At 31.8% G+C, this 144,179-nt stretch overlaps 8 protein-coding genes and 5 long non-coding RNA genes across 17 annotated transcripts; 9 read left to right on the top strand and 4 right to left on the bottom strand.

Moving 5' to 3' along the window:
* Positions 1-25,447: 25,447 nt before the first annotated feature.
* Pfdn2 (prefoldin 2) lies at positions 25,448-43,852 on the bottom strand. Its single transcript, XM_067287571.1, has 3 exons — positions 43,671-43,852; positions 34,650-34,773; positions 25,448-25,832 (listed from the first exon to the last, which is right to left on the bottom strand). The coding sequence occupies exons 1-3, from the start codon at positions 43,820-43,822 to the stop codon at positions 25,632-25,634; spliced, it is 477 nt and encodes a 158-aa protein (XP_067143672.1). The 5' UTR covers positions 43,823-43,852; the 3' UTR covers positions 25,448-25,631.
* An 8,293-nt stretch (positions 43,853-52,145) lies between these two features.
* Positions 52,146-53,246, bottom strand: LOC136989466 (venom protein 302-like). 3 transcript variants are annotated; one of them, XM_067287621.1, is made up of 4 exons: positions 53,150-53,246; positions 52,622-52,675; positions 52,432-52,549; positions 52,146-52,345 (listed from the first exon to the last, which is right to left on the bottom strand). In XM_067287621.1, the coding sequence occupies exons 2-4, from the start codon at positions 52,669-52,671 to the stop codon at positions 52,229-52,231; spliced, it is 285 nt and encodes a 94-aa protein (XP_067143722.1). In that variant the 5' UTR covers positions 52,672-52,675; positions 53,150-53,246; the 3' UTR covers positions 52,146-52,228. The 3 variants fall into 3 exon arrangements, with proteins under 3 accessions (XP_067143722.1, XP_067143720.1, XP_067143721.1); XM_067287619.1 differs by lacking the exon at positions 53,150-53,246 and adding an exon at positions 53,104-53,119; XM_067287620.1 differs by lacking the exon at positions 53,150-53,246 and adding an exon at positions 52,781-52,815.
* Positions 53,247-53,819: 573 nt separating this feature from the next.
* LOC136989504 (venom protein 302-like) lies at positions 53,820-56,419 on the top strand. Its single transcript, XM_067287689.1, has 4 exons — positions 53,820-53,886; positions 55,942-55,991; positions 56,059-56,176; positions 56,256-56,419. The coding sequence occupies exons 2-4, from the start codon at positions 55,945-55,947 to the stop codon at positions 56,379-56,381; spliced, it is 291 nt and encodes a 96-aa protein (XP_067143790.1). The 5' UTR covers positions 53,820-53,886; positions 55,942-55,944; the 3' UTR covers positions 56,382-56,419.
* Positions 56,420-56,441: 22 nt separating this feature from the next.
* LOC136989507 (uncharacterized) lies at positions 56,442-57,292 on the top strand. Its single transcript, XR_010882924.1, has 2 exons — positions 56,442-56,530; positions 57,024-57,292. It is a non-coding gene; the product is annotated as an uncharacterized lncRNA (long non-coding RNA).
* A 3,291-nt stretch (positions 57,293-60,583) lies between these two features.
* On the top strand, positions 60,584-60,966 carry LOC136989429 (uncharacterized). The gene is made up of 2 exons (XR_010882916.1): positions 60,584-60,694; positions 60,774-60,966. It is a non-coding gene; the product is annotated as an uncharacterized lncRNA (long non-coding RNA).
* Positions 60,967-63,281: 2,315 nt separating this feature from the next.
* LOC136989505 (uncharacterized) lies at positions 63,282-63,814 on the top strand. The gene is made up of 3 exons (XR_010882922.1): positions 63,282-63,355; positions 63,427-63,544; positions 63,628-63,814. It is a non-coding gene; the product is annotated as an uncharacterized lncRNA (long non-coding RNA).
* A 17,568-nt stretch (positions 63,815-81,382) lies between these two features.
* Positions 81,383-82,681, bottom strand: LOC136989502 (venom protein 302-like). 3 transcript variants are annotated; one of them, XM_067287687.1, is made up of 5 exons: positions 82,665-82,681; positions 82,387-82,550; positions 81,859-81,912; positions 81,669-81,786; positions 81,383-81,582 (listed from the first exon to the last, which is right to left on the bottom strand). In XM_067287687.1, exons 3-5 carry the CDS (start codon positions 81,906-81,908, stop codon positions 81,466-81,468), a joined length of 285 nt encoding a protein of 94 aa, XP_067143788.1. In that variant the 5' UTR covers positions 81,909-81,912; positions 82,387-82,550; positions 82,665-82,681; the 3' UTR covers positions 81,383-81,465. The 3 variants fall into 3 exon arrangements, with proteins under 3 accessions (XP_067143788.1, XP_067143786.1, XP_067143787.1); XM_067287685.1 differs by lacking the exons at positions 82,387-82,550; positions 82,665-82,681 and adding an exon at positions 82,341-82,356; XM_067287686.1 differs by lacking the exons at positions 82,387-82,550; positions 82,665-82,681 and adding an exon at positions 82,018-82,053.
* Positions 82,682-83,072: 391 nt separating this feature from the next.
* LOC136989503 (single insulin-like growth factor-binding domain protein-2) lies at positions 83,073-84,939 on the top strand. Its single transcript, XM_067287688.1, has 4 exons — positions 83,073-83,123; positions 84,441-84,490; positions 84,563-84,680; positions 84,759-84,939. The coding sequence occupies exons 2-4, from the start codon at positions 84,444-84,446 to the stop codon at positions 84,882-84,884; spliced, it is 291 nt and encodes a 96-aa protein (XP_067143789.1). The 5' UTR covers positions 83,073-83,123; positions 84,441-84,443; the 3' UTR covers positions 84,885-84,939.
* A 3,089-nt stretch (positions 84,940-88,028) lies between these two features.
* On the top strand, positions 88,029-89,060 carry LOC136989435 (uncharacterized). Its single transcript, XR_010882918.1, has 5 exons — positions 88,029-88,060; positions 88,178-88,365; positions 88,534-88,601; positions 88,673-88,790; positions 88,874-89,060. It is a non-coding gene; the product is annotated as an uncharacterized lncRNA (long non-coding RNA).
* A 1,968-nt stretch (positions 89,061-91,028) lies between these two features.
* On the top strand, positions 91,029-91,792 carry LOC136989494 (venom protein 302-like). Its single transcript, XM_067287670.1, has 4 exons — positions 91,029-91,071; positions 91,238-91,317; positions 91,394-91,511; positions 91,592-91,792. The coding sequence occupies exons 2-4, from the start codon at positions 91,268-91,270 to the stop codon at positions 91,712-91,714; spliced, it is 291 nt and encodes a 96-aa protein (XP_067143771.1). The 5' UTR covers positions 91,029-91,071; positions 91,238-91,267; the 3' UTR covers positions 91,715-91,792.
* Positions 91,793-94,505: 2,713 nt separating this feature from the next.
* On the bottom strand, positions 94,506-98,269 carry LOC136989506 (uncharacterized). The gene is made up of 3 exons (XR_010882923.1): positions 98,255-98,269; positions 95,192-95,303; positions 94,506-94,623 (listed from the first exon to the last, which is right to left on the bottom strand). It is a non-coding gene; the product is annotated as an uncharacterized lncRNA (long non-coding RNA).
* Positions 97,049-97,977, top strand: LOC136989465 (venom protein 302-like). The gene is made up of 3 exons (XM_067287618.1): positions 97,049-97,442; positions 97,522-97,642; positions 97,719-97,977. Exons 1-3 carry the CDS (start codon positions 97,393-97,395, stop codon positions 97,863-97,865), a joined length of 318 nt encoding a protein of 105 aa, XP_067143719.1. The 5' UTR covers positions 97,049-97,392; the 3' UTR covers positions 97,866-97,977.
* An 8,378-nt stretch (positions 98,270-106,647) lies between the features above and the next one.
* Positions 106,648-107,420, top strand: LOC136989501 (venom protein 302-like). Its single transcript, XM_067287684.1, has 3 exons — positions 106,648-106,804; positions 106,885-107,005; positions 107,176-107,420. Exons 1-3 carry the CDS (start codon positions 106,755-106,757, stop codon positions 107,320-107,322), a joined length of 318 nt encoding a protein of 105 aa, XP_067143785.1. The 5' UTR covers positions 106,648-106,754; the 3' UTR covers positions 107,323-107,420.
* Positions 107,421-144,179: the final 36,759 nt, after the last annotated feature.

Below are 144,179 nucleotides of genomic sequence, written 5' to 3' on the forward strand. Positions count from 1 at the left end.
TCTCCTGATAGCAGAAGAGTCGTACCAGTCATCTATGTAAGTCCTTTCTTGAGAAGATTTTTGAATGAAATCACGTGACTTCCGGTCTAGACCGGAAGTTCGTATATAGTTAATAGGGGCTTTCTGCCCGTAATGTTTTCATATTCCTTCTCAAATTTTATCTATCTAACGCCGTTATCGATGAGAATTGCAATGGAAATTGCAGCACAATTAACATTTCAAAAATTAAGATATATATATCTTATGCGGACTCGACTGTATATATATATATATATATATAATATACAGTCGAGTCCGCATAAGTCGTCATAGGTATAACTCGACACCGTCGGTTAAGTAGTCATTTTCTGTGGTACCGGACGACTTACACAGGCATTAATGTTAAAAAAAACTCTGGTTTACTCGACACCGTTTAACTCGTCACCACTGGATAAATCGACATACTTTTGCTGTCCCACACTCGTTTAGACGTCTGATAAGTCGACTCCCCTCCTGAAAAAAAGGATTTCACATCACGCTGTGCGGTGTAAACTCATTTTTTTCAGGAGAAGAGTCGACTTATTTATTAATATACAGTATAATTGTTAATAAAAATTCCTTAACGTTTTATGTATTTTTATACATAAAATAATAACAGATAAACAAAAAGAAAATATACAATCTATATCAACGTCACAGCAGAATCCGATTTTGCATTTTCTCACGTCAAGCGTTATTTGTAGCACATTTCTGTTAGAAATGAGTGTCCAAAAGCTAACAACGCTCACGCTGAAGGAAAAATACGAACTTGTTACTGAATTTGAATGTAAGAAAACTTCGCAAGGCGAATTTGCAAAACAAAAAAAAAACCTGCCAAAAAATAACATTGGTGGAAATCCTGAAGAAAAAAAAGGAAATTAAGAAACTTTTTCTTGGATTTTCGTCACGGCTGTCTCGAAAATGCCAGAGAAAGTCGCCGTACAAAGATGTCGAAGATGCTCTCGTACGTCGGCTAAAGCAAATTCGTTCATCGAATCTTCCTGTTTCGGGACCGAAAACAGGAAGATTCGATGAACTGAAACAAAAAGCGATGGAAATTGCTAGGGTACTTGAAGTAGAAACCAACTTTAGTGCCAGTGATAAATGGTCAGAAAGGTACATTGCACTACTGTATTTTCGTAATTGTAGTATTGTGTTTTTTTTTCAACTTCGCTTTAGTTGTCATATCGGATAACTCGATACATTTGCACTTCCCCTTGGGGTGTCGACTTATGCGGATTCGACTGTATATTTCTTCTATATATATAATTTTTAAACTTCTACAAAAGAACAATATATGAAAAGGCATTTTTCTTATAAAACATTTTTCAATTTTTAAACTAGTTACAAAATGAAATTATTACATTCCTGCTGGGAGCAAGAGGAGAAAGTGATGAAGAAGAAGAAGAGGAAGAGCAGGAGAGGAGGAGAATTTATAAAATGATGTAGCTAGAAAAATATTTTTATCCTTAATCTAATACGTGAGAAAAATTCAGGTAGGAAGCTAAAAAAAGAGAAAAAAATTCGGGACTTTGCAGGTAGATTCAATGGGCTTATAGGCTGTGGTACACGACTAGGTAGTGGCTTAATAGCATCCATTGTCGAACTGACTACAATGGCTTGACTATACACAAGCTTAGGTGAGTCCATTACTGGACTTAGGTCCCTAATAAGTGTGACGTGGTGCAATATTCTGTCTTCACTAGTCATTGTAGGGTCGATTGTTTCCGTCAGGTGTCACTACATTACAAATGACTTCCTCCTTGTCTTGAGTGCAATTACGTCAAGCATTATTCTCCATGAGTGTTACTGACAAAATATTTTCTGTTTAATGCAAAGTTTGAATAAATAACAAAAAATAAGCATTAAAAATAAAAAAATAAAAATTCAAAATTTTTAATATATTTATTACACGAATTGATTTGTATTGTTTGTTTCATTATTACGTAAGAATGGAATATGCAATAAAATTAATATGTTAATTGCTTGTTTATTTTTCGTTGTTTGTCGCATTGTTAAGTAACAATACAATGAAACTAATAATATTAAATTTTATATTTTTTCTTTTTTATTAGTTTTACTTTCCCGGATGTTGTACACAACAAATGCAAAAAATTTGGGGTTTTTTTTCCCCTATATGTACGAATGTTAGTGTATATAAGTGGGGGAGGGGTGGCTCGATTCTGTTCACACACTTCGAAGCTTAATAACGCCTGTTCCTTTTGTCAAAAATTTTTGAAATTTTGCAAGGAGATTTGTGTATTAAACGAATTTATGCTATTAAATTTTGGTGGGTAAAGGTCGAGGGGGTGGAGAGATAGAGGGGTCGCATGTCATATCTCGAGAGAGCTTAATAAAGATTTTGCTCGTTATTAGCATTTACAATTCTTTATAAAACTTATTCTTACCTTCAAAATTAAGCTTTTTGTCATTTGATCATAATTAATAATATAAAACGTTTTTAAACTAAAATCTCCTAACAGATGGCGCCATGCACAATTTTAATTCATGCCTGGAAAGTTACACAACTCGTTACTGGTTACGTAATAATGACAATAACAATGATATAGTTATTAATATATTTCATATTTTATGTATTTTTCAAGCAATTTTCATTTCTTTAATTGCATTACCACGTGACAGACGAAAGAAACAATCAAAATATTAACCATTTGTTTCATATTTTATTATTGTTTTTTTAAAAATTAATCTTTCATTGTTTTATTAATTATTTTGTATTAATGAAATTAAATTGAAATATTAATAAATTATTTCAAATATTTTACGATATTATTACGTAGAAATTGAATAAACAATTTTTTTAAAAATATTTTTAATACATTAGAAGTAGAATAAATTATTAATAAATATTAAATTAAGTAATTGAATAATAAATAAATATATTTTAAATCAATAAATAAAACTAAATTAAATTATTAAACGTTTCTGATATATTATTATTTTGTTTTTTAAATATTTGTTCACTATAATCCCGTTCTTTTTAATATTTAATTTGTGTATAATTAATCATTTATATTATCACACGAAAATATAATTTTACATGTATATTCTATTAGCTATTTATTATTTATACGAATTATAATTAAAGTTATAATTAAATTAAATTTAATATTATAATTAAATTAATTATATAATTACAATTAAATATAAATATTCGTAAGATACATTTATTAATAAATTTTAGAAATAAACCTTATAAATTTTAAAATATATATTTATAATAAAACATTTGCATTTATTACGTAAACGACGATTAAATTTAGTAAATATAATTATAATTCAGTACACAGTGAAACCTGTGTAAATCGGACTCGCGCGGTATCGAATACTTTTTCCGGTTTGTCAGGTTTCCTCTTTGAACAGGTTTGTTTCTAACAGACAAAATCGCTGTTACGAAGAAAATTTCCCGTTTAGGCAGGTTTTCGTTGTATTAAGGTTTTGCTTTGGGCAGGTTTTACTGTATTTTACAACTATAATAAATTTACAGTAAAACCTGTACATAAATGAACCTGAATAAAACGTGAAATTTTCTTCGTAACACAGCAATTTTCCGTGTTAAAAACAAACCTGTTCAGAAAGGAAACCTGACAAACCGGAAAAAGTATTCGATACCGTGCAAGTCCGGTTTATACAGGTTTTACTGTACAATAAAACTATTCAAAACGTAACCTTAATAAAACGGAAATCTGCCTAAACGGGAAAAATACTCTATTTCGTACCGTGCGATTCCGGTTTACACAGATTTTACTGTATATATTTATTATTATTATTTTCTTTTTTTACTAAGATAATTTATATTCATCAAAATTTACATACAATTTCGCTTTAACGTCATAGAATTTATTTTTATAATGTAGCATAGATTTAATATAATAATACATATATATTTTTTAATATGTAGAGTAATGTTTGTAGTTTCATAAAAATTTATTCTTATAGTAGCATCATTCTTTTATGCTGTTTAAAATTTATATCTTTAGTAGAGTTGTTTGACGTAACAAGATTTACATTTTTATGACATTAAATATCATGTAATTGAAATTTATTCGTAAAATAATGTTTCTAATTCTCTAAAAAACACACCAAAATACAAAAAAATTAAGTAATGTGTTGTATAAAATCCAATTATTAAAAAAAATTAAGATTTTTTCAGTTAATAAAATAAAATAAGTCATAAATAAAACTTTTAAATTCACTTCTGCTGTAGAATACATTAAAAAATCTAATTTTTATACAGTAAAACCTGTCTAAAACGGACATTATTCTTTGGTGCCGGCTTAAACAGATTTTTACTGTAGAATAAAATCGGAATTTAATTAAATTATAGAAATTAATGTATATTAAATATTAAATATAGAAATAAATAAATAAATAAATATATGTATATATAATGAGTAATTAATTAATTAATTAATTAATTAATTTCTAACAATGTTATAATATATTTAATTGATGATATTGTCGTAGATAAAAGCATTATTAAAATTTATACAAAATTATATTTAACTATTAATTCTGTTTCAAATCTTTATTAAATGTAATTAATCTGTTTCGTTAATTTGTTATTAAATTGTTGCTAAAAATAATCTGTTGCAATTTTATTTATTTTTGTATTTTTAATAAAATATAATTTTACGAATAAAATTTAAAAAAAAAATGCAAAATTTTAATTATTAGTAATCTATTTCAGTTAACTGTTACGTCATTATAAAGTGAACAATGCAAACAATAGTAATTTGAATACACTAGCGAAATAGATGATTTATTTTTTTAAATATTTTATAATCTATTTCACCTTTTATTTTTTTATTTTAATAATAAAAATATATTTTAAAAATTCAAAAAATGTTTTTAATTCTTAATTTACTTCTTAAACGTTTAATTAATATAATATTAGTTATTTTATGATTAAATTACTTAAACTTTCCTGTGAGCTGTTAATACATTTCTACGTTTCTAAACGTCCTATTTAAACATTTTTAAAGCAATTTAACAAACGTTTAAACGTTTAATTAATGTAATTATAGCGCAATTAGAATTTTTTAACGGTTAATTATAACTTTTGTAAACGTTTTGAGTTTTTAAACGAAGATGTGAACGTCTTAACAAACGTTGAATTGATGAAGTTAAGTTATTAAACGATGTGTTTTCTGTATAAATAATTTTTTTATTAATAATTTTTAAGGATACTTTAACAGTTTAACCGCAATTTACGTTTATTCCATAATTTATTTTTTTATTTTCTTAAAAGAAAAGTGTTTTGGCTCCATCCCAAAATGGCGAATAGATACAAATTTATTAGTTCTTTTAGGGGGGAAACGATTGAAAGTTAACAAATTTAAATATAAAAAGAAAAGAAAATCTATATAAATAAATCTATAAAGCATTAATATACAAAAATATAATTTAAAATTCTAGTAAAAATTTGGTAAACAAATTAGATAAGTTTTATTATATCTGACTTAGTTGAAATTCGTGTAGAAAAATGTAGATGACGTTTAGGGAATCGTGTGTTTAGTTATTGATTTTATTCTTCTTTATGCATTTATAAATTTAATTTAGAATTTTATGACATAAAAGACGATACTGTGCAAATTTATGATTTTATAATTTGGTTATTCTTCTATCGGGGATATTAACAAACGGTTGAAGATGAGAGTGGACTGTAGAATGAATCGATAGACTCATTTATAGCAGTGAAGCATCTCGATTTGCCACTTATTCTTTTCTATCGATTTTGGGATGTAGTTGAGATCATATGAATTGAGAATTAAGGTAAATAAACATCATTCACTAGCACCATTTTTGGCTAAAGTTCAAGAAAGAAAGCTTCAAATTAAGCTTCGTCTTATGTCATGGCCGATTAAATTTAAATGTAAAAGTGGAGTTAAAAGATAATCCTTCAACCCATTAGTTTGATAGAAAATTGTTAGTTCAACGAGAAAACACGAAAATTTTCGCTTCACAGAAGAGATTTACTAAAGAGCAATTTAATTTAGTTATTATTCAAAAAAGAAAAAAAAGAAACAAAATTATTTTTATGTATCGATGGATAATGTGATTTATTGATCTGAAGAAATTTCTATTCTTTCATCACAGAGGAGAGAAAAAACTTATAAATGAATTTTAATGCTATAAACTGGAAGGAATTCTCTTTATATTGTTACTTTTTAAATTTATGAAGCATCGTAGAATGATTTAAGTACATTTTTATGGAGCAGAATTGTTAACATTTTAAGATAAAAATTGGAATAAACACGAATAGCCAAGTTAAATGAATTACACAAACTACATCAATTTAGCGCAACATTATTGACGTGTTCCTCCAGAAGATGGCGTGAGTTTTCAGTGGAACACGAGAGAGAAAATGTTTCCGTTTGCTGAGATCACCTCTCGCCACGCAGAGATCGCGTGGCAAAATATTATCGATTTTTAGAAAGGAATTAAATGCGTTTCCAATGACCTTTGACATCAGACAACATTAACTGCAACTATACGAAAGTTACCACTTATCCGAAGTATCTAAATAGGATCACTAACGTTTAAGCCAAGTTTGTATAATAGGAATTCTTGTAATGACCACTTATCCAGATAGACACTTGGACTTGAACGGATCGAGTCTTGAAGAAGATGGATACTTGTTGATGTAAGAGCGTGTATAGATGCTTAAAGGATGACATAATATATATTTTAAAAAGTATCGAAAAAATGTAAGAGATTAAGAATAATTTTCGGAGGGAATTTCCTTATGGAATTGTAAGATGTTTCCACGAGAATTTGTAGTAAAAGTCAAACAATTCCTAAAGGAACGAAACGTATTATGGATGTTACAACAATGCTAACAGTTTCCGTGCTACTTTCTCTTCGTTTTTGTTCAATTTTCGAAGCAACCAAACTTATTTCCCTTTGTATTTTATTCTATTTTCTGTTGTTTACATCTAGTGTGGGAATTTGCAGTTTTGCAACGTTTCAATTTTCTTTTACAAAAAAAAAAAAAGAAAAAAAAACATACTCAAGGGCATCACTCGATTTATTTTGTTACAAAGTCTATATACATTATTTTGACTTTTTCTTCTTCTCCGTCTTCTTCTCTACTCCTTTTTTATCTTTCTTTTTTAATTTTAATAACAATTAAAATTCGATGTTAATTCCCTTTATTTTAAGGTATACTGTTTTATTAGATAGCGGTCAGAAAATGGTTTATATAGTGCTTAAAGGTACACGTCGTAAAATACATCCCGTATCACTCCTAGTTTCTTGTCGTAAAATCTCAGTTTTACTCTCATATAACCTTGAAGATAGAAGCTGATCTGATAGATCCAACATCAATGTTCGTATATCTTTCTGATGCCTATAATCCAGGTAATTAAATTTATAAATGGTTTAATTAAAGTAACTTCGCGTGCTTACATTATGTCGTTCAAATTGCATCTACATTTATTTATGTAATAGAAAATTCTGCCCTGAAAAATCGTTACTTATTATTTTAATTAATAATAATCAATTATAATAATCAAATTATAAAACACAAAAAAGGCATTTATAGATCAACTACAACAATGAAAATAATTGAAAATTTTCACTGAAATTTTCCAAATTTTTCAATCACCTTTTTTGAATTTTTTAAAAAAGAAATTAAATTGTAAATTTCATTTTAAAAAAATTCAAAATGAAAAAGAAATAAAGAAAATTAAAACAAAAATTCTTTAATTGTACAAAAAAAATCTGTATAAATAAAAAAAATTATATATACATAAAGAATTTAATTATTAAAATTACACAGTAAAAAATTAAATATACATTTTAAATTTTTATAAAAAGGAATTCACGTGGAAATTTTTTTTATCCATTTGATACGAACTTAACTAATAGGAAGCACTTGTATAGGGATGCATCAGTTGATTAACAGTATTACTTACCTTAGGGAATAAGGTTCGAACCCTTGTTTCCAAAAGCAAAAGTTTTCCATTCCTTATATTTACTAGCCATCGGCTAAAGGGTTCTTTTACTCCTTTTTTTTCCTTTTATTTTTATTTTTTTCCCTTCTAGCAAGTATTTTCTCCCAATGGGAATGGTTAAAAGTTTCTTTGGAAAGTTATTGCAAGAAGCGAGTTGTAATGAAGCAGAAGGAGAGCCATCTAGTGACTAAAAGTAGAAGTTTGGTGTTTTGTTGCTGCTGTTGTTGCTGCTGCTGTTTTAATGCTTTTAACTTCTTTATAAAAAATTATTTAATTAAAATTTTATTATTGTTATTATTTTTTTAAAATAAAATAATAAAAGATTTTATTTTATTAATGAAAATTTTTTCGAATTTACATTTATGTAAATTGTATATATACATATAAATTGTTATAAAATTTACAAAAAAAAATTAATTTAAAAAAAAAATAAATTTAATATAACATTTGTAATTTCTGTTTAAGAAAAAATTATAATCATTTTAACATTTTATTTAAAAAAAATTATTCTTATAAAAAAAGTACATATATATTCGATGTTTTGTAAATTTAATATCAAATTTTAATTTTAACTTTATAAATAATTTGTGAAAAAATACAATATATTAGAATAATTTTTATAGCAATTTTAATTAATTTTATATTGTCGATTAAACGTTTTGCTTTTTTTACAGTTTAATCAAAAATTATTATTTAAAATTTTATTGTAAATTCACATTTTTTACTCAATTAAAAATAAATCAGAAAAATGAAAACGTTTCTTAATTTTTAATATAATATATTTTTTTTCATTATTTAAATTTTTAATAGTGCGCGTTATACACGAAAAACTGCAAAAAAATAAATAAATAATAATAAAAATTACAAATAAATCTTTAAAATTTCGAATTCTACTCATTAAATTCAGATTAAATCTTCGAAGATATTTATTAATACTCAATTTACAAATACAGCTCGTTAATAAATAATAGTTAAACAATAAAAAATAATAATTTTTTCCGTTTTTTTTTGTTAATTATTATTAAAAATGGATCCTTGAAGGAGAATGTAAACACTTTGAAAAGTTTTAAGAATTTTTGTTTTTTTAATGAGAAGAAATTTTCTTTAATTAACTAACGTAGAAGAAAACGACAAAACTATCTCAATTAACGTTTACTCAATAGGAAATTAAACAGCACAAAAGACCTAAGAAGTTACTTGGCTCGGGGTTATTTTGTAATTTCTGCTGATTCAGAAGATGTAAGAGATGGTTGACCTTCGCTTGATTAAGTTAGATACTCTATTCTTTCTTGGCTACACTCAACAGATTCGAAGCCTTCGTTTCTTCCCCCTTTTTTTCCCTATATTTTTTATTTTTTTTTATTTTATTTTTCCCTGACACAACTTGTCATCCGTTCACGTCTATTAGCGGCACTTTTAGATGCTCGAAAAACTCCTAATGCCAGAAGTGAACCACTAGTAATTAGTTAGGTGCCAATACAGCATATCAGAGAACCCAATGCTGTCTTGACACATCACGCATCCTCGACTCTTCCCAATCATTTACATCATCCTTGATACTCCAGCTTTTGATAAATTTTAATTTATATTATTATTAAATATTAGAATACTAATTTTTTTAAATATATATGTTAGTTCTTAATTCGTATGTTCTTATATTAAATTAAAAGGAATGCTTGGTTGATTCTGACAATCGCTATTCACACATCTCTCTCCCCCTCTGTAGAAAAATCTTATATAATTTTTAGTTAATTAAAATATTCATCCATTTTTTTCTTTCGTATTTTTTTGTAATTTTTAATTAGATTTTTCAAAATTTTAAATTGAATTTTTTAATTAAATTAATAAACAATTATAAATATGTTTTTAAAAGGTTTAAATCTATATTACCATGCGTTATAACGAATCGCTACAGTAAAAGGAGGGGGTAATGTAATTAAATTTAAATTAATTTTTCTGTGTAAATAATATATTTTTTAATTAAATTTTAAATTGTTTAGTGACGTGACGTTCACCTCTAAACGGCGGACAAAGTTTCCGGGAACGTTTCCTTTAACACGCAAAATGACTTCCGAGCAACGACCAATTTTTATCTTCCTGTCAGTGGCCGTTGTTCGGAGGTTTAACTGTATATAAAGTACTACATGTGTACAATATAATTTATTAATTTGTGTATTTAAAATCATTACCGTATGATGTGCATTATAGGGAAATATGCAATATAATTGATTGTAATGTAATTTTAGCGTATAAATAATAGATTTAACGCAATCAAATATGCTTAAGAATTGTTTCAGAGAAATACAGACAAACCTTTAAACAACGGACACTGACAAACAACATAAAAAATGGCCGTTTTTGCAAGGGTCATTTTGTGTGAACTTCAAGAACTACTCCTTAAAACATGGCCGCCAGTTAGAGGTGGCCGTTGTTAGAGGTTCAACTGTATTTTATTTATTATACAAACATGTGAAGTACTATATACATACAGAATATATATTTAAATATTTATAAATTAAGAAATATTCCATCTTCATCTATTGTAATAACGTTACAACGATGTTCGCTATAACGAGGTAATGCATTAAATTCACATTAAAGTAATTTTAATAACGTTATTCCGAAACAAAGAAGATTCCAGGATATAAAATTACTATAAATAGACTTTTAATTATATTTTCACATAAACAAATAAAAAGAGAGAATTTTTATTGGTTTTTCTAACTTTATAAAACTGTTTTTAAAATTTACTCAATAAATTTATATTTAATTTATTTTACTAAAGTTATTATACGATAACTTTATAAAATATTTCTTTTATCTTATAAATATTTAATTGTTTAAAAATAAATTTAAGAAATTTTAATATAAAATATTAAGAATTATACATTTTTAAATGTATATACAGTCGAACCTCCAACAACGGCCACTTCTAAAATGCGGCCATTTTTCCAGGATCGTTTCTTTTTGAAATGCATACAAAATGACTTACAAGTTACGCCACCTCCCAACAACGGCCATTTTCTTACGTTCTCGTCAGTGGCCGTTGTAGACAGGTTTGACTGTAATACGATAATATTCTTTCAAAGTCACGTATTTTTATTATTATTTTTGTATTTATAGAATATTTAATCGTTATAAATTTTATAATAACACTTTTTTAAAATAAAATTTTTAAACATTTAGAAAATTTATTTTATATAAATTTTATATAAAAAAAATAAAAATTTATAAGCTTAAACTTATAAAACAATAAGTGTACTATTGATAAAAAGTTACATTTTTTAAATAATATTTTAAAAATTTATAACTTGAAACACATTAAAATCGATTTTAAAGTGAATTTAGGCCTTAAACCTTATAAGAATTTTAATATTTTTAAATTTATATTCTTCTAGACCTTAAAAAACAGAGTATGAAGACCTATATTTAATCCATAGCAAGAATATTAAACTATTCTGACTTACGTTCTTATTTTTATAAATCTATAAAAATTGATAAAAGAAAATATATAAAAATATATTAAAACCCTTATAAACTTTATAAAAATTTATATTTTAAGATTTATAAATACGTTATATATTATATATAGGCTACTTAAAACTTAACTTTATATACTTAAAGGTGTAGGATGAAACTTAAGAAATGGATTATTAAATTATTTATAATTTTTAAATTTTTTAAAAAATTATAAAAGAATTTAAGCCTATAAAATTTAAAAGTTTTATTTAATTAAAAAAATAATAATATATTTATTGATTTTTTTTGTAACAACTCTTTGAAGTTGGAGCTACACAAAAGTTTTCTTTATATATTTTCTTATGTATGTTCTATTGAAAAATTCGAGATAAATCAATATATAAGCTCTAGAATTAAACTTAGATTTAAATTTTATTAGAATATTATAAAATTCTTGAAAAATTTATTAATATTAAGCAATATTCCCTAAAAATTCACGTGTAAGGTGTCAATTTGCATCCATGTAAAGAAAGCTGTAAATTGGGTTGAACACTTAGAAAGTTCGATAAAATAGTAAAAAAAATCGAGAAATAAAGTAATGAAATCTTAAAAATTTCATACAGATTCCTAGTTTTAATAATCTGTGAAAGGCTACAACGGGTACAATGATGGACAATTTACAAGAGTGTTGTCAATTATTGCCATCAGCAACTGAAATAATTTAATATGCACATGTACACGTACTTTACAAGACGTTAAAAAATTGTAAATTGTTCAACCTTGTGTGAGGGTTGAACAATTTACAATCACCCCTCGAGTACTAAGTATTTCTTAGAATTTAATCGATGTGTACGTTTGCAGAATCGATAAAAATCATAGTTGTAAGGATTTTAAAAATCAGGATATTATGACATTTTCACAAAGCTTTGGTAAATGTTGAAAAATCCACTTTTGGTACCACAGCAGATGTATTAAAGTCTAGAAAAGAGAAGGGGGAAGGAGGATAAACACGCTCTACTGAACACCAATTTCAAATTCCCTCAGGGATAAAGTAAAGGGTGGATGGGAACAAGGACAGCGTGTGTATACTCTTTGTTATATATTTTTCTAAATTTTTGTTGTGTAATTAGGATTAACACGCCACTGATTTTATTCTCAATATATTTTCAGTTTAATACAACAGTTCAAGAGAAACTTTTAAAGATTTTTCCTCTGACATAATTAATACAATGCCGTAATGTATCTTTCTACAATCTTCAACGGACGTCCTTTCATAGATAAGATTTGCAAAATATTCCCTATTTATTGTATGTTGTTCGCTGTAAAATGAATTATTTTTACTTAAAATTAATTTATTTATCGAAACTTTTGTAATTTTTCGAGTGTTGATGAAGTATTTCCATTCATAAATGTCAAGTGTGAGGTGCTACGTTTAAATCTGTAATAAACTAAATGCGTATGCCAGGCGTTTCTCGTACTTTTGAGGGGGTGCAGATTGGTGAGGTTGATAGAAACAATGATCTTAGTAACTAAAATGTACATTCATTGATCTCAATCTCAGTGTTTACAATAATGAAACTGCAAAACATAAAAGAATTAAAAGGGGAAACCCAGACATGTTTGTCCCATAGACTTCACATTGTACGTTTGCCACTTCGCCATGCCTGAACCATTGCATTTTTCTAAAATCTCTCTTCGGTGCCATCATCTACAGTGTAAGAGCTTTAATTTGATACCTTAACAATATTTTTAGCCGAAGCCATTTACTTAAATTAATTCGAACAAACTGAAACACTTTTTCAATTAATATATATAGATGAAGCACCTTAGATTTTTAGACTTTAGAGAAATAGTTTAGGCCTTAGATTTTTGCCATTTTTATGTAAAAATTAGCGTAAAAATTAACTTTTAAAAGCATTTTACTAAATTTTTCATCAGTAAAGAGCTAAGAAGACGAGAAAAACATTATATAAAAGGCGTACTCATAAACCTTTGCATCTTTTAAAGGAGGAGATGCTAAATTATCTGTTGCTAAATATAATTAACTAATTAAATTTTATTTATTCATTTGAAAAAATGGAAATCAACAAAGTTTCATCTGTAATAATTTTAATATTAAGATAAGTAAGTTATAAACTTCGCAATCTCAATATATATTAAGCATCCTTATGAGACACTAATTGGCTCACTAGTCAATTGTCGAATGTTAATTAATGTGTTACTGGATCAATTAACAGATTATCAAATGCCTATAACATGTAATGAGTGTTTCTAAGCACGAACACTTGCATAAATTAAAATAATTAACAAAAAATAGAGAATTGTATATATTAATAGGTAAACTATACAGTAAATTAGAGTACATTATGAAAAATTTATAAATTTTATGCAAATTAAAAAATTATAAAACATAATAAACAAATATATAAGTGAAAGTGTATAATACATAAAGGATTATAGAATCTATTCTACTTCATATGAATGGCAAGGTCTATGCACTAACTTTCTTGGAAAAAGTGCTAAAATTGTGTATGGCACCATCTGTTATGATATTTTATTTAAAAACTTTCTACATTATTAATAATTAGAGAATAAAAAAAGCTTAATTTTTAGGATATAGAAAAGTTTTATAAGAATTGTAAATGCTAATAACGAATAAAATCTTCATTAATTCCTACCCCATTCGAGATATGAAACACGACCCCTTCTATCTCCCCACCCGCTTCATTTTTAACCGCCAAAATTTAACAGCATCAATTCCCCCAATACACAAACCTCCCTGCAGAATTTCAGAAATTTTTGGCAAAAGGAACCGGAGTTTTGAAGCTTAGAATTGGGTAAACAAAATCGTGCACCCCAAACAGAGTAGCTAGCACCTACATACAGGGAAAACCCCCAATTTTTTGAATTTCTCCACGTTTTAAAGTCCACCCGAATTCAAAAATGTAGAAATCTACGGAGAGGAGCCATTTTTTGACCAATGGCCATACGTTCCCTCTGTTACATATAAGAGCCAGAAAAGTAAAAAGGGATAGAATATAAAATTAACAAGCATATTATCCCATTTCTATGCGTCTAAAAAGTTAGGAAAATTAATTATAATTTACTTTAAACCCAGTTGTTTAAAACGTAGAATTTTATAGATTTAAATATTACATTAAAAAAATAAAAATTTTGGCTTCTGTCTATTAAAACTGATGTAAAGACTGATAAATGAGGTTGTATATAACTTAAATATCAATAAAAATATATAATAAACACAGTCAGATATCCAGCAATAACACTTACCTAGCTACATAAATATAAAAATAAACATAAAAAACTACAATTTTATTGACTAGTGGATTTCAATACTCCATCATAAAGTAATGCAGGATGAAGGAAATGTGCGTAAAAATCGAAACTTCTGTGTATAACTCTATGCCATTTACAACAAACGAAGCTTCAAATAGTCTCTGAAAATAAATTTAAATATATATTTTTAAATTTTTTTTTATAAATATTAATTTAAAGAATTTCATTATAAAAATCCTTAAAATATAGGGAAATATTCAAAAGTTCAAGAAAATATCCCCAAATTAAATAAACTGCGTAAGACGTAATAAGAAAATCAAAGAAATTGCGTAAAAGTCATTAAAAAATATTCAAAGTTTCGGTGAAACATACAAAAAAAAATCAATAAAATGCTTAAAAATAGGACAAATGCGCAAAATTTCAGGGAAATATTTTTAAAAAATCAGGAAAATGTATAAAAATCAAGGGAAATGCGAAAAATTCGAGGAAAATATTTAAAAATAAACAGGAAAATTTGAGAAAAATTTCCAATATTTAAGGAAAAAATTCAATAAATGTATAAAAAGTCGAGAAAAATGTTCAATAAAATGCAAACATTTCTTACTTTTGTAGTTAAATTATTTGTTATTGTATAGTTAAACTTAATTATCAACGTTTCTGCGGAAAAATTTTACAGAGTTAATGATAATTAAGTTTAATTATAATGAAATTTAAGCGCAATTAAATTGCTTTAAAACTAATTCAATTAATTTGTAGAATTACATTAGTTTTTGAGCATATTTAAGTGAAATTTTAATTCAGTTTTACCTTATTAAATTTGACTTGGAAGCACTTAACATGGGTTTTGAGAGCTTCTCGTCGCTTCTCATCGCGACATATCCCTAAATATTAATTATTTATTTCTCTTATAGCCGCAATATTTTTACACAAGTAATAGTTATACTTTGGTCAAAATTAAGCCAATAAATTGTTATATTGCAAAATATATCGATTATGCATGGTATGTTAGAAATTATCTGAAGTGTAAGCATCAGTGCTTTACCTACATATACATTTTCGTCACCGATTACGTGTAGATAGATTGAATAGACTTTCAAAGGATAAATAGCTATTAATAGTGTATAAATATAAGGAAATGAATGCTTCGTATTGTACTTAGGCTGGTATATTGAAGAATTTTTTAAAGTTGCTCTACGTAATTATGAAATATGTTACAGATTGGAGTACATTAAAGTAGGGAGCAAATTCGAGTAGAAAAGTATAGAAAAATTCAAATGAACATTTCCAGGTAAAAAATGTAGAAGAAATTCGATCAGAGAAGTATAGATGAAAAGAAATGAAAAAGTACAGAAGAAATTTACATAAAAAAGTACAGAAATGAACATAAATGAAAGGAGAAATTGTAAATTTACCCACAAAATAACAATCATTCTACAGACTTGCATTGTGTAGCTCGGATGAACGTAAGTTATAAGTGGAGAAGAATAAAAGATGGCGTGTAATAAATTCATCTGTAGCTTTACTGAAGTATAAAGGAACACAACGTTAGTTATGCCTATTAGTGAAAGTAATATTTTACTTCATTCATAAATGCTCCAGCTAACAAACAACTTTAATTCTATTATACATTGACTCAATAATATTTAATTAGCGATGGTGTAATTTTCACGGCTTAAACTAATTGCCTGTCTTAACGGTAATTATGATCACAGTAATTAAAGTTGTGTCACGTAAACAAAAGATGCTATAATTTTATGAACGTTGTGTATCAACTATATATAAAATCACCTATTTATTACGGTTACAATCTACGATTACGTAGTGTAATATATGTATTTATTTACACTTAATACTTAGTTTCTTATTTACAGTTATTAAAGTTGACAATAATAAAATTCTTCTCGAATACAGTTTGTTGGTATAATTGAAATTAATTTTGTTTTGTGTATGTTCCCATTTCTATGCATTCTATATGAACATGTAAACACACAGCACACACTCATGAACACATTCCGCATACACTTCTCTGTAAAGCATCAATACATTTTCTGAAGTCGTGGGTTCGATCTTCTAATATAAATTGTATGAATGAATTTATTCTAATTCTTCGGATTATTAGTTTAACTCCTTTTGCATTAGATATTAAGATACTACTATTACTTTTGTAGATCATAGGTTCAAATCCTTTCACGCAAAATGTATTAATCCTACTTTTGAGTGGTATAATAAGGCAACGCAACACTTTGGGCGATCTACTAAGGAGGGTGTCTCCTAAGAGGACTTTCTATGAAAATTGCCTTCTGTATAGATGTTAGACACATCTATATAGAAGGCCAGCCCATTGGCGATGCGCGAACCCACACCTAGCTATCAGTGTTCAATGGCTTCATCCACTCGGCCAATAGTGGGCCACACCAATTTTGAACACGAATGTTTATGGAGTATTGTTACTTCGATTCTGATCTATTTCTCTACATTGAGAGTTTAATACTTTTAAGCTGACACATATTAAAACCGTGGGTTTTCGGATCCTCTTTTGGTACGAACGTTTATCAGTTTATTTTAGGACTTATTTAAAGAGTATAGTGTATTTTTCTAGATTTTGGGTTCTATCCTTTAGCCTCCTAAAATATTATGGTTCTGCTTTTTTCTAAATCATGGGTTCGAACCTTTGGTCTAGAATGTATTTGCTAGCTTTCTATCTATTGAGGCTTCGAATCTTTTGGTATCATAATATATGAAGATATTCTCTTCGTTTTTCAGATCGTGTGTTCCAATCCCATTTTGTACATAAATGCTTATAATTACTGTGCTTTAATTTGAATTACTGTTCGAAGGGCGTGTACACACCGTTTTGTGATTTTGAATCACTCAAAATTTAAAAAAAAACAATAATATACGCACTAATTTTAAACACTAACTAAACTAAATTATCTCTACGCTAACTGTAATTAGGCTATATTAATTGTTTTAATGAAAAGATTTGATATAATTGCATTTATATTGAAATCTCTGAAAAATAATTATAATTAACATTCAATTTATGAACATAAACACAATTGTGCATTAACTGTAATTAAATTGTTAAGCATTTTAATTCACTTGGATAAAATTTAAAGCTTTTATCAGGGAAAATAAAGTAAAAAACACTACAAAAGTGCGTAAATAACGTTGAAGCAAATTAATTTATTGTAAATAATTATAATTAACATTCAACTTAAGAACATAAACTTAATTGTGCATTTAATTGTAATTAATGTAAAGTGATAATTAAATTGTTGAGTTTTGCTTTTAATTCGCATGAATACCATTTTCATACAATTTAGTGTACAAAATAATAAAGTACAACAGACAATTTTCTCCCGCACAAATAATGTACCAAAAAAAAAAAAAAAAATGAGAAAAAGTGTAGAGAAGAAACTCAAATTTACAATTATCAATACAAATATTTAATATAATTAATAGCATTTCTAAGTTAATTATTTACATATACTTTCTTAAAATATTAATTAAAGAATATTTTAGTTTATTGAAAATGAATTTAACCTGAAAACATTCTTCAAAACTTAATAATAGTAAATTTAAAATTAAAATTAAATAATTTATTTCGCTTCAGTAATTGATAATTTTTCTAATTTGAAATTAATTAATTAATTATATTCTTGTCACGGATTAACATACGAACGTTTTCGATATTTACAGAAAAAAAAACCAAAAAAAAAACGTTTTACGTATTTTTGAAGTTTATAAGATTTTATTTTATTTTTTATAACTTTGTAAAATATAATAATTAAATATTTATTAATTTAATTAAATTAATAGTTATAAATATTTAAATATGTTTTGCTTCTTTTACGTAATTTATTTTTCTTTAAGCAATTTTTTTATGTTAAAAATTATAAAAATAAAGAACTTTTATTTATTTATCTTGAAAATTGCTCTCCAGATATGAATTTTAAACTGTTATACTTTAATGTTTAATCTAGATTTCTGGCTTTATTGGGCTGCAAATTTTAGATCTATAAATTCCCAGTGTTATCTGTCTGTCTGTCCTTCCTTAATCACGAGAACGTTGTTAGATAGATGAAAATCGAGACCAGATATGGAAAACTTAGGGTAGGAGCCACCAATTAACTGTACACGAACTTCCGGTCGAGACGGGAAGTCATGTGATTTCAATTCAAAAGTTTTCACCAGAACGAAGTTACATAGATGACTGGCATGACTCTATTGTTTTCAGAAAAAGTATGATGTACAGGGGTAAGACATTACTAAACTGAGATCGAGAGCATATATTTTAAATTAATTTAAAATATGATTAAAATTTGCAGCCCGGCATTGTGACGACGTCACAATAATTTTTGCATGCTTTTAGAACAATTTTGTGATTGCAGATAGAATTTTAATATTTAAATTTCTCATATTTCTGATGCATGTAAGGCCTTCGTAGAGTTCTATTGTTAAGATGACTGTGGACTTGTTTTAAAGGCACTCATAGAGCTGTAAAAATGTTATTGTTAACAACGTAGACACGTTGTTGTGTAGGCATTTGTAAAGATTTCGTTAAGGCATTCTTAGATATATCATTCTAAGGCATTCGTAGTGATCTTGTTAAGATATGAATAGAACTATTCATGTTAAGTTGTTCATAGAAATTTTACAGTTATAACACTCTAATTGTTGCTTGGGCGTACATAAAGATGATCCTAAGATTGCCTTAAGAATATCTTTATGTATGCCTAAAGTTTAATGTTAAAAACTATCTTTATCAGTCATAATAATTATAAGAGCGCATTAACATAGGGTAGATGTACCAGTTTTGGCCAGTGTACCAGTTCTGGCCAGAAAACAAATTTAACTTAAAAATATAATCACACATATTCAAATCTGTCCAATGAAACAAACTTTTATTGTTAACTGTTCACACAGTTAACAATACAAGTTTGTTTCATTTGTGATTATATTTTTAAGTTAAATTTGTTTTCTGGCCAGAACTGGTACTACACTGGCCAAAACTGGTACATCTACCCTACACTACAAATTCCTTAGCAAAAAGAATATTTTTAAAACTTCTCTAAAATTATTATTATGAAATGCTCATAGAATGAATGAATTATCGTTGTCAAAACGCTCAAAAAAATTCACCGAGATAAGTAAGGGATTTTAGCAAATTTCAAGAATAACAATTTAAGCATTGAAATTGTCAGAAAATATCAGAATTTGAACAATGGAAGCCATTGGATTATAACAAGGATTTCAATGAAGACAATATTCAAACAATAGAATGTATAAAACAACTGAGAGTGAAGAACTATGAGCAATATTGAAAACTATCAATCAGACTATTAAAAAATTATCTAGATTATAGGATTGATGATAGAAAGCAGCTCAACACATGGGCAATCTGCCAGAGGTACCTACCAGGAGGACTATCTATGGAAAACTGGCCCTTATTTAAGTGTTATACATAAGGAGAAAACCCGGAAAACTCCACGCTGGTGAGACCCAAACCCGCGACCTATATTCAGTGACATGATGAGATATTTTAGACAATTCCCAACAATGAAATGACAAACCTCTGAACAACGTCCACTGATGGAAACAAAGAATGTGGCTATTGTTGGAGGTCGGTGGCGGTTATTGGAGATTTCATTGTAACTAATAATTTTCCACAATAAAATAACCCAAGAACAATGAAATTTTAATAATAAACAATAAAGCAGTTCAAAGAATAAAGAAATTTGAACAATAAAAGAATTCTTGTAGAGGAGAAGTAATGTCTTCACGCGATCATACAATCTTCTACAATAAAAATTGAAATTCGAGGAAATTCTTTTGGGATTTATTTAGATTAAAATCTAATAAATGAACAATTCACAGAAGCAGAATATATAAATCATATAATCTAACAATCAATAAATTTATTTTCTTTTTGAATTCAAAGAAATTCGAAGCATGCACACGCAAATGCATCCGTGATAAGAATTTAGAAATCTGATACGAGTGATTCCTTGTTCCTGTGGTAAATTACCATCAAAATCAATAAAAATTCAGTATTCTTTTTTTACATTAGAAGATATCTTGTTCGCTAATTTAATAAAATTATCAAGTACGTTGAAAATTTAAAAAATAACACAGTAAATCCCACTTTTACCATGTAATTGGTTCTTGAAAAAAGCCGTCGTAAAGTGAGTCATTCCAGCTCCCTTAGCTCTGCGCTATATATCAAGATTACGTTCTTAGAAATAACAGTTTTAACCATATAATACTACACAGAAATACACAACAAAGACAGTAATTAAATTACAGGTTCGCAATATCTTTTTCGTGTCTTCAACCCACTATTTTTCATTATTAGAACAGAAGGTAGGTGCTATGACCAGCTATAATTAAACTCACTACGAGCGAAGCTGACCTCTAATAAGGTCGACTAGCATAGATGAGTGATAGGAATGACCATCCCTATCACTTATTTATACTGATGGGAATGCAATACTTGGGCTGGGGAGAGGATGAGGCTTTGTAAGATGTTAACAAGAAAACACTGTGTGTTTTGGTGAGGGGCGAACCCGCAATTAACTACGAGTTTTCACTGGGTTTTTACCATTCAGCCATTGGTGGGCACAATTTAAACGTAGAATATAATTTAATATCATTTAGAATGTATTGAAGATCTCACATTGATAGATTTGAAGACCAATTGAAGTTAAAAGATGCTTTCGACTCTGTAATTGTTTAAGTCGTATCCAAAGCTAGTTTTTTTTTTTTTTTTTTTTCAATTGTAGTTCTCTAGACGCTGGCATTTTAGACACCTTAATATAAATGTAGAATTACAAGATTATTGGGATAAGGCAACGCGATACATGGACGATCTGCTAAGGGGTGCGCTACTCGGGAGGACTTTCTTAGGAAATCTGGCCCCCATTTAGGTACTAGACATGTGAGGAGACTGGAAAACTCCACATAGTGAGGCACGAACCCACTAAAACGCTCAGTGGTTTTACATACTTGGCCACTAATGGACACATTAATATTGTGAAACACAAACCACTTCATCAATTGAGATACAATTACCATATATATATATACGTTCTTGTTTCATGCAAAAATGATATGTTACACATTAAAACAAATTTACTTGGTCCATTTTCATATTTAGTATTTTTTCTCCTGATTATATATATATAAAATTATTGCTGCCTTATTGTCCATATTTCCATACTTATTATATTTGTCAACTCGGACATAAATTATTAATAGGACTGTTAAACTGGTGTAAGTATTATCGCAAAATTGAGCAAAAGTTCTCAAAGAAAACAGACTTTCTTTATTGAGCCTCCTGTACACATACTTTTGTTTACAACTGTGTTTCGGGCTATCACGCCCCTCTTCAGCAGGGTTACAATAGCTATTAGTTTATGTTATTGTTATTTATAGTTAAAACTAATAGCCATTGTAAAATATATATATTTTACAATGGCTATTAGTTTTAACTATAACAAATATTGACAAATATATTTATATATATATATATATATATATATATATATAATTTATTTATAAAAATAATTTAAATAAAACCGATTTCCTCTACTTAAGTCTTCTCTCAAATTAAAGTTTCTTCAAACTCGTTTAAACGATACTTGATAGTGTGTTTCACATTAGTCTTGTCAATAACATAAGTTTCGATAGTAGTAGTATTGTAATTACCAAATAATTATATTTTGTCCTTAGAAAACTTACAGAGAAGTTTTGCAACTAATTTCAATTCTGAAACGAGTTTCTGGAGTAGAATCAATTGAAGACACGGTCTTTCTCCTGTTATCAGAAAACAAAATTTCTAGAATTCCTACTCTGAAATTCAAGAGAAAGGACGTATTTACTCCTTTTCCTTTCAGTAAAGAAATAAAATTTAGGAGTTACTATGCTGGAATTACTCAATTCTCTGGAATGAAACCAATTCTAGAGGAACACTTCAGACTTACAAGTTATTTTTTTACCCACTTATCAGTTAAGGAAACTAAAATTATCGTCTTACTAGTACCACTCACTTCTCTCTAAAATTTTCTATTCTAGAGAAGAAACACTCCAACTAAGTAAATTACTATATAGAATTAGTCTTCTCTGGATAAAATATGCATGAAAAGCTAAATTATATATATATATATAATTTTCTGAATATGATGTATAAATCAATACAAATTGTTATATAAATGTAAATGAAAACTTAATGACTCCTTAAAAAATAAGATAAAAATACACATCAGAGATTATAAATAATTGGAAGAAAATTTTGTAATTTATTTTTAATTCATTATATTCAAAGTAATAAAATTGTTTGTATTTAATTAATTTATTTATCTACTTAATTAAATAATTCAGCACTCGCAACCGATTCATGTCAGGAAAATTTTGTTAGCTATTTATAATATTAATCATTTACTTTACTTCATTTTCTAACGAAATTAAAAAAATTATAATAATAAATTTTAGGTAAACAAGTTTAAAAAGTATTAAAAAAAATAATAATAAATAAATAAATAAAACAGCTTATCTTGAAACTAATCATAGAAAATTTATTAAAACTTTAAAATTAAATTAAATTATTATTTTTTTAAATAATTTGATATTTTACAACCTTTATAATTAATAAGAATTTATTCATTTCTGAGATTTTATGTTCATTTTGTATACGTAATGAACTTTCGATTAACTTCTGTACACTTATACGTTTAATCAAAATTTAATAATTTAATTCTAGTATCTTAAAAGTAAACAGAGGGGAAAAGTAACTAAATTTAAATTCAAAAAAATATATATATAAAGTGAAAATCTATTCGTCTAATTAAAAATATTGAACTTGCATATTTTATAATTAATTAAATATAAATAATTAAAAGGTGTTCAATTTGTAATTTAAAAACGGCCTTTGAAATATGCAAGACGAAACTCATCGTTAAAATTAAGTTTTTAAAATTTTAAAAATTAAATTGATTATTGAAATATACATGCATTTTAATGTCAGTTTAAGCGCACGTGTTAATGTTTACAATTAAAAAATATGTTAATTTCAATAATCAAATTAGCACGTGCTCAAACTGACTGTTGAAGCGAACACGTGTTGAAATACATACATTTCAACCATAAGTTTATGAGCACGTGTTAATGCTTTTAAATAACGTGACTGTTGAAATGAACATTTTTTTTATAACACGTGTTAATATTTAAATAAATCGATTTTTGAAACGAACATTTACTACTACTAGAGAATTAAAAGTATTTTTTTTTTCAGCCTGTCAATTTCTATTTTAACTGTAAAATACTGAAAATAAAACACATTTTTCTCACGCAAACGAATCAATAACGGATTATCAATTTCGGCACACAGACAAGCACAATGGTAGTGAATGTTTCAGGCAAATTGAAGTGTCTTAATAATAAATAATTATTAAAAATAACACTTAAGATTTAAGAAATGGAAATATAACTGAATTTAATGTAAAATTCGTTGTAATTTAACCGTTGATTGAATAAAATCTCCTAGATGAATTTTTTGATACAAAAAATTGCAATTTTGTTGTTTGAAATATTTGGAGTGTTAACTTTTAGGTTTTAATATGCAACGTTTCTACGCAATAATTTAATTGTATCTGATTGACAAAACGAATTATTCGATTAAGAAATATTTTATTTGGAAAATCCTTCCATCATCTCCCATAATTTTATTATATGGTATAAAGAATGTTTTGTAACGGTATTCGATCGAACAATAAACATTTTAACATAATTCAACATCGAATCTAGTCAAGTAATGGTTGTGCAGCAGCAACCTGAAGGAAGAAAATGTTCAATAAGAGCCGTCACTTCAATCTGTTCTATTCTCTATTAAACTGCAGCAATGGATTTTCTGCTGGAATTCCTTTTTTATTTTTTAAATACAACAGATTATTCGATTCTTGACATAATTTAAGTTAAATTGGATCAGGCATAGGTAATTCAGTTCATTAAATTTCCTCGCTTTAAATCAGTAAAACTAACGAAGCATTCATTGTTAAGACGTCTTCTCTTTCCTCTTCTTGCCTCATAATTTTGCTAATAAGTGCGACATTATGAAGTTAGAATGACTTTTTTCTCCAATTTTTTTTTTAATACTTACTGGAAACAGGACTTTTCTCCCCCTTTAACTGAAAGAAATAGGACCTGGACAGGAGTGAAAATTTCGACGGAATCGAAAGGGTCAATGTCTGCAACTGTTTATCCAAATGGGTAATCAAAGTCATTCTTTTATCAATCGTCTTCAAATAGAAATTTTTAGAATTTTGTGATGGAGAAATATCGTCTTTCTGCACACAAATTATTAATCGATGACCAGAAGGGAAGTGATGCTGTGCTTCCATCTGTTGCTATTTTGGTGAGATACACCTATGAAAAACAGTGTATAATTGAATGGCTTAGGTAGCAAGCATGAATGATTTATATATTTATTATACACACAATTTAATGCCAGTATTGATATATTTGTATATAAATCATTAAGTAAATTCTGTATGGTTTTATATTTACACAATATCTAAAGACTTTCCATAACTCAATTTCTGTAACTTTTCTAATATTATAGTTAATTATATCTTTCAAAATATAATATTCTGTTCATAGATAATTATTAGTACTTTAAAAATAAAAAAAATATACAAAAATCCTATTTTACCTTTATTAGTAGTTACAAAATTTATGCAGAAACAACACAGGCAAGATCAAAAATAAATTGAACAACACAATAAGTATTAAATATGAAATCAAATATTAACAAATTGTAAATGTGACATTTTTTAGAGTTTTTTTTTCTTTTTAAATTTCACAAGCTGACTTCATACAGTTCTTTTAAGCTTTATTTTCCACTAAGACACTTGGTGCTATTTTAGAATCCTCCTCCTCTTTTGAAGATACCGGCATCGAGGCCTGTTCCTGAACTGGTATAGAAGCCGATTCCTGTACTTGAATGCTATACTTTTCTTTGAAGCTGTTTAGTTCTGTTCCTTTAGATGCTATTTGTTCTTTCAGATTTTCAATAGCCTTTTCGAGCTATACAAAAGAAGATATTTGTCATAGTTAATTGAAAGTTCGTCTGATATAGAGAAATCAATTTATATCATTAACAACTAAACAGAATCAAAAGTGTTCATTTTCAAAGTTATACCTGCTAACAAAGAAAATTTAAATTATCTATTAATAATAATATAATAAAAATACACAAATATAACTTACATTATAATGATGCTTGATAATGAATTACAGGTAACCCCCGTATAACACGGGGCTTCTATAGCACAGATTCGCTCTAACACGGTTCGAGAATTGGGAACATCCCCCATATAACACGGTACTTTTATAGCACAGGTTCATTCTAACACGGTTCGGGAATTAAATAAAACCCTCGTACAACGTGAAATGTAATAAAAACTGTTACTAGTTGATGATACTCATGCTGAGATCATCATATAGGATGAATAATCTTCTGGTAAAATAATAAATATTTTACCAATGAAAAAAATCTACTATATAAAGCTGAAAAACCAGATTCTATCAATGTATGCCAAAAATGGCCACTAGGGATGCCCTAGCAAGTATTTAAATTAATTTAAATTAACAATATAAATTATTTTATATTTTTACAGTATAATATTCAGTATATTGTTATTTTTATTTGTAATTTTGTATTTGCCTTTTGACTTGTGAATAATAAATCCGATTTAAAGAAGGATTTAACTGCATGTTTTTTAATTCTTGAAACCTAACTCCCCTTTTCGCACTAGTTCTTTGTTCCGTATAACGTGGAATCGCATAACATGGCAATTTTTTGGAATGTAACTCCTGTGTTATACGGGGGTTACCTGTAATTTAGCAATATGTAATATTGATAATCTTCTGTAAATTATATGCATTTTTAATAATTTGCAGAATAGAAGTCTTTTGGCTGGTGTCAGCGCATAGCCTTGCACATGATGGAAGCAAACAATGGACTTGGTTGGAAAATTTTGGATTCCAGCCTACAGTCTGAATCTGTCACTATGCAATAATCATCTGTTTGGCCTTAGAAAGACAGGAGATTCACCCAAAATGAAGAAGTAAAGAGCTTGTCATGATACCATGACAAGCTCTTTACAATAATGATGTGTCTTTTGGCACATTATTGTTGCCAAAAGACTTGGCAATAATGATGTGTGTCAGTGTGCGGAGGGATGTACAGTACCTAGAGAAGGAAACACATTGGGTCTATGTAACACACACAGTTCCCTCAGCATTACTGAAATTCTGAACAGAAGTGGAACCACCTCACATCATTATTATGATTTCTTTTAATCATGTACTCCAAACCGATTACAGTGTGTGCACATAAACAAAACAAAAACAATGTTTTTGAATTCCACCTAAGTTCTTCATCAGGCTTTGTAATGATTACCCAATGTATCTTCCTAAAAGCTTTTGGAATAAAAATTCGAAGCATTCAAATATAAGCTAGAAAAATTAAAAATTATTCTAAAACTTTTTACAAAGATCCATCAGGTAATCGTTACAAAGCCTGTTGAAGAACTCCAGTGAAGTTCAAAAACATTTGTTTTTGCTTTGTTTATATGCACACCATAATCAGTTCAGAATAGGTGATTAACTATATCACAGTGTGGTGAGTAGTTGTTTACTCTTTAATTGTTTCTTTTACATACTATACCACTGTCCACTAGTTTTGTTTACAAAGTATTTATGCATAATTTTTGTTTTCAGTGAATACTTGTTTTCTGATTGAGTTTGGAGCATAAAACAAAACTTCTATGGTCAGATATTCTTGAAACACTCATAAACAATCAATTAATTCAGAGGATATGAATGTTGTAAGTTGACATCATCCTAAACATATAATTTTTGAATTTAAGTTAAAATCTCTTTAACTTCTAATAGTTTTAGCCAACTTCAATAGTCTCGAAGCATGTGAATGCCACACAAATAATTATATTAAACTGTTAAAAAGTCTAGCATGATAAAAATTTTAAATCATATTCAAAAAAATTCAATGCTGTATCATTAAATTCAACTTCACATTTATCTCATGACAATGAAAGCTAGGGCTGTTGATTGATCAACAATTTTAACCTTGATTAAGCATGTGAATTATTTTATGTAAATTCAATTCTTTAGTTGTGATGCTACTTAGAAAGTCCCATTGAACGATAAAAGGAAAGAGAAGTCTGATAATGACAACAATTGGTCAAAATCTGGAGATGCCAGAATGCAAAGAACTACAGCTTGTGATAAATAAGTTTCAAAGATCTTCATGAACTAACAGTGCTAAATTCTCTGATGGATTGTCATGTACATGAATTGCAAGGGATTCAAAATTACCATTGTCAACAGTAAAGGATAATGTGAAATTCCTACAAAGAGGACCTAAAACACCAAAAAAAATCAACTGTTTGACCATGCAAGGGATGATAGTGTTAAGACTAACTGTAGCAAAACAAAGATAAATCTATCTTTCAAAGATAGATTTATCTTGGTTTTTTGCTACAATTACTTCACTATTAATTTATTTACTTCAGATAAATAAATTAATAATGTTATGACTTTTCAAAAGATGTGTCCACTTCCACTTGTTTGCAGTGTAAAAACTCTAGGATACTTGATTTTTCAATCTGAAAGCAAAACAGTTATTAACAACAAAGTAAAGAAAATTAAAACAGGCAAGAAAAATAGAACACTGGACAATAAGAAGGAAGAAGGTTCTTTTTTTCTGATGAAGCAACGTTTGAGGTGTAAGTCTGATGTAGAAGTAAAATGTTAAGAAAAACACAACCTTACTTGCACCTTGTCGATGCTGGACAATTAAACTCCCCAAAGCTTCATGGTGTAGGATTGCATGAATGGAAAAGGGTGGGAACTTTGCATTTTATTCATGGAACTGTGAAAGCTCAGCATTATATTAATGTTTTGATTAAGTATCGATCACAAGACTGTGTTATTTATTAAACACTTGGCTTTTCCACCTTCATTTAGTTGATCAATGTACGTAGTGCCCATTTGTTGAGTTGTACATGTAAATTTTCTTCTTCTTGATGGAATCTGCTGTTTCTATGACCAAACTTATTAATATTTTGGATGGAAAATAGAAGTCAAATATCACAACACAACATGAATTGTGTCAAATATCACAAGAGAGAGATAAAATCACAAACAAGCAGTATCAAAACTTGTTTCCAACATAGACTGGATTTATGCACTCTAAAGCAGAAGGTAATGTAACAGAAGGTTTCTTTCTGATGGCAGACATCTTGGGTGATAAGTGTCTGCTTTAAATTTATTTTCTAGAGTAATTTGACTGAGACTTTAATAGATCACTGCAAACCCAAGTATAACACAAATTAATCAAATTTTTTGATTAAACCCATTCGTGCTTAAGGTGTACCCAGTCATTATTGTCAATAACCCACATGGTTACATCTAAATTAATAGTTTTGAAAGCAGAGTTTGATTGAGGTCTGGGTAATGTAATTGACAACACTGCATGGTAAACAGAAGTTGCTGTTCAAGTCCGACTCAAGCCAGATTCTTTCCTTTCAGAAATTTCTGAATTAACTAAAATGCTCTACCTGTTACCGGTGTGCACTCTCTAGACCAGGGCTTCTTAAACTTTTTTTTATTCGTGACCCCATTTATGATTGTGATTTTTTCGCAAGCCCCCTCCCCCAAAATAAAATAAAGATATAGGATAGATGTACCAGTTTTGGCCGGTGTAGTACCAGTTCTGGCCAGAAAACAAATTTATCTTAAAAATATAATCATAAATGAAACAAACTTTTATTGTTAACTGTGTGAACAGTTAACAATAAAAGTTTGTTTCATTGAACAGATTTGAATATGTGGTGATTATATTTTTAAGTTAAATTTGTTTTCTGGCCAGAACTGGTACATCTACCCTATAAATATTTTGCAATATACATATGAAATACAATGAAAATATACATATATATTGAAGATAAATACAAATTTGCAAAAACAATAATGGTGTACTACAACAGTTCACTCTTGTGTTACAATGGAACAGAGACAACTGAATACACTGAAAAGCAACAACTCTACACTAGTTCACACTACAATCAGTGTTGCTGAATCATCTCGCTGCACAAGAAGTGACACCAAGTGCAACTCACAAAACCTACAACACAAAGCATGCCATTTTCAAACTCTCACAAATTATTTTCAATATTTTGCATTAAAATCTTGTGACCCCAAGATTTTGCTAAGCGACCCCATTTGGGGTCGCAACCCATAGTTTAAGAAGCCCTGCTCTAGATGACCAAAAACGAAATCAACACAAAGATGCCTAAGAAGACGCAATCGGTAAAATGCGTGTTCGAATTTTGAATTTGGTTTTCTTCGAATGACAGTCCAGAAATTCAAAGTTACCTGATGAAGAACCAGTATTTCGGTTCAAAAACGTTCGTAACAAACTATTTGTGTTGATTTTGTTTTTGGTCGTCTAGAGCAGTGATTCTCAAAGTGGGGGTCGTGAAAAATATTTGGGGGGGGTCGCTGAAAAATTGATTCCAGATCAGTTTTTTTCAAATATTTTATAAATTTACTATGGATTCATGTTTAAAAATAATAGAAATAAAAACTATATAAAATAATTTTTACTTAAATAAATTGCACATATAAATAATAAAAATAATATAAATATTTAAATACAAGCCTAACCCCCTCCCTCCGGGATGTTTTTCGACACATACTCATTCTTCGGGGGTCCTTTGAAATTTTTAAGTGCAGAAGGGGGGTCGTGGTCCAAAAAGTTTGAGAAACACTGGTCTAGAGAGTGCACACCGGTAACAGGTAGAGCATTTTAATTAATACAAACTGGTGTTGAGTCAGTGATATGTATTTCTGAATTAAAACAATTTATTATAATTATTAAAATTAATATACGATGGTGTCACATCCACCTATCTCTAGTCAAATAAATTAGTAACTAATCATCAACATAGCCCAAAAATAACCTGATAATTTGGTAGATCATTTGGAGTCAATCATTTATAAGTTACTGTGTAATGATAGGGATTGTTATGCTGAATGCTCTGGATGTGTATTAGAGCTTTATTAGAGATAATAGGTCTTAACCTAACTTAGAATATGTATGCACAACAGACCATTCTCAAATCCTGAAGAAATGGTCCGATCACCATGCCCTTGCAGCATTTTTGGGTAGCGGTAAGAACACTGCCTTCCTTTTTACTGGGAACGTGTGTGGCTGGAGCTGTGCCTTGTTGACAAATGCACATGTGCATTTGAGATGAGCAAGTTTCAGTACTACAAATATTTTGGCACCTATTGTATTTAAAAATTGTTGCTGGAAAAGAAAGGTGTGCAACTGTGACTGTTTAACTGATTGTGTTATGAACTCAAGAGAATATCTTAATAGTAAATTAAATATTAGTCTACTGCAATTTCACTTTCAACACCAATTCATCTAGTTACAAATAAATTTCCTGTAATTAAAAGTATCACAGAAAATCTTTCAAATTCATGATTAATACTGTGTTTACTGTAATCTGTAGTCTCTTTCAAACACTCTATTGTGTGTGTACTAAGAGAGCCTTTTTCATGTCCAATCATGGACTTGACCATGCTCACAATAGGTTGGCAACTTTGTGAGGATAGGGCCTAATGTATTTAGCTCAAACCAACTATGAAAATTTAAGAATATGATCTCAACTTGAACTCAAATCCATCAGAGTAGCCACACATCACCATAATATAGCCACCAAATCTATAAGCCATGTAAAACTACATACAAACTCAAAATTATGCTGGAAAAATAATGAAATTCTAATCTGTAAATTACAATTAAAGTTATTATAACTCATTTATGAATGTTTCAATTTAAATATTTGAGATATAAAAGAAAATTACATTTTAATTGATGAAGTTTAATTAACCAGATAATTTTTGAGTTGTAACAAGACTGATTAAACTAATGAATTTGATCAAAAGATTAGTAGTAGGCTGTCATTTTATATTAATATTAAAGTATTTAAGTTACTCTTTAAAAAGATTCAAATCTATTTCACAATTCGAAATGGGTATATTAACATATATCTATTTAAATTAATAAAGTATTGATATGCTTTAATTAAGAAATGATAGTTTTAAAATTTTACAAAATATAAATTTAAAATAGGAGATTCAATTCTTGTGAAATTGTAAGATCAAGACTTTGAAATATGACAAAATAAGTCAAGAAATCCATCATATTTTTTTTTATAAAAAGGGAAAAAATTCATTAAAATACTTATAAGTTTTCTGTGTGTGAACCAATAAGAAATATTAACAATTAATGCAATTTCAATGGAGTACCTTCGCTTAGATTTTAGTCAATTTAGAAACATTAAAAGAAATATTATAACTGGCATTGACCTTTACTTGCTTTGCATTATCACAAAATCATAAGCTTATTTAATAAACCATTGTTCTTGGTTCAACAATTTGTGTTAACCTATTGAATTATTGCATAACACAACTCAGTCCATATTCTTATGATTAAATACAACCAATAACTTAACACATTTAAATTATACTTTGATCTAACTATATATTGAAAAGTCATACTTGTAACAGTATTTTAAATATTCTGTCATACATAACAAACAATCAACTAGCAACATTATAAATAACACCTTGATAAGAGTCTAAAAATTGTTTGCACTAAAATATCTTTAGGCTATGTCATCCCATTAATAACAATTTAAACTTGACTAATTTCAAATTTTGCCAAATCCTTCATATAGGGTAAATAAACATTGGTAAATTTGTGATGAAATTAGTTATTCCTTAATTATCATATATATATTTCATAAATGGACATGTTAACTGTATATTAAAGGGACCATACTCTCAAGGTAACAGCATGGCATTTTATCATGAATATATTTATACGTTAGTTTTCTAGCAGTATATTTATGTTGCATACAGGTGTACAGGTGGTTATTTTGTGAGAGGGTCCTTTAGCCTATATATTTGACTGCAATTTAAAAAAATTGTAGACTTATAAATGCCCACTGCTGTTGTCTGCATATCAGTCTGTCCTTCCTTAATCTCGAGAACAGAGTTGGATAGATGAAAGACGAAATGAGATATGGAAAGCTTAAGAAAAGCTAGTCCCAATTAACAATATAATAACTTCCGATGCAAACCGGAAGTCACATTATTTCAGTTCGAAATTTTTCCCCACAGGCATTAGATAGATAGATTCAATTGCTAACAGAGAAAGTATGATGTACGGGAACAAGCCACTATTAATTTGAGATGGAGAGGATATATTTTAAATTAAATAAATTTAAAATTGTGACTTTGTCACAATAAAAAAAAATCACTGGTATATTGAACACTTTCCATTCTTGCAACTTTAAAAAATTTATCTTTTTCTCATCGACAATATCTTGATGGCATCTTGAGTAGTAATTTCATGATATATTGGTTACTTTGTTGTACTTCATTTTGGACCTAAAAAGTATGGCAGATACTCAAGATATATTCAACTAACATTATCTGTAAGTTATACATATTATTTTACTTCTCTAATTGACAATTAATTAATTATTAAATAGTCCTTGTGTTTGATATGCCTAGAATTTCATAGCAAAAGCTAAGAATGTTGTCCAAACAGCTAAAGAAATTTAAATGCACAATACAATAAAAAAAAATTAATAATAACCATGTGTTTAAGTTAATTGGTAATACTAAAGCTAAATGATTACCAGATCATATTGAGCTATATTACTACTACTATTATTAATTGAATGCTGAGTAATTTGGCACTAGCGGGTGGTGCAGGTGTTAGGTACCATCTCTGCCTCTAATGCCAAATTATTCAGCATTTAATTGGTAATAGTAGTAGAAATATACCCCAATATAATCCAGCAATTGTTTGGTTTTAATATATAACTATCAAGTTTAAGATGTTTATATTTGTACATTATAAATAGTTTGTTTTTTAATTTTTACTTAACTTTTTACCTATGCATCATGCCAAGAGTAAACAAAGACAATGCAAAAAAGTGAAATTAAACATGCTTTTCACAATACTCAAGTATCTAGAATAGGTCCATTATATTTATATCATGAAATCACTCAATCTGCAAGTCTACTAGTGACTAGTAACTGGCATATGTGTACACTATCTTTTCTTGTGTCAAAGATTATGCAGCAGCAAGAAGTATACATCTTTTCATATTCAAAATAGAGAGATTGTGATGTTTTCATTGCGAAAATGTGTACGTCGGACATTCAGCACCTTCCTGTAAACCTAGAAGTTTGACAATGGTGTTTGGAACATCAAGCATGATTCCACTGACATTCCAAATGCCATTGTTAAACTTCTAGGCTTACAGGAAGGCAGTACTGAACATCCAACATATACGTTTTTGCGATGAAAACATCAAGTGCAACCTCTCTATTGTCTTGGAAATATGAAAAGTATATAAAAAGGAAATTTTTAATCACTTAAACTTCTTCCTTCTCATATTTGTAACAGCAAATGAGTGTTATCAAGATGTTAAATCCTGATATGTTTGTTAAAGAAAAAAATTTCATGTGAAAATGTGTCCTGTAAGCTGTAAACATATTGAGCATATCCTTTAAAAATATGTACTATTTATTGTTTAAAAATAAATTTCTTCTTTGATTTCAAGCCTTACATGAGAAAAATGTCAGAGAAGTTGTATATGTGCATGTATGTTTCTTATTAAAGTTATATGATTATTGAGACTAGTGAAAGTCTAATTACATGTGTGATTTTCATATCACACATATAATTAGACTTTCATCTTAAAAAAAAGAAAAAAAAAGCATATTAACCTGATCTCTGTTGTTCAGAACTGCAGGCAAGACTTCTTTAACAGTACGTTCCACAAGAACACCTCCAATCATTCTGAAACATTTCCTGCCTTCTGGAACTTCTTTTAGAGCATCTGCTACTAAACTAAATATATGATAAACAGATAAGAAAAACAAGATTTCGTAAGTTACAATGTAAAATAATTTTACATAAATCTTAAAACTTATATATTACAACAAAAAGTATAAATTTATATTTAAGAAGAGTATCATATAGTATATCACTAAAAGAAACTTGGATTTTTAGCCAAAATAAACTAATTTCAGGATTCAGTCAAAGTATATTTATGAGTGGTTCCAAGATCCTCCTACCTTCTTTGTTTGATAGGTGTATTATTGTCCATCAGAAAGAGCATGTTAGCCAGTCCTCCAAGCTCCATCTTTCTACTGTATGCAGAAACAATTCCATGTTGTGTGACAGTCACTGTTTATAAAGCTATCATTCATCTTACTCAGACATACTCTATCATCTATTTTGTTCCAGCTTTGATAAATTTGGGCTAAATGATAAATTGAGGTCCACAGACTGTCCACATTCTACTGATGCACATTACATCAAGTGAACAGTGTAGTTAAGTTTGATCAAAATATATCAAATAGATTTAACAAGGAACATCATGAAGTACCCCTTTCAGATTTTGATGATTCTTAAATATGTATAAAATATAGAACAAAGAAATTGTAGAAAGATAGGAATAAATACATTTCTTCTATCAGGAAAAAAAAAAAAAAAAAACATTTTTAGAGAATGAATTCAGCTCTCAAGTAATGGTTTTGTTCTCTCACTCTTATCCAATTTGAATAAAACTTCTTATAATGAATAATTCAAGTTTATATATTTTTAATGACATTCTGAGAAATTTCCATGGAGTCAATCACCCACGCAAGTTTCTTGAACCTCTATAAAAATTTCTTAATGAGACTAAATTTTTTTTTGGAATAAAAATATGCACTATAAAAACAGTTCAGTATGCTACACTGATAACATTATGAGCTGTTTTTTTAATATAAAAAACCTCAATGTTATTCTCTGTGTAATGTATTAACTTATATTCATCCACAATGGAAGGATTCTACATATTTATGTGATTTTGCATTTTCATTGAAAATCTTTAAGGTGTAACAACCTACATCCTTGATTTGAATTAAAAATAAACCCAAAATCTCAAATTTTTTTCTGCAGTGCCATTACTTCATCTTGAATTTGTTACACAGTTACCATGGTGACAGTACTTTGTTAAAATTTTTATGTTCGTAAAGTAGCCAAAGACAGACTGCTTGCCTAAGTGTATTTATAACTGGTTGCAAGATTCAACTAAACTCCATTAAAGCAAATTTTTAGATTTACTAGCATTTCCCAAAGCATGGTCCACAAAAACATTATAAACTGGAGTACAAAATAAATTTGGTTTTAAAGCATTATTATTGTTACTTAAATGAACTATCGTATTACTTAATATTGTAAAACAATGAAGGAATGAAGTCAACATGTCAATATAACAATTTCCATATGCAAACTGTAAGGTATATAAAGCATATTTTTATTTATGATATGAAAACATTTCCTTCAAAATACTTCTTTTATGCAATTATATAATTCTGCCTGCTGCTGTAATATTTCTCAGACAATACTGAAAGTATTTATATGATCTTAAAAAAAATAAAAAGATTCCAAATTAAACTAGACACCAAACAATAAATAACAAACATCAATTTAGCAATCATTTAATTAGTTGATTAACAAAACACTAAAATTATCAAGTAGATTTTTAGTTACACTCAATACTCAACCTGACTCAATAGATTAAGATAAAATGGATGAAGAATTAAATAAAAAAAATTCTGACATATTATCAAAGAAAAACCAGAGAACCTGAGTTATTCAGATTAAAATATCTCACTGTGGTCACAGTCTACAGTGCTAGGATAAAAATTCCCATTTTCAGCAAAGTTCATAAAGTAGTGAACTATTAACACAATTGTAAAGGTCGCCTTTGGCGGCCTGAGTCAAAGAAATCGCCCGACTGAAATAATTGCTCCCACCTGGAGCTGGGGCCATAAACGGCCGGAAGGATCAAAGGTGGAGCGTCCCCACTTAAGGGTCAATGTGTTGGCCACGTGCCGGCCAGCTTGAGAAAACAAAAATAAATAAAGCACGGACGCAAATGTGAGCTACGTCGGCGGGAGATAGGGCGGACGTCTTGGAAGGCTCTAAGAAGGGGAAGGAAGTGATTGGTCGCAGGAAGCAGTGCCAGAATCCCTTAAATTGGAAGGGTGGCAAAAAAGCGGAGGAGAAAGGGCGAGGGACCTGGTACGTGGCGGTCTCTAACAACAGGCAGACCTTTGAGGCAGAAAGAGAGAGTGTTCTCCTCTTGGAAAGTCCTCTGGAGAAAGGTTGTTGTAGAGACGGACGGCCACGAGGTTAAGCCATCTCTGGAAGAGTGACTCGTGTTCCCAGGCCAGCTAAGTCGACGTGCTGCATCACAGCTTCGATACTGTAGTGTACGTAATGCTATTGCATAGTGTATATCTTTGTAAATATTTGTAAATAAACTGTATATAACTAATCATTGAGTGTGGAGGTGTGACTTTCCGACGGACCTTCTAACGGAACATTTGTAAAGATCACGAGACGAGTAAGAAGGATCTTCACTGGCGCAGTCTTCGACAGGATATTCTTGCAAATCTTCAGGAGATTCTCGCAAGACGACAGGAAAGTACTGAGCCCACATTCGAGATTTGGATACTTACGGAAGGAAGAGTAGCCGGAAATCAAGGCGGAACAGAACTCAACATTGGTAAGTTGGTCTTGATTATTTGTATTCAGAATGCCGGGACGCGGAAGGACTCAAGGGTCAAAAAGGGGGATGCCATGTTCTGAGGATCAGGGAGGTCGGGCTGATCTTAGTCAATCCCAGGAAATGGATACGGAGCCAGAAAGGGAAATTTTGGATTCCGAGGTCGAGGTTATGGACAACCGGAATGAAATAGAGGGGCATGAGGCAGACGAGTTAGAGAAATTACGCTTACAGATTAGACTAGCCGAGATAGAAACTAAAAACAAAGAAATAGAAACCAAAAACAAAGAAATAGACTCTAGAAACAAAGAAAAAGAAATGGAAACGCAAATTAGACTAGCCGAAATAGAGTTAGAGAGAGATCGTCTAAGAAGTGATTCTAGGACTAGTAATAACTCTGAGCTGGGAGGTAACTTGGATAGCCTAGCTAGAAAAATCAGATGGGCGTTACCTAAAATGCCAGACAAGGAGGCGGAAGTACCGTCGTGGTTTCGGGCCGTAGAGGTAGTGTTACAAACGTACGATGTGCCGGAAGAACTTCAAGGGCAGCTAGTTTTAACGGTGCTATCGGAGAAATGTAAAACGGCGTTAAATAGGCTTACGGCAGACGAGATCAGGGATTACCAAACCTTAAAACAATTCCTACTAGACGAGCTGAGACTGTCTGCCGCTGAGTACCTCAAAGAGTTCACTTCCGCTGAAAAGGGAAGCAAAGAAACGTGGCCCCAATTTGCAGCTAGAATGGAGGATCTATATCGGTATTATCTAAATAGTAGAGGCGTAGATTCTTTTGAGCAGCTAACAAAATTAGTGGTCTCGGATCACCTTAAGACTAAGTTAGATGCCGACACTAAGCGTTATGTTTTGTTGCAAGAAGGTAAAGGCTGGTTCCCACCGGAAGAGTTAGCCAGATACGCAGATAAGCATGCGGAGGCTGTGGAAAAGGGTGACGTTAGACTTATACCTGAACGCGAAAGGGATAGAACAGTCACTAGAACTGGAGGCATGAGCGCGAACAATGGAGGATCAAGAATGAGATGCTATGTCTGTGACCAAATGGGTCATCTCAGAAGGGATTGTCCTCGGAGAAATATTAAAGAGGAAGGACCAAAGCCTAAAGCAACGCGAGCGGTTAAAATAGACGAAACAGTAGAATCGGACGAGCAGCTAGTAGCTAGGGTAAAGGTGAACAGGGAAACGATCAGCGGAAACGTACCCGTTAGTAGAAACGAAAATCTCCTGCTCACTTGTAAAGGTAATAAATTTTCTGCAATAGTGGACACGGGGGTAGATATGACGGTAATTAGGAAATCTGTAGTGCCTGTTTACGTGTCGCGGGCAGCGAGAAAGGTTAAGTTGATCAGCGCATTTGGGCAGCAGGTATCAGCAGTGTTAGCGACAATACCTGTAAGACTAGAAGGGAGGTCGAATAAAAAGAAAAATGATTACGCTCCAGCCTTGATAACTTGCGCATTAACTGACGAACTTAGCTGCGGTACAGATGCATTACTTTCGGCAGCCGATTATTGCGTTTTGAGGAGAGTCGAACGGACGAAAACGAATAGGCGACGGAAACCAGTCGCGAGGGTTACGGTTGCGAAAGAAAGCGGGGAAAATAGGACGAGCCCCACGACAAATAAAAAGAGCGATGCTAGAAAATATTGTAAGGCGGGTCATGGTCGGCAGGCAAGCGTTCCCCTTCGGCTAGTTGACCGCACGCCTCTTAAGGAACAATCGGTCCCTAGGGCATTGGTAGCGCGGGATAATAAGGCAAAAATCGCGCACAGAAGAGGGAAAAATCGTAATGAGATCGACGTACTATCCAGACGGGAAATCAGGAGCAATCCAGAACCCCCAGATCGTGCAGACAAGGCAGTTTAATTTCGGTATTAAGTCCTTCGGATCGATGTAATCAGTATCTACCAGGCGATTCTGAATGCAATGTGACGGGACAATTTGCCGAAGATGTTATTGACTGTGTAAAATATCTTTTTCTGTAAAATATTAAATACTGTATATTGTTAGTATAGTTTATTATTTGTAGTAACTTGATCCTTGTAATAAGAAAGGAGGAAGTGTAGTGTAACAAAATAATTTGTACGGTAAAGATTGCTGTGTGTCGTGGCAGTATTGTTTAGGTCAAACCGGCTTTTGTTGAAGCGCAGTTTGAACCTTGTCGGTGGGAGGTGTAAAGGTCGCCTTTGGCGGCCTGAGTCAAAGAAATCGCCCGACTGAGATAATTGCTCCCACCTGGAGCTGGGGCCATAAACGGCCGGAAGGATCAAAGGTGGAGCGTCCCCACTTAAGGGTCAATGTGTTGGCCACGTGCCGGCCAGCTTGAGAAAACAAAAATAAATAAAGCACGGACGCAAATGTGAGCTACGTCGGCGGGAGATAGGGCGGACGTCTTGGAAGGCTCTAAGAAAGGGGAGGCACTGATTGGTCGCAGGAAGCAGTGCCAGAATCCCTTAAATTGGAAGGGTGGCAAAAAAGCGAGGAGAAAGGGCGAGGGACCTGGTACGTGGCGGTCTCTAACAACAGGCAGACCTTTGAGGCGGATAGAGAGAGTGTTCTCCTCTTGGAAAGTCCTCTGGAGAAAGGTTGTTGTAGAGACGGACGGCCACGAGGTTAAGCCATCTCCGGAAGAGTGACTCGTGTTCCCAGGCCAGCTAAGTCGACGTGCTGCATCACAGCTTCGATACTGTAGTGTACGTAATGCTATTGCATAGTGTATATCTTTGTAAATATTTGTAAATAAACTGTATATAACTAATCATTGAGTGTGGAGGTGTGACTTTCCGACGGACCTTCTAACGGAACATTTGTAAAGATCACGAGACGAGTAAGAAGGATCTTCACTACAATGTTTGAGTTTATTGTATCAATATTAAACTTCAGCATAATGGCCATCAAAACCTATATTTACCAATCACAGTTCTTATTAATCCAAGTGATGATGATGATTGTCTATACTCGACTAGCATGGAGAGAGCTACCCAATACAAATTATAGAGCTTGGAATGGTTCAACCACAAATCTCTGATTAGTATTCAGCAGACTCAACAGTTCTAAGCAAGTGAAGGTATGGTAGTGGTAACTGTTAATGACAATAAATCTACTAAATAATGAATTACAAATTGATGAAAGTAGATAGTGACACTACAGTGGATTTTGTTCATAATCACTAAGGTCCGGATTTTTGGGTGCAGTTTTAGAATGGATTGGGTGCTCGTTTGGGTGCCAGTGTGGGTGCATTTAAATGCTGTATTATTAAGACAAAAACCAACAAGATGTACTATATTTACAAACTACATAATTGTTTATTGCAATTTAGACGTAAAGATAAGCATTGTAATTTACAACAGTAACCATTTCAATGTTCTTAAAAGTGAAGTTTCTTGTTTGGAGGATAGAATGTCTTTATATAAGGAAAAAGATTTTTGTGTCGACTGAGACTAAGGGGACATGTTTCAGTTTTACTCAGAATTCTAGTTCAGTGGAATCCAGAATATTTTTCAAATTGGGATTTTTCGATAAACTAGATTTGAGTTTGTCCAGGGCAAAACCGTCAGTATATCAAGTGCCTGACTTACAACATTCCACTGATCCTGCATTTCAGTTCCACGTCTTTGCAGCTCATTGATTTTATCCACCAATAACTTGTACGAATGCACGAAGTAGAGCTCTGTGGTCACTACTGGATCGACAACCAGTTTCTCGACACTGTTGACAGCCACAGAATCACCAGGAGGAAGTTCATTGATAAATGCATTAATTTTCTCAAAGTTCTCGCAGTAGAATACCACACTGTTTATCCAAGACCCCCAATGGATGACCAGATATTAGAGTTCATTGAGTTTGTATTTTCAAGTTGGTACATTTCAAACAACATTGGTTGTACATAGCACCTGGTCAGTGGTGCAAAAAGAATGTTCAGCATGTACCGTTTTGTGGAATCTGTCGTTTCTTCCAGTATAAACACTACAGGATTGTCTCCAACAACGTCCAGGTGCCCCTATAAATATATGCTTGAAATTCTTCCTTTTTTGTTTGCCTTCACATGCTTTTCCAAACTTGTGTCACCTGATTTTCGTTTCTTGGTATTTCACATCAACCAAAATAATCACAAATGGAACAGCAAAGAACTTTTCCATCTGTGCATACGTCTTTATCTTTAAACTTATTTGCTAAAATGTTCAGTTTAGAGCGGAAAATTTTGACATTTTCTAATGTCGCCGACACCGAACAAAGGAAATTGGAACTGTTGTGCTCACAAGTCAGAGTAAGGTGACCTCAACAAAAAATTTTCTAGATTATTCTTTTCTTAGAAAAGAAAACATGTGTTGCAGATTTTCAGTGAATCTGTTTACTTTCTTAAAACAACCCTAAGGATTAGTTGTTTAATCCAGAAAATTCCACTTTACCCCCTTCTCTCTCAACAAAAGAAGAGAGTAAGCTAATTATTGTATTTTTTTTTCCTCAGCATACACAGTCTGGTTTAACAAATTTATTTCCCCCCCTCAAGTGAATGAATAAAAACCACCAAGAGATAATTGTCAACATATTCTTTGAAAATGTAAAAAAGAGGAAGCTGCGTGCAAAATATATAGTTTGGGTGCTAGTCACTGTTTTGGGGGCAGGTTTGTGAGTTGGGTGCATTTGGGTGCTAAGCAATTTGGCAATGAGTGGGTCTACTGCACTAGTTTGTCTTTTTACACTATGTCCCTTTCAAAAATCAAGTGGGTGTGGAACCCAAAAATCCGACCAATCGCAAAATTTAAAACATTTAACAAAATAAATTAATTTTTAAAGTTTTATTTTGCATATATCTGTTTTTATTTATTTATTTACTACATTTGGAAATGTCAGAGATGATTGTATTCCACTGCCCTGATAACAAGAAATAAAAGATTCCCAATAAAATATTAACAAAGTATTTTTAGTTCCTAATAATTGTTTTTGAGTGAATTAATACTGTAATGTTTACGTCATTGTGTAAATAATGGGCATGTTGCTTGGTAAAGCAACTTTAATACAACTGGACAAGCAAGCCAATGACATAGCCTGTTTCATTTAGAACAGTGTTTTTTCAGCTATATCTTACCAGCAATGTATCTAATATGCACTTCACTTGTAAAATTACACCTCCAAATAAAACAATTGGGACCTTATCAGAGCTGTAGACCAAAACCACAGGAGCAAAAAAGTCAAAGGAACCATACATCTACTTGTGACACTTCATGAGTTACAGCTTCCCTGAAGTCAGCCTATTTCCAGGTCACATGCAGTTGGAAGTCACGTCACTCTTCTAAGACTATTGCTGTAACTATTTAGCCCACATGACTATAATGGCTTTGAGTAGCCCACTTAACTGTTTGTGGAGTATTTGATGTTATATAGTTTTAAAGGATTTGAGGGCTTGCCCCCATGCACATGCTAAGGTGCAAGAAAGAGAGCACCAAAGTGCACAACTACATGCGGAGCATGGAGAATACACCGTTGTACCAGTACACAGTAAAAACTGACCTTTAGAGGCAAATAACTCATTAATGTTCCTTTAACTTTTTTACTTGTACAGGAGTCTACAGTTCTGGGGGCAGCAAATCCCTCATTCAGAATTTGCATCTTACCATATGCTGTAAGAGTGCAGCCATCTTTAATCAGTTATAACTACCCAAAGGTAGTGTGAATGAATTCCACTACCTAACATGACATTAACACACACTATACATTCCAAACTAGCACTTCTGTAGTATGTGTGTTCAATAGAAAAGTACTCACCACTCTAGAACTGTCGAGTCTGCTGAATACAACCAATAAGTATAATAAAGCGTAGAAATTACTTTTAGATAATTTATTCATGGGTACACGTAAAGAAGGTTTCTATAAGTAATTTCTACGAAAGCTTTGATGAAACCTCTAAAATTAGAAAAAGAATTATTCAAAATAAGTAACGTATTATGCATTTAAGAAAACACGTGTTCTTATAATGAAACAGATTAATTTAATGGATTACATAATGAATTAATTACATCTACTACACAATTGAAATTATTGTTAATTACAATTTATCCTTAAGAAATTAACTGATTATTATTATTAAACATGGAATATATTTTGACATTTTAGCACTCAATTTACTCGAGTTTAATGTTTAAAATAAATTAATATTAAAATCACTTACTTATGCTCACTTAATTCAAGTTCTAATTCGGCGAGTTTAGCCACTAACGCTCTCTGTTCTTGTCTCAATTGGTTGAATCCATTTATAATTTGTTCTTGGTTTAATTTCTTCTCTTTATCTTGCTTAGTGTTCTTCTTCTCTTCCGCCGCCATTTTGATTGAAACGAGACTAATAGACAGTGTTGCCACATGTTTTCATTAAACGTGAATTTCTTCCTACAAAATGTTGCCCAAAACTGTCCAAAACACACAAAAATTAATCATATAAAGTGAATTTTAAAAACGAAAATTATTATAAAATAATTAATTATTAGTGATTTGAACAGCATAAATTTAATATTTATATTTCGGGTGGGAAAAATCTGGTTAATTTGCGTCTAGGTAGTCCAAGATGGCGGCCTATTCGGTCGCGACTGCCGACGCTCCCGACGGTGACTGTCGCGAGCGAGATGCGATCACGTGACTACCTCGAAAAACGCCGACGCCTAACTAAAAAAATTTACGTTGCATATAAAAACTACTACTAATACTACTACTACTAAGTATTCGAAAAAAAAACAACATTTTACTCACGTTTCCGAAGGCTGTCGTTTTCGTTTCTTTCTTTTGGCAACGACGACGTGGTGACCGGTTTTCGATTCGACTTGGGACGATTCTTTTTTTCTTTTCTTCGTCCGTTTTACATTCCCACTTGTATTTTTCATCCCCTTCGTTTCCGTTTCCTCCTTTTTCTGTCGGGTTGTTCTGGGACGGCGGGCACAGACGGCGGTTCCTTCCATACGGGGATCTTACCCGATCCAGGATATATGTAACTTAAATGTTTCGCGAACAGTTCGAATCGTTTTCCGGGCCGTAGTTGGTGCCATTTAAACAACTTCTTCTTGTACATGAACATGTACAGATAAGAATCTGACAAATCCTCGGTATAATGTTTGAGCAAATGCTCCCTGTTTTTTAAGACTCCCCATAGCCATTCTATCTTCCGAGTGTGTACTACGCCGGTTTGAAGGTCCACGAAATTCTTCTAATGATTCGCCGTCTTGTGGACTATTTCGACACCTTCCGGGTCGTCTATTATGTGATTAGAACCTCTCCACTCGTCGGTAAAAACCGTGCTTCCAGATTTGACGAATTTCGAAATTATCCAATTCAACGTCTCCTCGCTCCTGTCGTTGACCTTGCAAACGACAGCATTCGAGGTTATCCTCGCGACACACACTCCGCCGACTACCCATCTTGTGCCCTTCAGTTTGCGACCCTTTTCGTATTTACGTCTGGCTATCACGATCTCGTCGATTTCCACGGTTCTGCCGGGTCCTCCTATTTTAAACGACGAAACATTCTCCATGGCTATCATCATTACTAGACGGAAGTAGTTTGCCGCCCAATCGACAGATGTGCGACTACTGATATAGAGCACGCAAAGGCCGCGTTCTTTAGCGTGCATTCCAAGCACAGCAAGTGCCACACGAAAGAAAACACTTTGCCCCAAGAAGTGCGTCCGCATTTCTTACCCCTAAAGGTACCTTCGATAGCGGAATAGGAGTTCTTTTTACAATAAACGCATCTCATCGCCACGGAGTTCCTGTCGGCACGGTACACCAACTTCGACGCACGGGAACAAGCGGTACAAACGGCCTCGACGTGTTGCAAACCTAGTTTTATGGCCAATTTCACATCGGACGGAATTCTCTCGTCCATCCCAAAATCGTTAAATTTGCTTCCAAGCAATTCGAAGAACATTAGCGAATCACACCTATTCCAGAATTCTTCCGAAATTATCACACTTCGGTCGACATTATTATTATTATTCTCGGGTTTTTTTTTCTTTCTTTCTTTCTAAATTTCGAAAAAAAAACAAAATAAACAAAATGCAAGATGTCAGGAATAAACCTCGATACGCAAGGAAGAAAAAAAAGAGGCACGTACCGTAAAAAGACCAGTAGAAAAATTCTAGAGAACCAAAAAAAAAGAAAAACGTCTCGTATACGCCACGGCCGTGCGAAAGGAAACGAAAATTTGCATAATTTTACGGCAAGGGAAAAATCGACGACGAACAAAGCGATACGCATACAAAAATTGCCAGATTTCGAAAAACGCCCTTTACAATCGATAAAAAAAAAAGATCATTGTAAAGATCTCCTGTAGGTTCCTGACCGGACAACCTGAGTCGTGGATTCGCGCCAAGCCACGCGGATAGTTTTCTGGGTTTTCTACACATTTGTAACACCTCAATAATGGTCAGTTTCCCATAAAAGTCCTCGCTGGAGGCATCTCCCCTTTGAAGATCGCCAATGTGTCGCATTTCCCTATTCGAATAAACCAATCCAGGCTATTTAGATAATTGTTATTCGTTCGGAATTTGTGGGAAGAAAAAATGATTTATTCATTTATGGATCTGTAATAAATTTTTATTCTTTGAATATTAAACACGAAAATGAACGTCATTAACGTTAATAATAACGCAACACTATGGAGTACAGTTACAACAGGAACGAAAAATAATAACATAAATAATGTACGCAAACATAAACTAGAATAAAATTATTATTAAAATACACAATTTTACTTAAATTTATTTATATTAAAATAAAACTTTCTATAAAAGATGGTCGAAGTTGCAAAGGGGAATCAGGGTTCGAATATCAGGAGGATTCGGTTCAATTATTTCCTCTCTGTGGGCACTAAGTGGACATTACAACGTATTAAAACATAACTGAAACTGTTTTTTTGGAAAATAACCAAAATCCTTGCATATTTTTTGCTTAATATTCGGGTGAGCATAACTCAGCTAGTATGCACACTCAAGATATTTTAATTTAATTACATGATAATTATCATCTGTTGAGCCAACAGGCTACGTATCATTCTAGTCTTGTATAGTGCTAAAGTTATTAGTTATCAAAGTGTTGCTTTTGTTTTGCACAATCAAGACATCATTATGTTTAATGCCACGTTTTTGTTCTTAGCAGAGTCGGGCAGAAAATTAAAACCATATACTCCTATCGAAATATATGGCTTTAATTTTGCTAAGAACAAGTGGGCATATTTCTAAAACTGTTACAGCTATAAGCTTGAAATTTTATACAAATAATTATATTCATACACAGTTTTAAAACCCACAGTTTGGCTGTAAAAAGTGTTTTCTTTCCGTGTTACAGGCAATTGAAATGTGGCTTCTATTTTATGAAGATGAATTTTATTCAAACTTTAGTAAAGATTTGTGAATAGGTACATTTTATTAGAAGCTTCTGCTATTATATCTGAATTGTTCACTTGAAACTGTCTTATCCTACCAAATTTCAGGCTGTAATTGTTCTTAGTCAAGGCACAGCCCACAGAACAAAACAGCCTTGTCATACGAGATAAATCCTACTGATATGCTGTCTCAACATTAGTACTCATTCTTTAAAACAGAAAATAATAATAAATATTATTATTCAAACAAGAACGTCTCAGATGTTTTTTGTTTAATTATTAATTGAATTTTTACATCAAGACATAAGTCGATGATGTACAGTTCGGTCGTCGGTCACCGAATTGTACGTCATTTTATAGAATGCTTTCCATATGCTGTTTAGAAAAATTGTTATAAAAAGTTTTAATTCGCATAAATTTGAGCTTTTGTTATTTGTTAAACATAGGTACTTTTTATACCTATACATACGTAGAAAGCTTACAATTATAAGTAGTGTATACATAAGAAATAAAATTTAATTTCAATATTCTTCCCACCCATATGTTTGTTTGTTTTATTTTATTTTCTTATCGTATGTTTGGAACCCGAATTCGATCACGTGACGATGAATGCTTGAGCAATCAGCAAAAGTAAAAGAAACTATTTTCGCCTGAATTGTTGTTTAGAAGAATGTTGTACATCGAGGGACCAATTAGTTCTTTAAAAACATTCTAAGATTTTATCATAGATAAGAACAAGTAGACGTAAATAGATACATTATGTTAAAATATAATTAAGATATATTGACGTTTACACAATACACCGACAATTATACACTTAAATTATTATATTTTCTAACAAATTCAATCACTATTAACATGTGAAACATCATTTTCTGTCTTACAATGAAACCCCGTTCTCGTATTTTTTCTAACACACCAACAATTCCTAAACATTTTTCACTTTAACTCTTCAAGACAGAGAAGAAAACGTATTTTAACGTCCTTTAATAAATTTTAAAGAAGTTTACACAATTAAAAATAATATCACCTTTCCTCAAACGATGCAGAAATTACATTAGCCAGTGTGAAGATCCGCGAGACATTCTTCATTACATTACTTTCTTTGACATTCCTTACATTCAAGTGTATTGATAACAGAAGATTATAAACTTTCGAAATGTTCTTGTCTTCGAACTTTCTTTTAGGAACGTGAAGAAAAGTTTTCTTTTTCTTTTAGAAACGTGAAGAAGAGTCTTCTTTTTCTTTTAGGAACATGAAGAAGAGTCTTCTTTTTCTTTTAGGAACGTGAAGAAGAGTCTTCTTTTTCTTTTAGGAACGTGAAGAAGAGTCTTCTTTTTCTTTTAGGAACATGAAGAAGAGTCTTCTTTTTCTTTTAGGAACGTGAAAAAGATTTTTTTTTTTTTAGGAACGTAAAAAAGAGTCTTCTTTTTCTTTTAGGAACTGTAGAAAATTCTTCTTTTTCTTTTAGGAACGTGAAGAAGATTCTTGTTTTTCTTTTAGTAACGTGAAGAAGAGTCTTCTTTTTCTTTTAGGAACGTGAAGAAGAGTCTTCTTTTTCTTTTAGGAACTTCTTCACGTTCCTAAAAGAAAGTCACATTTCCCTGATTTATTTTTTACATAATTAAAGTTAATACACGACTCGGGGATGTCCACCTGTGTAGTAATATAAACAAATCAAAATCTCGTTAAAAACAAATGAAATGCAATAAAATATTTGTAAAAAATGTAAATATTGAAATTGAAAATTCAAGAAAACATAATAATTAGGTTATAAAAAGATTACAATTAGGTTATAAAATTACAAAATTACAATAAATAAGAACTTTCAATTTAATCTATGGTCTAAAAGAAACAAGACAGAGAGTTTCAAAAATAAAGAAATCATACAAGGATATTAGAAACTTAGAAAATTTATTAAAAAATGATGAATTTTATAAACAATAGCTCTTTTCAATTTGATATTAAAGTAGAGTTTATCCATTGATCATAGACACCGGCAAAGGTAAACACTTCAGAATAAAGTCGAGGTCTCTACTGACCTGTAATTAAATGAATAAAAAATTCCTGAGGATTGAGGACAGATGTACTGGATTTTACAAGAGTAAAATGTGCATTTTTGTTATTATTTAAAAAATGTATTATTCGAGATAAAATTTCCTCTAAATAGTTCTGTTTATGTATAAATACCAGTGGCGTGCCGTCATTGGAAGCGGTGGAAGCGCCGCTTCCACCTTCCAATAACCTTCCCTTGTATTTTCTAATATATAAATTTTCACGTACTTTGAATAAATTAAAATTAATATTTTATTATATCCGCATTATGTATCTTATTACAAATTTCTATACTACATGTGAAAAAAACGATAAGATTGCTATTGTATATTCGAATAATCAGTGGCGGAATGGAAGCGCTTACGAGACAGCTTTCACGGCGAGAATAACTGAATGGTGTAAAGCAGCCAAGGGCATTGGCGCATGCGCTTTACAGAGCACCAACGTCAGCCGGTTTAGCCGGTGGATGCTACACACCATAACGCTTTCAACGATTCTATCCCTTAGCCACTGGTAGGGAGCTATGTGACTAAGTGAATTGTTTAAGATTTAAAAAGTGAAGAGTATTCAATGTTATTTTTATGTACGTTTCTTCGCAAAGTTATACTTAATTATAATTTTTCTTTTAATTATACTGTAATTATATTGTCAGAAAATCTTTAGAATTTTTATCACTTTTAAATGTTAATAATTTTAATATGAAAAACAATTTTTCCAAGCGTGTTTTAATTCTTTAAATTAAGTAAATTTTATGGGAAATTTTTTGATTTATCTAAATTACGTAGCGAATAGCAATATTTATATTCGTGTCCGGACTATATTGACAAATAAATCTTAGACATAAAAAGTATTATAATTAATGTCGATCCGAACAAAGACGTACTAAAAGAATTATATGATTTAATATCGTTAATTTTTACGAGACCATCTACCAGTGGGTCTGCTGAGCGCAGTTTTTCGACCACGAAGCAAATTCATACATTGGCCAGGAACACTCAGTCGGAGGAAGATTGTCGTCGCTAGCGTTCCTTTCGATAGAAAAAGTGCTTTTAAATACGTTGACGGAGTCGACGACCAGCGACTTTTATGATAAAGTAATTAACGACTTTGTCGAAAAAAATCGCCGAATAGAGTTAGTTTATAAAAAAAACAAGTTTTTCTATTATTGTTTGTATCATGTCAATTTGTATTATGTATGTATTATTTGTATTTTAGAACTACTGTAAAATACGTAAATTGTTTATTTTTGTCATTTCCAGTATTTGTTTAAAACTTTTATGGAAATGTCATGTACCGGACAGGTCTGACCCGTCACGAAAGACGCGAAAAAACGGTTAATTTAGAGAAAAATTGATTAGTTTAAAAAAACATAAGTAAAAGTCGTTTGTAGTCGGACACTCATTGTTTATATCAAACTGCCAAGCAGAAACCATAAATCGCGGACGGAAGTCGTTCTGTCATCGGTGGAAGATCGAATTCATCTTCGATTTTGACTTTTCTCGCGCTCCAGGTAAGAGTCTCGTTACGTTTAGTAACCAGGGACCAACCACTCGGGAAGCGTGATTGAGGGAGAACGACTAATCAAATGCACGAAAGAAAGAACGGAGATCGATATAATCCCCGACAATCGAGGACACCTGGCACTCGGTTAACGTTCCGAATAACCAAAACGCCGTGTGTCAACGCGCGCAAAAAAAAAAAAAAAAAAGTTTCTCGTCTATTGTGCCAACCTGTAACCCGTGCCACTTCGGACTTAGACCGTGTCCCCGACGCCAACAGAGGAAGTCTCCCCGTGCCCTACAGACTTGTCAACGCCACTGTCCCGGGGCCACCTTCGATCGACCATCGAAGAACCACATTGACGCCCGGGATGTCCGAACGGCTGATTGTTTTAAAGCAAACGATCTTGTACATAATATATGTTTATTTTATGTTTCTTCTTTGTCGGTTTTTGTCAGATACGTCTCTTTCGCCACCACGCACGTACGAATGGACCCTAGGCCATCACTGACGCGCAATTAACTGATTGCCCTGGAAGTCGGCTTCTTACAGAAACACAGCTTCCCTATCATCAAATGTCACGGCACGCAACTGATAAATACTAAGGATTTCTAGTGAGTTTCCAATGCTTACTCTGGTTTCTAAAAATTTTCAGCTCAGACGAAATTCAGGGATAAAAATTTTTTAGTTGGGATATGCCCAAATAATTTATAAATATGTCTTTTTTTGTTTCTAGGCAGCGTAGTTCCTTCCAAAAATATCTAATCATATAAAGTACTGATATTATTTTGCGTATTTTATATCAAAAATGTATAAAATACATTTATACGCCTAATATCTTTTAATTTGTATACAAAATATGTATAAATTATTTTATATAACCACAGACTAATTGATAACAGACAAGTAATATTGCAAAACACTATCTTTTATCCTACAGGGAGATTACAAATCTTTATATAAGGAATGCTGTAAACATATATGTCGTCTGATTCTCTATAAACAATCCGAGTTCAATGAATAATAAAATGTAAATAAAATTCATTTTAGTAATAACAGATTTGAAAACTTCATAGCCTCATACATTTATCAGATATGTAAATTTTATATACAATCTTTGCATTGAAATATAGTTTCCTCTACAATTCGCAGCACCAGATTATCCCTGACAAAAATTTTCTAAACTATTCTTCCTTACAGATATTGATAACTATTGCTACTGTGTTCATTTATAGTCACTAAAAAGCGAATAATTATAAAGATATAATCTTACGTAGAATAAGGATTATATAAGGACTATAATATGCTAATAATAAGATTCTACACACAAATAGAAGCTCATTCCTCTTCAAAAACAATGTAAATTTTTGATTTACATAAATAAATTTTAATTTATATCATTTCTGCATCACTATTATTAGACAAAAGACTAAATTTTTAGGCTCTTTTTATATTGTGTGTTCAATTGTCTACATCTGGCCTTTCTGTATGATGTATTAACGCTATTAATAAGTTTCTTATACAAATTTTAATTTTTACAGTTCCCAAAAAATAGTCACTTCATTAACAGAATGTGTATAATTTAAGAACAAAAATACCTTTCTGTATACATTGTATTATGAAATATTAGTGTGAATGTTCTGATAGTGTCCCTGTTAAATTCTTGAATAAGAGATCACATTGATGTCATATTTTCATGGCGATAAAATGAATGCAAAAAGAAAACACATCACAAATTTTTTATATTTTGCAAGTAAATATTAATTCATATTGGTGTTAAAACAATTATTTTACATGTTTTAACAATTAGTTTCTTATACAGACTCCAGTACTGTATGGATCTTCGCTCTCTGTTTTGCAGTAAAGTCTCTCTCCACATTTCCCTAATTCATCCCAAGTTCCTCCACAAGTTTCATTTTCACTCTAGAAATGAAGGAGAACATAATCATAATTTCTTAATCGCACATAATTATATTTTAATTATTAATTTGGTTTAAAAAGTTAATTACTTTTCCACAAACGAGACAGCAATCGCACATATCAGTCACAAGGCCAGAAGGACATTCATCTTCACTTTTGTTATGGCACACGTACGTTCCGCATTCTTTACATCTCAGTGCATTCACGCTTGATAAACATAAAATTACAATGAAATAAGGCCATAATTATAATTCAGTCAAGTAATTAATCTGGACTTACCATACGAAAACGGTGGCACATATGTAGACGTAGAAGAAAATCCTGTGCATTTTCCTGAAAGTAAGAAATTTAAAAAAGTGGATAAGATTTCATAATTTTTAACATTTTATATAAATTTTAAAATATTTTAAAACAAATAATTGATGAAATATTATTTACTGCATGTAACAAAATCTTGATTAAGTTTATTTTGTGTCAGTGGTATATAAACATATATTTTATACATACACACACAGAACGGCTCAAAAGTATCTTTACAATGATATATTTTAAGTACGTATTCCCGTATATAAAAATATATATCTATTTTATACATACAGACGAGTATATACACACGCACACCAACGCAATTGTATACGTACGTTCATACATAATATATATTTATATATATCTAGAGAGAGAACATTATAATCATTAATAGTACATACATTTATATATATACATTAACACCACTAGTGGTAATTTATTGATACAGATCTTACCTGTAAGAATTCATATCATGTAAGCTTATGATTACTATATACTTACTTTATCGAATGTATATGGATTTACTGTTAAAAATCTTCGGATACGTCACACTGTTTTAAAATTATCCTAAAAATAAAACTATACGTACATCCTCTTATATAAAACAGTTTCATAACTGTTTCGTAACAGTCAAATTCCCTGATCTTTAGAAAGATTTCATATTCCTGTTTTGAAAATAACAAAACTAAATTATCCAGATTAATATATCATCCAGTCCAATATATTAGTAAGTAAATAAAAAAAGAATTATCTGTAAAAAATTATTATGTGTAGTATACGGATCGGTTATATTTCCATCCCTCATCCAAGCAAGTTTGCCCAATGAGGTGCGTCACATGACATCACAGTTGCACCTTTTACGGATGAATACCCAACTGTGATGTAATGTGACGTCTACAATGAGTTAATGTTATAAACATTCTTTTAAAACAAATTAATTGGTACCAATTCTGGGATGTTATCATATGTTATCCTTTACTAGAACACTACATTTGTTACCTAAATATTGACTTTCTTATATAAATAAATTAAAATATTCGAATTAAAATTAAATTATTTAAACAGGAATATCAGGTCTTCCCAAGATTAAAGGATTTCAACACATTTCCTGCTGAAAATAATTACGAAACGTATTTATATAAGTGATGTTTTTATCATTCGGCTTTTTTTCCTTTAATAAACTATAAAATATCTGAAGCGATTCATCATAAATTACTTCGAGAATACAACTAATCAACGTAAGTATAACAACGAATTTCTTTATTATCCTAACATTTAAAAATTGTATTGATAATTCATCAGGCATGATGTTAATATATATCAGGCCTTGTAAAGACTGCAGCAGAACGATTTTGCTGGAGCCCAAACACAGACTGGCTCTATAATTTATTGTAAATAATTTATGTTATAATGTGTTTAATTTATAAACACTTTCAACGTGTGCGTGTTTTGTGCGTGTATTGCATAACAAAGCCTTTTAAAAAATATTTTTAAGTTCGAAAGCCTTAAATTCTTAAAATTCCCGAAAGTTGCAATACCTTGTAAAAGAAAACAGCAACGAGTTGCTCAACATTCCCGGCAACATTTACAATTTTGGTGGTGTCATCTGTTATCATATTGTATTTCAAAATATTTTATAATTTTAACGATTATAAAACGGCAAAAAGCTTAATTTTAGAGATATGGATGAATTTTATTAAAAATTGTAAATGCTAATAACGAGTAAAATCGTTATTAAGTCCGACGTGGAGATACACACGACCCCCATTACCTCCCCACTCCTTCGACCTTTAACTACCATGTTTTAATAGCTTTAATTCCCCTAATAATGAAACGTTTCTGCAAAATTTCAGAGATCTTTAGAGCCTTGACCCGATTCATAACTAAGACCAAGGCGCTCATACCTACTATGAACTTTCCTGAGCAATAGGACTCCTGGCATCGGCCATTTGTTGTGAATTTCTGCTGTTCTCTCCCTCCCTGCATGTAAGCTACATGTTACTACTGCGAAGCTCATCGACCAGCATGTACTGTACATATTGTATACCTTCTTTTTGTAATTCTACTCATGTTTATGTTATTCGGGCTACCCTTAGAACTCTCTTCTCGGTAAGGAACAAGTGGTTCCAATTCTCATCTATAACCAAAAGTACCGTATACCCAAGTATGACCAAAAACACGCATTCCGTACCGGAATGCGTGTTTCCCTCCATAATTTTAGGCCAAATGGCCAGCAATGGAAGGCAATTATCTACAATTTTGTTCCTGGGAAAGTCTTCCTAATTATTACTGTGTTTTTTTATTGGAAAAGCTTTCCATCACTGAATACTGTTTTTCTAATGATTATCTTAAGCGATGCAAACACCCGTGGGGTCCCATGGGGCCCCACAGTTGCTCTTATTTTTCACACTTTCCTATCTTCCTTACTTCCTCTTCCAACTAACTTCTTCTCTTTGCTAATCTCTTATTTCCGTTTCTTTAGGGCAAAAGTCTGACATAAAGGTCACACAGCTCTCTATCCCCTTTAAGTAAAGTAAAGTAAAGTAAAGTAAAGATATTGTCGTCAAAAAGCACAAGAGTTATTAAGCTTCAAACAGGGTGAATAAAACAGTGCCACACACACACACACACACACAAACATTCATACATACAGAAATTATCCCGAATAATTTTTACTCATTTCTCGACATTTCAAGGTGTCCAAAGTCCAAAAATGTAAATATCTGAGAGGAGTCATTATTGCCAGATCGCCATAATTTCTCTCTGTTATAATAGCCAGGAAATGAAAAATTGTGGGTAACGAAAGATAGCATATGGTGCTAGGGATAGATTTAGAAGGTACACAGACGCTGTTGCACTCCCTGTTAAAGGATTTTCTCGAGTAATACCGGGCACCTCTAGTTGTAAAAAATTTTGGAAGGCATTTATTGTTCACTTTCTTCACTTCATCTAAAGATTCCTGGATTTGCTATTGTGTGAAATGAAAAAGTGGAAAATATTAATAAAAAATAATATCAAATATTTACTTTGACTAAAACATTACACTTTGTCTGCAAAATCACTAGAAGTACAAATAAAAATTTCAATTTTCCCTGTAATATCTGAGGTGCATTACTCCAGCCGTGGGGTTCTTTAGTTGTAAGCATCACGCACAATTTAAGGAACTTCACTCAGAGTTCATTAAATTTACTTGGCATACTTTCAGAGGTATCCCAAGTAAATTTGAAATTTAGTTCTATAGTTATAAACCACAATTTATATACAGTTTATTCCAAGACAAATTTGTATTACAGAAGATGAACGTTGCCATTCTATTCCTCCTGTTCACAGCCAGCTTTATATGGTAAATATTGTTTTATTGTTTAAAAGTAAATAAATTCATTCTAATTCATCACTTTTTACTGTGTTAGTGTTAATTCAACTACGTGTCGGCAATGTGGAACGTACGATTGCAATAACAAAACTGAAATAGAATGTCCTGTTGGTGTCGTGATTGACGTCTGCTATTGTTGTGCTGTTTGTGGAAAGGTAATTTTGTTTTTAACTATAAATTTGATTATAAAGTTAACGAAATATGTTAATATTTATATTTGTTTCATTGTTTTAGAACGAGAACGAATCATGTGGAGGATATGATTACATTCAAGGTAGATGTGGAAGAGGTCTTTATTGTTATACAGAAAATCCAGCATCACCTTTTGGCATCTGTAAAAAGATTTCATCGCAAAACTAATATGATTTATAATCAATTTTAACTTGAAAATAATTAAATATTTTGTTTATCTCTATATAGAGTAGAAATTTCTATAGTAACGATTCCAGTTTACACATGTTTCCTTGTCATATACATATACTGTAGGTCTGTAAAGTAGAATCATTAACGTTACAATTTTTCGTGAATACTCAGGATATATTTTCTTCATACTTGAAGTTCAGACTATTTACAAAAGAAAAACAATATTTTTGAGTCTATCTTTTAATCCTTTTTTACACCACCACAGAACTAACAGTTAACATGTTTTTTCGAAGAAAGGACTTCTTAAAAACAAAGGTAAAAAACAGGTAAAAAATTGACAATGTTAAAAATGATCAAATGTCAGCCTTTCACAGTAGGATCTGACACTTTTTACATTAAAAACACGAATTCCTTTCACCATGTTCTCCTTATCCATTTTTAAACTGCTTCTGGCCTTCTAGTGGTAGATACGAGTTTTCCTACTTCATTTACCTGTTTTTTACCTTTGTTTTTAAGAAGTATTTTCTTTAAAAAATTATATTAACTGTTACTTCTGTGGTGGTGTAAAAAAGGATTAAAAGATTATTTCAAAAAATATTTTTGAGTCTGTCTAAACTTCAAGTATGTAGAATCATTAAGTGCTACCTGCAGACGAAAATGGCGGAGTGACGAAAATAGTGCTAGGGACGGATTTATCTCGTAAGTGTTATGTCCCTGTTATGTCGAGCCTGTTCCTTCATCACTCACCCGTCTCCATTATGGAGTTGGCCTAAACCTAGTAACCTATGTATAACCATGAAAAAAGTCATGTTTATTATGCGTTCGGCGAGTACCAGAGTATCTCAAACATAATACTTATGTAAACCATGAGACTGAAACCTGGATCCTCCACAGAAACAAACTTGAAATTGTAGCCAAATAACGACTAAAATCATCATTAAGTCCGGCCTTACTGGAGGTATGATACGAACCCCCTTTATCTCCTCACTCCGTCGACCTTTAACCATCAAAATTTAATAGCATCGATTCTCCTAATACTTAAACCTCTCCACAAAATTTGAGAAATTTTCGACGAAAAGTACGGGAGTTATTAACCTTAAAAGAGGGTGAACGAACACAACAAGTGTCGATTTGAAACAAGCTTTACATAATTCAAGCCTTATATTAAAGATTTCAATCTATAAAACAGTAAATGATGGGTCCATAAAAATCAAATAAATTGTTAAAATTTCAGTAGAATTGCAGAATTTATATTGTACGACAGAAAAGTATTTTATATAGAACTGTGCGATCGAGAGACTATTTTACAGAAATTCTTAACATATTTCTCTAACGCGATCGTTAAGAAAACACCGCACAGAAAAAGGATTGATTGTCGTCCTTCTCACCAACAAACGTTAATAAAGTATAACAGTCTATTGTTAAAGGATGAGAATGTCAACATTCAACCGAAAAACAGGATAAATCTAACATTTCACGAATTAAGGATTACACTACATGTCCCATTTCGACGACTTCTTATTGTCTCCCCGGACCACCTATGACCCAACACCTGCAAAATCAAACTTCGTCTCCAACAACACTCAACCATCTGATCATTTCCCAGGCCAAAAACGAATATAAGGACGACATATCCCCATTTAGCGGTGATCGTCCCTTGGAATCAACTTCTCCGGAACAAGCCAACAGAAGATACTCAGTGCCCATCCGTTAATCTCGGAAAAGGGAAAGAGGTAGGGTGCTCCACATACTTTTGTAAACCCTCTCTCTGATTCACAAATGGGTATCGGCATATTTAAATAGCTGGAATACCCTTACCTTTATTTTATTTTATTTTTATTTTATTTATTTTATTTTATTATTTATATCGTTGTTGCATCAATGTTTATTTTGTTATTTATTTGTTAATTTATCTATTATTTTAGTTTTAAATTTGTATGTATAATGTTCAGAGGTTCCATCGTTACAATTTTAAAATACGTTCAAATTCAATTACACTTGAAGATGGCCTATTCTATTAGGCTGAAAACGTTAGTGTTTCGTTAAATAAACATTTCTCAGCGATAGAAGGTGTTTGATGTTTCCTTAAGTGCCTAAAAATAAAACTATACGTAAACCTTCTTAGATAATACTGTTTCGTAACAGTCAAATTCCCTGATCTTTAGAAAGATTTCATATTCCTGTTATGAAAATAACAAAACTAAATTATCCAGATTAATATATCATCCAGTCCAATATATTAGTAAGTAAATAAAAAAAAATTATCTGTAAAAATTTATTATGTGTAGTATACGGATCGGTTATATTTCCATTCCTCATCCAAACAAGTTAGCCCAATGGGGTGCGTTACATGACATCGCAGTTGCACCCTTTACGGATGAATACCCAACTGTGATGTAATGCGAAGTCTACAATGAGTTAATGTTATAAACATTCTTTTAATACAAATTAATTGGTGCCAATTCTGGGATGTTGTCAGATGTTATCCTTTACTAGAACACTCATTTGTTACCTAAATATTGACTTTCTTATATAAATAAATTAAAATATTCGAATAAAAATATATTATTTAAACAGGAATATCAGGTCTTCCCAAGGTTAAAGGATTTCAACACATTTCCTGCTGAAAATAATTACGAAACGTACTTATATAAGTGATGTTTTTATCGTTCGACTTTTTTCCTTTAATAAACTATAAAATATCTGAAGCGATTCATCATAAATTACTTCGAGAATACAACTAATCAAAGTAAGTATAACAACGTACGAATTTCTTTATTATCCTAACATTTAAAAATTGTATTGATAATTCATCAGGCATGATGTTAATATATATCAGGCCTTGTAAAGAGTGCAGCAGAACGATTTTGCTGGAGCCCAAACACAGACTGGCTCTATAATTTATTGTAAATAATTTATGTTATAATGTGTTTAATTTATAAACACTTTCAATGTGTGCGTGTTTTGTGCGTGTATTGCATAACAAAGCCTTTTAAAAAATATTTTTAAGTTCGAAAGCCTTAAATTTTAAAATTCCCGAAAGTTGCAATACCTTGTAAAAGAAAACAGCAACGAGTTGCTCAACATTCCCGGCAACATTTACAATTTTGGTGGCGTCATCTGTTATCATATTATATTTTAAAATATTTTATAATTTTAACGATTATAAAACGGCAAAAAGCTTAATTTTAGAGATATGGATGAGTTTTATTAAAAATTGTAAATGCTAATAACGAGTAAAATCGTTATTAAGTCCGACGTGGAGATACACACGACCCCCATTACCTCCCCACTCCGCGACCTTTAACTACCATACTTTAAAAGCATCAACTCCGCTAATAAACAAACTTTTCTGCAAAATTTTAGTTTTTTCGACAAAAAGCGCAGGAGTTATTAAGCTTCAAACAGGATAAATAAAATAGTGCCATACATACAAACATTTATACATACAGAAATTATCTCCGAATTTTTACTCATTTCTCGACATTTCAAGGTGTCCTAAGTCCAGAAACGTAAATATCTTCGTAGGTCATTTTTGCCTCTGTTATAACAATCAGGAAATGAAAAATTGTGGGTAACGAAAGATAGCATATGGTGCTGGGGACGGATTTAGAAGGTACACAGATGCTATTGCACTCTCTTTTGAAAGATTTTCTCGAGTAATACCGGGTATCTCTAGTTGTAAAAAATTTTGGAAGGCATTTATTGTTCACTTTCTTCACTTCATCTAAAGATTCCTGGATTTGCTATTGTGTGAAATGAAAAAGTGGAAAATATTAATAAAAAATAATATCAAATATTTACTTTGACTAAAACATTACACTTTGTCTGCAAAATCACTAGAAGTACAAATAAAAATTTCAATTTTCCCTGTAATATCTGAGGTGCATTACTCCAGCCGTGGGGTTTTTTAGTTGTAAGCATCACGCACAATTTAAGGAACTTCACTCAGAGTTCATTAAATTTACTTGGCATACTTTAAGAGGTATCCCAAGTAAATTTGAAATTTAGTTCTATAGTTATAAACCACAATTTATATACAGTTTATTCGAAGATAAATTTCTATTACAGAAGATGAACGTTGCCATCCTATTCCTCCTGTTCACAGCCAGCTTTATACGGTAAATATGCATTGTTTTACTGTTTAAAAGTAAACAAATTCATTCTAATTCATCACTTTTTACTGTTTACAGTGTTAATTCACGTACGTGTCGCAATGTGGAACGTACGATTGCAATAACAAAACTGAAATAGAATGTCCTGTTGGTGTCGTGATTGACGTCTGCAATTGTTGTGCTGTTTGTGGAAAGGTAATTTTGTTTTTAACTATAAATTTGATTATAACGTTAACGAAATATGTTAATATTTATATTTGTTTCATTGTTTTAGAACAAGAACGAACCATGTGGAGGATTAAATAATATTGAAGGTAGGTGCGGAAGAGGTCTTTATTGTTTTACACCAAATGGATCACCAGAAATGTTGTCACTTGTTGGCACCTGTAAAAAAATTCCATCGCAAAACTAATATGATTTATAATCAATTTTAACTTGAAAACAATTACATATTTTGTTTATCTATATATACAGTAGAAATTTCTATAGTAAAGATTTTAGTATATTCAGTAAAGATTCCATGTTTCGTTGCCATATACATATACTGTAGGCCTATAAAGTAGAATTATTAAGTTCTACCTGTGAATGAAAATGGCTGAGTTACAAAAATAGTGCTAGGGACGGATTTATATCACGTCATCGAGTACGATAACGTAATATCTCGTAAGTGTTATATCCCTGTTATGTCGAGCCTGTTCCTTCATCACTCGCCCATCTCTATTATGGAGTCGGCCTAAACCTAGTAATCTACGTATAACCATGAAAAAAGTCATGTTTATTATGCGTTCGGCGAGTACCAGAGTATCACAAACATAATACTTATGTAAACCATGAGACTGAAACCTGGATCTCCACAGAAACAAACTTGAAATTGCAGCCAAATAACGAGTAAAATCATCATTTAAGTCCGGCCTTACTGGAGGTATGATACGAATCCCCTTTATCTCCTCACTCCGTCGACCTTTAACCATCAAAATTTAATAGCATCGATTCTCCTAATATTCAAACCTCTCCACAAAATTTGAGAAATTTTCGACGAAAAGTACGGGAGTTATTAACCTTAAAAGAGGGTGAACGAACACAACAAGTGTCGATTTGAAACAAACTTTACATAATTCAAGTCTTATATTAAAAGTTTTAATTTATAAAAGAGTAAACGATGGATCCACGAAAATCAAATAAATTGTTAAAATTCAGTACAATTGCAGAATTTATATTGTACAACAGAAAAGTATTTTATATAGAAGAATACACCAAACACAATCATCTGACGCATAATACTTTCCAATTTGTATACAATATATTTACGTAAATTATTTTATAGAACCATTAACTCTTTGATAATAGAGAATTAATGTTAAAAAACTCTGTCTTCCTTCATATAGACTGCGAAAAATTTAAGAACGCTGACATAAACATAATGTATATGTTACTTGATTTTCTGTAAACAAACCGAGTTGAAAAAATAATAAAATGTAAATAAAATGAATTTTAAGAATGACATTTGTTTAACCTCATGCAGACTATTTATTCTACTACAATCAGATATGCAAATTTTATATACAATCTCTGTAATAAAATACAGTTTTCTCTAAATTGGCAGCTCCAGATGATGTCTGGTAGTGATTTTTGTAACTATCTTTTCTTACAAAAATTTCTTGTACATTACATATTGTTGAATATGGCTACAGGTTACGTTCATTTATAGCTATTAAAATCTTAAAATTACAAAATAAAGACTTGGCTTCTGTTCTACTTACATCCTATACGATATTTCTATATATTAGACCCTATAGTACTGCCTATATCTGGTTTTCTCTAAGTTTTATTATTGATATTAATCAGTTTCTCATACAAATTCCAATGTCTAATGCAAATAAAAAACCAAACATTCAACAAATAACTTGTCAGTTCATTAATAAAATATGTACGTAATTAAAAAACATGAAAATTTCTTCTGTACACATTGTATTATGAAATAATAATGTTAACACTAGTGGCTACTGCAGCCTATAAAAACGGCATCGTACATTATGCAGGTAGCTTGAAACTTTATGATTCAACATCCAAGCATTGTCTTTCTTTTTGTATTGATACAATACTCTATTGTATAATGTATTTGTGAAAAACCCTCCCAAACAGATTATCAATAAGACCATCAAGATCTTTATTTTTCGTAAATTTTCAGTCGATCTTCGATTATTGACTGCCATTTTGGACTACTTCTGCTTCATAGCTTCATCGAAAAAATTGAAATTCTCACAATATGATATACGTTCTTATAATCTGGGCGTGCATAGTATCACGAAATTCTCGTTTGCTTATATTTCACTGTCTTCGTGCATTAAATACATCCTTTTAATTATATTTGAGTACAGATAAACATTTTTATGTTATATTTTTGTATATTTAATTGTTACCTCGTTTGATCAATCTCGGTGTGGTTCCTACCCATTGTCCAATTCGACATTTTTTAACAACACTAAAAAATAGGTGTTATAGTAATAGAATGTACGGGTGTATAAGTATAATATATAGATACATATGTTTATATAAAAGAAATTCCGGTTATCTGACTTCTTAACTACCTTATATATATATATATTTATATTTATATAATGTTCATACATTAACGACATAAGGTAAATAAAAACAGGATTTTATTAATTTCAATAAAATATATTTCAAAAATTATTTACGTTTTAAAATATTTTAAAATTTAAATATTAACAATAAAATTATAAAATCTTATTTACAATCTTAAATGTCTTTCACAACTCTCATCACCGAACATTTTTTGAGGAAAAAGCACAGGATTTTCTTCTACATCTACTTATGTGCCACTGTTTTCTTATAGTAAATATGGTTAATTACTCGTTTTAATAATAATTATAGCTTAATTTAATTGTAATTTTGTCTTTATGAAGTGTGAATGCACTTAGATGTAGACCATGCGGAACGTACGTGTGCCATAACAAAAGTGATGATGAATGTCCTTCTGGCCTCGTGACTGATATCTGCGATTGCTGTCTCGTTTGTGGAAAAGTAATAAATTATTAATTAAATTAATATTAAATCGTAATAATTTGCGAATAAGAACGTATGATTACTTTCTCCTTTATTTTTAGAGTGAAAATGAAAATTGCGGAGGACTTTGGAATCAATTGGGGAAATGTGGAAAGGCACTTTATTGCAAAAAAGAGAGCGAAGATCCACACAGTCCTGGAATCTGTATAAGAAAATAATTAATAAAAGATGTAAAATCGCTATTGTAACACCAATATGAATTAAAAATTAACTTGCAAATATAAAAAATTTGTGATTTTTCCTCTTACATTTATCTCATCATCAGTAAAATGCGACGTCCATTTAACGTTCATAAGTAATGTTCATGAGAAAATGAGGCGAGATCTATTAATATCTACAGAGGTGCCTAATCCTGTTTATTCTCATCTCGTATCCAAGAATGGATCGCCGTGAACACGACAAGAATATAAAAACCAACATTAAACATATTTTTATGCTTTATGATTCTACTCTTCACGTTGTTTATATTTGAATACAGGATTCTATATTACCTGTTGATATTCTGAAAATATATTTTACAATTTGTCTCACACCCTTTAAGAAATTGTGCTTTTTTACAGCAAAACTTCTAAAGAAAATTCAAAACTTGGCGTTTCAAGGCAATTATCTCATTAATGTTCCTTTAACTTTTTTACTTGTACAGGAGTCTACAGTTCTGGGGGCAGCAAATCCCTCATTCAGAATTTGCATCTTACCATATGCTGTAAGAGTGCAGCCATCTTTAATCAGTTATAACTACCCAAAGGTAGTGTGAATGAATTCCACTACCTAACATGCAGTGGCATGCCGTCATTGGAAGCGATGGAAGCGCTGCTTCCACCTTCCAATGGCCTTCCCTTGTATTTTATAAAATATAAATTTTCATATTTTAACGTACTTTTAATTAATTAAAATTAATATTTTATTATAACTGCATTATGTATCTTTTACAAATTTCTATACTACATGTGAAAAAAAACTATAAGATTGCTATTGTATATTCGAATAATTCGGTGGCGGAAGGAATGTCGAAACCGGGTCAGTTTCCAATCAGCCAGATTATATAGGCATTAACACATGCGGTTTACAGAGCACCAACCTCATCCGGTTTAGCTGGTAGAAGCGACACACGCGTAAAGCGTCCAATTTTATATCCCGGACCGGTTCTGAGCTGTTAGCCGCCTGCTAGATATTCGGCCACCCTCGCCCGATTATGTGAATCATGAGCAGACTAGATCAACGGCGGGCAACCCCCGGCCCGCGGGCCAGCTACGGCTCGCGAAAAGTTTCTATCCGGCCCGCGAGATCTTTAATAGATTATTAAATTGGAAAATAACTAATTAACAGTTATTTTTCCAATTCTTTGTAATTTTCGAAAACGATAAGAGAAATAAATGTAGTAATTAACTTTTTATTTATTTATTTCATATTTGCAGACTAAAAAAATTACAAGTCACAAGAAGGCGTCAATTAACTACTACGGCCCGCGGAAATAATGTAAAATTTATTCTGGCCCATGTTATAAAAAAGGTTGCCCACCCTAGACTAAATTTATAACTTAACCCAACCGATAGGAGTTTATTGGCATGTTTTTATGATAGTTCTGTATGGTTGACAGGAGTTTAAAAAAAAACTCCATTAAAATATTAGATATATTGATTCCGTTAATCGGAATCGCACGGTAATCGGAACAATTTTCAGTCGGACTGTGTCGTGCTGAATCGAAACGTTTTTGATACTAAATTTACTTCTAAAGTATGATTTTTTTTTGTTTTTATATTTTTAAATATATTTATTTTGATTGTACAAAATGCAGAAATAATTTTTTAATGATACGATAGCCTCGATTATTATTATAAAAATTTTCGTTAGGCTTAAAATCGACGAAAATTCAACACGAAGCGACACGCAATGAAGAAAAATTTGAACATCGGACAGGTTAATGTATTTTTTTGTACATAATGGGTAATCGGAACAAACCCAGTCCCCAATTGATTCCGATTTTCGACTCTCTACTGTTGATATATTTATTCTGCGTTTATTCTGCTCTCCCATCTTATATTACTTAGGGATTTCAATGTTAAATCGGTGATATTACGATTTAGTATGTCCCATCTGTAAGGGGATGGAGAAAAAACGTGTACAATTCTAGTAGTGTTAAAAAATTAACTGTTACTTTGGCAGCATCATTTACAACCAAAGTTAAAGAATGAGACGTACAATGGTACGAAAAAAAAGCTCTAAAATTTATTTTCCTTAAATTTATGATTTATATATCCGTTGTCATAAAAATTTGTCTTTCCAATGGCATTTGACATTGATCGGTACCAAGACTACAGATATTCAGGTACAAAGTAATTGGTTTTGACTTATTTTTACTAAGAAATAGTTAAATAATTAAGAGATAAGGGAATGGGGACATAAATAAAACCCTGCTGAAAGAGCCAGAATTTTACTTAAACAAAAGCTTAACCGAACCAATTACTAGCTCAGTACAGTGAGGAACTGATTTCCGTGTACACCTGGTATTAAAGCGAATTACAGTAGTTAGAAAACAAATGACTATTAAGTTTAACATATTTACATCTATGGTGAGAAACGTTTAAAATTTACAACAGCTCTGTGGCGTCCTTTGAGATATACTAGTGATGCGACAAAAGAGGCATTTGACATTGACGGGTATCGGCACCCTCGAGATTTGGCAGCCTGCGTGCATGCACGCGCCGCACACCTACCAGGACCGTCTCTGATTCCATTCATTAGCCACTCGTAGGGAGCTATTTGACTAAGTGGATTGTTTTAAGATTTAAAAAGTAAAGAATATTTTGTTATTTTTATGTACGTTTCTTCACAAAGTTATATTTAATTATAAGTTTCTTTAAAAGTATATTTATACAATTGAAGAATTTTTTTTTACTAGGTATGTATATTCATCACACATTTTGTTTTATCAAGTAAGTTTTTTTTGATAATTTTAATTTTAGCCCTTATATCGTGGCTAGTGATTCGAAAATTAATTTTAAAAAAAGTTTCGGCTCAAGACCATATAATGAAAAAGAAAACATTATTAAAAGAGAAAGACCAATGCCTAAATTAAATATAAATATGTAACAAAAAAATTTCGACATTTTGACGATAAAATTTATGACGAATGACGATTCTTTTCGTAAAATTGAAAGCAATTTGGAAATCAAAATAGAATAGAATTTAACATTGGTAGACAATATAAAATAAATATTGAGAATTATAACAAGATAATTACGATTAATAGATATATCTAAATTAATAATTAGTATGTCCCATCTGTAAGGGGATGGAGAAAAAACCATGTTATATGTTTTTTCTCAAAGCAAGAATTGGCATTTAGAGGGCATAGGGAATTTATTGAATCTAATAAGAAAGTTCAATATAATTACTCTGTTATTTATATAATAATAATAATAATAATAGTTTATTTGACATATAGTTCGATACAATATCAAAGGGGAGAAGAACAAAACAATAAATTCTCTTAACTCAAACCATCTAATTTCTTTAACATCTTGTTAAATTTTAACAAATCCACGAAATTGGAGTTAGAACCACCACGCAACATTCTTAAGTATTCCCCGTACATATCATTTCCACAATTACTAAACATATGGAAGCACCATTCACTATAACTACAAATCTGGTTGCAAATTATGCACACCAAAGAGGCACTTCTTGACATAAAACAGTTTAACCGCAGTTTCGCAATCTGTTTTTTCATCGCAATAGAGATTCCAACGTCTCTTAAATATCCTGCCATGCCAAAATCAGGTTTAACCAGACGATAATATCGTAGCAACCCAGAACTATTCAGCACATTCTTCATTTCCTGTAATTCTAGTTCTATACATCTCAATACTATGGACGGTATCCGTTCTTTCCATCTATCAATTTGTTTCTCAATAACCATATCACCGAATCCCAGCCGTTCCAGCCAATTTTTAAAATCCAGCCACCATGAATTACTCTCCGCTTTCATCCACATTCTTTCGATGCTGATTCTAGGTAGCCTATCCCTAGGTAATTCCAATATTCTTACATAATATTTTAGAACTGCTTTAATAAAAAAGATTTTCAGTGGTACTCGTCCAGTTTCCCACAAAACAGCCACATTCGATGCGTGAAATCTGAGGCCCAGCATTTTCTTCAAAAATTCTCTATGAATTAACTCAAAATTATTGACATTAGCCAATCCCCAGACCTGAGCACCATACGACATAACAGATTTAACTGTTGAATCAAACAACCTAAAATGTGGAGCATACGAGGCTAACCCTGGGATATTAACGGTTTTAGATAATTTCACCAAAGCACCTTTTGCTTTTCCCGCAGTAATCTCAAAGTGGTCTTTCATGTTAAGATTATATTTGAACCAAAGGCCCAGGTACTTATATTTTTCCACTATTTCAATCTCTTGTTTATCCAAAAACCATTTAAGCTTACTTGATCTTTTACTACCATTTTGGAAAACCATTATTTTAGTTTTTTTATTATTAATCTGTAAGTCCATCTCAGTTGAGAAACTCATAAGACCATCAATTGCCAGCTGTAATTCAAACGGGCTATCAGCCATAATCACCACATCATCTGCATACAACAGAACCTTGATATAAGTATTATTGCCCAACCATAGGCCATTAAATCTTGGTATCTCATTCAGTCTATTTAAACCATCGATATATAAAGAAAACAGTAATGGACTTAGCGGACATCCCTGCCGAACTCCTTTGTTACAGTGGAAGGGTTCAGTAGTAGTACCATTAACCATCAAAAATGCTGACATATTCGTGTACATCGATCGCAATAAATTTAATATTTTATGACTTAACCTCAAATCAGCAAGCCTCCTCCATAATTTCAGATGATTCACTGAGTCAAATGCAGCCCGGAAATCCACAAAACACGTATATACTTTTCGGCGTTTTTTGATTAGCCTTTCTTTTAATAAATTCCACAAAACAAAAATATGGTCCACTGTGGAATACCCTTGACGAAAACCCGCTTGCATCTCTGATATAATATGCTCACTCTCTACCCAAAATATCAGTCTTTTACATAGGATCGTTGAAAAAATTTTGCTAACAGTATTTAACAATGAGATTCCTCTGTAGTTGCTTGTATTGTTTATATCTCCTGATTTAAAAATGGGAAATATTCTCGCCAATTTCCAACCATCAGGGTAAATTCCGGTTGCCAGAACTTCATTAAAAATATCCAACAGCTTCTGTCGCAATCGCTCATCTACCAGTTTCCAACATTCCATCGGAATACCATCCGGGCCAGCTGCTTTACCTGACCTTGCCTCTCTCAAAGCAATGTCTAATTCTTCGAGAGAAATATGCCTGTCAAGATAACCTACCGTTATCATCTCCAAACAAACAATTTCTTTATCTAGGTTATCACTAAACAGTAAGCTTTTAAAATGCACAAGCAATTCAGTTTTAATCTCCTCCGGTATACGAAATTTACTTCTACCTTGTAATTTACGAATGCAATCCCAAAACATTTGACTTGACTTACACTTTGAAAGCAGTTGATTAAAACTGGTCAAATATTCCTGTTTCTTACTTTTACATAGCGCTCTGAAATTTTGTTTCGATAATAAATATTCTTCCAATCTCCAATCCTCTCCAAGTCTCCTCCATCTCCTGAGCCTATTTTTCACATCAGCCTTTTGTTCTACGCACTCATCATCAAACCACTCCGAATTACTCCTAGAGAAGTGTCTAACTCCTTTTTGTCTATATCTAAATTTATCCATTATACCAGACACCATATCAGTAAGATTATTTAATTTGCTCATACTATCATCAAATTGCCTGTCCCAACAGATACCTTGAATTTCGCTTACAAACGCCTCCTGCCATTCTTTCTTCCATCGTGTATTAAACTGGACCGATTGTCTAGAGTAGCCCTTTTTTTCCAACCCTTTGACAGAAACTTCAAGATGCAGCATCATATGATCAGACTCAATACAGTCATCTATACTAAAGTACAGTAATTTCTCAGCTGCCAAACCATTTATACACAGATAGTCAATTACACTTTTACCCAAGTGTGAGAAAAAAGTATATTTTCCCTGTACATCCTCTTTAACTCGGCCATTCACAATCATCAACCCTTTTGCTTGACACAATTCCAGTAACTTCAAACCTATCTTATTGATGCATTTATCTTGCGAGTTCCGATACACGCTATAATCCAATGATGGAAAAACACTACCTCCCCACTCCATTTCATTCAAAGTTCCAATTCTGCCATTAAAATCGCCCAATAAATATATTTCTTCATTTTGAAAAGAATCAAACAATGACTCAAGTAACTTATAACATTTAACATAAACTTCCACTCTAATATAAACAAAAATTAACTTAATATTTTCCCAGTGTACTTCAAACAACCAATCTTCAACGGGACGAACCACCACCTCTTTCAATTCTTTATCAATCATCAACACCATCCCACCTCTTTTTCGCCCTTTATCAAATATACTAGTAGCGTTAATCTTATAAAATTCGTATGTATTACTTACATCTGTCGGTGGCTTTCTTGAATCTAATTCACCCAACCAGGTTTCCATCCAACAGATGATATGAAACTTTCTCACAATGCTCCAATACTCCATTTCATATTCCTTCTTCCATCCGTTCATGTTCCAACTGAGAACTTTTAATGCATCATGCTTACTCCTAAAAAAGAATCACTAACACAGCTATCCTCATCTTTATCCCTGTCAACCCTGCGAATGTTTCCACCTATCACCAATTTATCGCCTTTGAAATATGCAATTTTCCCCTCCTTTCTGGCTTGTCTTAAATTATCCATCTGTTGTTTTCTCTTCTCTCTACATTCAGCGGAAAGGTCCTCCCTTATGCGCACTGCCTTCCTCCAGTCAGAAACATCCAATTTGGTACAATTACTCTTCCAGCTGCTCAATATATCTCTTTTCGCTTGCATGGAAATGCAGGTAACCAAAACCATCGTATTATTTCTGGTATTTTTTGTAAGTCTGACACAGTCACAAAGGACATTTGATAAACCAACAACATCCCGAACCAACTTCGATACTGTATCAAAAAGATTTTCTCCCTCATTCAACTTCACATTAAACAATACAAAATTTCTTTTCCTTAGATTGCTTTCTAGTATGTTAACTCTTTTGGTTAGAGTAGTGTTAATTTGCATATTGTTACAGTCATTTCCGCAGTCGTGCACGGATTCTAATTTATTGATTCTCTCCGTCAGTATATTAATCTTATCGTTCATTTGCACAAAATTATCTTTTACTAAACGTAATTCCGTCTCTATTTTTAATTCTATAGCATCCTTCATTTCACTCAACATACCTCTTATCTCCTCCAAGAATAATTCTTGATCCAAATTCTTTCTGGTGTCTCTCGCTTTAACAGCACTTCCAGTGGAACAGGACCGCAAACGTTTACCTGGTGGTGTTCTTAATATCCTTGCGCTCTTCTCAAAAGCTGCTTCCCTTTCTTTGGCACTATCCCGATCCACATACTCTTTAGATTTAACAAATTTATCCATAATTAAAAGCAATTACGAAAACTTAGCCGCAACAGGTACAACTTCACTTCGAAACACGCCAACAGCCTCAGCGACTATAGCACCCCCCACTCTGGTTATTTATTAAGTACGTCAGATAATCTATTAAAAATACATTTAAAGAAGTATACGGTGTTTACTGGCTTATCGAACAAACGAATACGAATTGGCCCTGACGCGCAATTAATTGATTGCGCATGTAAGTTGGCTTCTTACAGAAACACAGCTTCCCTATCACCCAAAGGTAGTGTGAATGAATTCCACTACCTAACATGACATTAACACACACTATACATTCCAAACTAGCACTTCTGTAGTATGTGTGTTCAATAGAAAAGTACTCACCACTCTAGAACTGTCGAGTCTGCTGAATACAACCAATAAGTATAATAAAGCGTAGAAATTAGCTTCTAGATAATTTGTTCAGTGGGTACACGTAAGAGCAGGTTTGCACATAGTCCTCACTAGGAGCGCTGATGACCGGACTATTCGATCAAGTGATCAATGCTAATTCTGTTGTAAAGACGTGGTTATAATATATTTAAAAAATTAAAATTTTGAAAATATTTTACATCAAGATATTGGTAAATTTTTATAAAGTTTGATTTAAAATGGTTCATTGCTCTGTGCCGTTTTGTACATCAAATAAATCAAAAAAAGATGGAACAAGTTTTCACGAATATCCAGCGGAAGAGAGTTTACGTTTAAAATGGATAAAAGCTGTCAGTAGAAAAGGTAAGATTTATTTAATACTCCATAATTAAATAATGTAGGAAAAACGAATAATTTTATAACATCTATGCTACTTGCCATTGATGCTACACTTTTGCAATTATTTTATTATATGCTGTAAGGGTTCGTGCAAAAACCACGTGTCCCCATATTTCCCAAATCTTACTTCCCCTTCCCATTATGATCTTTTGTGGCTTTTATAAAACCTCCCTAAAAAAGCACATGGAAAATTTCAACCCTCGAAAATTTATATATTACTTCCTTTTATCAAATTTCTCGGATATTTCAAAAACGGTAGAAAGACATTGCTGAAAACTACATGGGTGTATTTGAAAAGCATTTAATTTCAGCTTTTTAAAATACAAATAAAATTAAATACATATACTCCCCCTTAATGAGGACAAGTACGGTTTTTGCACAACCCCTAACTTCAATGAGATTAGGCTATATTGCAATTGCATTTTAAATTTTTGTACAATTTATCTATTTATGCATACAAATTATTTATAGATGGTATAACTAATAGATTTACTGTATAAGCTAACTCTTTTTAAAATTTACAGATGAAAACAGTTCCAAACTTTGGAAGCCAAGTGACTGGTCAGTTGTCTGCAGTAAGCACTTTCTAGAATCAGATTATAAACCAGGATTGAAAAAGAGAATATTGATTCGAAATGCCGTCCCAAGCGTTTTTCCCGAATACCCATCCTATAAGCAGATTGTTTGTAAAGAAGCCAGAAGAGAAGTAAAAAAGGTTAGTCCCAAGAAAGGAGTTTGTACTGGTACCAAACGAAAGCATGTTCAATCTGAGCAACAAGTACATGATCAAGTTCCATTAATGAGTCCTGTGGACGGAGCTGTTTTTTTAGACTATGAAAGCAGGTTCTCTAGTTCCACAGCCAGATGTGAACTTTCAGACTGTGACATAAGGCCATCTAGTTCTGCATCTGGTATAGAAGTTTCTGTAGGGACAAGTTATACAATGTTAAAACTGAATTCTGACAAGAGAAGACTGAAAACTTTGGAGCAGAAATGCAGGAGACAAGATTACACTATCAAGCGCCTGTATGAAGAACAACGTAGATTGAAAGCAGAAAATAAATTGTTAGCTGGAAAGCTTGAAAAATATCATATAGAAAGCTTAGAGAATGACAGTGCCCAAGGTATGTTACAATAATTCATGTGATAACATATTAATATTCCTAATATCCTATTATATCAATATAGTACATTATAACACAAAATTGGTTTTATGTAATCTGCTATTGATTGTTTAACTTTTTTGGCAGATTTGTGTTAGTGACTAATAAAATTATATTGTACTTTTAGGTAACTGCAAAGCAGATTTCATACTTGAACAGCTGGTTGTTTACAATAAACAAAAGCCTCGTTGGAGTGACAACACAGTAAAATACTGTGTCTTATGGAGCAAAAAGTCTTCTAGGGCATATACATTTGCTAGGAAAACTCCACTTTTATCATTACCATCAAAATCAACATTGAAAAGATATATAGGCTCTGTTTCTGGGGTTAGTGTGGGTTCCCTAATTAAGCAACGATTAACTCAGGAGGCAAAAAAGTTGTCACAAGTGGAAAAATTAGGTTCACTTATTTTGGATGAAATGACCATTAAACCTAATCAACAGTATAACAAGCAAGCAGACGAAGTAGTGGGAACAGTAAAAATGAATGGCCTGGAAAAACAACTTGGACTTGAACATGTCACAGCAAATAGTCTCCTGTGTTTTGTGTTTTCAGGATTATCAAAAAATTTTCGAATTCCTGTTGCATATTTTTTTATCAATGATTTAAAAGGTCAGGAACTTTATACTTTAACTTTAGATGTGATTCATTCAGTGGAGACAGCAGGTCTAAAAGTACTCAGGATAGTTGCTGATGGCCATAGTAAAAATGTTAAGTTATTTGAATTACTTAGTGCTGTTAACCCTCCAATTCCAAAGATTCCACATCCAATGGATAATAATCGTTCAATATTCCTATCATATGATCCATGTCATATATTAAAAAATTTCTGGTCATTGCTTCTTTCTCCAAGTAGGGTAATGGTGAATCATGGAAAACATATTAGTGGTGTATTTCTCCGAAACTTGTTTCACCTACAGAGAGATCATGTTATTAAACCAGTAAGATGCTTAACTTTTAAACATGTCTATCCAACAAATTTTGATAAGATGAAGGTTAAGCGTGCAGTGGACATATGCAGCCAAAATGTAATTGCTGCACTGAAGTTTTTACAGAAGCACGGACACAGGTTTGGGAACTTGAACTTTGTTGAGGCCGAGGGCACAATTGAGTATTTGGAAATGATGCAAAAATGGTTTGCTATTCACAATATCAGCAATACTCAACACCACATTCATTCCAGAAATGCAACAGTGATGCAGTTTGTTTCTGCTAATGATGAAAGGCTCAATTGGTTGGATGGTGAGTTTTTGGGATATTTACAGTCCTGGAAAGATAGCTGTGACAGTCCCAATGTTCAATTTATCAGTAAGCAAACTTATGAAGCTGCTTGTCTCACAACCAGATCCACTGTTCTGTGTATCAGGTATTTGTTGGAGAATGGTTTTGATTTTATATTAACCAGAAAATTCAATTCAGATGATATAGAGAACCTTTTTAGTGGACTGCGGTCCATGTCTGGATTCAATGACCAGACAAACGCCTGCAGCATAATGCAAGGACTGCATACAATTCTTAAAACAGGACTAATTAGTGCATCCCTTGAAAGCAATGCAGAAAGCTTAGATTGTGAGGAATGGATGTCTCCTAATGAAGACATGTCCATTATTGTAAATCAGGTATTATATTTTGATTAATAAATTACTTTAATAGACCTAATTTAATTTAATTTAATATACCTAATAAAGTAATCATTATAATAATAATTTATTATTTTTAAAGGCATGCATGGATAAGAACTATACTATCAAGGAAGTTACTAAGCATATTGAGCCACAACTGAAACAGCTAGAGATTAGACCTTCCAATATTATAAAGCCAAACATTCAATCTGCTACAATGGCATACATTGCTGGATACTTAGTACGTATCACCGAAGAGAAAATTGAATGTTCCGACTGTTTGGACATACTTGCATCAGTGAAATCCCCTGCACCTATCATGGGCATAATAAATTTAAATGATCTAGGCGGGCTCTTATATCCAAAAGTAGAGTTTATTGGGTTTTTGCAGCAACTGGAGAAGGCTATTCATGCAGGCTTACCATTTTTAATTCAGCAACCAGCTGTGATGCATAATTTATGTAAGATTATTCTTCCTTGGATGGAGAAAAATCCATTGTTTATGTGTGGTAAAGATGGACACCAAAATATACTGTGTAATGTAATTCTAAGAAAATTCATCAGACCCTACATTTCCAACTACATAAGAACTGTGAACGACACTTATATTCGGGAGAATCATAGACCCAAAACGTCAAATAATAAAGCTTTATCAAGAAAAATAATAAAAGTGGCACCTCTATAAACATGGGGTGGCCACAACTGGTACAGGCCTGGTGAAAACTCGTGATTTTTGTATATTTTAAAAAATTTAAATTTTGTTTATAAAATGTTAAAATTAATAAAAATTATTGTAATAAAGTAAAAGAGAACATGTTTTTTGCATTATTTTTACTGTTTCATTGCTTTAAAAAATTGTAAGGATATAAAAATATTTTTTAAAGTTGAAAATTGTTTTAATATGACCAGAATAGGTACAGTACATCTAGCCCATTAATTATTATCGCATTTAACCGTCTAGATAATTATTGATAACATGTCTATTGTTTTAGATTGTTCTGCAGAAATCCGGGCAAAATCTTAATTAAAAAAAATCAATAATTTGCTATATCCTGTTTGAATTACTGTTTTATTTTACGAACATATGACAGCATGTAGCTAGGATAACTTAATCAGTGTGTGTTGTTATGGTCCGTTGTGTGGCTCCATCTAGCGGGAGAAAATATACATTCCAAACTAGCACTTCTGTAGTATGTGTGTTCAATAGAAAAGTACTCACCACTCTAGAACTGTCGAGTCTGCTGAATACAACCAATAAGTATAATAAAGCGTAGAAATTACTTTTAGATAATTTATTCATGGGTACACGTAAAGAAGGTTTCTATAAGTAATTTCTACGAAAGCTTTGATGAAACCTCTAAAATTAGAAAAAGAATTATTCAAAATAAGTAACGTATTATGCATTTAAGAAAACACGTGTTCTTATAATGAAACAGATTAATTTAATGGATTACATAATGAATTAATTACATCTACTACACAATTGAAATTATTGTTAATTACAATTTATCCTTAAGAAATTAACTGATTATTATTATTAAACATGGAATATATTTTGACATTTTAGCACTCAATTTACTCGAGTTTAATGTTTAAAATAAATTAATATTAAAATCACTTACTTATGCTCACTTAATTCAAGTTCTAATTCGGCGAGTTTAGCCACTAACGCTCTCTGTTCTTGTCTCAATTGGTTGAATCCATTTATAATTTGTTCTTGGTTTAATTTCTTCTCTTTATCTTGCTTAGTGTTCTTCTTCTCTTCCGCCGCCATTTTGATTGAAACGAGACTAATAGACAGTGTTGCCACATGTTTTCATTAAACGTGAATTTCTTCCTACAAAATGTTGCCCAAAACTGTCCAAAACACACAAAAATTAATCATATAAAGTGAATTTTAAAAACGAAAATTATTATAAAATAATTAATTATTAGTGATTTGAACAGCATAAATTTAATATTTATATTTCGGGTGGGAAAAATCATATTCAGAAATGATTCGGGTATAAAATGGAATTTATAAAATAAAAAAATATTAAAAATAATAGCTATAAAATTTTGAAAAGTTATCTAAACTTGATAATTCCATAATGTGATTTTCTTTTATTACAAATTAAATACATGCTGCATTTTAACTAACTAATTACAGTTCGAAAGTACAAAAGAGCGAGCAGACACTTGTCAACTCGCTCTTTCAGGGATTCGGATTCGAATCTTAAAAATTTTCAGAAATAATTTGACTAAGAAATGCTAGGTCCAACTTCTTGCTGTACTATCACTCTACTTCAGGCCTGGTCTAATTCAAGATGGGCAAGGTTTTTAGAATTTTCTTATAAAGCGAGAAAATGTTGACAACCATTTAACATGTACACCACACTGTTTTCTTTTACTCTTTCCGTCCTGTGAATATTAATTAATTAAAACAGTTTTGGGTTCATCCAGAACCACAACAGGGTATAGGGAGTTGAGGGACGAGGTCGATATAATAAAAAAAAAGATCATTGTAAAGATCTCCTGTAGGTTCCTGACCGGACAACCTGAGTCGTGGATTCGCGCCAAGCCACGCGGATAGTTTTCTGGGTTTTCTACACATTTGTAACACCTCAATAATGGTCAGTTTCCCATAAAAGTCCTCGCTGGAGGCATCTCCCCTTTGAAGATCGCCAATGTGTCGCATTTCCCTATTCGAATAAACCAATCCAGGCTATTTAGATAATTGTTATTCGTTCGGAATTTGTGGGAAGAAAAAATGATTTATTCATTTATGGATCTGTAATAAATTTTTATTCTTTGAATATTAAACACGAAAATGAACGTCATTAACGTTAATAATAACGCAACACTATGGAGTACAGTTACAACAGGAACGAAAAATAATAACATAAATAATGTACGCAAACATAAACTAGAATAAAATTATTATTAAAATACACAATTTTACTTAAATTTATTTATATTAAAATAAAACTTTCTATAAAAGATGGTCGAAGTTGCAAAGGGGAATCAGGGTTCGAATATCAGGAGGATTCGGTTCAATTATTTCCTCTCTGTGGGCACTAAGTGGACATTACAACGTATTAAAACATAACTGAAACTGTTTTTTTGGAAAATAACCAAAATCCTTGCATATTTTTTGCTTAATATTCGGGTGAGCATAACTCAGCTAGTATGCACACTCAAGATATTTTAATTTAATTACATGATAATTATCATCTGTTGAGCCAACAGGCTACGTATCATTCTAGTCTTGTATAGTGCTAAAGTTATTAGTTATCAAAGTGTTGCTTTTGTTTTGCACAATCAAGACATCATTATGTTTAATGCCACGTTTTTGTTCTTAGCAGAGTCGGGCAGAAAATTAAAACCATATACTCCTATCGAAATATATGGCTTTAATTTTGCTAAGAACAAGTGGGCATATTTCTAAAACTGTTACAGCTATAAGCTTGAAATTTTATACAAATAATTATATTCATACACAGTTTTAAAACCCACAGTTTGGCTGTAAAAAGTGTTTTCTTTCCGTGTTACAGGCAATTGAAATGTGGCTTCTATTTTATGAAGATGAATTTTATTCAAACTTTAGTAAAGATTTGTGAATAGGTACATTTTATTAGAAGCTTCTGCTATTATATCTGAATTGTTCACTTGAAACTGTCTTATCCTACCAAATTTCAGGCTGTAATTGTTCTTAGTCAAGGCACAGCCCACAGAACAAAACAGCCTTGTCATACGAGATAAATCCTACTGATATGCTGTCTCAACATTAGTACTCATTCTTTAAAACAGAAAATAATAATAAATATTATTATTCAAACAAGAACGTCTCAGATGTTTTTTGTTTAATTATTAATTGAATTTTTACATCAAGACATAAGTCGATGATGTACAGTTCGGTCGTCGGTCACCGAATTGTACGTCATTTTATAGAATGCTTTCCATATGCTGTTTAGAAAAATTGTTATAAAAAGTTTTAATTCGCATAAATTTGAGCTTTTGTTATTTGTTAAACATAGGTACTTTTTATACCTATACATACGTAGAAAGCTTACAATTATAAGTAGTGTATACATAAGAAATAAAATTTAATTTCAATATTCTTCCCACCCATATGTTTGTTTGTTTTATTTTATTTTCTTATCGTATGTTTGGAACCCGAATTCGATCACGTGACGATGAATGCTTGAGCAATCAGCAAAAGTAAAAGAAACTATTTTCGCCTGAATTGTTGTTTAGAAGAATGTTGTACATCGAGGGACCAATTAGTTCTTTAAAAACATTCTAAGATTTTATCATAGATAAGAACAAGTAGACGTAAATAGATACATTATGTTAAAATATAATTAAGATATATTGACGTTTACACAATACACCGACAATTATACACTTAAATTATTATATTTTCTAACAAATTCAATCACTATTAACATGTGAAACATCATTTTCTGTCTTACAATGAAACCCCGTTCTCGTATTTTTTCTAACACACCAACAATTCCTAAACATTTTTCACTTTAACTCTTCAAGACAGAGAAGAAAACGTATTTTAACGTCCTTTAATAAATTTTAAAGAAGTTTACACAATTAAAAATAATATCACCTTTCCTCAAACGATGCAGAAATTACATTAGCCAGTGTGAAGATCCGCGAGACATTCTTCATTACATTACTTTCTTTGACATTCCTTACATTCAAGTGTATTGATAACAGAAGATTATAAACTTTCGAAATGTTCTTGTCTTCGAACTTTCTTTTAGGAACGTGAAGAAAAGTTTTCTTTTTCTTTTAGAAACGTGAAGAAGAGTCTTCTTTTTCTTTTAGGAACATGAAGAAGAGTCTTCTTTTTCTTTTAGGAACGTGAAGAAGATTCTTGTTTTTCTTTTAGTAACGTGAAGAAGAGTCTTCTTTTTCTTTTAGGAACTTCTTCACGTTCCTAAAAGAAAGTCACATTTCCCTGATTTATTTTTAATTTTTTACATAATTAAAGTAATACACGACTCGGGGATGTCCACCTGTGTAGTAATATAAACAAATCAAAATCTCGTTAAAAACAAATGAAATGCAATAAAATATTTGTAAAAAATGTAAATATTGAAATTGAAAATTCAAGAAAACATAATAATTAGGTTATAAAAAGATTACAATTAGGTTATAAAATTACAAAATTACAATAAATAAGAACTTTCAATTTAATCTATGGTCTAAAAGAAACAAGACAGAGAGTTTCAAAAATAAAGAAATCATACAAGGATATTAGAAACTTAGAAAATTTATTAAAAAATGATGAATTTTATAAACAATAGCTCTTTTCAATTTGATATTAAAGTAGAGTTTATCCATTGATCATAGACACCGGCAAAGGTAAACACTTCAGAATAAAGTCGAGGTCTCTACTGACCTGTAATTAAATGAATAAAAAATTCCTGAGGATTGAGGACAGATGTACTGGATTTTACAAGAGTAAAATGTGCATTTTTGTTATTATTTAAAAAATGTATTATTCGAGATAAAATTTCCTCTAAATAGTTCTGTTTATGTATAAATACTAAGGATTTCTAGTGAGTTTCCAATGCTTACTCTGGTTTCTTAAAATTTTCAGCTCAGACGAAATTCAGGGATAAAAATTTTTTAGTTGGGATATGCCCAAATAATTTATAAATATGTCTTTTTTTGTTTCTAGGCAGCGTAGTTCCTTCCAAAAATATCTAATCATATAAAGTACTGATATTATTTTGCGTATTTTATATCAAAAATGTATAAAATACATTTATACGCCTAATATCTTTTAATTTGTATACAAAATATGTATAAATTATTTTATATAACCACAGACTAATTGATAACAGACAAGTAATATTGCAAAACACTATCTTTTATCCTACAGGGAGATTACAAATCTTTATATAAGGAATGCTGTAAACATATATGTCGTCTGATTCTCTATAAACAATCCGAGTTCAATGAATAATAAAATGTAAATAAAATTCATTTTAGTAATAACAGATTTGAAAACTTCATAGCCTCATACATTTATCAGATATGTAAATTTTATATACAATCTTTGCATTGAAATATAGTTTCCTCTACAATTCGCAGCACCAGATTATCCCTGACAAAAATTTTCTAAACTATTCTTCCTTACAGATATTGATAACTATTGCTACTGTGTTCATTTATAGTCACTAAAAAGCGAATAATTATAAAGATATAATCTTACGTAGAATAAGGATTATATAAGGACTATAATATGCTAATAATAAGATTCTACACACAAATAGAAGCTCATTCCTCTTCAAAAACAATGTAAATTTTTGATTTACATAAATAAATTTTAATTTATATCATTTCCGCATCACTATTATTAGACAAAAGACTAAATTTTTAGGCTCTTTTTATATTGTGTGTTCAATTGTCTACATCTGGCCTTTCTGTATGATGTATTAACGCTATTAATAAGTTTCTTATACAAATTTTAATTTTTACAGTTCCCAAAAAATAGTCACTTCATTAACAGAATGTGTATAATTTAAGAACAAAAATACCTTTCTGTATACATTGTATTATGAAATATTAGTGTGAATGTTCTGATAGTGTCCCTGTTAAATTCTTGAATAAGAGATCACATTGATGTCATATTTTCATGGCGATAAAATGAATGCAAAAAGAAAACACATCACAAATTTTTTATATTTTGCAAGTAAATATTAATTCATATTGGTGTTAAAACAATTATTTTACATGTTTTAACAATTAGTTTCTTATACAGACTCCAGTACTGTATGGATCTTCGCTCTCTGTTTTGCAGTAAAGTCTCTCTCCACATTTCCCTAATTCATCCCAAGTTCCTCCACAAGTTTCATTTTCACTCTAGAAATGAAGGAGAACATAATCATAATTTCTTAATCGCACATAATTATATTTTAATTATTAATTTGGTTTAAAAAGTTAATTACTTTTCCACAAACGAGACAGCAATCGCACATATCAGTCACAAGGCCAGAAGGACATTCATCTTCACTTTTGTTATGGCACACGTACGTTCCGCATTCTTTACATCTCAGTGCATTCACGCTTGATAAACATAAAATTACAATGAAATAAGGCCATAATTATAATTCAGTCAAGTAATTAATCTGGACTTACCATACGAAAACGGTGGCACATATGTAGACGTAGAAGAAAATCCTGTGCATTTTCCTGAAAGTAAGAAATTTAAAAAAGTGGATAAGATTTCATAATTTTTAACATTTTATATAAATTTTAAAATATTTTAAAACAAATAATTGATGAAATATTATTTACTGCATGTAACAAAATCTTGATTAAGTTTATTTTGTGTCAGTGGTATATAAACATATATTTTATACATACACACACAGAACGGCTCAAAAGTATCTTTACAATGATATATTTTAAGTACGTATTCCCGTATATAAAAATATATATCTATTTTATACATACAGACGAGTATATACACACGCACACCAACGCAATTGTATACGTACGTTCATACATAATATATATTTATATATATCTAGAGAGAGAACATTATAATCATTAATAGTACATACATTTATATATATACATTAACACCACTAGTGGTAATTTATTGATACAGATCTTACCTGTAAGAATTCATATCATGTAAGCTTATGATTACTATATACTTACTTTATCGAATGTATATGGATTTACTGTTAAAAATCTTCGGATACGTCACACTGTTTTAAAATTATCCTAAAAATAAAACTATACGTACATCCTCTTATATAAAACAGTTTCATAACTGTTTCGTAACAGTCAAATTCCCTGATCTTTAGAAAGATTTCATATTCCTGTTTTGAAAATAACAAAACTAAATTATCCAGATTAATATATCATCCAGTCCAATATATTAGTAAGTAAATAAAAAAAGAATTATCTGTAAAAAATTATTATGTGTAGTATACGGATCGGTTATATTTCCATCCCTCATCCAAGCAAGTTTGCCCAATGAGGTGCGTCACATGACATCACAGTTGCACCTTTTACGGATGAATACCCAACTGTGATGTAATGTGACGTCTACAATGAGTTAATGTTATAAACATTCTTTTAAAACAAATTAATTGGTACCAATTCTGGGATGTTATCATATGTTATCCTTTACTAGAACACTACATTTGTTACCTAAATATTGACTTTCTTATATAAATAAATTAAAATATTCGAATTAAAATTAAATTATTTAAACAGGAATATCAGGTCTTCCCAAGATTAAAGGATTTCAACACATTTCCTGCTGAAAATAATTACGAAACGTATTTATATAAGTGATGTTTTTATCATTCGGCTTTTTTTCCTTTAATAAACTATAAAATATCTGAAGCGATTCATCATAAATTACTTCGAGAATACAACTAATCAACGTAAGTATAACAACGAATTTCTTTATTATCCTAACATTTAAAAATTGTATTGATAATTCATCAGGCATGATGTTAATATATATCAGGCCTTGTAAAGAGTGCAGCAGAACGATTTTGCTGGAGCCCAAACACAGACTGGCTCTATAATTTATTGTAAATAATTTATGTTATAATGTGTTTAATTTATAAACACTTTCAACGTGTGCGTGTTTTGTGCGTGTATTGCATAACAAAGCCTTTTAAAAAATATTTTTAAGTTCGAAAGCCTTAAATTTTAAAATTCCCGAAAGTTGCAATACCTTGTAAAAGAAAACAGCAACGAGTTGCTCAACATTCCCGGCAACATTTACAATTTTGGTGGCGTCATCTGTTATCATATTATATTTTAAAATATTTTATAATTTTAACGATTATAAAACGACAATAAGCTTAATTTTGAAGATAGGGATGAGTTTTATTAAAAATTGTAAATGCTAATAACGAGTAAAATCGTTATTAAGTCCGACGTGGAGACACACACGACCCCCATTACCTCCCACACCTCGACCTTTAACTACCATACTTTAATAGCATCAACTCCGCTAATAATCAAACTTTTCTGCAAAATTTTAGATTTTTTCGACAAAAAGTGCAGGAGCTATTAAGCTTCAAACAGAATAAATAAAATAGTGCCATACATACAAACATTTATACATACAGAAATTATCTCCGAATTTTTACTCATTTCTCGACATTTCAAGGTGTCCTAAGTCCAGAAACGTAAATATCTTGGGGGGTCATTTTTGCCTCTGTTATAAAACCAGGAAATGAAAAATTGTGGGTAACGAAAGATAGCATATGGTGCTGGGGACGGATTTAGAAGGTACACAGATGCTATTGCACTCTCTTTTGAAAGATTTTCTCGAGTAATACCGGGTATCTCTAGTTGTAAAAAATTTTGGAAGGCATTTATTGTTCACTTTCTTCACTTCATCTAAAGATTCCTGGATTTGCTATTGTGTGAAATGAAAAAGTGGAAAATATTAATAAAAAATAATATCAAATATTTACTTTGACTAAAACATTACACTTTGTCTGCAAAATCACTAGAAGTACAAATAAAAATTTCAATTTTCCCTGTAATATCTGAGGTGCATTACTCCAGCCGTGGGGTTCTTTAGTTGTAAGCATCACGCACAATTTAAGGAACTTCACTCAGAGTTCATTAAATTTACTTGGCATACTTTAAGAGGTATCCCAAGTAAATTTGAAATTTAGTTCTATAGTTATAAACCACAATTTATATACAGTTTATTCGAAGATAAATTTGTATTACAGAAGATGAACGTTGCCATTCTATTCCTCCTGTTCACAGCCAGCTTTATACGGTAAATATGCATTGTTTTATTGTTTAAGAGTAAACAAATTCATTCTAATTCATCACTTTTTACTGTTTATAGTGTTAATGCAAGTACGTGTCGACAATGTGGAACGTACGAGTGTAATAACAAAACTGAAATAGAATGTCCTGTTGGTGTCGTGTATGACGCCTGCTTTTGTTGTGCTGTTTGTGGAAAGGTAATTTGTTTATAACTATAAATTTGATTATAAAGTTAACGAAATATGTTAATATTTATATTTGTTTCATTGTTTTAGAACAAGAACGAACCATGTGGAGGATATAATTATATTGAAGGTAGATGCGGAAGAGGTCTTTATTGTTATACACCAAGTGGAGCACCAACACCAACTATTGGCACCTGTATTCCATCGCAAAACTAATATGATTTATAATCAATTTTAACTTGAAAACAATTAAATATTTTGTTTATCTATATATACAGTAGAAATTTCTATAGTAAAGATTTTAGTATATTCAGTAAAGATTCCATGTTTCGTTGCCATATACATATACTGTAGGCCTATAAAGTAGAATTATTAAGTTCTACCTGTGAATGAAAATGGCTGAGTTACAAAAATAGTGCTAGGGACGGATTTATATCACGTCATCGAGTACGATAACGAATATTTTTGAGTCTATCTTTTAATCCTATTTTACACCACCACAGAACTAACAGTTAACATGTTTTTTCGAAGAAAGGACTTCTTAAAAACAAAGGTAAAAAACAGGTAAAAAATTGACAATGTTAAAAATGATCAAATGTCAGCCTTTCACAGTAGGATCTGACACTTTTTACATTAAAAACACGAATTCCTTTCACCATGTTCTCCTTATCCATTTTTAAACTGCTTCTGGCCTTCTAGTGGTAGATACGAGTTTTCCTACTTCATTTACCTGTTTTTTACCTTTGTTTTTAAGAAGTATTTTCTTTAAAAAATCATATTAACTGTTACTTCTGTGGTGGTGTAAAAAAGGATTAAAAGATTATTTCAAAAAATATTTTTGAGTCTGTCTAAACTTCAAGTATGTAGAATCATTAAGTGCTACCTGCAGACGAAAATGGCGGAGTGACGAAAATAGTGCTAGGGACGGATTTATCTCGTAAGTGTTATGTCCCTGTTATGTCGAGCCTGTTCCTTCATCACTCACCCGTCTCCATTATGGAGTCGGCCTAAACCTAGTAACCTATGTATAACCATGAAAAAAGTCATGTTTATTATGCGTTCGGCGAGTACCAGAGTATCACAAACATAATACTTATGTAAACCATGAGACTGAAACCTGGATTCTCCACAGAAACAAACTTGAAATTGCAGCCAAATAACGAGTAAAATCATTAGTTTTTGTCCGGCCTTACTGGAGGTATGATACGAATCCCCTTTATCTCCTCACTCCGTCGACCTTTAACCATCAAAATTTAATCACATCGATTTTCCTAATATTCAAACCTCTCGGCAAAATTTCAGGACTTTTCGACGAAAAGTACGGGAGTTATTAACCTTAAAAGAGGGTGAACGAACACAACAAGTGTCGATTTGAAACAAACTTTACATAATTCAAGTCTTATATTAAAAGTTTTAATTTATAAAAGAGTAAACGATGGATCCACGAAAATCAAATAAATTGTTAAAATTCAGTACAATTGCAGAATTTATATTGTACAACAGAAAAGTATTTTATATAGAAGAATACACCAAACACAATCATCTGACGCATAATACTTTCCAATTTGTATACAATATATTTACGTAAATTATTTTATAGAACCATTAACTCTTTGATAATAGAGAATTAATGTTAAAAAACTCTGTCGTCCTTCATATAGACTGCGAAAAATTTAAGAACGCTGACATAAACATAATGTATATGTTACTTGATTTTCTGTAAACAAACCGAGTTGAAAAAATAATAAAATGTAAATAAAATGAATTTTAAGAATGACATTTGTTTAACCTCATGCAGACTATTTATTCTACTACAATCAGATATGCAAATTTTATATACAATCTCTGTAATAAAATACAGTTTTCTCTAAATTGGCAGCTCCAGATGATGTCTGGTAGTGATTTTTGTAACTATCTTTTCTTACAAAAATTTCTTGTACATTACATATTGTTGAATATGGCTACAGGTTACGTTCATTTATAGCTATTAAAATCTTAAAATTACAAAATAAAGACTTGGCTTCTGTTCTACTTACATCCTGTACGATATTTCTATATATTAGACCCTATAGTACTGCCTATATCTGGTTTTGTTAAATATTATATTGTTATAAACAAATTACCTTTTCACAAACGGCACAACAAAAGCAAGCGTCAATCACGTACCAACGGGACATTCTATTTCAGTTTTGTTATGGCAATCGTACGTTTCACATTGTCGACACGTAGTTGCATTAACACTATAAACAGTAAAAAGTGATGAATTAGAATGAATTTATTTACTTTTAAACAGTGAAACAGTGTATATTTACCATATAAAGCTGGCTGTGAACAGGAGGAATTGAATGGCAACGTTCATCTTCTGTAATACAAATTTATCTTCGAATAAACTGTATATAAATTGTGGTTTATAAATATAGATCTAAATTTAATGAACTTTGAGTGAAATTCCTTAAATTGTGTGTGATGCTTACAACTAAAGAACCCCACGGCTAAAGTAATGCACCTCAGATATTACAAGAAAAATGGAAAGTTTCACTTGTAGTTTCAAAGATTTAGCAGGTAATCAAAGTGCAAAGCACATAATTGATATTTTTTTCTACTAATACCATTTTTATTGCCATATAATAATGAATCCAGAAATCTTTGTCGGGAGTACCTTACAAAACTTTTTACTCTGTGAGGTACTTGGCTTCACTCGGATATAACTGTCACAAAGGAATGCCGCTGCTCCTGCTTACCCTCTAAATTCGCCCCTGATGCCATGTGCAATAAGCAGAGTTGTGTTACAATTCTGTTTATGGCAACTTTCCGGAGTTTACTAATTTCAAAACTCAAAAACAATTTTTATATACACGCACACATTGAAAGTGTTCCTAAATTAAACACATTAAAACATAAATTATAAAATTAAATTTTTACGCCCATTTACGTTTGCTCTCTACAAAAATAATTTTTATGTACCCTTTACCGGCACTGATATAAATTAACATTGTTTCTGATGAATTATATACATAATTATTAATTAAATTTTTAGATTAGAAAGGAATTCATATATAGTTATACTTACTTTATTGCAGTTATATTCTTGAAATATTTTATGCAGAACTGCTTCAGATATTTTATAGTTTATTAAAAAAAATAACAACAACAACATGAGCAACTTTTCCTCTATAAATCTGTTTCGTAATTGTTTAGTAACAAGAAATGTGTTGAAATTTTTTATTCTCGAAAAGATTTAATATCCTATTCTATTAAAAAGATGTGTGCAACTGTAGAAAGCATATGACATCACAGTTGAACATTCTCGTAATGAACGCAGCACTGATGTCATGCGATGCACTCAATTGGGCTAACCTGCTTGAATGAGGAAGAGGGGACATGCCCAATTTGTACGACTCATACTACACTTTGGCAGAAATTCTTTTATTTATTTACTTACTAATTAATATATTAATTAAAATAATATAATAAAAGCAAACTGGATAATTTTATTTTATTATTCTTAGAACAGCAATATGAAATCTTTCTGATAATAAGGGAAATCAACTTTTGGTAAACGTTACAAAACAGTTTTATATAAAAAGAATTACGTATACTTTTATTTTTTAAAATACTTTTTAACGAACTATAAAGCATATGAAGGTTTTCAACTAAAATCAATTCAACAATAAATTAGTAGTATATATTCGATCAAGTAAGTAACTAATATTATATACATGAATTTTTATAGATAAGGATTGTATCGATAATTTGCCAGTAGTAGTGTTAATTTATATATAAATATATGTACTATATATTTTCATCAAGAATTTCTTTTAAAATATTTTATGAAATCTTATCCATTTTGAAATTTCTCTCGCAGTTATCACCTTTCAGGAAAATGCATAGGATTTTCTTCTACATCTACTTATGTGCCACTGTTTTCTTATAGTAAATATGGTTAATTACTCGTTTTAATAATAATTATAGCTTAATTTAATTGTAATTTTGTCTTTATGAAGTGTGAATGCACTTAGATGTAGACCATGCGGAACGTACGTGTGCCATAACAAAAGTGATGATGAATGTCCTTCTGGCCTTGTGACTGATATCTGCGATTGCTGTCTCGCTTGTGGAAAAGTAATAAATTATTAATTAAATTAATATTAAATCGTAATAATTTGCGAATAAGAACGTATGATTACTTTCTCCTTTATTTTTAGAGTGAAAATGAAAATTGCGGAGGACTTTGGAATCAATTGGGGAAATGTGGAAAGGCACTTTATTGCAAAAAAGAGAGCGAAGATCCACACAGTCCTGGAATCTGTATAAGAAAATAATTAATAAAAGATGTAAAATCGCTATTGTAACACCAATATGAATTAAAAATTAACTTGCAAATATAAAAAATTTGTGATTTTTCCTCTTACATTTATCTCATCATCAGTAAAATGCGACGTCCATTTAACGTTCATAAGTAATGTTCATGAGAAAATGAGGCGAGATCTATTAATATCTACAGAGGTGCCTAATCCTGTTTATTCTCATCTCGTATCCAAGAATGGATCGCCGTGAACACGACAAGAATATAAAAACCAACATTAAACATATTTTTATGCTTTATGATTCTACTCTTCACGTTGTTTATATTTGAATACAGGATTCTATATTACCTGTTGATATTCTGAAAATATATTTTACAATTTGTCTCACACCCTTTATGAAATTGTGCTTTTTTACAGCAAAACTTCTAAAGAAAATTCAATTCTTCGGCGATTTCAATTAAACCGTTGTTTTTTGGCAAAATCTAATGCCATGGTATATACTCAGTTGGAATCTGCAGTATTATGTTTTATATTTTATCTCATATTTTTCTTTTATTTTTTTTTACAAATTTTCAGTTAATTGACGACTATTGCCTGCCAGTTTGACTGTTGTGTGCGGCGGGAGAAGGCACGATTTTGTTTCAAGCCTTATAACTCCTAAGTCTTTTGTCAAAAATTTCTGAAATTTTGCAAGAAAATTTGTGTATTAGGAGAATTGATGGTATTAATTTTTTGTGTCTATAGGTTGAGCGGTGCAGAAATACAAAGAGTCATAAGTCATATCTCCAGTGGTGTCGGAATTAACAAAGATATCACTCGTTATTAGCATTTACAATTTTTTCTAAAACTCATCTTTACTCTTAAAATTAAGTTGTTTGCCATTTTATAATAATTAATAATGTAAAAAATTTAAAATAAAATATCATAACAGATAGCGCCACACGCAATTTCAAATGTTTTTGCCGGGAAAGTTAAACAACTCCTTGCTGGATTTTTTTCAAATAAGCTCTAATAATTTTTGCTCTGATTTTTAACTTTTGAATGTATTTTATTTTTTTAACAAGAATTTGTTTTATTTATACTGTGAGGATTGTTATTTCAAGTCACGTACAGTATAATTTAATTATGTAAAAATGAAAATATAAAGAAGGTAACGTGACTATTTCTTGTAAAAATGAATCAATTTTTCTTCATTCTTTGCTTACGTTTCAGAAGTCTCTTGGCTCCAATGCAGTTTTTTTTAAAGTACTTTCAAGTAAAATTAATTAAATGGTGCTAAAGTATGTCTTCTTCTATATCTTGTAGAGTAGGAATGAATGCTGTGGACAGATTTTGTACATTAGAAAAAGATAGAACTGGACTCTATTGGAAAACAGAACATGATAAAGGTGTTTACAGTAGTGTGGTTAGTCAGAAAATTGAATAAGTTAAGTGTTTAATTGTCAACAATTCTTAATGCTATTTCAATATAATATAACTATTTACGTCTTCTTCATATCAATTATCAAATCTAGCAATACATTAAAACAAAATTGATTGGACCTTCCATATACCACATTACTCCGAAGACGGATTCAGGCGCTAAACATCTCTTGTACTTCTTCGTTTCTCTCTTTGGTCATTCTTCTTTCTTGTTTCTGTACTTTCCGGTGTTTATCTTTTATTTTCTCCTAATTGGCTGACGTCTTATTTAATTACTTGACTTAATGGTAATTACGGTTTCATTTAATTGTAATTTTATGTTCATGAAGTGTGAATGCACTTACATGTAAAAAGTGCAATATAGACGAGTGCTATAACAGTAATGAAGATAAATGTCCATTTGAACGTGCGGCTGATTTCTACGGTTGCTGTCTCGTTTGTGGGAAGTTTTAATATAGTTTAATTGCTTAAGGGTAAAGATTTCACAAATATGTTATTACGAGAATTCATTTTATTTATATTTTATTATTCTTTGAACTCGGTTTGTCAATAGAAAATCATGCGACATATTTTTTGATATAAAGGATACTATAAACATATACCTAAATTTTTCGCAATCTATAAGAAGGAAGTCTGTTTCCAACATTAATTATCTCTTTTCGACCAAGTTTTTGGTAATATAAAACGATCTCACTTTGATTTATTTATTTCGACTTTGAGGTCGACTTTGATTTATTTATATCTCACAATATAAATAAATCAAAGTCGACCAAGTTATATAAATATACTGTATATAAATTGAAAAATATTCATCAGATGAATGTATTTTTTAATCTAAAGTACAAACACCTGACTATTTTCTGTAAGAACATGAAGAAATTCTTCTTCATTCTTTGCTTGTGTTTCTCAATTTTTATAGAGTAAGTAGTTACTTTTTAAACGAATTTTATGTAGAAATAAGCATTTCATAGATTATATTTTTGTGTATTCTTTTAGTATTAGTGCACTTGACTGTAGAGAATGTCAAAGGGACCAATGTGATGACAAAACAGAGGAAGAATGTCCTGCTGGTCTTGTCACAGATTTATGTGACTGCTGTCTTGTTTGCGGAAAGGTAATTTATTCTTAACTAATTAAGTTATATTAAGATTAAAACTAGTGATACTATAGTATGTCTTTTTCTATGTCTTGTAGGGAAAGAATGAAGACTGTGGCGGAGATTTTGAGGTGTTAGGAAAATGTGGAACTGGGCTCTATTGCAAAAGAGAAAATGATGAAGACGTTTATAGTAATGGAGTGTGTAAGAAAATTAAATAAGTTAATTGTTTAACTTTTGGTTAATTATAAAATTCTCGAGTGTTCTTAATGATACTCCAATAGAAATTACTATTTATATTTACATAAACTTGTTTTTACTGTAACTTAAATACTTGTTCTTATTAATGTTCAAATTTTGGAATGAATTAAAAGAATAAAAATTAAATTCTGGACTATTTTTTTAATTTATCAGATAAGGATTCTCTATATAGTAATTTGTAATAAGATTTTCAAATCATTCTTGTTGGAAAGTGTCTATTAGTGTTCGCTGATAGTACTATAAACATTGCTCTTTGGATTTTACTGATGATCGGAATGGCCTGCGTGTAGTGTTTTTCGGGTTTTCTTCGCGTGTTAAACAAGTAAATAGAGAATATTTTGGCAAAGAATGCTCTCTCGAGAGGCATTTCTTCCTGGCAGATTACCTTATTTTATTACTTTAATCCAGTGTATCTAATGTGTGCATTGAATAGGTAAACCCCATAAGATGTCATGAATTCAAATAATTCCTAATATTTATTGTTAATCTCTATAGAGTAATAAGGTATTTGTAAACAGCTCGGTCATCAGTTCCAAACAACTTATAACTTTAAAATATCTATGAGAAATATGCAATTCACTTATTGACGATAGCAACCAGAGAAATCCCTTCCAACATTTTCTAAGTGGATCCCAATTTCCACAGAAATTTCATTATTGTTCTACGAAAGTTTTGAAAATATAATTAAAATTTTTCACGAAATTTGATTAATTTTATTAATAAATGTAATTAAAAATTAATAATTACTTGTCCGCAAATACGACAGCATTTGCAAGCAATTACTGTACCAGAAGGGCATTCTTTTTTTCTTGTATCATTCATACGTTCCACACATTTTGCATTTAAGTGAATTAGCGCTAACCATGAATATAATTTTAAATTAAAAACAGCATTTTAATATGATAAAAATTAATTTATTTATACTCAGTACAAAAATATGGCCAAACAAAACTGAATGTAGATAAATTTATTTATTTTTCTAGAAAAAATATACATGATTTATCTAAAATGTTCAATGAATATTAGGATATTTTGAATGCAATGCATGCGATATGATCGAGCACGTGCATGGACATCCAAGAACATGCCTAAAAGCGCCTCCTAGCGTGGAATATGCGTAACTACAAGTGGGCTTCTTCCGCAGTCATTCAAGCACAGTCTGTGTGAGAAGGGGCAACAAAGAGCAATGGAACAACAGCATAACATGGCAGTTCTGAAACGTTTGTTGAAGCGCCTCCAAAGCATAGAGTCAGAGTTCCACGAAACCAGAAAGTGGAATTTGCTGCACAACAACGCGCTTCTGACTGTGCGATCTAGTGGGCCAGTTGTTGACTCAATACGGTCTGACTGGATTATCTGCCGTATTACCCTCCGCTTTCGGCCCGGGACTTCTTTTTGTTTCAGAGATATGCAGAGTTGTCAGCAAAACGTAATCCCTAAATGTCCTCAAAGAGATCATCAATGGATCACATTTAACTGACATCTCTGCAATTCAGGCCCGTGTGACAGCAGTTTTTAAGGTGATTCCCATATAAGACATTTCCAACTGTTTCCAGAAGCTTTACGAATGTTGTCAAAAATGTGTTGTGCCTCATGAAGAGTACTTTGAAGCCCAATAATAGTAATTCCTATGTATCTTTTGTTTTATTGTTTTTACTCTTTCACCGAACTTTTTAGACATATCACAAATTTGTTTAAGCATCTAAAATATTTTTACCGTTTATTTAAATAAATAATTTTTTACAATAAAATGGTTTGTACTTAATCGCTAAAATTAGTAATCCGGATTGTGAATTTAAGCTGGTATTTTATCTTTCATATATTTAATCTGAATTATTTCTTATTTTAAAAATTGAAAGAAAATCCTTTAAAAGTATTCTAATAACATGATTCACTTACATAAATGACAGCTTGTAATCATCAGGTACACTGAGATATTCCAAAACCATCAAACACACCTAAGACACCCTTCAATCATCAGGTAAATCAACAAGTTGTCATTGATGTACTTGATGGTTTTACAGAGCAATAACTTTGCATCTGAAGAACTATCCTCAACGATAACATTTTGAGAACATTTTTAAAATTATTCATATGATTAACAAATCTCCAGTGAGAGGTCACGACTATATTAATGTTTTTAAAATTGTTTTAATATTAGTCCCGCCAATTATGTGAATGTTCAATGAAGTATATATTTATACAAGATTGATTTTTATTTTTTAAACGAAAATTCTCAGCATGGATGTATTTTTCTCTAAATTAATTCTATTATTCCAAACTCAAATATTAGCAACAATTCTTAATTTATGAACAATAATAATTTAAAAAAACACTAACTAATTCCTTCTTAAAGTGTATTATTTTTCTTTATTATTTATCATTATTTAATTACATAATTGTAAACACCAAATAAGTATTAATTACAAATAGAAACAGTATAAATTTCCCCATGTTCATGTCGAAATTCTGTGTTAAATTATTAATTTTTAAATATTTTCTTTAATTAATTTGAAATTTATTTGTTAATTAATTTTTTAAAAATAAAATTAAGCCCTTTTACAGGTGCTAACATTGTTTGATGATGTGCTGTCTGGCTTGCAGACAAGTTCTTTTCCACATTTTCCATAATTTTTCATACCTGCTTTTCCACATTGTTCATTTAGTCTCTAATAAATAAAATATATGTATAATTAAATAAATCTTTTAAAAAATAAAAGAAAATAATTATAATTAAAACATAATTAATACTTTTCCACAGACAAGACAGCAATTACACGAATCAAGCACAAGACCAGCAGGGCAATCCTTCTCTGTCTTTTTATAACAAATGTTTTTATCACATTTTGGACATTTACGTGTTTCCACACTGTACATAATTAAATATATTTTTAGAGAAAACATAATTTATGTATTTTTAAACAAAGAAACAATATAAAATTACCATAACAAAAGTCCAGCACACAAGAAAATGCATAAGAGTATCTTATTCATCTCTCTGCAATGATATGTTACTTGTATACTTATACTTTAATTTTGCTTCTTAAAATATAATTTTTATATGTAAAATTAATTATAAATTAATCTAATAATTAAAAATATACTGTATGTACATCTCTAGTTTGATTTTTCTCTTATTAACAATGTCTTATAATTCTAACCTCATCAGCAAATCCTATAAATTTAACCATATGAATAATCTCTTCTAATGACTACTACTGTTGCTATAGTTACAAGCTATTTAATTATATCCTAGCCTTATAGATAGAAACATATGATAACCAAACTTTAGTATTTCTGTCTATAAATAATATCATAACTCAAACCTATACTCAGTATGATTAACATATGCATTAAATTGACCTTTAAAATAGAAAATCAGAAAGAAATTTTTATGAAAAATTCAATTTAAAAATTAAAACTAAATATTTACATACAATTTTTACAGGATCCAAAGTTATGCAGCCTTAGTAAGCTTATCCTTGCATATATATATACCTGTCATTATACAGGTAGCGTGATTATAAATTCTACCAGCTGTTTACTAAGCTGGAATTAAGAAAGGAAAGTAATAAAATTAATTCATTTTTAAACATATATACTAAATAATTTATGTAATTTATTAAATGTAAAGTTTTAACTATGTTTTCCTCAAGTTACTGATGACAAGAAACAGCTGTTGCAAGTTATATGAAGCCATAAAAATTTTACATGAAGAAACATTATCCATGTACATAAAAACTGCAATTTTCGAAATTATTTTATTTAAAAATTTAAAAAATTCTAATTAAAATGATGAATTTTCTACATTAATACTCTCCCAGGTCATTCATTATTTCAAATTTAAATCTTCCTATAAAAAAATATATATTATTTATTCAATAATAAAATTAACATTTACTAAATTTTAAAATTTAATATAAAAATTAAAGAGCTTTCGTTTTAAAAATAATATTATAAATTCATTTAATTAGGCTTTTATCCTCATCTTTAATAATTTCCTATATAAATGGCTCTTAAATTAATTTTTTAAAGTAAATTCTATTCACTAAATAATAAAATGACTTTCTAATTATTAAAAATTAATCTATTATTTAAAAAATTGGTGTATGAAAATTTATTTTATCTCAAAATTCAGCTGATATGGCAAAAATAATGCACTAACCCCTTAAAGACGTTTCTCTTGCATTAATAAAAAAACTCGACAGAGAAGCCAACATCACGTTACTACACATTTTCTGTTTTAGTCAGGGCTAGGGGGTCGGAGTCGTAAAGAATCCCCCCGGCTCCGACTCCTTTTTACTTTCCCAACTTGTTATGTACATAAAAAACGAAAAAGTATTTGAATCGTGATCATGTGTCACATCTCCATTGTGGTCGGACTTAATGAATATTTTACTCGTTATTAGCATTCACAATCTTATAATATAATCGAGATGGGTTAATAATAATACTAATAATAATAAGCTCAGAGTTCAAACGGTTAAGAGTTGAAATTTGGTACACAGTTAGGATACGTCATAAGAATGTACTTACACTAAGAAGGGATTTTTCGAAATTCCTCTCGCGGGGGGAGAGGGAGAGGGCTAAGGATTATCTTGAAGAACACCGTTTCTATCGTACTATTTTAGATGCGGAATTTTGCGTTTTTGTGAAAAATCGAACATACTTTTAGACCCATCGCATTAAATATGTTAATAAACTAAATTCACGTATTTTATGTAATTTTTATACTTAAAATATTTAAAACTTCACAGGAAGTAATTACAGAATATCAAGAGAAAATATAAAATTATAAAGTAATTCTATTCAGATGTCAAAATTCACGTTGACATTAAGAAATTCATTCTACTACAAATTAAAGTTAATTTTCTATAGTACAAAAGATAAAATATTTTAAAAATTCATATACAATTTATTAAATTATCCTAATTAATATTAAAGAATTATTATAGTAAAATACACAGACAGATGTACAGTTTCAATTTGCTTACATTTATAGATTCAATAATAGATTTTCCCCTTAAAAATTCTTAACTATTAATATTAATTATAAGTATACAAATTTTTAATATTTTTCGAATAAAATTCATAAAATATATAAAATTATTTTCTGAATATATTTGATTTTAATTAATTAACAAGGGAATGCACGCCCACCAGTGGCGAGTGGATAAAACTATGAACACTGGTTGGTCGTGGGTTCGCACCTCGCCAACTGATCCCGTGGAGTTTACCGAGTTTCTTCACGTTTGTAATAATCTAAATACGACGGGTGTCCTCCCAGTTATGCAAACAAACCATAGAATGTATATCATTAAAACTTTAGGTGTTGAAAAATAATATATATATATATATATATAAAGTATAATAAAATTCTATAGAAACCACCATTAATAATAACGAATAATATATTGAATGCCACAATTATAAGTGACAAGAATCATTGAAGTGAAGATGAAACCTCGACATTCACACAAAAGTATTATTGTCTTCAAGAACAATTTTCTTTATCTGTTTAACAATACGATTTTGACAGCTTGACAAGGATAAAATTCCCATTTCTGTTAAAAAATTTCATATAAATACCCTCTTTCCACTATCAAAAACGTCTAAACACGTCCACGTCATCATCTAAATGGCTTCTAGATTAAGCATCTTTATTGTACTTCTCTCGGGTTTGTTAGAGTAAGTAACTTCCTCAGTTATCTATTAATATACATGAATTAATTCATAAAAAATTAAGTAAAAATTAAATTATTTTAAGTGTTGGGAGAACATTGACTTGTATACCCTGTGAAGAAGCAACATGCATTAATAAAACTGAAGAAGAATGCCCAGTTGGTGTAGTTTATAACACGTGTGGATGCTGTAAAGTCTGCGCTAAGGTGAGCCACAAAACAACCATAAATATAGATTTTTACATAATATCTTTAACATTGAACATTGAACGTGTGGTTCCAGAATATAGGTGAAGTATGTGATGGACCTTATAAAGTGTATGGTCAGTGTGGAAGAGGTCTGATATGCGTCAAACCATCACCACCTCCTGGAATTGATAGCTTTCTGCATTATTTTAATATTGAAGGTATCTGTCAAGTAAACAATTAAAAACTTAAAAGTATTCAATATATATATATTTTAATTTTAATAAAAGTCAAACTTTGTATAACTGTTTGTTTTTTTGTAAAATAAAAAAAAGAATTGTATTTATTGCAGTCCATTAGTGGTGGAGTGGATAAACACTAGTAGTAGATCACGTGTTCGCGCCTGTCACGTGGACTTTTCCGGATTTTTTTCACGTGTTTATAAAATATAATCTATGTGAGTAACATTTAAATATATACACGTATAAATGCATGCTAATGCTCACACATATCACAAGTACATCCCTTCAGGTGGTCTGTTTTTGTGTGGAGACTTTTGACTCCTAAATACGTGGTATGTGTATCCTACTTAATATAACGCTTAAAAATTGGTAGAAATTTTTAAAAACTAACCTTTTGCATACATGGAGGAGAATCAGGGTCCAAATTTGATTCAAACACCCATTTACAACCGGTAGTGTGGATAGAAGCATTGATACTACGTACCCAATTTCAATGTTAATGGGGCATTGAGTCAAGTTTTTGCTTGTAATGAGTGTATTTATGACTGGTCATATGATCTCGTGTTAACTAATCAATGAATCTTCGTGTACGATGTACAAATGCACGCGTAGTTTAGGAAATTAATTTAAATTTTATAATTTCTTTAAGTGCGGTAGGTCGCGTCGTATGCGTACTGTCGCATAAAGAATCAATATGGCGTAAGTAACGTGATACAGAAACAGACCCTTTTTAAAAATAAATATTTAAAGTTTCTTATAAGTACTTAAATTCTATTATAAAGCATAAAATCATATATATTAAACATTTTATAAGTGAAATATTTTAAAATTTGCTATAACAGCTTCAATGTTATAAAGATTGAGAGTAATCTTTAAACTTTTAAAACACATTTACACACTACCTGGATTATATGTTTAAAAATATATTCAAATTAGGTTAAACCTCATGAAATTTTCGCGATTTTTTTAAAAAAATATGGTTTATTTCTTCTAAAAATGTATTTGTTTTTCATGTATGTATCGATTTTTCAAAATGGCGGAGGGTCATATGACACTGGCGTCTAATTACAGAACGATTCCGTAGCCGTAGTTCTTGTTTTTACCACGAGATGCCGCTAGTGTCGTGACGTTGAGGTGCGTATACCTCGTACCGTATGGTGTGCTTGGAATTTTTTGTCGATATTTTAGCTTTAAAACCATACTTTATCATCGATAATTGGTTTTGAAGTATTTCCGCTACGTTGCTAAGAAACCGTTATGGAGAATATTGCATTGGATATATCAGAAAATACTTGTTGTTATTGCGATAAGCACTTCTTCAAAAGGAAATCTTACTAACAAGCATGTAAAATTAGAACATAGCAAATCCCGGTGGAGGAAAAGTCTATATTATGTCGCGAGACTTCACGTTCCGAAGGATTTTCTACTTCCCTTCGATTACGAGAACATTTGGAGAAAGTACTGTACCTGTACATGGATTTGCCTGCGAAATTGTGAAGTTGGAATTCAAAAATATGAAGGGCAAGTAAATTCTGTTCTGAAATTTTAAAAATGCTGTAATATATCTTAAAATAATTGTTTTCGTGAATATTAACAGCTCATTCAGTAGTAAATAAAAATATTATGTACAGTACTGTATTTGACAGATTTCTACGAATAAAAAGCCACAAAGGAGTTGAGAACCAACTAAAGTTAATTGTGTCGTACTGTCTAAAACATCATGGAATTTATAAATTGTACTCGTGCGTCACTAGGGACATGGGATTATGACTACACTCAATTCAGAAATGTACCTATAAAAAGAAAACATTCAACAACAGATTGTGTATATAAAAATGTTGCAAATGTATAATTTTCAATAAATCTTTTTTTCTTAGCTAACATTCGAAATAAATCATTGCAGATCTGTTAAATGAGGCTACAAAAAGTTCACTAATATTTTACTGACGATGATAATTTGTTGGTGGATTTAAACTACCAATTCAAAAGACTTTACTCAAATTACACAAGATACACTTAACTCTTGGTAGTGGCGTAGCGTAGTAGGGGCGGCCCGCCCCGAGCGGCACTTTTAGGGGGGGCAAAATTTCACAATAAATAATAATAATATTTTGTAAAGATTTGAACATGTACAACACAATAATGATTTGTTCTTGCTGAAAAGTTCTTTATAATTACTGTATATTTTAGTCTTTTAAATTCAGATACCTAAATAAGGGGGCGGCGAAATTTTCTTTGCCCCGGGCGGGGCTTCGCCTGGGGCAAAAGAACAGCCGCGCTACGCTACTGCTCTTGGTATTCGCCAGGGTTAAGGAGGATGCACACATGCGGCGCGGCAAGGAAAAGCGGTGACGCAAACGCGTCTTCGCCGCGCGGCAGCACGACCACACAAGCGGCAATCCGTTTACATTTCGGCGCATGCGTTCAGTATTCAAGATGGCGAACGATATCGACACTCCGCTATCCACGTGTTTACAAATTTTGTTTTGTACGGCTCGTTTTATTTAGCTAGAAGATTTCGTCGAAGATTCGAATGAATATTTTGGATTAGAGATATCGTATTGGCAAGAATCTTGCCGAGATATTTTGTTGGATCGATAAAGAACTGATGTACAAAATAGGCTTATTCTTCGATTAAGATCTCTCGATAAAGAATACTATTTCGAGTAAGATTCGGTTGTTTTGTTCTTTGAATTAAATAATATATGATTACTGTATCTGTGTAGAATTTGTGTTAAATTTATTATTCTTTCCTCTTTATTCTGATGTTAGTTATCTCGGTTAACCACGTCGAACTTTCCGCTATTAAAACACCACGTGATTGTATTTTCTCACGTGACTGCCAGACGAAATGTTATTGGCTGATAGAAACGCGTCTTGGCGGCGGCCGCCGCGAAAGATAGAATTCGACCAACTTTCGCGGCATGAGAAAAGCGGCACGAAATAGACCTCTGCGGCGAGAAAAAGTGACGTCATTCTGCCGCTTTTCCTTGCCGCGCCGCATGTGTGCATCCGGCTTTAGGTTTTTCAAAAATCTCGTAAAATCCAAATAAGGATGCTTATGGAGAAAATTGAGTTTGGTTTTGTGGAACATTTCAAAGATAAACGTTAATTGTAAAATAAAATATTGCAAATTTTCTAATACCAAACGTTTAAATTATTTCTAAAAAGTAATGAATAATTTTATTAAATAATACGATAGAAAACAAAAATTTCGAGTAAAAGATTGAAAATTCAGCAGGAAAATCTTAAGATTAAAAGAATTTAAGAAGGAAAGTTTACATATTTTGTAGAATAACTCTTATAATATACTGTATAATTTTAAATATTTTGATAAAAATAATGAACAATAGTCATCTTTTAAAGCTACAATATAAACGTTGAATATTAGAGAAAAGACAAATTTGCCGTTCGAGAAACGAACGGTAGCAAATTTTGTTTGTAATAAATTAATTCTGACCGTGATGTATTTACACCGATTGCGTTCCGTCACGTGATTCAGTGACGTCGTAGAATTATGCTTGTCGAGCTTCTTGACGTCACGAAGTAGCAACATCTCGTGGTAAAAAACAGAACTACGGCTACGGAATCATTCTGTAATTAGACACCAGTCATATGACGATCCAAAATGGCGCTTACTCAGTGCCGTCTTTAGGGGAGAGCCTACGGGGCCCGGGCCCAGGGCCCCGAGGTCGTAGGGCCCCTGAATCCGAAAGTAATAAAGTTACAAAGAAAACAAATAGGTTACTTAAAATGAAGAAACCGTTAATAATACGATTGAAATTACTCCTCAAACACGTAGTGTGAAGTGTTGAGTACAGAGTGAAAAATCTCACTGGCTAAAAGAAAAAAAAAGGTCAACAGATTTTCTGGCATACATTAAAAGGGTGATAGCGCGATATCCGTAACTAGTCTCGCCCGTGCTAGCTACACCAGCGACCCCTAGGTCTGTAATCTAGTATTGATTCTGTTTCTTCATGGAGGCCCCCAACATTCTTCTAGCCCAGGGCCCCTTACGTTCTAAAGACGGCACTGGGCTTACTCACAAAAATAGTGGAGATAATTCACTTTTCCAAACATATTACTTTGATTTTTCTTAATATAAGCTAAAATTTTTCTTTAAAATTATAAACAATTGCTATTTTAATTTTTAAATAAAATATATAAATGTGCTTTAAAATATTAATATTACTTCATAGAGAGTTTTAATGTTTTAAAGCTCCGTAAAAGAATTTAAACGGGTTATGTTAAATAAATCTATAACATGCATAAAAACTTTTTCGAATAAATTTAATTTCTAAAACACTTAAATTGTGAAAAAAAATTACAAATAAATCTACATCATCATTTGTTATGGAAACGTACGCCATTTTGAATTGTAAAGAAATATAAGGATTAATCACCTGTAGGGTATTTAAACAGAAGCTCAGGGCCGGATGCCGAGCGGTCAAGGTGACAGCCTACCGCTCTGGGGACCCGGGATCGAATCCGAACGGTTCGAATAATCCCCAGGAATTTTTCGGGGGGTGGTCTGTTCGGATATGTCGGGCCCCGTCCCTCACCACCCGGTCGCCCCATTGTGGGCCTGGCCGAACCCATAATGGGCCTACTAAAAGAGGCCCTCTTAGTGCCCATCATTTGTTATGGAAACGTACGCCATTTTGAATTGTAAAGAAATATAAGGATTAATCACCTGTAGGGTATTTAAACAGAAGCTCAGTGTACAAAGAAGTGTTAGGTCAAATGTAACCAAATTTGGCTTGTACACTTTCCTGATCATAAAATTTCTATTATGCAAATAAAACGTGTAGTTCTAAAATTTTCCGATAGTCGAAAATTTGGGGCTAAAGTCGCAATAATTTATATATTATCTAAGTTGTAAAACAACTTTGAGGTTCATAAAAAGTTGCAGGTGTACTCAGTATGAAAAGTCACGGTGCTTGCATTACCTGATTGCATATTATATAGTATACCTTTTTTAATTTTGAACACTCCAGCCTTTAGACATTAAAAAGACCTTGTAATTATATCCATCGGGCTTAGAATGGGCCCTATTGCATATGTCCGTTTAGCATGAAACAAGCATAAAATTAAGGAAATATTTAAGCCATTCCATGTTTCTTCAAGCATCTTGAAGTGCTTAACGTGAATAGGGTAAAGAAGTACGTCTCACCAATAGCTTGGTGAGTGGAGTTTACCGGGTTTCCTTCCTGTGTCTAACATTAGCTAAATAGAGGAGGCCGAATGGCCGAGCGGTCAAGGTGGCAGCCTACCGCTCTGGGGGACCCGAGATCGAATCCGAACGGGTCGAATAATCCCCAGGAATTTTTCGGGGGGTGGTCCGTTCGGATATGTCGGGCCCCGTCCCTCACCACCCGGTCGCCCCATTGTGGGCCTGGCCGAACCCATAATGGGCCTACTAAAAGAGGCCCTCTTAGTGCCCACAGGGCGGAAAGAGTTTTAAAACAAAAGATAAATAGAGGCTAGTTTCCGTAAAAGTCTTCCTGGGAGGCACGCTTTTCTTGTCAGATCGCCTTAAACCATTAGTACAATCCAATCCTTTTGAATGTCACATGGAAGACGTCTTCCATTTTGACTAATAAACAGTGGCACGTTATTCTACAGGCGAAAAGAACAATTACCTGGGACCCCACTAACAGGGGCCTCAAACCAATCTTTTATAAACTTATCACTGTAGTGAGAATATCGAATTTTAAATTTGGGCCATATCTGGGTACTCTAGATTGTTGGTTTGGCGCAAGCGTAGGGTGCACTGGCCATCGTAAAAGTCCGTTAGAAACAAACGAGGATACCGAGGATTCCTCCCAAAAATGTTTGAAGTCAAAACACTGTACATAAGCCCATAATTCGAATTTGTTTGGGGCCCCATAAAGCTATAACGAGCCACTGCTAATAAACGTCAACATTATACATAAATCCCACCTGTAATGCTCTCCTTTTAAGAATTCAGTCCATCATCATGAACATATGAAAACCCGCACTGTGATGGGCTTCATTTGATTGTGATAATGAGGAAGACCATGATCTATTGTCTGCCACAAATCCTATTGTCATCAGTTTTTGGTGACAATTCTTTATTTTGTAGATCGAGTACTGCATATGGACAACTGTACCATATTGACACCTCGTACCAAGATGCAATTTTGGTTCTGTCTTGTAAATATCTCTGTCCACTTCAAAATTCAGTAATGTCTGAAACAAAAATTAAAATATTCTGTTTATTTTGGTTTTTATTCTATATAAATTAGATTTAATAATTAAATTACCAAAATTTTTCAAGTATTTTTCAAGTAAGTCTTCATGTTATGACTCATTTAAGGTCTGGAGTAACTAAAAAATGTCTTATTAATGTAAACGAACCCGTTTGGCAACTAAACTTGATTTCTCTGCTATGACGTAGCGAGATTTTTGTCCAATAAAGGTCAGTAAACAATGAAATTTCTGGTTTTGAAACGGATTACGTCAGGCATCAACATTTTTCAATCACGTCGCGTCGCGTCGCTTGTCGTCGCGTCAGTTCGCATTCAGACCTAATATGGTATGAAGTACAGTACATGATGTAGAAATAGTACTTCTTTTAGAAATAAATTATTTAAATGCTGCTATGAATTTATTATTAAGAGAAATCACGTAAAATACGTTTTAAACTAGATTTATTAATCTCTCTATTAATTTTTTCATGTTTTTTTAGTACTTTCGCAATTTCCATCAACGTTTATGCAACCACTTCCTGATCGAAAAAGGATGTTCATACATTAGATAAAATACTTATCAGATGTATCTTATTTAAAAACAAGTTTACGTGATTTCCTGTACAAAAGCATTTATTTATACATTTAATAATAATATAAATATACATGCTTTTTATATTCTAAAATAGCGAAATTAATCACTTGCTTTCATTTATAGAAAAATATTCCTGTGTTGCTTATGTTGTTTCTGGTTCATAGGCGTTTATAGGGTCTAGAAGGGCCTTCCTGTAGATAGGCTGCACGAAATTAGCAAGTTAAATGAATATATACTCCCATTAGAATATTTATTAAAACGGTTGGATGTGTTCCTAGTCCGTAGGCGTTTAGAAGGACCATGAGGGGCCCTCCTGAAATTGGTTTTCTTCTTTTCTGCTTCGGACGGTACTTTTATAAAGAAAAAGTATTTGAAAGTGTGAATTTATTTTAAATATACTTTTTACACTGTCCACAAACACCTCTACCGCCTTGCAGACTGAAGTAACTGAAGACTGCACACGGCAAGTTGTCTCCTCTAGTTTCACTTAAAGCCCTAAGTCATATTATTTGCAAAAAATTAGGGCCCAATAAGTATTTTGCCCCAGGCTTCCATTATCATTCGATCGGCCCTGTTAAATGGCATGTTTTGCCATCAGAAACAAAATTTATGTGAGATCCTTTATCCTGAACTCCGTCTATTCTTTCTGGATTATTTTGGCTCTTGTTATTTGTCCACTCGCAAAGTTGAGTTGAACAAATGAGTCATGAACTTCTCGTCGTGCAAGCGTTAAAAGTCTTCACATCCTACCTGAATAAAACATTAAAGCAGTGTAGATATTGCTGCGTGACGTAGCAATAAAGATTATTGTTGGAATCAAAAGCCAAAACACTAAGAGACGATTGTTAAAGGAAGCAGCTGTTAGAAAAACCACGGACGTTTATTTGGAGAGGGCAAACAGGTTATTATCCCCATTATATCAGGCCTTCTAACCGAAGGAGGTACTTGATATAAGCTCGATAATCCCTTTTCCCCTTGGAAATCCGTGAGGGAAATTCTAATTTTATAACTATAAAATCGAAAATCCATTGCTATCGTGACATAACCAGTTTAGAATACACAAAAGGAAAGTCGTTTGTAAGTAACATCAGTTACATAATATAAGAAATAAGGATTCATGCTTCACTAAATATTTATAATGATTTCTTATGGAATCATTTCTTCGAATTGTAATGGACTTTTTTAAAATTAATTTTTCTAGAGTGAAAGGTCAAATCAACATTCTAGGAACTTTTAAGTTTTTTATGCGAAAGTGAAGTAAAAGTTTGGGAAATTGTCATAAAATTCGTGTCAGAAAAGGATTTTCTGGAAGAAATTATAGAAAAATGCAGATAAAATTTACAGATAAAAATTCTCTTTCAAGATTTTTAAAATTTCAATACAGAATTATAAGAAAAATAACCTTTAAAAAATTCTCTAAAGTTTTCCTATTTAAATCAACTTTAATTTAAATTTTTAAAATTAATTTGTTGTTACGTATTAAATTAATTTTAATTTGTAAAATCAAATTACAATTAAAATTTTATTTGCAAATTACAATTAATTTTTAATGAATTTATTTATTTTTTATCCTCATCCCTTCATTTGATGACCATTGATCCTATCTTCTAACGTTATTTAGAGCTTTCTAACTTTCGAGACATTGCACATTTATATAAATTCATGTCTTTAGTGTATTCTAGAATTTAATTAAAAATTCAGTTAAACAAAGCGAATAAATGCAGGATAACGAATGAAATTTAATACATTTATATCTAATATTTCTTAAATTAATGTGAAGAGTTGTGAAAGACGTGATGAAAAAAATTGAATAGAAAATAAGTCACATTATAATGCAATAAACGTTTTGTCAGTTGAATTGATGACGTGTTATTGACGTTCTACAAAGTAAGTATTTGACCTTCAGGTCTCAATTCCGGTTTTACAAAGGAGTATTTCTTGTAAATTTACGTATGTGACGTTGAGCTATTTCTTAGAACATACAAATTTCCACCCTCATCAAGAGGAAACATCTGCTAGGAAACAAATATAAACCGATCTTCCCTCCAGGATAGCAATTCCTGTCTTACAACTATCTAGCAATAATGGATCTCAGACTTCTTACCTTTCTGCTAGTCTCCGTTTGTTTATACAGGTAAGAATATTTTTAGGAAAAAATTTATTTTATGACGTATTTTACAGTTTAAAGATGCTAAAAATATAATTATTTTTTAGTGTTGTAGTGTCGTTATCCTGTCGTCCTTGCGATAAGTCAGCGTGTACACCTGTAAAAGAAGCAGATTGTCCAGTTGGGATAAGTTTTGATTCGTGTGGATGTTGTCAACGTTGCGCCAGGGTAAAAATTTAACTTTTTTTTTTTACCTGCTTTATAACACTATCCTAGAGAAATTTGTGGTTAAAAATTAGGGTCGGATCGGTAGCTCGTGCTGTTAAATAACACTTTTGTAATCTTAATAACAGCCCGGGAATTACGAATACGTTTTAAGTTATAAATTTCTGTTACAGAACGTTGGAGAAAAGTGTGGTGGGCCATGGAAGGTTCACGGTAAATGTGGAAACGGTCTGGTATGTGTGAAACCACCCCCACCTGAAGGAGTCAATCCCTCGTTATATGAATTCAACTCCAAAGGAACATGCCAACTGGAAAATTAATTTGTATTGAATACCGTTACTTTTTCATATTTTAACTCATGTACAATAAAAAATTACTTGTAAAATTTTTAAATAAAATTCTAATTTTATTGTGTTTATGTTATGGAAGTTAATGTATAGTAATCACTCCTTAAACAGCTTATTTAGTGATCGTGTAAAGTCTAAGAAGTATTAACGCTACAGTAAATATAAACAAAATTTAGAATTTAAATACAGAGTGGCAACAAATTATTATGCTTAATCATTTGAGGTGTATGCTGCTCTATTCTATGCACAGATTTTAATTCTTTATGATATTTTTCACCCTTGGCAGTTGACAATCATTAAGTCACCCCCAAAAAAACTATTTTTAAGTCTGTTGTAAGACAAATTAAAGAATTTTCTCTCGTATATTCTGATAAGTATGAAGTTTGAATTGTGTGACTATGTGAGATCCTTACTCAATGCTGTATTGAATGTTACGAAATATTCTATATCTAGGAGGCTCGAGACAAAATCTTATGTATAAGAATGTTCTATCCATATGTACGATGCAGAATAAACGGCAATTTAATATCACATGATAAAATTGAGGTATTTAATATGGCCAATAACATGCCATTCAGTAAATCGACTTAATTGGAATACAACTACTTGTGATTCATCTTGAGATTTATTTTGAACTCTGATAATTGTCGTGGCTCTTGTCCCCATTTGCAGTCTTGCACGACAACTTTTTATGATAAATTATTATTGATAAATCCTGGAATAGTTTCAAAACTATATATTTGTTTAAAAAAACAAAATGTATTTTTATATTATAAGCCATTATCATTGTGGAAGATAGAAATCATCTCCGAACATACGACGAACATAATGTTATTCCTAATGAGAAATAACTCATTAGGAATAACATTTTACTCAGTACTTTCGTTGAGAAAACAGAATCTATAAACTATAGATCCGTACAAAAATCTTTATGCCATAGAAATTAATGTAACTAAGCCTGCTTTTCTAGATAGCTCGAGTCTAGTATTTTTATCTCATTTTATACTTATGTTCAATTAAATCATCCTCACTCTTCAGTATACATATGTACACTAGTAACAAACTAATTGTTTGGCACGTTATTTACCTATCCTGAATCTGATTTGTTCATCTTGGATTCTAATTAACTTTACGAAAATTTATTGTTTTAATATGTATGTGTTTGTTAGAAGTAAGCTCGATTTTCTTCCAAATGCCATAAAAATACATGAATAACATCGTATAAGTCGACAAGTATACGTCAAGTAGCCTTGCAGTCTATTGTCAGATCCCAAAAGTGTGAGAAAGGACGAAAATTACATACCATTATTTTTTATTATTTTTTATAGCTTGATTAAAACAAATAATAAGCACAAATAACGATTAATTATATAAAGATATATGATTTTAAAATATTTATTTAAATTTTATTTAATTTTATAATACGCAATTATCCATTTCTGCAATCATATTGTCCCATTCAACCTTTATCTGTATTCCTCGCTGTATGTGGCAATCGTGCAAAATATATTAACAATAAAACTGCTAGTTTCCCTGAAAAATGTCCGTGAAGCAGCTTCTGTTAAACTCTAGTTATGTAAAATAATAACAAAATTCCGATCAGGAATTGTTTCTGTAAGTCATAACAATAAAAGTAATAATTTACTAATACATTTTCTGAGCCACATACAAAAACCATCGAATAAACTTTTATTTTTACTTCACTTTAACACTAAATTTCCATTTTTTCTAATTTTACCACACTTTAAATAAAAAAAATAAGTTATCTAAAATACAGAAGAACAATATAAATCAGTTTTAAAAAATTCGACGAACATAACGATTCTTTGTGAAAATTCTATAACAAGGTGACCCAAAAGTTAGATAACTACTGTTCAAAACTGTTCTAAAATTAGATTTCCTTACTCTACGCCGAATTAAAATACGGCCGACTGACTTTTGAGCCCATTGTATATGTGAGACCGCGGATTTTAGCGGAAAAATTTGTGTAAATGAAAGAAAACTTTCATTTTTTTGTTCAAGAATTTTGTAAACAATCACCGATAGAAAAAACTCCACGCAGAGAAACGGAGCAGAGGTCTCCGGCAACTATCAACAGTTAGGTGGGAAAGTTGACACTTAGCTGTCAAGAATTCGCAAGTCACCGTCAACAACCGACCGCTTCCCACACTAACACTTTAAAAGCTCGCGCCACCGGAAACTTAGCGCGCTCGCATAGGAAGTTGTTTCTATACTTGTGTCCGTCTTTCCATATCATCGGCGACTATACCGTCCAATCTCACACCAAGAGGTATTTTGTTAGGACCTTTGTAAACTCTCTCTCCAGCAACGGCATTAGGCTTAACGCATAGCCGTCTTGGTTAGAATCTATCTACTTGCATATAACCGCATAGTACCGTAGAATAGTTTGTAATCGCCTTGTGTGGTATTCTAGTTATTCAATAAATGTTTTATTTGTTAACCTGTCTCCTGTCAATCCAAGACGCCTGTCGACTTACCGACGCACCTCCCCACTCACTTTTTTGCCCTCCTAGCCATCCGAAACGACAACGAGATCGGGTTGTATTATATAGTCATAACGACAACTGCCTTGTATTATATAGTCATAACGACATACGGGAAAGTTATTAATGTAATATTCTTTTTCAACAGGGTTTCCAATCATTATACTAGGTGTTCTTTCAACATTTGTATCGGTGGTGTGAACCGAAATTAGTGCTAATTTTTGGTAGATTTTCGAAAATATTTCATGTTTTATTAAATTTATTAGTTTAAAATAGAACTAATTTAAATATTTCTCAATAACTATCAGATTAAAATCCAAATTAAACTATCATCGTGAATAAATACAATGTTATCGGTTAATAGAAGAATGTTTTGTGATATTAAATTTATTACATTAAAAAAATAAGTGAGGAATCTGTATAAGACTTCTCTGTAGTGAAACCCGTATGGCCATAAGCTCGTGACTGTAAGCGCGCAAGGCCTTGCAGGGAAGAGCATGGCCTCGCGCTCCCATTGGTCATACGCTCACGGTTATGAGTCTACGACCGTACTGTTTTACCACATTTTTTGACGGTGTCTAGCCGCTCCTCTTTGATTATTTTAGCCACACGAGAAAGTCTTATATTGATCTTGAGACGTTCTACGACTTTGTAATTTAAACTATGCTGCTGCCTTTCATAGGAGCCAAGAAAGAACTTTACTCCATGTAACGGGATTCGGGAGTGCCTGCGATTACGTCATCAAGTATCCCAGTACCGATTACCCGTAATATATATATATTTTTGTCTATATACTACTGAAGTCTAAGATTGTTTGGTTGGTCGTAATGAAATACAGAAAAACGGCGCATCGTACTGCCACATTTTTGAGAATGGAATATCCCGAATGAGAATAGAAACAAAATAAAATATGGGCAATCTGCCAAGGGAGATGCCTCTCGGAAGATTTTTTATGGGAAACTGGCCTCCATTTAGGTATTACTAAAGTGAAGTAAGTAAACCCGGAAAACTAAGTATTATGTCTGTATCAGGAAATGCTGACATAATTTATATAAAATTAAGCGAATGAATTTCAAAACTGACGCATAAGATAATAATAGACATTAAACGTTTAATTTTGTTTAAAACTTTTACAATTAACTCAAACTGTAAACAATAGTCTTTTGATTATGTATTAGCTGGGCACATTACTTATTCCTTGCTTAAGTAAAAAATAAGTCAAGTTTCTCAGTACAAATTAGTGCTTCAGTTGGCATTTTCCAATAGAATTAAATTCATGCACGAACGAATCTTCTCCAGGAGCAGGTGGTTTCACACATACTAAGCCTATTCCGCAATTACCCTGAATATTCCATGGCCCACCACACGTCTCACCAACATTCTGTATACAAATTAATACACCCATATTAATTAGAGTGTGAATTCTCAATAAATGTAAATATATTGAGATTTCATGCGTATTATCTAATAACACAAATGAATAAAATAATCATAATTTTTTTGTTGACTACGAACACAATATAATGCTTTCGACGATCACTTGGCTTTTCTTCTCCCTGTTATTTAGTTGAGACAAGCATTACGTGTGTATGTAGCTCGTTTCGGGCCAAATATGCCCCTCTTCAGTCAAATTTAACATATTAAGACGAATATTAAGACGTCTTAATATTCGTCTTAATATGTAGTTGACTGAAGAGGGGCATATTTGGCCCGAAACGAGCTACATACACACGTAATGCTTGTCTCAACTAAATAACAGGGAGAAGAAAAGCCAAGTGATCGTCGAAAGCACTATATTGTGTTCGTAATCAACAAGAATCTAGCGCGACACGGTTTCAAGTCATTAATCATAATTTTCTCAATTCCTTCATTACAGTTCACTTCTTATCTTTACACTTCAGTAAAATTTGAAATATTAGGATTTTCGCCTACCTTTCCACAGACTTGACAACATGCACATCCGCCTTCAAGAACTATTCCAACAGGACAATCTGCTTCACTTAGAGGTGGGCATGCTGATTTGTCGCAAGGAATGCAAGATAGTGACACCGTCGTACTTAAAATGAATGATATTTTTAACAATTATAAAGCGTAAAATCACTCTATGAAACACAGTGCTTTAAAAATACTCACCTGTACAAGCAAACAGAAACTAACAAAAAGGTAAAAAATTTAAATGTCATTATTAGACAAGTGTAAATACAGGAATTACTATCGTCAAGAAACAGTCGTTTATATTTGTTTTCTGGCAGATGTGGGAAATTTGTATATTCCAAGAAGAAACGCAATTTCTATTGTATAAACTTACAAGAAATTAACTTTTATTAAACCAGAATTGTGCATCACTCATCACGTCATTGTTTATTACATTATAATGTTTCAGGATTTGTAACCTTAATCCTATTCAGTTTTCCTCATAATGATTTTCATGTCTATTTACGTTGAGTAAATAAATTATTTTATAAATTTTAAACGATAATTATAATTAATTTTATTCAAATAATTTAAAAGTACTGTTTCTGATATTGATACAACACTACTTTTTAGATAACGTAATTAGGGATTGCAATCCAGCAGTGTTTTCAATACAGCTGGATTTTTGCTGGACCAACATCATTCCAGCTGGATCCAGCGCGGATCCAGCGCAGATGTATTTTTGGTGCAATAAAATGTTATCTATCTATTCATCCGGCAATCTATGGGTATTTTTTAAAGAAATAAAACATTTTTTTTTAAATACAGTACTTAAGAAACTTTTATTATTTAGATTGGTCACTATAAATCAGTAAAACTTCTTACACATTTAGGTAGTAAACTTAACTTTGGTTCGGTTTAACACTTGAGATAGAGATAATTAAATGTTTAGTTAGATTATAATTATAAAGTAATCTTTAAGTTAAATAATAGCAAAGGTAATTCTACTAATTAATTTATATTAATATATTATAATAATGTAAGGACAGATAATCAGTGGCTAAGTGGCTATCAGTCTTAGAAGTTTTCTTATATAGGCTCTACATGTAAGTCTGTAGTTATTTATAAGTAATTTAATTATTAGTGTTAGTAATTAGTAGTAGTCTAGTAGTTACTTATTATTATCACAATCATGAATCACATACATTCATATCATCATATATCTAAAATACTGATACTCATTAATTTAATTAACTATTTAACTAACTAGGTAGTCTCAGTTTCTCACTAATTTTCACAATAAAATTGCCTAGCCTAGCCCACTAACCACTTATAGAATAAAAGTTAATAACTCTTACTTAATAGAATTAGAGTAGAAGTTTTAAAATATTAGTCTTGTCTTGAATAAAGTATTTTAAAAGATTAAATAAAATTAAATCAGTCACTTCTGTTATTATTATTATTATTATTTTTTTTTTTTGACTTTTCTGGAAGTAGGATGTCAAGAAACAAATGGTATTGATGGTGTTGTCTCCCAACCTACTTCTTAATGAATTGCATATATATCCCGCTACGGGAAAGGCCCTTTCTGCCTCTACGCTAGTTGGTTTCAGGGTCATCAAATAATCATAAATCGTTCCGTCACGTGATTCATTGACGTCACAACCGACCGTAAATTAAAATTATGCACCAGGACTAGGAGAGGAGTTACTTATTTTATTTAGCGCGAAGACACTTTATTTAGCGAGAGCGCAAAGTCAACTGGCAATTAGATCAGCAGAAGCAAAAGAGCGGGAGGTGCGGTGTAGAGAGGGGTGTAGCACGTGTCGCACTGAACGGCAACGTCACTTTCGCCGCTGAGCGATAGCGCACGTAGCAAGGCGGCAACGCAACAACGTAGACTTTTGCGGCATTATTTAGAAAGTTAATTGAGTATTTGCGGATCCGCAGCGCTGGATCCGCACCTGATGCTGAATCCAGCAGGCCGAAGAATGCGCTGGATCCAGCTGGATTGCTGGATGAGAGATCCAGCAATTGCAATCCCTAAACGTAATGCTTTCCAAGTTCAATGAACTAATGCTTCGAATGTTCACATCATAAGACTTTATATAAGTTATCAGATATGACTATAAAGTATTTATAAGTCGCAAGTAGTTAAATTAACAAGCCAATGACCTGGTCTTTCTAATATAAAACAAATAATGTCATATTAACTTGCTAGTCACAAACACTAGATGTATCCCATAAAATGCATGCATTCCATCAATTAAGGTTGCTGCGCATTTCTCTTCTGAAACACTACAACTACTTCACACTTATACTTTTACTCGTTATAGGTTGCACGTATACTTTTACTCGCAAACCTGTATAAGTAAAATATTAGTAATCCTGTATAAATGATCAATTATTAAAAACTCTCCGATATCCGATGTATCTTTCAAGCAAGCTTCTCATTTTATTAAATGTCTCATGACCTAAATGCCAAAATTTACGGTAAAGAATTGATTTGACTGGAGTGATGGAATAGGACAATGCAACACATGGGCGATATGTCAAGAGGAATGCCTCCTGGGAGGACTTTCTATAGAAAACTTACTCCTATTTAGGTGTTAGACACGTGAACAGACCATAATAACTGTTTAGCGGTTTTATCCACCCGGCCGAATGGGCTTTTAGTAAATTTACAGAGTTAACCTATCTTATTGTACATTTAATGGTACTTGTTACATTAAAATAATGGCGGCCTGATGGCCGAGCGGATTTAAGATGTAAGCCTACCGCTCTGGGAAACCGAGGATCAAATACGAGATGCAAGCTTTGAATAATAATTAAAGCTAAAAAAGGCGTGTTTATATCTAGCGCCATCTGTTATGAGAATTTAGTGAAAAAATATTTTTTATATTATTAATTATGATAAAAAGAAAAAGAAAATGCCTTATTTTGGGCGTAGGATTGAGTTTTAAAGAAATTATAAATGTCAATACGAGTAAAATTTTCACTGTCGGACTCCATTCGAGATATGACACGTGACCCTTCTACTCTTCATTCCCTTGACCTTTAACCATCAAAAGTTAATAGAATCAATGCTCTATTTATTGAGATAATGTCGTCAAGTTTCAAAACTTTTGCTTCACCAAGGCCTGAGATATAATGTAAAATATACGCTGGCATAGACAGAACTTTTAAGGATTTTTTACATTTTTGGGCTCCTGGAGTATCAAGAAACCGAAAAATAAAAAAAGGGAATTTTAAATTTGACAGATCATAATTTCCCTATGTTATGAAATCCCGGGAACTAAAAAATTTATTTCTAGAAGTAGAATCTCCGTTTCACAGTTAGCGCCATCTGTCGATAACGTTTTCTATTATTTAGGATTTCATAAATTTTTAAAATTTCAAATATTAACTGTTTAATAAAATTAAATTTTCTCTTATTTTATAATATATTATCATATATTATTTCATTAAATCTTTATCTTATTAATGCATTTCTGGTTAACTATAAATGACTTATGAAAATTATACTTGCATCAAAATTCTTAAGGTCGAATTAAAATGAAAAAAAAAAAAAATAATAATAACTCTATAAAATAACTTTTATAAATCTCTAGTAATGAAAAATAATGTCAGAAAAGGATGCTGATCACTAGTTTGTTTGTGTTAAGATGGCGTATTCATAAGTGGAGGTCATACTGTACAGTCACACCTCGGGTTTCCTAAAAGTTGTTCAAAAACCGATTTGTTCGAAAACCGAAAGAAATCTTCCTATATGAAACAATATAAAATGGATTAATCCGTACCCGAACCCCAAAACAGAACCTTTTTTATTTACCTTTTCATCTATATTTTGTTATTAGACTTCAGACAATCCAGCGATTAATTTATTACACTGATAGTGGAAATGCCAATTGTATGTGATCAGTTGCTCTTCTGAACCTGCATCATATAGAATTACTCATTTCAACCATAAATTTCTTATCTACTGCCCGTACAATCTAACATTTCTGTGGGAAACTTTGCATAAAAATGCAATATTCTACTTACAGTTAACGTAAAAACATGCTAAACGTTAAGGCATCAGCTCACCGTTCTTGCGGACCCAGGATCGAATCCGAGCCGATCGAAAAACTCCAGACATTTTTCTGTTTTGTGTTTGTTAGACTTCGTTCCTCAAACCCAACCTATGGTGGACATAACCAAAAGGCCCTCTTAGTGCCCACAGGAAAGAAAGAGTAAAGAAACAAAAAAACCAAAAATTCACTTACCTGAAATATACTTTATAAGAAAGAGTTATAACATAAAAGTTTTTATAAATATAAATTATGAAAAACACTGTAAACCAAACTTTTATGAATTTTGAAATGCAATACTTATTTATTAAATACACTTGAAAGTTTTCTTCGAATACCTAAGGTAATACGTAATACGGAAAGAAATATAAACTCCTGTCTCTTTGTTAGATCAAGTTAAATTCCCTTTCTATCCTGTTGTATAATGCACTTGTCAAAGATTTTTATTACATTTTTGATGGCATCTTTATTTATTGAGGTAAGAGCATATAATTAGTAGGCTTTAAGTTGCTACAAATTGCAAAGCATCTTTTAGTTCAAGCATTGCAGGTGTTCTAAGATGTGTTCCTTGCGAATTTGTATCATGCAAAATTATAAGAGAAGATTGTCCAATTGGAACAATTATTGAGCCATGCGGTTGTTGTAGAGTTTGCGCCAAGGTACTTATTGAAAATTTAAGCTTGTATTAGTAGAATTTATGCTTTTATTAAGTGGTAACACAAAAAACGCATTGCTTCACTTGTATGCAGCTTTAATGATTTATGATGACTATGCGCTTGTATTTAATTTATTTGAAAGTAAGAAATCATTTGTGTTACAGAATATCGATGAATTAGGTCCATGGAATCTGTTTGGCACCTGTGGAAGAGGTCTTTATTGTCTAAAACTCTTCCCATCTCCAGAAATTAAAGTCTTTACCCATTATTTTAGTGATATGGGAAAATGTGATAAATTGTATTAAGATTATATAATAGAAGATTTAAATTAAAAATACCCATAAAAATAGGTTTCTTTACTACGATTCAACTGTGTTAAGCTTATGAAATATGTTTATTTCTGTGTGTTAAAGATAAATTTATTTATTTATTTCTTAATAGCTTATAAATAGAAACTTGGATGTAGAAAATATATTCTAATCCAAATCCTTATACTAAACTCCGCAAAAACACTTTTATATATTCATAACGATTATTTACTTATATACACTTTCACAATATACAGGGTGTCCATAAAGTCTCTTTACCATTTCAAAAATTTATTACAAATGCAATTGATAAGATATTTTATTCAGATTTGTTCTATTGTATTCAGCGTTTATTAAAGTTTTTAATCACATTTTGCATTGAATAATTGGTTCATTTTTCTTCAACAAGACATCAATTACTGCAAATGTTTACCTTGACCTTTTAACTGAATATGTGGCACCACAACTGAATGACCTTCAACCAACCACATTTTTCAGCAAGATGGTGCACCACCACATTGGGGACTGCATGTTTGTGGGTTCCTCAATCAAACATTTCCAGACCGGTGAATTGGAGGGGATGGGCCAATTCTTTGGCCACCATGTTCACCAGATATCACTCCCCTGGACTTCTTTCTATGGGGCTATGTTAAAGATATCGTGCATCGAACAAAGATACGGGACATTACTGACCTAAAGCAAAGGATTACTGATGCCATTGCCACAATTGATTAGGCTATGCTACAGCGAACATGGCAAGAAATCGAGTACCGTCTTGATGTGCTTCGTGCAACTAGTGGTGCCCATGTAGAAGTCTATTAAATGAGGTAAAAAACTTTAATAAACGTTGAATACAATAGAACAAATCTGAATAAAATATCCTATCAATTGTATTTATAATAAATTTTTGAAATGGTAAAGAAACTTTATGGACACCCTGTATATCGTTATGTATTCATAACAATATAAAGTGCCCGTAGTTCCATTAAATCTTCATGATTTATTATATAAAATTCTAAGAATGACATTTTATTCTCCAAGTCTTCAAAAACATCCCATAGTCACTAGGCTAATACGTGTATAAAATTCATAACTCTCAACTTTTTATTAAGTCAATAGAATTTTCTTTTCCATTAAAGCAAACTCCGTTTATTTGTTAATTTATTACATAACAAACACTTGTAAAGACTTGATACGAATATAGTTTATCTTTGATGATCGAGATTATTGTCTATAGAAACAGGTTGTAACATTAATACATCTTTGAAATTGAATCATGGCAAATTTATTTATAAAATTAGATCATGTGCCCGAACATGTGCCTAATTCTATGTAATGTGTAATGATTCAGTAAAAGTAAGAGATATGATAAATCCTTATTCTTTGCAGAACTATTTGATAACCATAGTCTGTCTATGGAAAGAATCAACTTAGGTATTAACTAATGAGCATCAGCCATTGATAGCTTAGTTGTGGAAAGTTACTTCCGGTTTTTTCCTCATGTGTTAAACTCGTCACCACCGTTATAAACAGTATTATGGAAACTTTAGGTGCTGATATTAGAATACGAGGAAGTTCGCTATAATAGTAGTTAAATGCATAATTCTTTACATCTAAGGAATTCTATAAAATAGTAACATGATCGAGGTCTATGACACAAGATCAAGGAGGTCTTTAGTTCCAAGATCACTATATAGATTTCATGCTCTGTACGTGTAGGAAACTACACGTTCATTCGAGTTCGAGCCACGGAATTTCTTTTATAATTTCTAATAGAGTATCTTTTCATTTAGAAATAATTCTGACATATAATTAAAGGCATGTTACGACATGTCACAGATTGTGAATATTCAATATGTAATTGTTACAAGCTTCTGAAAATTCTTTACTTGTCAGAATCTGTAATATCTTGCATAATTGCGCTAATACTGTCTTAAATTGTCACCATGATCATTAGCTCCGGTAACTTCATTACGTTGTGAAACTGTGCATGAATATAAATGACAACTCCATAAAACCGCTTAATTAATTAATGCCAAACAAGCTGCCAAAGTACTGAGTTATAATAACACTAATTATATGATTAGATTAAAATTAATTCGTCTAGGGCAGCGTTTCTCAAAGTGGGCGATAACGCCCCCTTGTGGGCGGTGAGTAAATGTAGGGGGGCGCTGGAGGAAAGGTACTGAACGGTGATCAAAAGTAAAAGTTCCCTTTCCTCTGTCAAACGGATAAGAGGAAACATTGCATTTAATGGTTTTCAAATGTCGAGAACAATGTACGGTGTGAGATTCATAGAAAAGTTTTCCTAAGAATATTTCCAATCCTTTCTCACACGGGGGGCGTTGGGTATAACTTTATGGAACAAAGGGGGCGGTGGATCGAAAAAGTTTGAGAATCACTGGTCTAGGGGTAAGCGGTTAGGCCGCCATCTCGTTTTAATTTTAATAATTATACAGTAATAATTTTAATTTTAATTTAGATTTGGAAATAAAGAATCGGCCTGGAGGAGGACTTCGAAACCTCTCGTGGATTATGATCGGAATATTGATCTTCTTTGTTTTTACTATCACGGCTCTATCATATATAACAGAGGAAAAGTATGGCAATCGGACAAAAAGGATCCCGAAGAGTTTTACATTTTTGGACTCGGTGAACTTGAAACGTTGAGTTTTTTTCTGTATGTGTGGATGTTAATGTTTTTTCCTGTATGTGTTGGGGGCTAAAGCACGATTTTGTTCACCCTCTTTAAAGCTTAATAACTCCTGCGCTTTTTGTCGAAAATTTCTGAAAATTTGCAGAGAGGTTTGTTCATTAGAAGAATTGATGTTATTTTTGGTGTTAATGTTTTGGAATTGATGTTAAATTTTGGTGGATAAAGGTCGACGGAGTGGGGAGAAAAATGTAGTCGTGTGTTGTATCTCCAGTTGGGTCAGGCTTAATGACGATTTTACTCGTTATTAGCATTTACAATTTTTTATTTTTTTTATTTTTATAAAACCCATCTCTACTCTTACATCTCTACTCTCAAAATTAAGCTTTATGCCATTTTACAGTAATTAAAAATATAAATATTTTTAATTACTGTATATTAAGCTTTATGCCATTTTATAGTAATTAAAAATATAAATATTTTTAATAGTAAAATACTGTAACAGATGGCGTCACATACGCACTTTTAAACGTTGCCCGGAATGTTAAGCAACTCGTTGTACTGCGATGTTTGAATTGTACGAATGTTCTATTGATTTATAACGTTCTTCCCATTCTTTTTAATTTAAATTATTTCCGTTACGTTTAATGTTTTACGAACGTTCTTCTTGTTCTTTTTTCATTTAAGTTCGATATTTCAGTTAAAAGTTTGTTTTTGATATTGAATTTTTCCGAAAAAATGTCGTTAATCGAAGTGTTTAAATTTCTGTTCGTTTTTATTTTCATTTTACTTTTTCAGCGGATGACTTTCGAAATTCTCAAAAGTGAGTTTTATATTTTACTTCGTTAATTTGGTTTAATTATAGTTGTAAACTTCTTCCTCTAAAACAATGGTATTCAAACATTTTAACAGTGTGACCCCAAGGTAATTTTCCGCGACCCATAGTTTGAATACCACTGCTCTAAAACATTAATTTAATAATTATCTCTCAATTAACCAGATAGAAGAGTGTCACATGAGGAGTGTCTGATTGAACTGTGAGTAGAAATAGTAATCGGATGAAAGTACGAACAGTTACAGTGTAACCATGTAACCTGTTACTATTATGTTAAATATTGCAGGTATATGAATTTATAGTTATGGCTGAGGCTTCAATATGATCTCGATTACTTAGGCTTCATTGCAGCTTGATAAGCCTCAAATCTCTACCATCAGGTTAATTGAAATAATTATTAAATTGGTTTAATTATATTCGTAAATAGCAAATACTATTGGTTTATTTGTTTAGAATCCCACGAAACATCTTACGGTGATGATCATGAAAGTTATCCAGTATCAAAGATTTGGAACATCTTTCGAAGTAAGTCAGAGGAGACTAGGAAAAATGTTTGAGGAATGCCCAAAAGTATGACCATAGTTTTTGAAAAAGATAGCAGAGCAAAATTCAGGAAGATGATAGGAATCAGTTTTCATTGCAAGAAAGTAGAGTCTTTGTGGTCGAAGTTAATTAGAAGATTTCGTAGCGTACAGAAAACGTTAAAATGCAGTCTCCCGTGGGTGGATTGTACCGAGAAACCTAAATCTTTAAAAGAAACATTTATGAAAGCGGCTTGTCAGAAAGTGAAGCCAATAGTAAAGGCCGCTAAAAAATTTTTCAGAAAACTTCTTCCCTGTGAAAATTAATATTAAAATACCATGAATCGATATTTTTCAAAACTGATGTTATTTTTTAAGTATTAAAATCGATACACAAATTATCTTTATTGTGCTTTTGGGTTTTATGTTGCAATAATGTAGTTCTCGTTATGCTCGTATTTTATAACAGTACTCCTCACTTTACGACCTATCTGCTTATCGACCACTCGCACTTACGACCAATCGAGTTTCGACCTGAATTAGAGGAATCCCCTTTCTCAGCTTGAGTGTCGGTCAGTGGAGTATGGTGACATGCGCACTAAGCGTACTATAATAGGTTTGCGCGTAATATAATAGTCTTATAGTACTATAATAGGCTAATAGCGTACTATAATAGTCTTTTTATAAATAAATTTGAAGTTTGTTGCATAATTTGTATAATTTTACAACGATCCTATATTCCCGGCGCAAGCTCCTCGCTTATCGACCAATTCGCTTAACGACGTGGTCGTCGGAACGGAACTCGGTCGTAAAGTGAGGAGTACCTGTACAAATTCGAGATATTGTATTTACAATTTAAATGACTGATATTTATATAAACAAAATGACCGAACGGAAATTATTTAGAATACAAATTTAAATAAATAGAAAAAAAATTAACTCACTAATTAATTTTTACTAAAAAATTGTAAACCTATAAATTTCCACTCTCGTCTGTCTGGCTGTCCTTCCTTAATCACGAGAACGTGTACATATTAGCAGTGGCATGCCGTGACATTTGATGACAGGGAAGCTGTGTTTCTGTAAGAAGCCGACTTCCAGGGGCAATCAGTTAATTGCGCGTCAGTGATGGTCTAGGGCAGTGGTTCTTAACCTTTTTATACTCGCCGCCCACCAAATATTTCATAATTTTTTTGTGACCCCCATTTTTTAATAATAATTTATATTTGATAATTTGATAATTTATCTATAATAAATTGATTTTTTTATTATTGCTTTATTTTTTATATAATAAATGTAAATCATAATTTTATTATTTCATTATCTATTTAAATAACATTCAAACTTCACAATTAAACATGAAAACTCATTAATTTTTAACAGAAAATAAAATAAGAAACATGTCGATAAATCGATCCAATGTCGATGCTAAAGCTAAACTAAAACTAAAACGCCCACTTGTGGTAAGGATTTTGCATAACTTTTGCAAAAATATTTAAATTTTCAAAGCCTACTATTTTTCCTAATTATTTTTAAAATTCCAAGCATTAATAGTTTCTTAAAATTGCTTTGGAATAAAAGAAGTAAATACTGCGGTGTAAGTAGCATATTTACATTTATTTCTTCTGTACTAACAAAGTTGTATGTAGGAAGAAATACAAAATAAATAAATAAAAACTAAATAAGAAAACTTTATCTTTCTTATTTCACTTTTCAATACGATATTCGGATTATACATCAATTTTCTTTATATTATATTCTGAAGGAAATTTTGCATAATTTGGCGGCCCCGGCAAACTTCTTACGGACCCCCAGGGACCGCGGCCCCCTGTTACGAATCACTGGTCTAGGGTCCATTCGTATTCATTTGTTCGATAAGCCAGTAAAAACTGTAGACTTCTCTAAATGTATTTTTAATATCACAATTACATTCTGAATTGCTAGCCACGATATAAGGGCTAAAATTAAAAATAAATTATAAAAACTTACTCGGTGAAATAAAATGTGCGATGGATATACATACCTGGTACAATGTATTGTTCGATTGTATTAATATACTTTTAAAGAAAATTATAATTAAAATATAGCTTTGTAAAGAAACGTACATAAAAATAACATAAAATATTCTTTACTTTTTAAATTTTAAAACAATCCACTTAGTCAAATATCTTGATACGAGTAGCTAATGGATGGAACTAGTGACGGTCCAGGTAGGTGTGTAGTGAGTGTGTGCGTGCCAAATCCCGAGGGTGCCGATACCGGTCAATGTCAAATGCCTCTTTTGTCGCATCACTAGTATATCTCAAAGGACGCCACAGGGCTGTTGTAAATTTTAAACGTTTCTCACCGTAGCTGTAAAAATCTAATAGTTAAACTTAATAGTCATTCGTTTTCTAACTAATTCGTTTTAATACCAGGTGTACACGAAAATCAGTTTCCCACTGTACTGAGCGAGTGATTGGTTCTGTTAAGCTTTTGTTGAAGTAAAATTCTGGCTCTTTCAACAGGATTTTATTTATGTCCCCATTCCCTAATCTGTTAATTATTTAGTCACTTCTTAAGTAGAAATAAGTCGAAACCAGTTACTTTGTACCTGAATATCTGTAGTCTTGGGAAAACAGTGGAAAGACAAATTTTTATGACAACGGATATATAAATCGTAAATTTAAGGAAAATAAATTCTAGAGCTTTTTTTTGTATCATTGTATGTACTATACGTCTCATTCATTAAATTTGGTTGTAAATGATGCTGCCAAAGTAACAGTTAATTTTTAACACTGTACTAGAATTGTACACGTTTTTTCTGCATCCCCTTACAGATGGGACATACTAAATCGTAATATCACCGGTTTAACATTGAAATCCGTAAGTAATATAAGATGGGAGAGCGGAATAAACGCAGAATAAATATATCAAATATTTTAATGAAGTTTTTTTAAACTCCTGTCAACTATACAGAACTATCATAAAAACGTGCCAGTAAACTCCTATCGGTTGGGTTGTTATAAATCTAGTCTAGGGTGGGCAACCCTTTTTATAACATGGGCCAGAATAAATTTTACGTTTTTTTCTGCGCCGTAGTAGTTAATTGACGCCTTCTTGTGATTCGTAATTTTTTTAGTCTGCAAATATGAAATAAATAAATGAAAAGTTAATTACTACATTTATTTTTTTTATCGTTTTCGAAAATTACAAAGAATTGGAAAAATAACTATTAATTAGTTATTTTTCCAATTTAATAATCTATTAAAGATCTCGCGGGCCGGATAGAAACTTTTCGCCAGCCGTAGCTGGCCCGCGGGTTGCCCGCCGTTGATCTAGCCTGCTCATGATTCACATAATCGGGCGAAGGTGGCCGAATATCTAGCAGGCGGCTAACAGCCCACAACCGCTCCGGGATATAAAGTCGCGTACTCTTTACGCGTGTGTCGCTTCTACCAGCTAAACCGTGACGTTGGTGCTCTGTAAAGCGCATGCGCCAATGCCTATAATCTGGCTGCTTGGAAGTTGACAGGCAGGCGGCTAACAGCTCAGAACCGGTCCGGGTTATAAAGTTGGACTCCGTATGAGTGTGTCGCTTCTACCAGCTAAACCGGGTGAGGTTGGTGCTCTGTAAACCGCATGTGCTAATGCCTATATAATCTGGCTGATTAGAAACTGACCCGGTTTCGACATTCCTTCCGCCACCGAATTATTCGAATATACAATAGCAATCTTATCGTGTTTTTTTCACATGTAGTATAGAAATTTGTAAAAGATACATAATGCCGTTATAATAAAATATTAATTTTAATTAATTCAAAGTACGTTAAAATATGAAAATTTATATTTTATAAAATACAAGGGAAGGTCATTGGAAGGTGGAATCGGCGCTTCCATCGCTTCCAATGACGGCACGCCACTGCATATTAGGTTAATGAAAGTGTAAACCAAGAGTGGAAAGCACATGGTCAGGAGGCCCGGTTAAGTATATACAGTACTAACTTTCGGTTTGAACCGGAAGTCACCTTATTTCATTTCGAAATGTTTTCTCTGAAAGGAGTTAGATGGGTGACTGGCACGAGCCTATTGCTAATAGGAAAAGTACGATGTACAGTACAAGAACAAGACACTGCTAAAATCAAGGCCTATATTTTAAATTAAATAAATTAAAAATGTGATTAAAAATTGTAGCCCGGCATTGTGACGGTTCCGCGATAAATAATTTCTCGTTTAAAACAAATTATATTATGTGAACGAAAGCCAACTAAATAATAAAACAAAATTTATCGTGTATTTAAGTGACGAAATGACATTCTAAGAATTAGAAAATGCTGCGATAACAAATGTACGTAATTTGACTTTCCACTTCTTTTTACATATGAAGATTATTTATTTAGCGTAAGAATTTTATAAGTAAATTGAAAAATATGTGCTGGGATTTTGTATATATATATACAATATATATATATATATAGTTTTATTATATAAATTTATCTGTATATATATACATACATACAAATATATTTATACAGTTAACATTGTCGAAGTTTAGACAATGAAGAAAATTATTCACATTTTCAAGTCTATATTTTAATCCATTTTTCACCAACCACAGAAGATATCCAGAGTTATGTAACGACAGTTAACATTGTTTAAACCGGAACAGCACAGTAATGGAAATTTGTTCTGTTTTGGCAAGTTTTCCATTTATATAGGTTTTAGCACTTTTTAAAAATCTTTCAACTATATGAAATAAATTTTAAACAGTTATATTTATTATTATAGTAAAATCTCTTTTACATACGAAAAAAAAAATTATTACTAGGTTTAATCCAAGTTGATTCAAAAATAATTCCAAAATGATGGGGAAGTATTCAAATGCAAGAATTGAAAACTATTCGATTCTAAGAAATTCTCGTTGCTCAAGAGAACTTATATTAAGTATTCAAATACTTTACGGATAGAATCCTTTTGAGTTCCCACGACGGCGAACAATCAAGTACGGGTACAAAGAACATGTGTCACAATCTGACTTCGGAAATTTTAATATTGTAGTGATACAGAGACTACGTTATTCTGTGTCTGACTTTTTGACAAATTGTGTGGTTGAGAGTGTCCGCGGGAAAAATTGTCGAAGTTTAGAGTTTCCCGACTTCATGAAGATTGAGAACCACGGGCCTAATAAATTATAGCTACCCTGTCCATCGGTTTGGTTTAGTTTTGATGGGATACGCCAACGCACCAACGAATTATAGAAGATATACATTTGAAATGTTATCTCAAATTCGAGGGTGTAATTATTGCCAACTGTTGGTTAATTATCTATAAAAATGTATTTTGAAGAGGAATTGATATTGGATTTATACTTTTCTGGTTCTTAAATGTTTCGAGCCACGATTAAATTTTGAATTTAAAATATAAAAATTGGAATATATTAAGCATTTGATCGTTTATATAGACGATGTCATTGCATTAATCAATCGTAACGAAAATTTTAATTTTGTATTATTTTTTCTTATATGCAAAAGAATAAACATTTCAATTGCACTTTCTAATATAATTTAACAGCAATGTAAAGTAAAATATGTTTAATGAGTAATGGGGAAATAATTAATGTTTAATTTTTTTACTGTTAAGTATACAATCGTTATGTTGCTGTTGATGAACTCACCGACGCCAATTAATGGTTGATCGTGATTAAAATACCCCTATTCAACGCTGTATAGAGAGATATTCTGCAATTCAAATGCAATTAAATCTGGTGTGGTGAGGTGACATATGTAGACACAAACAAGACATTTTTGTAAAAAAGAATTAACACCAAAACTAACAACTAAGACGCTTTCTGCGCTGCAAGCAACAAACATTTTTATTGCACAAAACACTGGTGCTATGCGGAGACTTTAGCGACAAAGGGATTATTGCTCAGTAATACCCGTTTTCTTGAAGGTGAAAAATCTAAAAACGACTCTTCGTCCTTTTTCAGATTTCAACGGCCGACCGCAATTGATTCTCTATGAGGATTCTCACAAGGCTCATAAACTTGCACCACGTCTTCGATAAATCATACTTTTTAAGTGTCTCCACAAGCAAAACAACACGGATTCATTTCCGAGGAAATTTTCAAAAAAGCCGAGTCGAAACGGAAACGTCCTTCTACGAAAGAGAAATTTGTATTTTAATTTATAAACTATGTAACATAGAGTATTGCATTTTTTCTTCATTTCAGACCATGTGTTCCCTCACTTTTTCAATATGTGATGGTTGACAGGACTAAAACTATAATGTTTCAAATATGCAGATAACTCTCAAAATACTTTTCTTATAACTTATCAACTGTTCTAGCTATAATTTTATCTACCAACGACAGTAATATGTTAGAAAATGTTTTAGAAATGACAAAAGGACGCTTGTTAAAATGTTTATTTGATTTTATAATTATTATTTCCGACGAAATTATTTTTATTTGAAAATAAATCTTTTAAAGAATCTTTCGAAAAATTTTCATTAGATTTCGCGGGACATTCACGATTGAAACTTTTGCCGGGTCATATCTCTTCCTCGGGAGTAATCAGCACCAAATGGAGCGCCACCAACTGAAATAATTATAACAATTAACTAAAAGGAACAGATAGAAAAAATAAATGGCCCGAAATATTAACGACATAATGCGAATATGCATATGTTATTTAAATATCTTAACAATTACGTCAAATCAATTCATTAAAATTTTGCAGATAAAAATATGTTGGGCCATGTGTAACTTACTATGGTCATTATGAGGATAAACCAAAACGCTCGAAGATAAAAAACATAAAAATCCTTTAAGTGCATGACGACTTTAATTTTTCCGTTCGGACAAATTCGTCTCAGATGGCATCCATCGATCAAATACTTGGTGAGAGTGTCTTGGCATTTATCCAAATCCAATTCAGTCTTTCCCCATAATACGAGTTGAAGCAGACGAAAACCTTTTATCATCACGTCTTCTGTTACGTTCAGCTGTTGGTTCACTTTACTCATCCATCTTTTCTGCGCTTCTATGATCTTTGTTCCTGCCAGTTCGAAAGCTCTCTTCTCTGTTTCAATGCAAAAATAGCCAATAGTATTTTTTTCTGTTTGGAAGTCGGCGGAACATTCTTTTATACCAAGGCTCCTCTGCCATCCAGTCGGGTTTTTTCACTGCAATGTTCCCAGAACTGCAGATAATTCTGGGCAACAGAGATTAGATTTTTTCTTTAATAAATTTCGTACAAGAATGACAAGCCATGCTAATTGTTTCTATGACTTTCAAGACTTGCTTAGAAGTTATAATCTGATGTAACTTTTTAAAAATCCGACTTTCTTTCGAGCATTTCCAGACACTCTCTGTTAATTAAAACGTATTAAATATTATTTGCATTAAATTCTGAATCGAGAGAAATAAAGGTACTCTACCAATATCAACAAAGGAAACGACGAGGAACAGGCAAATGATGCCAATTACCATGGTTTTAACCATTTTTCTGAAATTAAGCAAGACGAAATTTATTAGGATAAGTATAGAAATATTTTGTAATATTAATTGTAAAATTTCACTTTAATTTCGTAACGTTATCGTCAATGAATGTTTTCTATTGTTCAAGAATACCAATTTGAATTGTTTTGAAATAATAAGCAAACACCAAAATTGTTGCGCATTTTTATTATAACTTCAAATTAAATTTAGGACTGTTGTATAGATTACTCCCTATGGAATTTCGGGACTTTGAGTAAATATTTGAACTGAGGGGACCGAGACGCGTTCAACGGAACCCCATTTTTGGACCGGAGACAAAAAATAACAAAGTCAGCATACTTTTTAAGTTATTATACTTTTTTAATGCTATAATGCAGACAGCACCGTAGTTGCTAGTACCGCCATCTTGCGGTAAAGTCTGCAACCCACGACGTCGAACTACGGTCATCTCCCGGAGGGATAGGTTAGGTTTGTTGGACAAACCGCGATAGCGGCACGTACTACCCGATCGCGAGCGATAGCGAGCGTGTCGGCGGCTGAGTGGCCCCGAGGTCGAGGAGCGCGAGGGTGTTCAAAAAGGACTTAACTCCAACTGCAGACGATCGGTGTGCTCGTGGATCGACATCTGCCTCTCTTGAAAGTATATATTGCCGACTTGCCGGACTGCCTGTTAAACACGCGATAGGCTTAGGGGAGAGAGCGACGCGACTCCCGGTCATCCCGTGATCGCCGGAAAAAAGTATGATAACTTTCTTATTTTTCGCCTCCGGTCCAAAAGTAGAGTATCGTTGAGTTCAAACATATACCCAACGTCCCAAAGTTCTACAGGGTGTAATCTATAGTATCCCCAAAAATTCTTCTTCTTCTACTCCTTCCGCCAGAAAAGTTATGTTTTGCGAAGTGTCCGCTAGGCGAAGCGCGCCCGTCATTTAAATTTAAATTTAAATTTAAATTTAGATTTTTCGAAATACAAAATACAGTTTCATCGAACAACCATTCAAAGTTTGGAGAAAGTTTGGTAAGATTAGCTTTTATTATTCTAATTATGTATCGTTTATTTACCGAGCTGTCTGTTAGGGATAAACAACTATTGTAAGTAAGAGAAAAACTACAGGATTCGCACAGGATTTGCCCATATTCTACCAAAAATGTACTTATTTTTTTCTATGTTACCTCCAAATTATATGGAAAATTCTACTGTTAAATTTCCTGTCACATCCGATATTGATCATATTCAGCAGTGCAATTTGTATACGACCATTGCATTTACTCTTATTACCACACAAAATGTATTCTTATATACAATTGTACGAATACCGGCAAAATGTTCTTGCAGGCCAGCACAATAAATAATCGCTGGTTAGAAAAATTAATCACTGGCCACTTGCGCCGAATAATAATTCGATATATATTTAAAGAATTATTTTCAAATTTATCTTTTCATTGATTTCTCCACTATGGAGAATTTATGTGCTACGTTTTTTGTCTTACGGCCTTCCACAGTTCGTTCCACACATTGCAGTTCGGACCTGCTCAGCAGACATAAATTACAAATTTATGTCTGTTATGCATTTGCTGAGAGAATACTCTTATTAATTAGCGTGTTCAGCCTATTGGAGATACGCTATTAAAAACGGACTTGAGACAAGTAATAACACCGGGTAATACAAGATCTGTCCCAAAAGTAAGTGTACTAATTTTTTATTTAATGAGTGTGCAGCTTAACACATCATTAATTAGTATTTTCACGTTGCTAGATATTTTAGCAGCATGTCTACACCTGCTTCAAGTTGATTGGTTAAGTCAAACGTGCACAATCTCTGTTTGTGTGAGATAGTGTTTTAACACATCGTTACGTTTGAAATGGAGAAAAATCTCGAACAACGTTAAGCTATCAAGTTTTGTGTGAAACTTAAGAAATCTGCAACCGAGACATTTGCAGATTTAACCGAAGCTTATGGAGACGCCACTTTATCGAGGATCGTGGTGTTTAGATGGCACAAAGATCAGGGTAAAAACATGCTTATCGTTTTTTTTTCGATAGCCGTGGAATTGTGCACAAAGAATTTTTACCTTCAGGACAGACAGTTGGTCAGGCCTTCTACAAAGATGTCTTACAACGACTTCGAAAACGGGTCAAGCAAGTCCACAGGGACATTGCAGAAGATTGGGTGCTGCACCACGATAAAGCGTCTGCTCACACAGCGCTACAATTCGAGAGTTTTTGGCCAAGAAAAATTCCCACACTCCCGCAACCTCCCTATAGCCCGGACCTAGCTCCGTGCGACTTCTACCTCTTTCCTAAGATAAAATCCAAGTTGAAAGATCATCATTTCGGGACAGTGGAAAACATCAAAAAAGTTGCAACCGACGAACTAAACACCTTTACGGAAAACGACTTCAAGTACTGCTATGACCACTGTAAAAAACTTTGGAACCACTGTGTGATCTCGCAAGAGTCGTGAAGAAGATCGTCTGTAGTTTGATGTAACTCTTGTATAATTTGAAATAAAAAATCAGTACACTTACTTTTGGCATAGTCTTCGTGCGTACAACAATCTTAAATAGTATTGTATTAATTTTTTAGGAGATAGTTTATTATTATTATTATTATGTTGGGTGTAGTGGGTTATACTCGGTTGACACCGGTGGCTGTGTACTATGCCGGGCCAGAGTCAAGGCATAGCAACGAAAACAAAACTAAAATTAAATAAGTGTGTCAGTGTCAGTGTCAGTGTCAGTATTCAGGAATTTCCTAACAATATGGCATGTATTCAATATTGTGGCCTTCTGTAGTGTGATGTATGTATTTCTATTGAATTGTGATGTTCCCAGGCTTTTGTGTAGTGTGTGTGGTATCACACCTGTACAGGAGAGAACGACAGGTACAATAAGCAATCTATCCATCCTCCACAGATGCCTTATTTCCTGGGCGAGTTCTGTGTACTTGCTAATTTTTCCAGTGAATGTGTTTTGTACATTGTGAGTGTTTGGAATGGCTTATTATTATTATTTAGGATTTTAAAATTATAAAGTCGTTAAATATTTTGTTAATTCCATTTTAAATTTGAAAAGAAATGTTCGACGTTGTTCCGAATTCGAACACAATTTACCTGATGAGCGCTCATAAATAGAGCCGAAAAACATTTGTAAAGAAAGTTTAATTACCCCAGTGGTAAGGTGTTTTTATATTTAGTTAATAATAATAATGATGATGATGATGATGATTTATAAAACACTTCGATTAATTAGAAATTGGATTAATTAATTAGAATGATGCAGAGGAAACCTTACAAAGTAGAGCTAAAAGATATAAGGATTTAATTTTTTAAATATATTAAAAATTAATGGTATTTCTTTCTACATTTCCTAAAAATTTTTATTAAAATAACTTCACATTATTTAAACAGTCCATTGATTTATCTGACAAACGGTTCTTTGTTTTCACACAAAAATTCTAAAAACTGAAAAGTTCCTTTCATTTCATACTTTATGCAAAATAGAGCATTTTTGAGCAGTTTTAAGCTAATGTCAGACGAGCAAGAAAAACGACGGAAGTCGTAACATTGTTTCCAGGAAGTGTCGAGTCAGTGGTAATTTAAGAAAGTGCCGTCTGTCTCTCCTGAATTTCGAGAATGGTGCTAGACAGATGAAAGTCGAGACCGGATAAGGAAAGCTTAGTGACAGGAGGTCCTCATTAACTTGAAGGTGTTCAATTCGAAAATTTGGCCCTGAAAGGAGTTAGACCAGCACGACTCTACTGTTAAAAGAAAAGTATGATGTACAGGAGTATGACACTACTAATTTCAAGTGGAGAGCATATATTTTAAATTAACTAAATTAAAAACATGACTAAAAATTGCAGTCCGGCATTGTGACGATGTCACAATAAATAATTGCCCGTTTGTTTCTAAATACTTCTATACATAATAAAAAACGAATACCCTCCGTGAAATTTAGTGCTCGTCTGACATTAGCCTTACTCGAGGTTTTATATAAATTTATTCCTTGATATAATAAACTGAAATCACTCTGAGTCGTTTTGATTGGCTCCAAGCTTTGTAGAATAGATTCTTCCAATTCATGAGACAAAATTCATAGATAAGATCTTTACTCTTATTGTATTAAAACAACTTCTCGCCAAATTACTGGAATGTATACTTCACACTCGAAAACCTTAAGAGTCCAGTAATAACACTTTAATGGAAAAGTAATGTCTTCGACTGTACCTCGGTCTTCCTCAGGTTTTTAAAACCAGTAAGATTCGAACTTGGAATGCAAAGAACAATATTTAAAAATTAATTTTTTTAAAAACTATGGAATAATCCAAACGCGCGTATACAACTTTTATCCATGTATGTTACCATGGCAATAGAACTATATCAATACCATAAACAGTGAATAATAGTGAATAAAGATGAAGTGAATAAAACAGTGAATAAAGATACAGAAAAAGATCGCTAACTGCCGGTGTTGCCCGTTTTTTCATAACAGTACCTCCATGCATAGGAAACCTTAATGGCATCATTTGTGTTAATGCGGTTGCCATGTAAGCCTGCTTTGTAAATTTCTAATGCCTCAAGGTTTCGAAAATGTTCAATTCGATGTGACAATCTGACCTGTTTGGCTTTACGGAGGTCGGCCCGTATGTCGGGGTCTGTGGCGTAGGCGTAGGTGGAGGTGGTGTGCCTTTTGTTAGTGATACCATATCTGTGCTCCTGTAATCTTTTACTTAGAGAACGCTTTGTGGACCCAATGCATACTAAATCTCTTTGAAATCTGTTGTCTCTGAGGGAAACCATGTATACACCCGGTGCCCGACTTTTGTCGGTATAAATGATTACGATTAGTCAACAGCTTCGTCAGCTAGATTTTTAATATGAAGAAGAAAAATATACGCTACAGTAGCATGGACACGTTCATTCTTCATAGAGACAAGAAGGCAAGACGTGTCTGTGTCCTGCAAGTACTAATTTGATAATACCTGGAATGTGCAAAGGGAAAAAGTTACGTGATAGCGTAATTCAAATAAAAGCAAAAGAAATGAATGATAAATTTAGCGTGCAGTCACGTAGTGTCACCGTTCATTTGGTTGAAAGTTTTTGGAGAACAGAGGTTATGGTTCGACTTTTTTTTTATCGTGTTACTTCGTGTACGTCATTGTCCACATTAATTAGGGTAAGTATGAGCACATTAATTTTTATCTGCTTTAGTTATAGGCTAAGTACAGTTGAAAATTATGTAGAGTAGAAAAAGATGTATTTAACCATTAGCGAGAATATGTGATTTTCTATCTCTCACTCTCTTCAGTCATTTGTGTCGAATTATAAAATTATAAAATTATTTTAGAAGAATTAAGGAATATTTCTATATAATATTTTTCATACAAGTTTTTTCCACTAAAAATACTATTGGTTAGTTCTCTGTCCCCCGCTTTACTAGTCATTTCGTTTAACATTTGTACAGTTAAAAGTTATTTAATGTTTTAATAGATTATGTTTTTGTTTGTTTTATTAACTTATGGCAACACAACACTTGGGCGATACCTTCCGGGAGGTCTTTTTAAAGGTAACTGGGCCCTATTTAGGCGTTACAGACGTGAAGAAACCCAGAAAATTCCACGTGGCCAGCCCGTCCGAGCACGGCGAGAACCCACGATCGAACTCCTAATGTTCAGGGACGGAAACCGCTCGGCCACTGGTAAGCAGATTATAGTTATAAAAACGACAAATGGAGAACAGGTTTCGAGGTGGACAACTGTGATAAGTTCGGTCAGATGTTTCGCAGCATGTAGTTGTGATTGACGTGACAATAATTCCTTGTATTAAGAATAAAGCTTACTGGACCCTGATTAGAGTTCTTAAATCCCATAGCCTATGTAGAAGATGGTTATTTATCGCACAGTTATTAGACCTATATATGGTTTGGGAACATAGACAATGACTGGCTATGGAGGAACTCTTGAGAAGATGGGAGAGGAAAATTCTATGGAAGATATTTGGGGCAGTGTGCGAGGCAGGGGAATGGAGGATGCGGAAAAACAGTGAATTTGTAGAACTGTATGGTTATACTGATATAGTTGTGGAAAAAAAGAGTAACAGACAGATGTTGAGCGAATGTCAGATGATAGAGTTGCCAAGAAGATCTATAGAGGAAATCCGAGTGGCAGGATATGTAGAGAAAGACCACGGAAGCGATGACTGGATGATATGGCGGATGATTTGAGGTTGATGAGGATCAGTGATTAGATAAAACGTGCAGAAGATCGTCAAGATTGGGCTGAGACTGTCAAAGAGGCCAAGGCTCCACATGGGCTATAATGCCGAGGATTGGTAAAAGTAGTATTAAGTCTTTGAAACATATTCGAATTCCTAGCATTATAAATGTTTCGTTTAATAAGATACGACATTTGTGTATTAACGTAAAGACGAGTTTGTTTTAAAAGTATTTAGTGAAAGCTTTGAATTATAAGCTATAAACTTTTATGCTGGCGTTTTTTGTCACGAATAGCGAATGCGATACACACACTGATGTACTAATACGAAATAATAACATAAACTGTAAAATAAAATAAAAGTGGAAGCTGAACACACGAAAAGTCTCAATGCGATATTAGCAAATATCAAAGTTTGTCACCCGCTTCCTCAATGTATTTCTATCACTTATAAGAATTTAGAAGACAACGTAAAGAAAGAATATAATTTTGCTTTATAAATATTTATTAATAAGTTTATAACATAATACTAAAGATATTAATTTTACTTTTTACTATATTAGCATTATTACGAAGAAAATGGCAGAGAGGAATAATACTGAAGATGAATCCCAAGCACCGTTTTCATTATGTCAGCTTCAATCTGGTTTTGTATTAGCAAGTATGCATCACATAGTTAAGAACGTTCTTGAATGTTTACCTAACAAAGATTTAAACAGATGCAAAAATGTATGTGTTCTATGGAATGACGTGGTAGAAGTAATCTTCAAGAACAGAGTATTAATAGTAACTAAGGTAAAGTTTTCCACAGTTGCATTTATAAGTGTGCGATAAGCAAACGTTTGCGTTTAATTAATCTGAAAATGTTTTAATTTTTCCGTATTAGAAACTTCCACGATATTTAGCGTACAATTCCATCAACAATTCATCAATTTTGGGCCCTTATATGAACACAACAAACGTCGAGTGCTGTTTACCAGAAATATTATCAATAGGATGGAAAGCGCCAGTATGTAGAGCCTGCGAATACCGGAAGATAATACATGAACCACTATGCAGTACGTGTACAAATATTGCATTTTACTAATTCTTTTGACTGCACGTTTTATTTGACCGAATATTTTGATTGTTTATTCTTTCAGATGGAGACTCCGAAGAAGAAGATGAAGAAAGTGAAAAAGGCAACCCTTCATTGTTATTGACACATATTGCGATTCTTCCATCTTTTGCCGAAATTAATGTCCATCGCTTAGAGTTTACTTTGACAGAACTTGATAAAAAAATAAAAGCCGGAATAATAAACTGGAATGATATTGTTAATGTACATCAAGAAAAAATCAAGTGTATATTATGGTTTATAGAAAGTCATGTGAATCCGTCATTTCTGAAAGTTTCACCGATGTGTGCCACTGCTGGAATAGTCAACGACCGTGAAACTAAAGGGATTTGTAAAGCAATAGTATTCACAGGTACGAATATTAATGCCCTGTCTTATGTATTGAGAGAAATGGAAGTAAATCGCAACTTAATACCGGAGGCGAGAAACATTTTCCAAATATTTAAGCAACAATACAGAATTAATGAACGAAGATGTCTGGCTTTAATATTTGGCTGTCTGTCGTGCAAATGCAATTTGAAATGCTCTTTGAAGAAGTTTAAAAAATGTTTTCCTGAGGTACCGATTTTATTTAATTTTGATCGTTATTGTTTTGGTTCGAATTACGTTCCGAAATTAATAGAATCAAAATACGTTATCTCGCATTTTTTATTCCCTTGTCGTGTTGCAACGCTTGTTTTACTTTGGTTTAACTGAAACAATAACTTACACTTTTTGTAAAAACAAATTTAAGTAGAACAAAAATCGAAGAACAATCAATTTTCATTAAAAAGACACTGTTCTCTATTGTTCTATTCAAAATTTTTAAACAAATAATAAAATGATTTATTTCTTTATGATTCATACAAACTGAATTCTATATACTTCAATACATCTACTTTATCATGCAATGTATTGGCTAAATAAGTAGCCAAGCACAATACTGAATAAACGTGTAATGAATAAAATTAATAAAAGAAAGTTGTTACATCATCAAAATCGAATTTTGGCTGATGGTATCTCCTTGGCATAGGATTTGTGTCTTTACGGTGTCTACAGTTTTTCAAATTCATGTATCTGTCTTTTCTTTATAAATTACAGAGTTACAATGAGCGTCAAAATTCTCTTAAAGAATTCAGGAGAATATCTTAGAGAACTGTAAAATGTTGCAAAAGACGTTTCGCCTGAAATCCCTAATACGTGAATACGCAATAATCAAATACGTACGGTACATAACTATATTGCAGTCACCCGAAAAATAGCAACATACAAATTACCCATACGTTCGGGAGAATTTTGATTCAAACAAAAATATACATCTTATTTGTAAGAAAAGTAAACTTCGGCAATCAATGTAGCCTCCTTTGCTTTTAAAATTTTCTAATGTGATTAGGCATAGAATTAATAAAATTCCTGCAACCGTGCAATGTTATTTTGTTCCGCTCACACTGCACACGTTTCCATAATTGGTGAATGCTTTCGGGCATTGCAACACACATAAGCGACATTTACAGAACCAGATGTGTTCAATTAAGTTAAGATTAAGCAACTGAAGCCACTATATCAGATTAATATCATGATCCGGAAACTATGTCATTGGATGCAAATAGAGCGATGCCACATTACAATGCTGAAGTTATTGTCCTCCTGGATGTATGTTTTGGGTTGTTATCTTGATAAATGAAAGATCTTCTGTCAATAAACATTAAAACAAATATTTGTGAAGTATCTGAACGTAAATAATGCTATCCATTCTATTGTGTATAAAACATAGAATCGTCAGGCCCAAAATAGGTAATACAACCCCTGACCACTAGAGTAATTATAGCAAATTTCATTGTTGTTTCTACTTTTCGTTCAGTTATAGACTTCATCGATCCACGGCCATTTTCGATCATCTCAACCAACCCTATTAATTTTGGTTTCATCTGACCATACAATCTTCTTACAATCTTCTAGGCCCAGTCTTTACGGCGTTTGGCAAAGTTAAGACCTTTTCGTTTATATGATTTGGTAAGTGTAGGCTTTTTAGGCTCAACTATAATTTTCAAATTATTGAGCGGAACTCTTCATAAGTCAGAAAGTGTTTCGTCTGTGATCAAACTTTAAAGCAACCGTAGGACCGTTTAACATGATTTTCGCAAATATGAACAACTCAGCAAACCCGATGTCGTGACGAAGCCAGGATTTTGAAATTCCATTTATGGGCAGGGATATTCGAGGTGAAAGTTTGCCATGTAAAGTCTATGGGCCGATTGCCGGTTTTAAGTTTAAAACAATTACAACCTACGAACAGAACTTTAGTTTTGCAAATACAGTCCGTTCCTAAATGATATAGCCTTTATGGAATAATGAAATTGACAACGGAATAAGAAACACGTTGTATTACTTTACCCCCTCAAATAAATACATTATTCGGGAGGTGCACTTTTGTTTTTTAAGAGCCTGATTGATAAGTATTCGATTTTACACTCATTTTTAGGTATTTACGTATTACACGACCACCTACCATTTGTGTTATGTCATTAGTATAGTATGTTTTCACACGATAAACATTAATGTTTACAATTGACTGTCTTCGCATTACGATTTTTAAAATTTTTCCATTTTTTAAAATAAAAATAAAAGATTATTGTAATGGCTTAAAACTGTGAGTATTGGTGAAAAATATGCACGCTAATTCGCCATTCAATGATATCTTAGCTAAAATAGCTTTTCAGTTTCCTTTGATTTCATGTATTTTTAGCGTTTTTTGTATTTTTTTTCCTATGAAAACTATTTGCGCAGATTAAATTTTTGTAAAAAAATGAAATTAAAAAAAAATTCTAATGTGGAAACAGTACCACAAGGATTAGATTTTCTCATGTGAAAACATATTATACTAATATCTTGTGTTATTGTGTACTACGCGATAATATATTGCCTTAAATTTATTGAAAGGCTTTCTTTAATGTGTAAAATTCATGGTGTCCATTCTAGATAATATATGCTTCGTGAAAACAATTTATGTAGTAAAATATTTTCCATAAGTACAGAATTCTTTATGTTATTTTATGAGTGTATAAATTTTTCTGCATTTATAGGGATTAGAATTACCCAGTACAACACTATGTAGATCATGGATTACTCAAGAAATAAAAAAGTTGCAAAAAATACCGTATGTAGCCACACAATTTAAAACTTTGTGAATAAACAGGGTGGGCATGATTAAATTTTCCCGAGCAGAATTTTCAGGGCATTCTGTAGCTGTAAGAAATGGACGGATTGATGCCAAGATTTGAATATAGACTATGCAAAGGATTTTGCACAAGAAATAATTTAGTTCAAAAACTTCCGCTAGGGGACGCTGATCCCATGCTTGCGGTCGCGCTCCGTCGTCGGTCGGGTGTCCCCGGCCGCCTCTGCTGGCCTTCCGGGTCCGGGTCGTCGAGGGCGGTTGTGATCATTCTTGGTCACGTTCGCCTTCGGCTGTGGCGGTTCCTGGTGGTTGTGGTGGCGGCCGGGGGCGCTCGGGTGGCGGTGGGTCTGCTCTGCGTGGGGGTACTGATTCCGTTTATTTGGCCCTTACAGCTTTGGTAGCTTTGTATAAGTGCAATTTTTTCTCCAGTCTGTCACATCTTCTCTTCGTTGCCACTCTCAAACACACGTCTCCTGCAGGACTACTTCTTCAAATAAAATACCCCTTTTCCTCTTGCCCCTGTATCCTAAAATCCAACAACACTACACTTTTTCTCACTAAAGTTAAAGTCATACATGAACCTTATTTCGTATAAACTTCTCTTATTCTTCCCTTTGTCCCTTCTAATAGAAATTAGTGCTATTGTCCTCAATACTATATCAATACCCTTTCTCTTCACGGTGGTCATACCGAACCCTGCTTCAGATTTACTTAATTCTCCATTTTGTCCTCTCGCCCCTTGTGGGCCTTGCTTGATATGTGAAGTTTACTGGGTTTCTTCACATTTTTGCCCAAATGGGGTCAAGCAACCCTTGTCAAGTCCTCCCAGTAGGCACTCCCCTGGCTTCCAGCTCGTGCTCAAGCCAGGCTCCCCTACAAATTTATTTATTCCAAATTGTTCGGTTTGACCATCTGTGGCTTAGCCATTGTCACTTTCTTTTCCTCCGTGGCTCTGGAAAAGTCAAAAATTTTGGTTAGGTTACGTTACGTTATAAAACTTTCCTATCTACCTATTTTTAAATCTTCTTCGTCTGCTCCCTCTCTGCACTGGCCGGTCGGCTCCTCATTAAACCCTTAATAAATATATACTCACTAGCCAGACAAACTGCTTATTTTTTAAAAATTAAATTGAGTAAAATCTGATTCCTTCCAAAACAAATAACTAGAATTAAACTTAAATTCCCTTATCAAATTAAATTCAGCAATCTTCTCTCGCCCGGCCAGTGCAGTTTCTGGGAGTGTGGTTCACTATAGCACCTGCAGCCTATCCTGCCTACTAACCATTACTAACAATACTAACATTAATTGCTAATTCCTTACAGACTACAAAAAATACGTACTATTTATGAGCCCTTCCAAGGGACTAGTTCAAAACATTATGAGCCCTTCTGGGACAATTACACAATACATCTTCCTCTGGGTCCTTTAGTGCTCTCTGAGCGGGAAAGGACCCAATGCATTTATCCCAAAATCTGTTCGCGGAAAAAAAAAAAAAAAAAAAAAAAAAAAAAAGGGGACGCTGATATCACGACATGCTCCTCAAGTTTGTCATACCCAAAGTTCATCCACGACAATGCCTTGCGTCTGGAACATTTATACAGGATGGTGCTCTCCCATATTGGATGCAATGTACAGCAGATTTTGTGGTAACATTTCATTGATCACTGAATGATCAGTCGTTCGATTAATTGCAGAACACAGTTCATCGCCATCAAATTTTACACCTGAACACTGGGGCATACATTAAGCAACATTCCTTACCTTATATCAGTGAACTGCCTATGCAGAAGGCATGCTCCTTACGGAACGAATAAATGCGTTTCTATTGTTTAGTTTCATGTATAAAACATCGTTTAGCGGAAGATTTTACTTTCCGCTAAGGGTACTTTGAAATAAATCTTTTTTGCATAATCCTTTTCCATATCCTTTGCATAGTCTGTATACAAATTTTGGTGTCAATCCTATTATTGGTTACAGCTACAGTGTACTCTAAATAGAGAAACTTTAATTATGGCTGCTGTGTAAATTAACAATGTTATGGAAAATTTTATATTATATAATTTCTATATTTTAGTGAATTAAACTGATCCACTCAATAATTTCGATAAAACTAGCAGTTATTTATAGTGAAATGAGTGGGGTGCAATTTTTAATCATATTCTTAATTTATTTAATTTAAAATGTATACTCTGCACCTCGTAATTAGTAGTGTCTTGCCCCTGTACATCATAATTTTCCTTTAACAATAGAGTCGTGCCAGTCATCCATTAACTGCTTTCAGGAGAAAACATTTGAATTGAAATAACATGACTTCCGGTCCAGATCGGACATTCGTATGCAGTTAATCGGGGCCTCCTATCCCCAAGGTTTCCATATCTCGTCTTAGATTTCATCTATCTATCTCCGTTCTCAAGATTAAGGAAAGACAATGGACATACGACAGTAGGAATTTACAGGTCTACAATTTTTTTCAAATTGCAGCCCAATAACATTATTGCTTTGAGAAAGACAGAAATTCTTACTGTCAATCTTAAGCACTACTACCATGTTAATAGTTTTACTATTAAGTATCAATTTTATGTATGAAGTTAACCTCTTGCCTGCAGTCGGGGAGGGTCTCAGACACCCTGTAGTATTTTGTCTTTTCATATGCATTCTACTGGTACAATGCTGAGATTTTTGTGACATGCTGTTTGTGTCAAGAGCATGCACAAAATAAAATGCTCTACAAATGCACAGAACAAAATGCCGTGGTTTCACAGAACTTGGTTTCAGTGTAAAAAACAGTTTTTGACCAAAATGTTCTTATTTCTCAATGGAACTGATTTTTTGGACTAATCTAATGGTTATATCAGATATTTCCCTTGTGCTATTGTGGCAAATACGTTTTAATTGATTGTTTGTGAGGTAAAGGCATCTATAAGGTGAGTCAATGTATGGATGATAATGATGTGATTAAGATGACCAGAGCTCCTCACGATGACTTCAATAAAGTAGAAGTTTATTTCCCTAACAAAGTTGCCAGAAGACGGATATGTGTCTGAAGAAGACATTCTTGATGGATCCAAATCAGAAGTCAGTGGCCAAGTGGATAAAACTACTGAACACTGGTAGTTGGTCGTGGGTTTGCACCTCGCCAATGGGCTGGCCATGTGGAGTTTTCCAGTTTTTCTTTACATTAGTAACACCTAAATAGGGACCAGTTTCTCGTAAAAGACCTCCCGGGTGGTAGATCGCCCACGTGTTGTGCTGCCATAACCAAATAAACCAAACCGACTCAGAAGCGAATGCTATAAGCAAAGATGATGCATATTCTTTCTCATTTGATATAATTGGATGTCAGTGAAGTCACTCACCCTCAAGCTGGAGGAGTTACTAGATACCGACAACATAGTTTCAGTGGTGCCTTGTATTTCAAATTTAATTCATTCCAGGAGGCTTTCCGAACTCTGAATCCGATTGAAATTCAAATCAGTTTTCCCACTTAGAAATACTGGAAAGTGACGTAATCCTTTCCTAGACCCTAAAGAATATTCATTTTGATATACCGTATTTTACGGACTATAAGACGCACTTTTTTCTTCGAAAAATTGCCTCCAAAATTCAGGAGCGTCTTACAGTCCGTAGCCTCCTATAGGTATTTTTTAAAAAAATTGCTTAAAAATTAAGGTGCGTCTTATAGTCCGTAAAATACAGTAATTAAGAGGTAGAGATTACATGTGTAATGAAACACACCAAAAATAAAGTGAAAAAACACAAGAGTACAATGCAAGAAATGCTTTCACAGCAACAGCAAGAGACTTGGGCACACAACAGGAGTTTAAGCGACAAGCACATTTTTACACTGTGCACACAGTTCGAATATAGAAGTATCATTTCAGCTCCGGATTGAATATCTCTAGAATTTAGCATTCGAACTCGAAGTATGAGGCATCTTTATATTTATTTATTTACCATTTACTCACATAAAAAGGACAAATCTAACATTGTCTGTGTAGAAATAATCTCATTTATAGTTAAAGAATGTTAAATGAGGTAGGGCTTTTTTTTAAAAGAAAAAAAAAAGCTCATTATAACAATAAATGTCTCTACAACAATAATTTTTCATTCTGCTAAATATCATTTTACAGAGATTTGACTGTGTTTAAAGGCAAACAGAGAATTGTGCCTATTTATTCAACAAAATGCCATTTGCCTGATATTATTGGATATTAATTATTATAGCACATAAAATCAAAGCAGAAATACTAAGAGTACAAGAGAATAACAACTTGTATATTGTTTTTTACTTATAATAAAAATAGCTCATCTTTGACTGCGTGACTTTTTTTTCGATGTTCTAACCTGAAGAAGGTCATTAAACACGATCGAAAACGTTAGTTAGATTCTATTAAACAAGGCTGCTTATATAAGGTGGTACGAGTTGGGTATTTATAATAAAAATATCATTTCAAAACAAGAAAATTGCTCAATAGTCTGGATATTTTTGAAGGAGACCCAAATGTAGAATAGGGATATCATTTATCAATATTTGAATTATATCAAAGCATATAAACTGATATCAATTAGCAGAAAATGGCAAGTCACTTGCAATCATTTACTTTGTATAAGAGGACTATAATGGCATTTCACATCAAGTGATATCATGTGGTAAACAGCATCAAATGATGCCAAAAACCATGGGTTGATTGGAATTAATATAAACACCAGGAATTTTCTCTAATCCACTTTTAGAACTTATCTGACCTCTTGTTTGTTTTGCATTAAAATGGAAGCAGTTGCAATATTACATAGAAGTGCTTATTCAGTTAGATCTGGGCACATATCTCTCATAGTTTTTGTTAAATTGAAACTTTGAGAACTTCATTAATATCACAAGCATTCAAACTTTTTAATCTTTTTCCAAAATAACTGTTTTGGTTTTTGTTGTGTTTTGAGTTATTTGTGGATAGTGCACAACTAACAAGGACCATTAGTGTTTGAAGCAAGGCTTAACCTGTTTGTTAATTAATAGATCTCCAGTTAGCTAGGGCATTTTATGTTCACAATGAGTTTGGATGGTTGCCATCATCATATTTTCTTTATATATGCACAGACCATGGATCATGCTTAAAGTCAGTGTAAACTTTACTCTCTTGACATTTTACTACAGTTATAGATTGTTTAAAGATAGAAGCAGTCTGTCTTAAAGGTGGAACTAGAGAAGTGTCATCTTTGATGTTTACTCTTCCTTAAGAGCATAGAATTTTGCCAGTATGAAAATCAAATGTACCAAGATCTGCAATATTGCTCAGAAATCTTACAAATTGGAATTTACTTCAAAACTTGTATAATAATAATAAACTTCAATCTAAATACAGAACTGACTCCAACTTCAGCACTGGAGTAAAATCTACACTTC

The sequence above is a fragment of the Centruroides vittatus genome, unplaced genomic scaffold (genome assembly GCF_030686945.1).
Source record: "Centruroides vittatus isolate TY-2023 unplaced genomic scaffold, ASM3068694v2 scaffold_576, whole genome shotgun sequence".
NCBI lineage: Eukaryota > Metazoa > Arthropoda > Arachnida > Scorpiones > Buthidae > Centruroides > Centruroides vittatus.

Excerpts from the sequence above, each read along its gene's own strand:
- Pfdn2 (XM_067287571.1), bottom strand. The coding sequence starts at position 43,822 with ATGGCGGCGGAAGAGAAGAAGAACACTAAGCAAGATAAAGAGAAGAAA. Across the intron at positions 34,774-43,670 it reads CTTGAATTAAGTGAGCATAA|TTTAGTAGCAGATGCTCTAA; the intron begins GTAAGTGATTTT and ends TCATATATTTAG. Across the intron at positions 25,833-34,649 it reads TTCTGAACAACAGAGATCAG|CTCGAAAAGGCTATTGAAAA; the intron begins GTTAATATGCTT and ends TCTTTTGTATAG.
- LOC136989466 (XM_067287619.1), bottom strand. Across the intron at positions 52,550-52,621 it reads TGTGCCACCGTTTTCGTATG|CGTGAATGCACTGAGATGTA; the intron begins GTAAGTCCAGAT and ends ATGTTTATCAAG. Across the intron at positions 52,346-52,431 it reads GCTGTCTCGTTTGTGGAAAA|AGTGAAAATGAAACTTGTGG; the intron begins GTAATTAACTTT and ends CTTCATTTCTAG.
- LOC136989504 (XM_067287689.1), top strand. The coding sequence starts at position 55,945 with ATGAACGTTGCCATTCTATTCCTCCTGTTCACAGCCAGCTTTATATG. Across the intron at positions 55,992-56,058 it reads TTCACAGCCAGCTTTATATG|TGTTAATTCAACTACGTGTC; the intron begins GTAAATATTGTT and ends TTACTGTGTTAG. Across the intron at positions 56,177-56,255 it reads GTTGTGCTGTTTGTGGAAAG|AACGAGAACGAATCATGTGG; the intron begins GTAATTTTGTTT and ends TCATTGTTTTAG.
- LOC136989502 (XM_067287685.1), bottom strand. Across the intron at positions 81,787-81,858 it reads TGTGCCACCGTTTTCGTATG|CGTGAATGCACTGAGATGTA; the intron begins GTAAGTCCAGAT and ends ATGTTTATCAAG. Across the intron at positions 81,583-81,668 it reads GCTGTCTCGTTTGTGGAAAA|AGTGAAAATGAAACTTGTGG; the intron begins GTAATTAACTTT and ends CTTCATTTCTAG.
- LOC136989503 (XM_067287688.1), top strand. The coding sequence starts at position 84,444 with ATGAACGTTGCCATTCTATTCCTCCTGTTCACAGCCAGCTTTATACG. Across the intron at positions 84,491-84,562 it reads TTCACAGCCAGCTTTATACG|TGTTAATGCAAGTACGTGTC; the intron begins GTAAATATGCAT and ends TACTGTTTATAG. Across the intron at positions 84,681-84,758 it reads GTTGTGCTGTTTGTGGAAAG|AACAAGAACGAACCATGTGG; the intron begins GTAATTTGTTTA and ends TCATTGTTTTAG.
- LOC136989494 (XM_067287670.1), top strand. The coding sequence starts at position 91,268 with ATGAAGAAATTCTTCTTCATTCTTTGCTTGTGTTTCTCAATTTTTATA. Across the intron at positions 91,318-91,393 it reads TGTTTCTCAATTTTTATAGA|TATTAGTGCACTTGACTGTA; the intron begins GTAAGTAGTTAC and ends GTATTCTTTTAG. Across the intron at positions 91,512-91,591 it reads GCTGTCTTGTTTGCGGAAAG|GGAAAGAATGAAGACTGTGG; the intron begins GTAATTTATTCT and ends TATGTCTTGTAG.
- LOC136989465 (XM_067287618.1), top strand. The coding sequence starts at position 97,393 with ATGGCTTCTAGATTAAGCATCTTTATTGTACTTCTCTCGGGTTTGTTA. Across the intron at positions 97,443-97,521 it reads CTTCTCTCGGGTTTGTTAGA|TGTTGGGAGAACATTGACTT; the intron begins GTAAGTAACTTC and ends AATTATTTTAAG. Across the intron at positions 97,643-97,718 it reads GCTGTAAAGTCTGCGCTAAG|AATATAGGTGAAGTATGTGA; the intron begins GTGAGCCACAAA and ends GTGTGGTTCCAG.
- LOC136989501 (XM_067287684.1), top strand. The coding sequence starts at position 106,755 with ATGGATCTCAGACTTCTTACCTTTCTGCTAGTCTCCGTTTGTTTATAC. Across the intron at positions 106,805-106,884 it reads GTCTCCGTTTGTTTATACAG|TGTTGTAGTGTCGTTATCCT; the intron begins GTAAGAATATTT and ends ATTATTTTTTAG. Across the intron at positions 107,006-107,175 it reads GTTGTCAACGTTGCGCCAGG|AACGTTGGAGAAAAGTGTGG; the intron begins GTAAAAATTTAA and ends TTTCTGTTACAG.